Raw genomic sequence first — 144,179 nt, 5'->3', positions numbered from 1 at the left:
TCACACTGGGCCTTTGGGAAATGTATTTGCATATTAAATAAATTAATGGATATCCATGCTCTACTTCTTGCAAAAAGTCCTACTGTGCAGGAATGGGCAAGGTTTCATTCAGCTCATTTGCAACCTTATGGGTTGCATTTTTGCACACATTTAGGCAAGAATCCAATAGGATTTAAGCCGTCTTAGCTGTGTGAAGGATTGCTGTCATAGTCAATCAATTCCAAAAGATCTAATGAAATGCAGAAAGTTGCCAGGGCAGTACAGCTTACTTATAATGACTTCTATGATTCTACTAGCCCTCCTGACTGACAATATCCAGGGTCTCATAATGCACATGCATTGTTTAGCTGTCTGAAATGTTTCTTTGGAGTCCAAATGATGCATGAGCTCTGGTTGTTCATGTGCCAGTTCTGAAAGTCAAGGACTAACTGGGAGTAATTCAACATATGTGTAGGAATGTCAAAAGCATTTATATTGAGCCTTCAAGCTGCCTAAGTGGAGTTTTCAATTTAGCTTGCAGCTTATCTCGCTCCTGTATTTGGCAGGGAAAGATATTAGGCTTACGATCTATCTTGGTGGTGCTGGAAGCTAGCCAAAAGCTTGCACTTGAATTGTTTAGTTCTATAAATTCTGGTTTTGACTGGGCAGGGTAGTAGGTGCCTGCAAACTTGTGACTTCACAAAACTTAGTAAGAGTTCTTAAGCCGGAGTCCAGAAATAAATGTAACCCTAACCTCCACCTGCACTCAGAGCAAAGCAGAGATATTTGCATTGTGGAGTTCAAGGCAATGCTATCTGATAAGAAGAAATCAATACAAATGCTCTACCAGAGACAGGAATGTAGGAAGCTGCCTTGTACAGAGTTAGACCATTAATCCAATTAATTAAGCCCCACCTGGAGATGCCAGTGATCCAACTGGGGTCTTCTACTGGAGATCTGCCACTGAGCCACAGCCCTTCCCTCATTTCTGCTTTCTCTATCTTGATCAGAACAGAACAGAATTGTTGAGTTGGAAGGGACCATGGCAATCATCTAGCCCAACTCCTGGCAATGCAGAAATCTTTGTTCCCAACATGGAGCTCCAACCCACGACCCTGAGATTAAGAGTCTCATGCTCTACTAACTGAGCTATCCCAGGTCCCTAAGTTCCTTTCCTGCCTAATAGAAACGACTTGTGCCACTACATCTAGAGAGCACAGGTCTAAATATTTCTGAACTCTGACATGCTTACTAGCAAACAAATGCTAAAATATGACCTTTGCTGCAAAGGCTATTGACTTCCTTTGGCTGGTTCAATCTGGAATGATCTTCCATTTGTGAAGCAGTGGTTCTCCCCAGCTCTTAGCCCAGCTGAATAGTTGTGTTGATGACAAGTTAATGAACCAAAATAAAGCAAAAGTCAATGACAAGTTTCGATTGTTAATGTCCCTTAGTTTCCTTTTAATTAAAATTTATGTAGCAACATGCATGCCCTGCTCAGAAACAATGGACTGGAAAGGTAACATACAGTTAGACAATTGGCAAGAAAATAATGTTGGTGGACAGCTCTGATGACACAACACAGAAATTTCCAGGTTGGTACAAGAGATTTTATTGCTTGAGGTGGAATAGCAAGTCAAAGTGCATCGTATCCAGGTTGGTCAAAGTATTTTGCACCAGGGTAGTAAATCCCAAAAGTGTCTGCCCCCTCACTGGCAGTAAAAATACAGCTATCATAAATTCATAGAATCAAAGAATTGCAGAGTTGGAAGGGATCCTGGGGCCCATGGAATCCATCCCACTGTGATGCAGAAATCTCAACTAAAGCATTCATGACAGATGGCCATACAACTTCTGCTTAAAAACCTCCAAGTATGGAGAGCCCACCACCTCCTGGGAGAGATCAGAAGGTCCTTCCTGATGCTTAGTCAAAATCTTCTTTCTTGTAACTTGAATTCATTGGTTTGGGTCCTAACCTCCAGAGCAGCAGAAAACAAGCTTGCTCCATCTTCCATGTGACAGCCCTTGAGATATTTGAAGATGGCTGTCATATCTCCTCTCAGTCCCCTCTTTACCAAGATAAACATACCCAACTTCCTCAACTGCTCCTCATAAGGCTTGGTTTCCAGACACTTTGCGATATCCAAAATCAACGGCCTGAGGTGGCCAAGACCTTCTCATGCGCACGTCTGTGTATCGTGCATAGCTCCATACATCCCTAAAAACTGTGGCAGACAGCAGGCCTCCCCTATGCCTGCTGTGTAGGTGACAGTTGGCTGAGACTTTCCACAACTATTACACAACTGCTTTCTCTTCAGTTAAAAATGCTACCTCTCAAGTTTACTTCAAACATGCTCCATTTCATGACAAGTAGAACGTACAAATGGCATGCCAGAGAACCAGCGGAGCATAGAGAATGTGCCAGATGAGAGCACAGAGACCCAGGTTCAGATTCCCCTCACTGGGTTGACCTTGGACCATCTCTCAGCCTAACCTACCTCACTGGGGTGTTCTGAGAATAAAATGATGGTGTTGGGTGACCATTATATGCCAGAAGCTCCTTGAAAGAAAGGCGGGAGAGAAACACAACGCATAATAATGTAGGAAAGCATGTCAGTCGAAAATCATGCATGGCAATTGCATACTTTCAGACTAAGGAGCCAAAAAGAGATGTGCGCATTTGTCGCATGTGGTGATTTACATGTGGCTGGCATGTTTCCACCCCACCCCCCACAGAAGTACCATTTGTGTGGGAAATTAACCACATTTGGAAGTGCCCTTCTGTTGACACCAATAGTGGAAAGATTAGCCAGGCTCCTTGTTCTTCTGTTGTTATCTAAGCTGCAGCACTGTTGCAATTGGCAGGTGTCAAGGAAAGAAAGATGACCTCCGTGCTTTAAAAAAGGGGATGCACCGGGAGAGAAACGGCAGAATAAAAAAAAAACACAGTCCGGGTTTTTGAAACAGTTCAGCTCAGCAGTGTTTCACCCCAAGTTAGCAAGGGCTTAAACTATCATTTTCCTGCTGCTACTCACAAAACAGTGGATCAAGTGTGAGTTATAAAACCATCATACCACTACCAGCAGCTAAATGTGGGGGAAAGGTCATGCTGTGTAAGACCAACTTCCAGACGTGAAAGTAGAAAGCGGAAACATAATAGGGTGTGGGGAGAAGAGATCCTTCTACACCACACCTATGTGACACAGCCACAAAAGCCCTATTCAGCTGTTCAGCCTAAGCACAAGGGCTGAATGTGTAGGGGGCAGGGGAATGTGTGCCAACCCCACACCCAATATTCTTGCACACTGGGGGCACCGTCTCCAACCTCACCTTCATTCATTGAGTGGGAAAGTCTAAAGAAGAAGGGAATGTGGGAATTGATTGGTTTACTATATATTCAGTAGCCGAGGGTGTCCAAGCTACTGGGTCATAGGGTCATTTTCAGAAATGCATCCTCCCACCTCCATATACAGTTGTAACTTGGAAGTCGAACAGAAGCCATTCCAGAAGTCCGTTCGACTTCTAAAACCTTCAAAAACCAAAGTGTGGCTTCCGATTGGCTGCAGCCGCGGAAGCCCCGTCGCATGTTTGGCTTCCAAAAACAGTTCGCAAACCGGAACAGTCACTTCTGGGTTTGGGACATTTGGGAGCCAAAACGTTCGGGAACTAAGCTGTTCGACTTCCAAGGTACGACTGTATTTATATATGGAGGTGGAAGGATGCATTTCTGAAAATGACCCTATAACCCAGTAGCTTGGGTCGTGTATGTGTCTATATCTACCGTATTTTTCACTCTATAATACACACCCGACCATAAGACGCACCTTATTTATAGAGGAGGAAAACAAGAAACAAGAAAGCAACACAAAGCCTCTTGAGCGAAGAGGCAGGAACGCTCCCTCTTGCTCTCCTGGCTTCAGTGATAGCTGTGCAGCCTGCATTCTCTCCATAAGATGCACACACATTTCTCCTTACTTTTTAGGAGGGGAAAAGTGCATCTTATAGAGCGAAAAATACGGTATACAGCCAACATCCAATTGACGCAGGCCTGTGCATGTGTGCATTACTTCAAGCTGGAAGTGGCTGGAAAGTGGGGTGGGGCAGTGTGTGAAGGGCAGAAGGGGTTTACACGCACTCCACTGGTGTGCATGGGGGTCAGGAGAACAATCCTCTGTGCAAAACAGTCGTTGCCTATATCTATATGCAAAACCTCTGACCCTTTCTCCTCTTTACAATGTCTGTATTGTGTGAACTAAAATAAAAAAGCAAATATTGTGGTCTGTAGTCTGTGGTCACCTTGAACTAAAAAACTAGAAAAAAGAAGTTTTTAAAAAGCATATTTTACACACATTCTCAGAAGTTACTTGTGACTTTTTCTGACAAATCCTGTTGTTGATGTTCTCACAGACGGGTGTCAAGTAGACCCTGTGCTGAAAATGGATAGCTCTCTAGACATGCAATCTGTAAAGCAATCTTCTGCCAAGAAAGGTACACTGTAAAAGCAACTGATAATGTCAACTTCTTTCCTGTGGAATGGGATTTATCCTCACCCTTTTCACTCTTTGGCCAATATTGAGAAATATTAGTGAAGCCACTCCCTGACTGAGTCAGTGAAACTTCTGTAATAACATTCCAGCTCATTCCAGCCATCAGATAAGAGAACCCCATGCATGCAGAGCATAAAGTTACAGTGAATGAGTCAGAAATGAATCTCCCAAGGACAGGCGTATATCAGGGGAGGTCTCATGGTGTTACGGGGTGTGTGTGTGTGAGGGGAGACACATCATGTGCTTTTGCAAGGGAATAAAATTAATTCCACTTCTTCAAAGAAGAGTGCATCTTAAGAGGCCCATCTAAACAGTTTTCTGGCATGCTTTTGCCATCTATGGCTACCAAGAGAATAAGATTAATATTACTGTCTGCTACCGGTGCTGTTTATTCCCTTTATAAGATGTTGAGCTTATGCGGTACCATATATGTTATGATTTTGTAGTTCAGAGTGAGTGGATAGAAGTAGTTCTGAGTCACTTAATGACTGAACTTTATGCTGTATGCAAAAATATAACATGAAAACAATAAAACAGTGTAACAAAAACCAGTAAACCAGTACAATATTCTGAAAGCAGGACTTCCGTAATAACAGGGTCCAATCTCATGTGTCAGGGAAAGCCTGAGCAAAAAGATATATGCTTACAAGATGTCTGAAGGATCATTCCATATTTGCCGGGTAATGAAAATAACTCTTTGCGTATTTTAGATTGCTGGTTGGCACAGTCCAGTTGCATTGCCAATTATCCTATTTCTGGATTCTCATTGTCATCTTTTGATGATGCAGAATTGTGGGGAAATGTGGGACAATGTGAACCCAGGGCTGTGTACTCTGCATCTAGGGCACTCCCACCACTGATTTGGGGAGTGGTGTACACATGACATTAACCATAATCCGTATTTATCCTACTGTTCCTCATGAACTGCTGTGTTTTGATGTGCTTTCCCCCAAGCCACCTTCCATCTGAATTGAGAAAAAGAACAACCTAACTGCATTTTAAGCCAGTAATGTGTACACAGCCTGCTACAAAAATAAAATTCATTTTATTGATGTTTGAAGTTTATACCCAGATAGAACTCAAAATCCTTCTCTAACCATGTATATGAACTACACGTGATAATGTCAACAAGAGCGCTGGGTGGTCAACCTTTGTGAATGTCCTTTCTTAGCAGGAACGAAGAGTGACATTGTGGGAGGTCATGAGAAGTGTACAGGCAGGACCAGTCCCATATTTCGTGCTGGTCATGCACGACAGATATGCTCAGCAAGGCTGCATTAATTCAGGGGAGCTCAGAGTCAGCACAAAGTGACATGACATTTCCTGATTCCATGCATCTTTTCACATGGCAGCACACAGAATAGCACAAAAACCACCATGTAAGGCTTCCGAGGACTGGAAACGTGTCCAGATGCAGGCGAAATTCCCATGTCCATCGCTGGCCTTCAGACTCCTTTGCACGCAAAATCTGAGTCTGTGTTAGCACATACTCTCGTTGTACCATTTATTTCACACCATTGTGTGGCCATGGGAATAAGTTATATTAAATTAGCTAAGATGTCTGCAAGGCAAATAGCTTAGAATGCAAGTCCATAGATATGTATAAGTGGGTGATCCATATGTCTGTCTGTCTACATACCTAATCATGTCTGTATTTTCACATGGTTCTTTTGTGCAAAAAAGATAAAGAAGTGAATATTTTGTTTGTATTCTCCCTGAAAGGTGAAACAAAAGGCTTGTTCTTGGCTACAGATTATGTAGCAGAGACCTTAACAACAATCTCAAGTTGTTGGGTGTTTTTTTCAAAATTACATTTACAGTATATCCCACCTTTCCTTCAAGGAGCTCAAGGTGGTTCTCCTTCTCTGCATTTTATCCTCACATTGATTTATGTGAGGGAGGGGGCTACTCTCTCCAGCCTTAATTTGAAGCTTTATGGCACTTCAACTGTGTTTCCAAACTTGGAGGGATTGTGTGCCCTGTGCACATTACAAACACTTAACTAGTTGATGTTGTTGGGCTGATTGAGCAAAACCCCACCACCACATTTCACCTCTCTCCCTAGCCTGCCAGAGATCATTGACCAGTGCAAACAAGCAAGTTTCAGTCCCACGATGAGGCCTGAATCCCAATTGGAAGGGATCCAAATGGTCCGCATCTTCCAGGCGTGCCTGGACTTGTTGAGCAACCACCTGCTCAGTCACTTTGCCCAAGAATGGAAGATTTCTAGCCTTATTTTCCCTATGACATGCTAGTTTACAGGGCGGAAGCATCCATGGGAATGAGCATCTCTCTCCTCCATTCTGAAGTGATAAGTGTCTCATTAATGGTCTATTATGGGACACGGGTGGCACTGTGGTCTAAACCACTGAGCCTTGGGCTTGCCGATCGGAAGGTCGGCGCTTTGAATCCCCGCAACGGGGTGAGCTCCTGTTGCTCGGTCCTAGCTCCTGCCAACCTAGCAGTTTGAAAGCACGCCAAAGTGCAAGTAGATAAATAGGTACCGCTCTGGCGGGAAGGTACTGGTAAATGGTGTTTCTGTGTGCTGCTCTGGTTTCACCAGAAGCGGCTTAGTCATGCTGGCCACATGACCCAGAAAAACTGTTTGCGGATAAACGCCAGCTCCCTCAGCCAGTAAAGCGAGATGTGTGCCGCAACCCCAGAGTTGTTGGCGACTGGACTTAACTGTCAGGGATCCCTTTACCTTTTTAATGGTCTATTGACTCTATTCATTTTCTGACAGAGCTGGCCTACCTACGAGGCAGGCTGAGGCAGCTGCCTTGTGCAATGGAAGCCCATGAGGTGCCACACCTGTGGGCACCTCCACCACTGGCAAGATTTCTGCTTTGCAAGTGCCGCCCCACAACCCAGGTAAGGGAGGTGGCAGTGGCAAAATGGTGGCAGCAGCAAGATGGCAATTTCCTAGTTTGTGTCAGGTGGTGGTTAAGCAAGCACCACCTCTGTTTTCTGAATATCTAAAGTGCCCCTTTGCCCTGATATAAGAGTCAGACCAAATCACTTTGAATCTTGCTCACTTCGATTTCGTTCACCATTTATTCGCTGATCAATTTGTTCTGAACACAGCAGAAGCCATAGCATGGGTAACATAAACTGAAACAAGCTGCTCATTGTTTCATGCTCTGCATTTGACAAATACGTATGCATCTGAACTGCAATAGCTGATGTAATGATCACGCCAGTGCCCAGCGCATTCCTGCTGATTTAGAGCAGAATTTAAGAGCTCTTTGTTCAAACAGCGGGTCAGAAATTTTGGGCAACTTTACATCAACTACGTCTTCTCCCTGTGCTTCAAAACACCATCTATTAAACTGGGACAGCACTGCTCTTTTGTACAAGCATGCTACAAGAATAAATTCATTAATGCATCTGAAGTGCTCAGAAACATAATGACAGTGATTAGCACCATAGAAAAGTCCCTGAATTAATACACTGATTACTCACAAATATAATTTGGGTTTTCAGAGATGCAAATTTCATTCAATTGTTGTTCTTTTTATTCTGATCTTAGCAAGCTGACTGTTCCCCCCTCCCTTTTTTATGTGAAGAAATTGGCTATGCAGTATTGAAAGCAGAATGGAAGTTAATTCTCAGTAAACCCTGGGATTAAATCCTTAGCAATAAACCTAATCATTTTCTTACAAAGCGCCCTATATGATATTTCCAATTTGGGAGGTTTTCTATTCTATATTCAGATTTTTAAATAGATATATCTGAGGGAATTATTTTCAGAAATAAACCAGTGACTGAAGTCACAAGGCATAAACTGTTTCAGATACAGTTAATTATATCTGTTTCGGAGTCTTCATGTTTTTAATGTTCATCTTGCGTCAGAATGGGATCTGGGATGCATAGAATTCTACAAATTGTTATTCCTTTTGGCACGAAAACCACATATTCCTTTCATAACCTGCTGGGATGAGTCCAGACAAGTCCACTGAAAACTTCAAATTCGGATTTGATCAACCAAAGCAGGGCCTAGGAGATAATCCAAAAAGCTAGTTTGCTTTTTTAACTGCATAAATGATCCTTAAAATTGCAGTTGGGCTTAGAATTCAGGTCTTCTGAATGAAAACCTCTTTGAAGTCTTAAGCTTTGCTAGTCTGAGCCACAAAGCCAGATGTAATGATACATACTATTTTTAGATATATTTTTTGTTGCCTATGCTTTATTGTTTATGTATTTTATTGTAAATGGTAAACATCTATGGGATCATCTTGTTATGATGGAAGAATGGGGTAGAAATATTTTAAATAAATAAATAGCATTATTTTCTAAGGTGCAAAGTTTAATTTTCAAGGTTTTGTTTGCTTGTTTTTTTAAAGAGAGCACATGCCCTGAAATGTCTGAATGGTGGCACAAATGTTTTGCTATTCAAAACCTCTTGAGTAGGGATGGGGGGGGGGGAATTCAATTCACTTTGCATTTAAAGATGAACCTACCTAACTTTTAGTGAATGCAACATATCCACCCTTCAAATGTTGGACTTCTCTGAATCTTGCAGTGCCAAGTAATACACACACAAATGCATATACTAGGATGAAATGTGCAGACAAATGTATATACTAGTAAAAAGGACATATGGAAGTGCATTATATCAGACACAACTGCTTTTGCAAAAATGAGTATATTTGGGGAAATTACATGCTAACATGTGCATACAGTATAAGGAGAACTTTGTGTCAAAATGCTGATGACTTTCCATGACGACCTTTTTTTTTTTTTTAAGCGAACTGATGTGGAAATGTGAAGAACTGCACTTAGGACTGGGGAAAAACAAGAAACTGAAATGGAAACTGATACATTGGCCCATCCTTGCTCATGAGCAATAAAAAGTGGTGTAACAGTAATAGTAGACTGGACTACAAATCTGTGACTGTTGATGGTGAGTTCTGCAGTTCCTGATTTTCAAAGTACATGAGTAAGAACTATGCTGCTTTCTACATATTTTCATCTATGCAAGCTCATCTGAGCCTAGCTAGAGAATGTGGAGAGGTCATTTATAAAGTCTGTTGGTTGTGGTAGCTCTTGTGCTATGACCCAAGGCAAGATTTGCAAGCAGGCTTGTAAAAAAGCGATGACAGTCTAAACAAAAGGTGGCGTGGGTGTCATTTCCAGGTTTCACCCTGCTCTGTGCAAAGTTGATGGGAAATGGATTTTACCAGAAGCAAGACCTGGAGTTATACAAATATAAGCTCTTTAATGTGACAGCAGTGCCCAAATGGAAGATAGTGTACAATGCAGCAAATGTGATGCTCTGTTGAGATATTATTATTGCTGCTGTGTTACTATAGTGTTGTAAACCACTTTGAGGTTTGTTTTGAAGTGAAATATTGATTTATAATAAAGAAATACAGTTATCCCTCTTACCTGTACACAGCTGACGATGAATAGCCTACACTGCCTGATTCATATTAAGAGGGCAGATCGTGGCATTGCTTTATTTTACCAGCATGAAACGGAATGCATCTAAGGATGGAGACAAACAATAGCTTTTAAGAGAGTTGAAGGCATTGCAATAGAGTAGGGTTTCCTTCCTTTTTTGATCTGATGGTTTGGTCCAGTAGCTTTTTCAAGTTTTTGAAGCACTATGAAACCCACTTACCAGATACACCATAGGCAATATTGCTTCTAACATACCTGTATGAATGTACAGTGGTACCTCAGGTTAAGAACTTAATTCATTCCGGAGGTCCATTCTTAACCTGAAACTGTTCTTAACCTGAGATACCACTTTAGCTAATGGGGCCTGCTGCTGCCGCCGCGCCGCCACCGTGCAATTTCTGTTCTCATCCTGAAGTAAAGTTCTTAACCCGAGGTACTATTGGTACTATTTATGGGATAGCAGAGTCTGTAACCTGAAGCGTTTGTAACCTGAAGCGTTTGTAACCTGAGGTAAAATATCACCAGGATCCCAGTGCAGCTTTTGCCAGGTTTGGAGTGTGTGTTTCTGAAAATGGGGTGCTCTGGAGAGGAAAGGCATTGTGCTGGTGTACTGTCTGCCTCACTGCCCAACAGTCTCTAGGCCGGTGAGGGGATGTAACCTGAGGAAAGTGGTATGGCCTAGGAAGGAGGCATATTCTAGGGCAGGGGTCAGCAAACTTTTTAAGCAGGGGGCCGGTTCACTGTCCCTCAGACCTTGTGGGGGCCAGACTATTTTTTTTTTGCGGGGGGGGGGGGATGAACAAATTCCTATGCCCCACATATAACCCAGAGGTGCATTTTAAATACAGTGGTACCTCTGGATGCGAACGGGGCTCTGGAACGGATCCCATTCGCATCCAGAGGTACCACTGAAGCAAACGCAACCCGCGTCTGCGGGTCACGATTCGCATGCGCGTGACGTCATTTTGAGTGCGCATGCGCGAGCGGCGAAACTGTAGAGCGTAACCTGAAAACGCTCAACCTGAAGCATATTTAACCCGAGGTATGACTGTAAAAGCACACATTCTACTCATGTAAAAACACCAGCCACGCCCCACAAATAACCCAGAGATGCATTTTAAATAAAAGCACACATTCTACTCATGTAAAAACACCAGCCACGCCCCACAAATAACCCAGAGATGCATTTTAAATAAAAGGACATATTCTACTCATGATTCCCAGACCGTCTGCAGGCCAGATTTAGAAGGCGATCAGGCCGCATCTGGCCCCCAGGCCTTAGGTTACCTACCTATGTTCTAGGGAGAGTCTCATTGGCTGGATAGAGTAGCCTGGAGGGCTGCATTTGGCTGAGCTTTCCCATGTCTGAGGTAAGAGGAAAAGTGATGCTGATATGATAAAGAACCAAGCTGTCTTAAGGCAGATCCACACTACACATTTAAAGCACATTCCACTTGATTTCCCCCAAAGAATCCTGGGAACTGCAGTTTCCTCCTCACAGAGTAACATTCCTAGGACCCTTAACAAACTATAATTCCCAGGCTTCTCTGGGGGAAGTCATGTGCTTTAAATGTGTGCTGGATGCGCTTTAAATGCATAGTGTGGATCTGCCCTGGAAAACCACTGCAGGGAAAAGAAGTTGGGGTTTTAAATGGCTACATCCAGAGTCCTTCTTCAGCTTTTCTCCAGTTTTTGGCCTCAGACAGAGAGCATTCCCAATCCATGTACACGTGAGTGGACTTGTCCACTTTCGAAGCAGTGTGGTGGGTCTTCTATAAATACCAAACAGGACCAACAGCTTCAAGAACCAGTTCAAAGTGTCTCTGCTGTAAATGTTACAAAACAGAGACTATTTGCAATGTGTTTTGAGACCTGCTGATTTCTGAGACTGAGCAGTGAACTAATTCACCTCCCCCCCCCCCGCAGCCCCAGCCTGTCTTTGCCCAGAGGGTGAAAAATTACATAAAGTCTGTGTCATTGTACTTGTTAGAACAGTGGGGAAACAGTATGAAACAAAAGATAAAACCAGGTCTCCTTTCTGTTGTCTCATGTGATGGATGAGTCAGAAGCCTTGGTCAGCATGACGTGCAAAAGGAGAAACAGTGGGATGGGTCAAAACACAGAGGAGGTGGTGATAACATGACATGCACAAACGGTACCCGATGGGGGGGGGCGCTGGCAGAGGCAACATACAGCTCTCCTGTGAGCCACACAATTAAGTGAAACTTTTTTAAAAAAAAGAAACATCTGAAAATTGAGTTGCCTGAGATATCACTTCTAAGGTTTTCCTAACCTTTTCTAAAGCCCCCCCCCAGCTCAACATTTGAGTACACTCACCAAAATCAACGGAACAAACTAACCTGTAAGACCTATTGTAAGAACAAACCTGTAAGAACAAACCTGTAAGAACAAACCTGTAAGACCTATTGCAGTCGTTAAGAGTCGTCAACAGGCTCATCACAGCTATCTGCCAATCACCCATTCCCACCACCCTTCTGAGTAATACCCCTCCCCACCTTCTCACTATATAGAAGGATCTGGCAACTTCTGTTTCAGTGTATCTGAAGAAGTGTGCATGCACACGAAAGCTCATACCAAGAACTAACTTAGTTGGTCTTTAAGGTGCTACTGGAAGGAAAAAAAATTTTTTGTTGGAACAAACTAAAGTTAAGGATGTCTGTTTTGTGTGCAGCATTTTCTGATTGTGTATGTTTTCCCCTCTGGCTCAGCATGCTTTGGATTATGGTCTAATCCTATAACTGCCTGACTGCCTCAATTTTTCAAACCCTCAAATGAATAGCTGATTGCTCGCCTGGCATATGCTTCTGTCACATGCAGCCAAACGAAGGAGGCAAACAGGAACTTTGAATTCCATCACAGTCACACAGAGGCATACCTAGACTCCCTCATGCCCTTGGCAAGAAGATGTTGGCCAGAAGGAGCAGAAGAGCAGTGACCCAAGGAGCACGGAGACAGGCAGATGGCCTCCTAGCCACTCAAAGCCAGAGTGGAGAGGCATAGTTTTTGCACATACACCCTGGGCCTGCGTCCTTGGTGGTGGTCAGCCTGGCCAACCACTAGGTGCACCCCTGCATACACAGAAATGGGACCTTGTTCTGTTGCACCTTGTGTCACGGTCCGGTCTACGGGGGATCAAAGTCCCGGCTGACGATGTCAGGACCGGGAGCAAGATGGTGGGGTGGGAGCAGGAACGAGAGTCCAGAAGCCGGGGGTCCGAGTGTCAGGAAGCAAGGAGTCACAAAGTCAAGGGTCCGAGTGTCAGGAAGCAAGGAGTCACAAAGTCAAGGGTCCGAGGGTCAAGAAGCAAGGGGTCACGAAGTCAAGGGTCCGAGGATCAACAATCAGGGAGTCAGGAAGCCAATGTCCGGGGATCAGGAAGCAAGAAGCCAAACACAGCAAGGCAGGAAATGTGTTTCTGTGGCAAAGAGCCAAAGGGAAATGCCAACCTTATATCCATTCCCGGCTCTTGCCACCAGGTGCAGTGAGTTACCAAGCGGTCCCATCTGTGCAGCCGCGCCTTGCCTCTCCAGAACAAATTTAGGAAGGTCACAGTCCTGCGAAGCCCTACTGGTCACAGGGCCTGGCTCCTGCACGCACTCCTGACACCCTGCTTCCTAGGATTTCAAATGGCTAGAAATCAGTGTGGGTGGTTTGTCTCCAGTATCCAAGTATGTATGTGAGAGACACTGTTTGCAACAGGCCTGCATGATGGATGACTCCCCAAACTCAAGATGCCATGCCCAGTAGCTTCTGAAGTTCTTGTCAACCTTTCTTTTTTGCACTTCTAGGCAGGGGGGGGGAGTACCCTTTGTTTGCCACTGTCCGGGGGTGTGGGTTGCACTTAACTTGGTGGGCTACAAATTCTACAGGCTTAGTGAGCCACAAGTTGTGCACTGCATGAACAGATTGTGATTCTTGCAGCTGAGATCTTCCGAGGATACCAGGACATTGCAAGATACTTGTATATATATACTTGTATATACGTGTGTGTGTGTGTGTGTGTGTGTGTGTGTGTGTGTGTACACACACACATACACCCCCCCCCCGAAAGAAGTTTAGGAGAAAATTAAGCCTCCTTAAAGAGTTAAGCTTCATTCTCAGCAAAGCAAACAGTGGATTAGCAGTATTATATTTCACATTTGCTGAAATGCAGCCAGTCTAGCGTGCTTTAACACAATGTGAATCCTGTTGAAAGTACAGAGGAATTTTAGGCAGCTTTCTAATGTGCTTTGCTTGTGTGAGAACTGGTCAGGAAACAAGCCTGAAAGTTTTCATTGTTATAGGAAGAGGCATGATGGATGCAAGGATTGTGAGTTTTAAATTACTACCTTAAAGCTACAATCCTGTACATACTTGAGAGTAAGTGCCATTGAACTCTATAGGGGTAACATCTGAGTGCACTTCAGTTTGCATTTAAAGGCAAATCTGCCCAATGCACAATTTCCAAATAAGATGAAACCGAAACACAGCCATCTTTTGAAATGCACAACATACTGCAGGAACATACTGGTGAATTTGCATGACATATATATATATATATATATATATATATATATATATATATATATCTAATGTGGAAATGTGGAGAACCGAAGATAAGATTGGGAAAATGAGCAACTGAGAGAAACCAACACTGGCAGATTCACCCATCCGGGCTTCTGAGTAACTAAGGCCACACTACAAAATCTGATTCTCTCTGGTGTGATGCAGCATTATCAATGACTATAGAAAACAGCCAGTGCCATGTGGAGAATTTTGATTTGATAGGTCATGGGTGCTCCAAGGGCATTCACTTGCAAATAAAAACACGCCAGGAATGTTCCCCAACAAAGAGCTGAAAGGCAGAGGAGGACAGCTTTTGTGTTATTAAGTAATATTTCGGGAACTGTGTAAACCCGGCGCTTGGTGGTGGAGCATGGGAAGCTCCCCTGCCCTGCTGGGGTTTGATGTTTGATGGAGAAGGGGCAGCACTTATCAAAGCCAGGCTCACTGTGGTCCCCACTGGGTGAGCTAAGGAAGATGTTGTCTCAGCAACACACCAGCTTTGTCTGCTGACAAGGCCTTTCTTTCCAGTGGCTCCACCCTTCTGGGACAGGTATCTGCAAACCGTAAGGGGCCCATAACTGATTCTGCCATCACGTGTCCTTGAGTGGCTATGGAGCAGGGCACTTTAAGAAGGAGCCAAGGAGACTGGTGAAACTTCTCTAATAGGAGCAGTATATGGAGAATGGGGCACTACTGCTATCCTGTACCTCCTGGTTGTCATGGTGACCAGGCCCCTTAGCCCATGGAGTTTCCCCACTCCTTCATACTCTCAAACACACAGCTGCTTGATTTATCTTGTAGGCCACATTATTTCCTTTGACCTAACTAGGGCAGGCATCTTTACTTCATGGCGTTCTTCTTAAGTTGTCACGACTCCCTTGTGCTTTCTAAATAAACTTTCTCAAAGAGAAAGAGGCAGCCTCAGAGCCAGGGCACATGTGAAGAGTGAACAACCCCCAAGTCAGAAGATGATGGCAGAGCCACATCCTCAGGCTGGGATGGTACTGGAGGAGGTGTTAAGGGCACTCGCCTGAGTGGAGGGAACACTGGGACTTGACAGGAACATACCCGCTCATCCTTCCTGGAATATACTTCCCATGTTTATAATGTAATTTCAAATTTGTTTTATTTTCCAAAGTCTCGTTTCTGTGTGCTTAGTAAAGTGGTATGGAAAACAAGTCTTGCATTTCTGTTTCCATTAGGTGTGTGCAGGAGAGAATATGCAGTCCCGGCCCACACAAGGTGGGGTGCAGCAGCTGCCTCAGGCAGCAGTGGTTCCCGAGATGGAGCCCCTGTGGGTGCCCACCCCACCCCACTGGCAGAGAAGCGGCGCCTGCTCTGGCATGCAAAGTCTTGTGAGATTTTGGTGAGAACTTTTGTGGTGAGCGGCACAGCGGTGGCAGAGCAGGGCAGCACTTCTCATTTGGCCTCAAGTAGTGAAATGGGATGCATTGTCCCTGAATATATGAGTGGATTGTGTCCCTTAAGTCCTATCACTCTGTCACTCATTCTGCTGCCCCTAGTGGCAGTCACAAGCCATCGCCAGCAAATCGACTGCCTCAGCTTGTTTCGTGGTAGGGCCAACACAGAATGCCAAGCTCTGATACTCCAACAGTGGCTTGCAGTGCCTCTGCTTACTTACACTCTTATTGAAAAGGCCATTTCTGCTGGGCTCCTTTCTCAAAGGTGGTGGGGAAATTACAATCGGGGTTCATCCAGCTCATTAGCTGCAGGCTGTATTATGGGTGGTGGTGTGCAATTATTTATGTTAGAGTGTTCAGAGATCTCAGATACCACATCTGGATCAGGAGGGGGTGACAGCTGAACTTTAAAACGATTTCCTTCCCCAGCATAATTAAGTTAGTGTGGCTGCGCAGCTCATTTTAGCAAATCTGAAAGGCTGGAAAATGTCAGCATGGCAAGTGTACAGATTATCGTTGTATGTTCTCTAATCTTATATTGATAAGTCCCCTCTAGTGGTTTCCTGCTGGCAAACCACAGACAAGGGAGGCAGGGGTTAGTCAACTGGGGAAAATTAGATGAAACTTTGCTTCTGCAATTAATATAAAGGCACACTTATTTGAAGGATATTGCTAATTAAAACAAGCAGTGCTTTCCCCATTTCATGGGCTCTGGAAATGGGTTTCATGGAATGCACAGTAAAGCCTACTTCATGGGAGTTAGTGGTGATTGAGGTAAGCCACTGTGGCAAACTCCATCGCAAGGCATCTGTTTTATGTGTTCAGGTGAAGACTTCTTCACCTTTATACATACAGATAAAATTGAGAATTTTTTAATGCAATTTAAATGCATGCGGTTTTCTGTGGATTTTTAAAGCAGCCCTCTTCCTTCCCGGTATACCATCTCTCCACTAAGTGTCTGTAGATTAAAGTTATCACACACACACACCCCACAATGCTCCAAAGGTACTCAGAATTGCTTTCCTGACCCCAACCTCCTACTCCCCCCACCCCATTCATCCAGCAGTTCCTGGACTGTGCTTGCAGCAGGTCTGATGGTGGTGGTGGGAGAGATGAAGAATGAACCTTCTTTTCCTCACTTTCTCTCCGGCACTAGGAATAGGTACTAAGGAGGGTGGGGGAAGGAAGAGGAGAAGGAAGGGGAGAAAAGTAGATGGACAGAGGATTCCCAGTTACTGTTGACACTGTAACAGATAGCACACAAGCAACAGCTACGTCAGCAGGTGGGAGCAGGGTGGAAGAACAGCCCATCCCTCCTTCCTCTGCTCCTGTGTAGTTATGAACTGGGAAGAAAATGGCATTTGGTTTGGTTGAAGGATCACCCACGGAGATTAGCACATGTGCCAACATCAGAATCTAAATATTAACAGGAAAGGAACCAGGCGAAGGGCATGTCAGGAGGTAACAAAAGTCCACTGGAATTATATGAAAGCCTGGAAGTGCAAGTGTGTGCATAAAGGATTACTGTCTAGGGCTGAAGCCCTGTGCTCACTTACCTGGGAGTAAGCCCCTTTTAATTTAAGGAGATTCACATCAAATAGACAAATGTAGCATTGCACTGTTAGTGATCCAAGTGAAAGCCAGGCCTACAGAGAAAGGGCAGAGAGAGGAAATTTTAGGGGGATGTGCTAGCATGTCTATAAGGGATGCAATATGCACTGTTCCAAGTTAATATAGCTGGCATTTCCATGGTCTTAGGCAGTGCTTTTTTCTGGGGGGACCCCTAAACATTTTGTGAATCTTTGTACTTTTGTCCATTTCCTGTATTTATTTTCCCTGATTTGAACTATAAAACGGTGATTTTCTTCAGTCAAAATGAGAGTACCCCCAAACATACTTTTTTTTTAGAACAAAAAAGCACAGGTCTTAGGGAATAGTATTTCCATGCAAGGTTGCGGAAGTATAAATCTGCAGCAAACAGACCCTGGATCTGAAACACCCCTGATCTCTTAATAATACAGGTTGGTTTCAGTCCAAGAATTGCTTGCAAAAGGTCAAGAATTCTGCACAGCATTTAGCACAGCAGGGGGTCCCATCAAAATGAGCTCACATGTAATAGTAGCCAATAATGCAATAAATATTTCAGCATTACTGAAATGTGATAGGTAGGAGAGAAAAATCAATGGTTAGGAAGGGCGACCTGTAAATGTTCATATTTTTAAAAAGGACCAGAGATTTCATGTCCAGAAATAACCACAGCAGCAAGTATTAACAGAGGACAGCTAGTGGTGGAGAACCATAACAGGTTATTTCTTAAGACAATGTACATTATGTAAACTGCACAATGAAATTGCCTATAATGCAAATTCTTGTATAATGATTTTACAGAGATTGGGGCCTTGATGGTTCTGGAGAAAATATGCTAATGAAAGAATCAGAAAGGTTTAAATACATGTGAAATAAAATCATTTGTGTCCTCAATTTTGTTTCAAACTACTGTAAGCAGAGGGATTATCCGGGGAATAGCATTTTTTGCTCGTTCCCTTAATACACTTGTCAGTTATTTCTAGGAACAACAGTGACAAGCTATGAAGAAAAGGCTTCAAACACAGCCAGAATGCTTTGTAGGCGTAATGCGGGACTCTGGGTACTGGAGATAGCACGACAAGAAGAAATATAGGTGTACCTTCAATTGTTCGGCATGAACAGTCTTTAAAAGGCGGAAGTAATATAGATTCCACCTACCTGCCTTTAAGGAGAATTTACATCCATCTACCAAGCAAAAGGTAGTTTATATAGTACACCGGTAACGATTTAGTTCTTCAGTTGCTAATTCTTACATAGCCAAAAACCATCTATGCACAAGAGGTAGGTGCCAACGGTTTTGGGGGAACCTCAAGGTTTGCAGAAGCAGAAAAGTACATTAGAAAGGCCCTATGGAGGAAGAAGACCCCCTCCCAGTCTAATGAGAGTAGAGTGTGCTGAGTGGGCATTGAATACTGAGTGTCTATTGAAGGGATGCTGGTAAAAAATGGGTATTTGTTTGTTTGCATAATTTATATCATGCTCTTCCTCCCAAAGAAGCCCAGGATGGCAGGGTGAGTAACAGAATGTCCTCGAAGAGGCCACGACTCACTGGCTGGCTGGAGCACTCAATGGGAGCATCCCACACTGCAACAAGTGCAGGTCCCACTTAGAAACATAGTATTGTAGAGTTTGAAGGGACCCTGAGGTCCAGCCCCTTGCAATGCAGGAATCTCAACTAAGGCATGCATGGCAGCTTAAAACCTTCAATGGAGAGTCCACTACCTTCCAAGGGAGTCCTGATGTTTAGTTGTAATCTCCTTTCTTGTAACTTGAATCCATTGGTTCAGGTCCTGCCCTCCGGAGCAGGAGAAAACAAGCTTGTGATGGCCCTTGTGATGTTTGAAGATGACTATCAAATCTTGTTTCCTTTTGTTTTAAAAGCAGGTGTTTCACCTTTATACTGCAGTTGTGCTTTCAATGCAGCTCTCAAAATATTTACTAAAACAATTCAGATACACTAAAACTATGTGTGGCCCACACAATGCAAAAACGAGCGTGAGCTGATCAATGTTGATAATGTGCTAGCCAACACCACACTATTACTTGTCTGATTTTTTTAAAAAACTATTCATATACTGTTTAATACTGTAGTCTCTATGTGGCACTACTAAAACCAGCCATTCAGTGCCATAGCATATTAACATTGTGCATATATGTGCAGTGTATATATTTCTACAATATATGTACCATGTACAAATTCTCCACAAACCTTTGTATCCTAGATGGATATATGTCTACCCTGAGTTTATAAGAGTGCACTTTCAGTTAGCACTCGCTGGGGAGTAGCTACCTAATGACTCAACAGAATGCCACCTTCATTTAATCAATTAAAATGCTCATTTGTAATTACATTTGTAAAAATCAATAAATAAACACAGGATTCTTTTTATATATGGAGAGAGAGAGAGAGAGAGAGGCAACTATCTACACTGGGTAATGTTGTATACAATTTGAAACAAAGATTGCCTAGGAAAAAATTAATGGATTTGATTAAACAGTTGAGGAATGCAGTCAGGTTGTGTGTGATGTTTTACTTATTTAAAACATTTCTAGGCCACTCTTCATCAAAGCAGATGCCAGGATTGTCTTCAGTAATATAGGCAACAAATTAATTAAAACCTAATGCAACACAAAAACATGAACATTAGCAGCTGGGGTAAAAACAACAACAACCCAACAGCAGATATATTAAGGTTAAAATGTAAACTTGATTGGTTGAGTATTTTAGAACAACCTGGAGCATGTGGCATTTTCATTGTGTCTGCCTGCTCTGTTTCAATAAGGTTAGCAGTAAAAGTGAAATTTACAAGACAAGGGAATTCTTGTAAATGTCAGTCTGTTGCTTGTTTCCAAGCCATGTGAAAACTAGGGTTACTGAATGGTTAATCCCCATGCCTTCCTAGTGAGCAATTGAAACTTTGAGGGGCAGACTATGCACTACACGAAAATGCATGTAATGAAGGCCTGATGAGTTTTGTAATGAAAAGAGCCTCAGGAGACTGTGTTTTTGAGCAGAGGAGCACTTTGCCTATGTGTAACCTTTTCCCTGCCAAGTATTTTTTTCCCCTCCCAGCTTTTCTCCTTCTGCTTCTATTTGCGTATTTGTGAAAAAGGGTATTTGTGTGTGATTTTAAATAAAAATCATCATGGGGAGGGGTTAAGCACCCATTCCCTCTACCATTCTTTTGCTCAAAATTGCAGCCTTTTTTTTTTAAAAAAAAGACATTTATAGATCACTTTACTATCTCAAAGATCTCAAAGTGGCTTACATACACAATAAGTACAAAAAACCCACTTCAAATGATTTGCACAACAAAATACATGAAGAATATCCATAAACTTAAAATAAAATTAATAAAATCAGAGAGCACTACAAGGCAGGATATCTTGGGGCTGATTTTCTACTGCAAAAACTCTGGGCTTTGTAGTACCTACTTTATCCCTGAGTTCATTACTGTCATGTCACAGTTATGATTAAAAGAGTTGGTGGCAGTAGCACTTTTATTAAATTGAATGATATCTTGCCTACTGTACTGCCTGGACTCTTGCAACTGCCCATCTCGAGACATGATTTCACCTAGTGGATGAATTCTGAGTCAACTTTAGGAGGATCAAGACCATGTATTCCTGTGAGGGGGCCTCTCACTGAGAGCCAGTGTGGTGTATTGGTTAAGAGCGGTAGACTCGTAATCTGGTGAACCGGGTTCGCATTCCGCTCCTCCACATGCAGCTGCTGGGTGACCTTGAGCTAGTCACACTTCTCTGAAGTCTCTCAGCCCCACTCACCTCACAGAGTGTTTATTGTGGGGGAGGAAGGGAAAGAAGATTGCTAGCCACTTTGAGACTCCTTAGGGTAGTGATAAAGTGGGATATCAAATCCAAACTCTTCTTCTCTTCTCAAATTCTTTTTGTCCAAGGGGGCTGAAGAAATGAAGCCAAGAAAACAACACCTTCTCCCATCACTACTTTACTAATGGGAAACACCCCAAAAGAATCAATTAAATATCCTTTCAGAGCATACTGAAGTCATAACATCTTTCCCCTGGAGTACACCTGTTTGAATTTATGGGGCTAATATTTTTCCTATATATAAAAAAATGAAAGTGCACTTCTTCTGGAAACTGCATTAAGTCTTAAAATTATTGTTTCCAAAACTTTAATGCACTATTCTAAATTTTAGAGGGAAATATAGGGCTATAGTACATCTGCATTTTCCTGAAAACCCTGTGCCTGTCCTCAAGGCAAAGTGCAACAAGGGAACTGTGCTTTGGGCTGCAATCCTGCACACACTTACTTGGGAGTAAGCCCCATGAAACTCAGACTTATTGCTGAGTACAATTGCACTGTCAGAATCAATGTTGACGACTTCTTCTTTCTTCCCAGGATGACCTTCCTGTATCTGGGTACCTGGTACATAATTCCTTCAGAATGAGCTGCACAACTCTCTGTCTCTGCATTCCATGCATTCCTATCAAGTATCAGTACCCAGACCTGGTCAAATCAGATTTTTCTTATGGTGGATGTTTTAATAAGAAATAATGTAAGAAGTCAGCAAAATGCTTCACATTAGAGAGATGGGCAGGTTGCTTTACACACCCAACAACAGCAAATTTGTAAGCGTAAGGTTTTCAGAACAGAAGTTACTGTAAGAGTAGCTTTTATCATCATACATTTGAGAGATGTGTAAGTTATTTTGTCTTCTCAGATAAAAACTCATGGTGCAAATTTACTTCCTTCTTCTAAAGAGCTGTCCCTACATGCTGTCTGTCTCTCGTTTTTTTCATTTCCACTGTTTTACAGTGGCTACCACAGATGTGCCCATTACTTTTTTAAATAGACTTTGAGGTAGTTTGTGCGTTTTGGCACTCAGCTGGGATAGCTCAGTGAACTGAACACGAGACTCTTAATCTCAGGGTTGGGCAAAAGATTCCTGCACTATAGGAGCCAACTCCTAGGGGCTGAGGGGGATTGGCCCCCCAATAAAATATTTGAGGAGGTTGCCCCTCCAAACTGATGGGCATTGCCATATAAATGTTCACAGTGTCATGTGATCGATTATGCGGGGCGGGGTTTACCTCTCTTCCCCCTATTTTATTCAAGTTGGCACACCTGACCCTCACGGTTCCTTACAATTCTGTGATTCTGATTTCGCTGCGAGGACACCACCTGCCCCAGAAAGAGAGCACGAAATGGCAACGCCTTACAACCATGGAGTTGTCCAGGGTCTTGAAACCGAGATGCCATTGAATGCTTCGAGGATGCTCCCCCACTCTCTGCAAAGGGCTGCCCTATGCGCCCTGTAGGAGCTACGGAGTCCCCACCGGAGTTTTAGAGGCAGGCACGTTTATTAAAGTTTACCGATGGCCGCTTTTCTTTTCACCCCCCCCCCCCCCCGCTTAAACAGCGACTCGGGTCAAGGTCCGATCGCCGTCCACGCAAGAGAGGAGTTTGCGGTGCAAATCGGCGTCCTGGCCAACGTAGGTTTCATATTCGCATTTAAAAAACCCCTTTGGCCGCCCAGAGCCGCGCAATGAGGAATCCCACCGGGATCCGAGACGCAGCGCGCAAGGCTGGTTACAGTCTCTCTCTCTGGCGGTGAGCTGCTTCGCTCCGGGCTTCCCGCCGGCCTTCTCCCCCAGCTTAGAGACTTTCCCCAGCGGAGCTGTCCTAAGAGGCAGAACTTTAGGAACCCGCCCGCGCGCCGCCTGGGAAACAGGAAAAAAATGGAAAGAGCGGCGGCTGCAGATCTCAGCGGGCTCTATAAGGCAAGGAAGACAATTACCGAGAGAGAGAGGGAGAGAGAGAGGGGAACAGCAGAAGGTGGGATCGCCTGCTAATACGTAGGCGGGGCGTCCTCTCCCCCCCAAGAGGCATCCTCCCTGTCCAATGGGGCGTCAGGGCGCCCTCCGAGGGGCGGCCTCAGCCAATGAGGAGACAGGGAGGCGTAGCCGCGCCTCGCAGCGAAGCTGAGCTCCTTTCCTCCCCAGCCTATCCGGCGGCTGAGACGGACCGAGCCGGAGCTTGCCTCGCGCGGGCAGCTGCGCCGGCTAAAGCGGACGGGCGGCGCGCGCGGCGCTCGCTCGGGTCGCCCCCCCTCCTTCCCCTCCCCGCCGCCCTTTGAGGGAGAGACGCTCCGCCAGTCAGTCAGTCAGTCTGCCAGTTGGTTTCGAGGGGGGGAGAGGAAGGTAACCGGACGGAGCTCCTTCGCCTGGGAGCAGCCCGGCTTCGCTGCTGGGGTGTGGAAAGGAGGTAAGGGAGCCGCCGCCGCCGCCGCCGGGTCTCTCTCGCGTCGGTTCTCCTGAGAAAGTGGTGAGGGAGTCTGGAAGGGGAGCCGGGCTGGCTTCGAGACTGAGAGGCAGGAGCGGCTCCTTCAGTCCGGCTGAGGGGAAAGGGTCTTCCGAGGAGGGGCAGGTCTGTGCCATCCCCTCCCCCTCCCCCCCTTTGGTGGAAGAGAAAGAGAGAGGGAGGAATTAATGGAGGGCTTTTGGGGATTAGTTCTCCACAGCACCAGTAACTCTCTCTCTCTCTCTCTCTCTCTCTCTCTCTCTCTCTCTCTCTCTGTGTAGTTTCTGGTGGGGGGTTGGGGAAGCGACACTTTCTTCATGCACTTGCTGCGGATGGTGCAAAGGTTCCTCACGTTACTTTCTTCGTCTCCCCTCAGAGACAGACAGGCAGTCAAGATGGAAAGTTGGAGGAGGTTATTCTGGCCTGGGAATAGGTGAGGAGGCGAAGGCAGGAGGGAGTTGCCTTTTCCTCCCTCCTTCAGGGATCTCTGCTTAGCCACCCCCACTCCCGTGGGTGGAAAAATAGCACAGGCTGTGGGGGGGGGAGAGGGGCTAGGGGTCGGAATTCGCCTTCCCCCCCACAAGCACAGAGTTCGCCTCTCTGGCGCACAGCTTTTGTGCCTGCTGCAGCATTGCCATGCATCGCTTGATTTCATCTACTGTATTTATAAGTTTTGCAAAACAAATGATTCTGCTTGGACTAGGGCATGGGTTGGCACAACGGTGGTATCTGTTGGACTGCCGACGTCATTTCGCTGGACAGTTGTCTAAAACCGGCACCTCAAGTTTAGTCTAACTTTTTAAGAAATGCTGTGTGCTAATTGCTGGGATGTTTTTATAAGGCTCCCCCTCCCCCAAATGGGCATATCGGAAGGGAGGTAATGGGGCAATCTTCTCTTCCCTTTGGTTTTGAAAAACAAATGTATGTACATCAATCGTAGGTGCTGGAATACGGTTATTGTTTGGTCCAGCTAAATGATTTTTCAGCAGTTTGATTTTTATGTATAGCAAATGGCAAACGATGTCCTGTGTGTTTTCTCCCCCCTTCTCTGCTCCCCCCTTGTTTTTCTTCTAGTCTGAAGTATGACCACCAATTCATTTTTTTAAAAGAAAGCTTTCTCCTTGTTAATGTCTTGTCTTATGCTGTATTTAATGGAACACAAGTGCCTTTGTAGTTTTGTGGAAAACTTTTACCATTATTTTATGGATTTTGGTTTAACAACATTTGCAGGGCTTTCCACTGTTATTGGGTAGCTAGCTCACTGCTTTATTTTGACAATAGACTGCTCTGAAGCTGATAATTATCTAATGCACCTATTAACATATAAAGTGAGTTTGTCAGCTACATTTTTAATGTATGTTAGAGGATACCTTTGAATACTTGCAGCATGGTTATCCTGTTTTTATAGGGTTGGTTGCTGGCAAAACATTGTTTGAAAACAGGTATCTATATTTTTGTAGTGCAGACTCTTGCTAATGAAAAGACTGCTGTGAATTCTTTTACCTTATTTTTGTGTTCAATTTTCATTCCTGAATGTTAACACTAGATGGCTTTCTTGCATCGTCCAGAAAGTACAGTACAGTTCAGAGCTGGATTCTGACTTTGCTAGGTTATATCCTAGCACTTGCTGCTTATAAAATGCTAGTGCCCTGATCTGTTTTATAGTAAATGGAACTATGATAAAACCAAATTTAAGCAGTTCCGTTCTTGGCAGTTTTGTTTTGACATTCTTCTTTACAGAAGTGCTATATGTGTAGCTTGCAATTTCTATAATTCTGTGGTAAGCGATGCTCAGTTAAAAGCTTTGAACATATTTTTTCCATGAAAAGGGCTGCTTTATAATTGATGCATATATTGATTAATCAAAATTGCATTGCTTTACATTGAAACTGGTATAACCTCTTTAACTGATTTAATATAAACAAATCAATATTTTCTCTAGTTTTGTGTTTTTGTTGTTAATTTTGGCCAAAATGATGCTACTCCAAGTCACGTTTCATTAGCTTCTGTGTAGCTAATGCACTTGTATTTTGTTTGTACAAAAAGTGGCCAGAGAACAGTACTTTATTAGTGCATGATGTTTTTCTTCCTATGAACTAGGTGACTGTGTAAGTAGTGTAGATATGCTTCTCTCCATTCACAGGAGCACAGTATGAAATAGAGGCTGCGCTGTTGTTGTGGCCTGTCTTCTACTTGGGTCATGCTCTGATGAGTAAAAATATTCCCCCCCCACCCAAATATCAGCATCCTTAGACTCCATATCAATACAGAGGATTGAAGTGTAGAGGTGTTGCATTTGGATTTAGGAAGGTTATGGGGCTCATTATGGTTATCATTTATCTGTGCTGTTTTCTGAACTATTGTTGATGGAAAACATGAAATGTAGGACCCCAATGAAAAAACTGCTTACTACCTAAGAAATAATTACAAATGAAATTATTCCAATAGTGCAACTTTAAGGACATTAAAAACACAGTTTGGCTTCAGAATTGTTGGCTTACTCTGAATGTTCATATAAATTAAAATGGATCCCAGCAAACTCTTAACCATTGACTTGTGTTTGCTGTAGTAGCTGTCTCTTACTGCTTTGAACTTGAAAAGGAAGAATGAGATAATACTTCTGCAGTTTTGAAAAAAAATGTATAGATGGTCTAAGCAGCAGTGTAGCTAGCCAATTGGGTGCCTGGTGCAGCGCACGCGCCCTGCAGCTGGGGGTGAAGCAAACCGCCCATGGGGGCGGGGCAAGCCAAGGCAGGGTGCGCTGCGTGGAGCCTCTCCGCAGCCTCCCCCTCAGCTATAAGGTGGCTGAGGTGGTGGGCAGACGCAAGCCCTGCGCTGCTCAAAAAAGCAATGCCGAGCTTGCAGGCAGTCCACCCGCTGCCTAACCCTCAGGAGAGACGCATGGCTCAGGTACACTGCAGGCCCCGCGGTGTGGCACCCAGTGTCCCCTTCCCCACCTAGCTGGCAGAAAACGAGCCCAGCAGGATCCCGCAGTTTCATTAGCTAGTGGAGAGAGAGAAACACGCAGAGCTGCATTGGCGGCCGCCACACCTGAACTTACCTGTGCTCACTGGGTGGAGCTGCTCCACTGTGTCCACTGGGCTTGTGGGCCATCGAGGAAGCTCCGGGAGGTTTTGGGTGGCCTCAGCAGGCAGTGCCCAGCCACACCCGGTGCTGAGACCGTCCCAGCCTGCCCCTTCGTCGGTGGTGAAGGAAAAGTGCTGCCTGTCACCAGACGGGTTTCCACTCGCTAGGCGCCACGTGGGTGCACTGGCTGTCCGCAGTGGTGTAGGAAGGGGGTGTGGTGGGTGAGGGAGTTATTTTTTCAAAAAATGTGTCATGAGCCCAACTTTTATTTATTTAAAAAACACACATTTTTGCCATTTTGTCACCCTCCTCAGTGATGACACCCAGGGCAGCCCGCACCCACCACATGCCGCTTCCTACGCCACTGGGTCTAAGCCAAGATGACATTTTTCTTGGGCCGATGTCAAACACTTCATCATTCATTACTTCCAATATTATGATTCTGAATATTCACTTGGAAGGAAGTCTTGTCAATTTCAATAGAATTTCCTAATAAGCATTCTTGGGATTTCTTCTGTAGGCCTAGTGAAGAATCTTAAATCCCAATATTTGATACTGGAAGGGGTTAGAATAAGCTTTGCCACTGTGGAGGTCCCCATTGTACGCTCTGACCAAGCGCAATGTTCCTGCCCCTGGCAGCCATAATAAAGCCCCCAAATGAGGTATTAAAATTGTGCAGTGTTCAATTCAGTGTATTCAAAACTGCCCCATTTCCTGACAAGGGGCCTAATATGGGCTCCTCTGCTGTGTCAGCTCAGAGTTGCCACAGCTAAAAGCAGAGGATTATTGCCTCATGTCCTCTACTATGGCTGTCAGGGAGCTATAGGGCTGCAGTTGTAGTGGTCAATTGACTGGTCAGTGCCATCCCAGCTCCAGTTTTAATTGCTCTTCCCTAACCCTAGGCATGCTTCCTGGGGAGAAAGTCCAACTGCCCTTAGCAGGAGTTACTTCTGGGTAAGCATCCACATTTTTGAGTTGCATAAGTTTCAAGACTGGAGTAAATATTTATTTATTTATTTGGTTTGATTATGCAGGCTGTGACTAATGTTGTCTGTTACCCAGCAGTAGGCTTTTCTTGTAGGTTGATGTTACAAGAAGTAGATTGAGATAGTTGGCCACTTCTGCTTCTGCTTGTTGTTTCTCACATTGGTAAATTCCATCATTGTATGTTACAACTGAAATTGTCTTGATGGATGTTACTTTATATGTATGATTTGGCCTCATTTTAAAATCTACTTCAGTGTCATGTCTATCGCTAGACCTGACAGAGGGTTAGAGTATAATCTACTCACTTGGTATGCTTTATAACATGACTATAATAAGTCAAATTGTTTACATTCTGTTTGTGAAAGCGACTTACATTTTCTGTGCTCTTATCCATGCACTTTAGTTAGGTTTGTGTATCCAGTTCCATGTTTCTGGATTTGTCAAGGTTGATTGGCAGGTGTCTTGTAAGTAATCAGCTCATTTGGCTTTTATAGAAGACACTCAGAATATTTGACATCATCTGTTAATTTGCAACGGAATAAATTTCTGGAATAAAAGTTGCCTACCTGTACTTTTGTAATTCATTAACATAATTTCAATCTTGCAAACTCCTATCTTTTCAGTTTTCTTTGAATTTATATTAGTTAGAATATTTTGTCAAGCTATTTTGATGTGTGAGAAACACTTGTTTAATCAGTTTTGAAATGTCTGCCTCATGTACATTGATGGCACTAAATTAAATAAACGCAGCATTTACAAAAAGTTGTGGAAGAATTGATTTTAAAACTTACTGATGAAGTAAAAAGTTCCCCCAACTAATTGAGTAGATGTTTATTTGCTCCTGTGTAAATACTTCTAATAACTGTAGAGGAAGAAGTGTTTCCAAGGTTGTGCTGGCCAGGGTTGGAGGGGGACAAGTTTTTCTGTCTGTCCTTGGTGGATCTCCTTTTAATAAACTGCCCCCCCTCCAAAAAATAACAAATAACCAATGCAGGATAATTAATTATGCCAGTTCCAAACTGGCATTTTTGATTATTATGATCCTGAAGCTTCTTCAGGGAATGAAGGGTTTCAGATTGAAGACTGCCTCTACCCCACGCCTGGAATGAACCATTTCAGGGCCCAACATTGACTACTGCCAGCAGTAGAACTATGTTCATGGAAGTATCTGCCAGTGTGCAGCAGGGGCCTGTGCAGCAGATGTGCCTATCTACCAGTGCAGCTCTTCACCGGCGCCAGCTGCCTCCAGCCAGTGAATGAATGGGGGGGGGGGTAGGATTGTTCTTCCGAACTTGTGTAGTTATTTGACTTTCTTTAATTGGGTGAGAATTATAATCATAGAGGTGGAAGTGACCCAAGGGTCATCTTGTCCAACCCCCTGCAATGCCGGAATCTCAGCTAAAGCATCCATGACAGATGGCCATCCAACCTCTGCTTAAAAACTTCCAATGAAGGAGAGTCCACCACCTCTTGTGGGGTTCCATCGTTGAAAAGCTGTTATTGTCAGAAAGTTTTTCCAAATGTTTAGTCAGAATCTTCTTTCATGTAACTTGAAGCCATTTGTTTGAGTCCTACTCTCCAGAACAGGAGAAAACAAGCATGTTCCCTCTTACATGTGATAGCCCTTAAGATATTTGAAGATGGCTATCATATCTCCTCTTAGTCTCCTCTTTTCCAGCTCCTTCAAGCACTCCTTGTAAGGCTTCATTTCCAGACCCTTGATCATCTTGGTTGTCCTCCTCTACAAACTTTGCAGCTTGTCAACATCCTTCTTAAATTGTGGTGCCCAGAATTGGACACAGTATTCCAAGTGTGGCCTGACCAAGGCATAATAGAGTGGTACTATTGCTTCCTTTGACCTGGACATGTACTTCTGTTGATGCAGCCTAGTATAGTGTTAGGTTTTTTGCTGCTGCATCACATTGTTGACTCAAGTTAAGCTTGTGCATCTGGTTCTTCCTGCCAAAGTGTAGGACCTTACATTTGTCCCTATTGAAATTTATTTTGTTAGCTTGCGTCCAGTTCTCCAATCTGTTATGGTCATTTTGAATTCTGATTCTGTCTTCTGCAGCATTAGCTACCCCTCACAGTTTGGTGTCATCTGCAAATTTCATGAGCATCCCCTCAATTCCTTCATCCAAGTCATTTATAAAGATGTTAAACAATAATAGGCCCAGGACAGAACAGTGTGGCACCCCACTTGTCACTTTTTTCCAGTTGACAAGGAACCATTAATGAGTACTCTTTGGGTTCATCCAGCCAGCTACAAATCCACCTCGTTCAATCCACATTTTACCAGTTTCCTTGCAAGAATATCATAACATGTTCTTCACTGTCTACACAGTGTGAACCACTCTGGATAGTCACACACTCCTGCATAAGTATTCTGTAGTAAGAATTGTAGTAAGAAGAAAAAGAACCCCTACAACTGACAGCTGTTCAACATGAATAAAACATGTATTATAAATAAATAGTCATGTTAGGTGACTTTGAACATTTATTAGCATGAGAAGTGTTCTATAGTATCTCCAGCTGGTCATTGTAGCAGCAAAGTTGGGAGCAGTTTACAGAGAGAAGTGTTGGTCTGGCGATGTGGGCATACCTTCTGCTGCATAGGATCATAGTATTTAGTGTTTCTTTTGTGCCTTTTTAGCTTTTCAAATACCAGTGTGGCAAAGCATCCAGAAAATGGAGAGCTGGAGAATGAAATTATGGTATAGGGAACAAAAATACAGATACAATAAGAATGTTCTGATTAGAATTGAATACCCACATACTTAATTGTATTTAAATATCAGTGACCCATAAGCAGTATGCCTTCCTTTATTTATTAGAGATGCAGAATAGAGTACTGGGCTCAATTTGTGTTGAAATTAGAAGAAACTTCATGGAAATAGCTTGTATGTTTAGGATTTATCCCTTTATATTTGTTGCAAAACAGCATGGCATGTAGAAAGTCCTAGCAAGATGAGGACTGAATAGAACAGATATCTGTGGAGTATTACAGAAGGTTCTAGGAACATTTTAAGATGTAGAGACCAAATGAACACAGCATAGGGAGGTCAATCTATTCCATTTAGAGAGGCTGAAACAGGGTTGCAGTCAAGCAGTGAGCTGCCAGGAAGGTAGGTGGGCAAGAAATTTGGAAGACTCAGAGGAGAAAAAGCAGGGAAGTGAGAATATATTTGCAAGCTGACAAGCAGAGGCAACTAGAGGAAGACTACAGCCAAATGGAAATAAAACCAAGATCTGGCTGTTGATCAGGCCTGATCTAGAAGTATTTAAGACAAGTCAGAGAAACAATGGATTGTCTGGGTAGTGAAGCATTCAAAGAGAATGCTTTTGTCAGCCTCAGCACAAGGGGCACAATGGATCTAATTAGAAAGCTTCCAGCTTGAGACTTACAGTACAGAAAATAAGGCACCTCTCCAGATATATGTGGCTTGATAAAGAGCACTGGGTTTAGGTTGTTGTAATAGTGTCAGCATCTACATGGTTGGAATGTGTAAAGGACAGGGGTCTACCATTTTTGGTTGGCGTTGCTCACCAAGCCAAAAAGTCTAGCTATTAGACACCCACCACCCAATCAAGCCTCCAGCCCTCTTCTCTCTGGGCAATAATCTAACAGGCATTTCTCAAAGAAAAGACCAGTAGGAAGTGTACCAGGTTTGGCACTGCTGGTTTGAAAACAATCTGAGTGCCTTCAGAAAATAGCATCCAGCCCTCCCCAGTGCATTCCATTCCTGTTCCAAAGCAGGAAGAACCAGTATGGGGGTTGTTGGTTTGGCCCTGTGCGGCCAAGGCTTATCAGACATTTTGGCAATGCAGCTGCTAATCTCCATCATTCCTTACAATTTTGGAGGTGGCAGACATACCTACATACTTGTCTGGATGACCTCCACTCACCTCTAAAGCTTCAAAGTTGGGAAGAAAGCTTTGTTGGGAAGTTGAGGAGTGAAAATAAAAGGATAGGAGGGAAACCTAGAGGTAGAATTTAATTTCATTGATAAGTAAGATGAAAATTAAACCAAGTTCCTAGACAGAGTTAAAATAAGCTAGTGAGTCATCACTTGCTCTTTCAACTTCCTAGTGAGGCTGGTTTTATCACCAGATGATGGACCCTGGCATTGATGTATTGCATCTTGGTTTAGACGATTCATTCAAACATCTTTCACTAACATAGAAATAAACTCTGTCCTACTGAAATCTCAATTGTGGCTTACATGCAAATACAGTACGTGGTTTCATTTTTCTACCGTAACCTCCAAGCAACATCACAGCAAGAAGATTATTCTTGCTGAGCCATTTGAGGTAAGCTAACACATTTGCTGTTTGACCAGCAGTACAATTGTCCTCCATGGGCTTCGTATACCAGCTGTACCACTACAAATGATTGTGTTGAGTGGTGCTTTGTTTAAAAGAGGGAAAACAAATGTGATGTTAATGTACAATTTCCGGAGTTGGCCACATATGGGGGTTGGAGAGGGGACTGGCAAGGAAGTGCATGGATGGATAAGATGTAGACAGCATTGTGGTGAGACAAGAATTTTAAGAGGTGGGAATAAAGTGGAATCAGGGGTTTTCATAGATGGAATAGCATGCAAAACAAAGTATTTACAGATTTTGTTTAAAATATTTTTCAGAATATGTATTGTAAAAACTCAAGGTAGATAGGAGTGAAGTTGTGAAAACCCTAAAGAATAGTATTTGTTAAAAGTGTAATAAATAATCCCCTTTAAAAGGTCTTATAGTAACTTATAGTAAGGTCTACCATTTGTTAACACATTATTTCTTATTCCCACTGAGGACACCGTTCAGTGGAAATGTCTCTGGCACAAATGCCATTGAAACTATATGAATGGTTGCATGCTACATCCAGGGTTGCTTACATAAATGTTCCCAGTGAATTGCTCATATGTATAACCCCAGTGTAGTCAGAATTGTAACCTGTATTGGGGAACCTTGAGATTAGTTAATTAATGTATAAGAAATTTATAAGCTTTGTTAAAATGATCATGATAGGTAAAGGTAAAGGGACCCCTGACCATTAGGTCCAGTTGTGACCGACTCTGGGGTTGCGGCGCTCATCTCGCTTTATTGGCCAAGGGAGCCGGCGTACAGCTTCCGGGTCATGTGGCCAGCATGACTAAGCCGCCTCTGGCGAACCAGAGCAGCGCACGGAAACACTGTTTACCTTCCCGCCGGAGCGGTACCTATTTATCTATTTGCACTTTGACGTGTTTTTGAACTGCTAGGTTGGCAGGAGCAGGGACTGAGCAACGGGAGCTCACCCCGTCATGGGGATTCGAACCTCTGACCTTCTGACCGGCAAGTCCTAGGCTCTGTGGTTTAACCCACAGCGCCACCCGCCTTAAATAGATTTATTTATAGTATGGCCTTCAAAAAAACTTCAGTGAGAAGATGATGTGTTCTGTATATGTTTCACATGGTGTGATTTAATCACTTGCTTCCATTTTAAAAGCAACAATTATAGTTGTAAATAGCTTTTTCTAAAGCATAGCATAAATACTATAGGAGTTAATGACATTTCAAAATAACAGCTGCTTTTAAAAATAACATTAAGTACTGGTGTGTGTGCATTCTTAGCATTCACTTGATTTTGGTAGGTAGTGTAGCTGAACAGCTGCAGATTGTGTATTTTCATCACAAGCTGTGGCAGTTGGAAAGTTACTCTACTTCTGCCTATCCAACAAAGGTAGTTTGATGCTTGAGCAGCTAGATCAAGGTCACTTAGTTTCAACTACACACAGTACAGATCCGCCCCCCCCCCGCTGTGTATAACAGTATAGTAAGTCACTGAAAGGAAAGGCACCTACAGGATTATTTTGTATGTTCTCACAAACTTTCAGTTTATTCTTTTATGTAATAGTGCTTAGTAATAATTCTCTGCATAGACACATATTCAGACTATGATTAATACAAATGAGCTGTCAATGGTGCAATGCTTGTTTGTAATATACAAGAGATCTGAAGCAAATTGTTGTAGCTTTGTGAGTTCTGTTCACTGTCACTATCACTCATCCATGCTCTAATGCATGATAACACAACTCAGTTCATTTCTCCCCTGGTTTTCTACCCTTCCCTCCAAATATCAGTCAGTATTTATTGGCCATTGAGTAAACATAGTTCTCATTGGGTTACTTTGTGTTCCCCTCTTGGTTTTTATCTCCTAAGCATTTTTGTACTTCTGAGCAACTTGGGCTCTCCCAAGCCCACTAATATATTAGTCCTCACAGCCTGGACATCAAAAGCATAGGGAATGGTAGAATGATTATTTACTGAGATGTGCTTACTGTGTTGAATCTTAGTAGCCTGCTTAAGATCTTGACCAGCTTCTTTCTAGAAGCTTTACCATAAATCCTTAACTAATGGCTTTCACAATGCTACTTGTTTCAATAATGACCATCTATGTTCTAAAAGATTTCGAGGCATGATTTTGGCCCAAATCTTGCTGTTACCACCACTAAATATTCAACTGTTGTAACTCTTTTTCAGGTTAATTGCAACAGTCAGGGTACTTGAGTCATATATTTATCATTCCTTATATTTCTGATTGAAGTTGTCTTGTGATTGTGGCACTGCCCAAGCATGTTGGGGGACGGCGGGGGGGGGGGAGGGCTCAGCTGATGAAGCATTTCAGCCTCAGTGATGACGAATCAAGACAAGTGAGATAGGCAACTATGTGAGGACAGATGACACCCACCCAAGAGTTCTCAAAGAACTCAAATATGAACTAGTTTATGATCCATACTTTTGTTAGAAGATATCTAACTGTGTTGCTCAGCTGATAGCAAAACGTCTATCAGAAGAATGGGGAGAAAAACAATTTTCAGTGAACCCCACTCCTCCCTGCAGCTCCCACGTTCCTCCAAAATTGCTGTGGAGGGGTCAGCTTGAGCAAATTTAAGGGGAATGTGGAGGGGAATTGTGAAAAAAACGTTTCTCTCCATTCTTCTGACAGAAGCCTTGCTGTCAGCTGATCAACACTATCGGCTATAACCCAGTGTAATTTGTCTGTAAGATCAGCCTTTATACTTGAGGACTGGAAAGAGGCCAATGCAACTTTAAAAGAGGGAGGCAGGATCAAGGAGTGATCTGAGAAATGGCAATCTGGTTAGCTTAACATCTATTCCTGGAAATTACTGAGCAAGTCTTGAGGAACAAGTTTTGCTGATGAAGAATCAGTGTAATTTGTATAAGGATTAGTCCTGTGGTTAAAATAAAAAGGGATTTTGAGGAATCCAAAATGAAATCTCCAAACTGAGTAAATGGGAATTAGATGTGATTAAATGTAAGAAAATGTAAAGCGATGCACACTGGAACAAAAAGCCTAACTTCACAGATATGTGACTTTGCAGTGGTTTGAGCAGTAAAGTGATATTGGAGTTGTAGTGGATAACTCAGTGAAGATGTCAACTTAACTATAGAAATGTGAATTTCATGTTAGTGATAATTAGGAAAAGGACTGAAAAGAAAACAATTCGTATCATAATGCCATTATACAAATCTGTCATGAAATCACACTTGGAGCACTGTGTTCAGTTCTGGTCTTCATACCTCAAAAGAAGATGTAGAGTTGGAGAAGGTTCAGATTAAGGCAGCCAAAATGATCAAGGGATTGGAACAACTCTCCTATGAGGAAAGATTACAGCATTTGGACATGAGAGAGTTGTATAAAAGTATGCATACTGTGTAAAAAGTGGATGGACAGAAGTCCCCATCCCCTCACAATGCTAGAGTGGGGGCCATCCAATGAAGCTGCATGTTGGAAGATTTATGGCAGATGAAAAAAAGTACTTCTTAATTCAGTTAAACTGGAAACTGTTCCCACAAGATGTAGTGATTTCCACCAAACTACTCACCTTTCAAAGAAAAGTTCATGGAGAATAAGGCTATTAGTTGCCTCCTCCAGCGTTGGAGGCAATATGGCCCTGAATGTCAGTTGCTGGAAAGCACAAGTGGGGGGAGTGTAATGTTGTGTTCATGTCCTGCCTAGGGGAGAATAGTGAATCAAGGCCATCACATCAGAGAATAGATGGGCCACAAGCAGAAGAAAGAAGTTTATGTAGAACAGATAACAGCTGCACACTACAGGTCAGGTTATACATATTGTGAAATTAAGGAACTGAAATACATTGTAGAAAACACTAAGTAAGCCAGGTGAGAGAGGACAAGCCAAGTATTTGAGTGAATCCATGTTAAAGAATTCTTAAACATGAGCCACTGTGGCAGAGCTCATCATGTGTACGCATTACGGTGTTCCCGTCACTGTTAAATGCAGCTTGCCACAGTGTCCATGGTTCTCAGGTGTGCAGCAGACCTTTCTGCATACCCAGTTCCTGCTCTGAACTCAGCCTTGGTATGCATCTATTGACTTTATTCAGTTCCTGAGCTGTTGGTTGGCTGACCATTTAAAGAGGCTTTGGATTATAAGGGACATGACAAAGTTAAGAATCCTTGTAAATCCTTACAGTTGTTTGTCCTCACTATGGTAAGAATAGTTTGAGGGCTAATGGGAAGCAAGGACATGCTCATTTTAGATGTGTTATCAGCACTAGATGTGACTCGGGCTGCCACATTAAATTGGAGTGAGAGCATGAAAGGCTGATTTTTATATTAAAAATGAGTGCAAATAGAGAAGGGTACCTTGTCTTTCCTCCCGCCCTCCCCCACCATACTTTGTTTCTTCAGGCATTTGTCAGCCTGGCCTAGAAGGTCTTCTTGAAGCAATGGAAGTGGAGAGGTAAAATGAGGGAGGCTTAGGCTCCCTCATCTGCATAATCCTGCAGTATATTTTGTATTATTTTGTCCCTCATGCGAATGAAATAAGTGAAGTTTTTAATCAATGGGTTAAATACCCCCCCCGCCCCAGTGCAGCATTGCCATTAATCAGCATGCTTCTTCTGAAAAAGACATCAAACGTAGCAGTACCTGCTACTGTAATACCTGCTTCATGTACACATCAGTATGATAGGAAATGAAACACTTTCTGCTCTTGCTGCCAGTTGTGTTTCCTGTATGTAAACAAAAGCAATCAGTTAGCAGAATGGGAAATTGTTTATTTGCAGGATGCTTGCTGTATGAACGGAAGGAAATGTTCTTTTACAGAGATCAGCTCATTGTGTTGAGGCTACATTGCTGGCAAAATTGATTTTAGAATAGTTTGGGGAAATTAGCTACAAAATAGGTGCATCTATTTTGAGTCCTAAGAACTTATTAACTCTTTACATTAGTGGTTGAAATTTAAGCTTATAGATCTCATAACCATCCCTATTCATAGTTTATGAACAGGGGATTTACACAGTTAAATGAATGTAATTTTAAACAGGAAGTTTGCTGTTTGTGCACTGCCTTTTTTAAATTTTGAAGCAAAGATGTACAGCAATTTTGAAAGCAATCTGAACAAATTAGCTAGGAAATATGTAGCCTGATAGTCTGTGGTTTAAAATTTTGTAGGATGCGTGATAGCAGGACTCCAGTAAATCTCTGCACATCACCCTGCCTTGAAGTGAAATAAAGGTTGTTTCCCCGACTAGAACACTTTACTGCAACTGAGACCTTGCTTTTCATTGGCTGGAGGCTTCACACAGTACTTAATAGCCCACCATTACCTTTCCATGTAGCTATTTGCTTAGAATTAAGTCTGTTCAAAGCAGTGTACTACAATATAAACATAAAATTGCAAAAAATGTAACATGATGTTTCAAACATTAAATTGCAGAAACAAACAAGCAGGAATACATTAAAATATAATTCAGGCAGTACAGAATAGTTTCCAAAGCCACAGCAATAAAAAGTATATACAATAAAATAACATGTGTTAAAAACCACATGAAACAGGTGTTTGTCTTTTTGAACACAGCACATCCCTTGAGAGGGAGATCCATAAAGTGGAGACCACTGTACTCTGAAGTCTCTGTCTGTGAATCCCACCAATTTGACAGATCTTAAAAGTGAACCAGTGAGCAGTCCCTATATTCAGCAAAGGTCTTCCAACACTAAGGATCCTTCCTTGCAAGTTTTGCCCCTTTATTGTTTTGTCATGAGCATGATAGTTCTTTTTAGAAAGCTGCTTCTTAACAGATCTATGGCCCCACCTGCACTATACATTTAAAACAGTATCGTGCCACTTTAAACAGTTATGGCGTCCCCCAAAGAATCCTGGGAACAGTCATTTGTTAAGGGTGCTGAGAGTTGTTAGGAGACCTCTGTTTCCATAAGCAACTGCAATTCTTCGAACCACTCTTCCCAGGGAGCTCTAGGAATTGCTAGGTGTTACAATGGCTCATAATTTTATATGTTTACAGATCTAGATTTGTCTTGTCAGGTTGGCAGGGAAGGATTTCTTTTATTTTGTGCATTCTTAGAAATGGATTCTCATTCGTGGATTTAATTTTAAAATGTATTCTCCCTTGCTGTTCCTTTATCAGCAGACATTTATTTAGAATTTCTGAAGTTCTAGTGGGCTAGTTTAGATGTGTTTCCAAACATTTGATTCTGTGAAGCAGATAAGTTGATGTCATGGTCTACTACTCTACCCCTTCATCTTTTGTGTTCTAATTATTAGATTGTACTCCAGTAGTCTTGTCTGGGGAGGATGTTGTAGTACAGATTATTCAGCACCTGTGTGCTTCCCAGTTAAGTCTTAGGTGCAATCATTTTATTTTACTTTATATTTAGCTGGATATTCTTGCGTCTGTAGTATGTACTGATATAATTTTATATGTAGTGAATGTATGTTACACAGTATCAATTCATTATGGAATATTCATTGTACTTTTATTCTCTGTCTGTAAAATAATTTTAATCACTAAGATGATTTAATATAATAGTGTTTCCAAAAGAAGAAGAAACCTTTTTGTTACATAGTATAAATGGAAACCCATTAAGTTGAAGACTATAATTTTAATTTGCTTCTACCTGTATACTCCCAAATCTTTCTATTCCAGATAGCCATTAAAAGAGCTATGTAACTAAAAAAAATAGTGAGTATGCCACACATAATGCTAAGCCAAAACATGATTTAGCACATACAACTAAATGTGCATATTTCCAGGCCAAAGGTTGCAGCTGTATTGCTCCTGCCTTAGTTCGGCTGCCACCATGTCACCCAGGTCTAAGCTATGGTTTGCCTTAGCATTGTGTCTGAAGGTCATTTGGTATTCTTTCAAGCTGAGCAAGGTTTTGAATCTAGTAGCTTCCTCTGCTAATGACGCAAGAAGACTATGTACATTACAAAACTTCTTAGCTGCAGGTAGTTTTATATGTATACTTTTGTAGTACATAATGCTTCTGAAATGTTGGAGAAGACTAGCAATAAGTCTTTTTTAGACATTTTCATAGGAAATGGACTGGGATTTAAAAATCAAAAGTTTGTATTCTCCTTCCCTGAATCATATATGGTGCACCTGTCCCATTTTAAGTGAGACATCCTGGATTGACAGAAGCCGCCCTGGCTTCTGATCCCAATCCTGGATGTCCCATTCTGGCTTCCGTGCTCTGGCCCTGCCAGAACATGGGACCAAAAGATGGATGTTTTTTCATCTCTCCTGAGTCAGTTGGCTCACACCAGAGCGTAGGACCAAAAAACAGAAGCAAAGCCTACCTTGCCCCTGTGCGTCACCACTCTTTTTTCTCCTTCCATTGTGGGACTTCTGGAAACTGGCTTCCAGAAGCACATCTGCGGAGGAGCTGGAGGCCACAGTGACTTCTCCCAAGGCCATGCCAGCCACAGAGGAGGCAAAGACCGTGGAGGAGGAAGCCACAGAGGTGGCAGGCAGCGGTAAATGAGTGGGTGATGGGAACTGAATCTTGCCTAATCAGTCCAAACTATCACTGCTTAGTTAAATTGACTGGGCTAACACATTATCTCTGCGTAAAATATTATATCATCATTATACCTTGTGCTGAAATCATGCAGAAAATACACTACTAAGAAAAGACAGCATACAGTCTAGTTTCATTCATAAATAACATTAGCTACAGAATGAGAAGCAAAGGATGTAGCTACAAATAACTGTAGTCAACTGAAGTCTCTGCAGTGTCAGCCTTCTTTACAGTATTTGGAAAATCATGGTTAAGCTCTCTTGTCACTAGCCACATACTGTAGCTTGAGCAGTCGTGTTAAGCCAAGGTTTGGTTTAGTGTGATGTGCAAACCTGGTTTGTGTGAAATATAAGTGATTGGATATTTCTTTAAAGTTTGTTCTGTTGTATCCCACCCTTATGCTACTACTAAAAGATTATTTCAGGGCTCTCTAAAATGTGCATTTTGAACTACAAATAGCTGAATATACAAAGTTGCCTCAGGGCTACTAATCCCATGAGATGGCAGCTTGTCACAGCTAGAAGGGCCAATATTGCGGTACCCTGATATGGAAGATAATTGTCTATACCTTTATATAATTTTGAATGTGTCGTATTGGGACATTTGAAATCAGTCCAAATGGATTTCTTCTTTGTTTAAATTAATTTCTTATGTATAGGAGATGGTTCTGATGCTGGTGGTGTTTTAGAGTAAGGCTCTACATTTCAAATAGACTATGTGTTAATTGATTTCTTCTTCCCTTTTGGTTGACAGGTATGTGGAGTAAAAGTGAATTGCTATCAACTTGATCTTGATCCGAAGTTATAAAATGCAGGCCCAGAAATGAGTCCTACTGAACTACCTTCTGGAATGGCAACCTGAAAGATCTTTTGATACACACAGACACTGTAACTCTTTCTTACCTCACTTCATAAATAATGGAAATGTCAGGCCAACAGCACTGCTCTTGAAGATAAGGCTTTGCATTCCCTTCTCATTGCTTGGATATGAGTGATCACACATCACAGGAAGAAAAACACAAATCCAGCAGAACTTCCTTAAAGTTTAAGGAATCAGCAAGAATTATGCAGTCTGATGACTATTTTGCAAGAAAATTTAAGGCTCTAAATGGTAATATGGGCCCCCCTTCTTCTTTAAGCGCAACCAACAAAGGTGAAAGCAGCAACCCAGCCAATGGTACCCCAGCTATGCCTAAGATGGGTGTACGAGCCAGAGTATCTGAATGGCCTCCTAAGAAAGATTGTACCAAGGAATTAAGCAAAGCTACATGGGAAAGTAGACCTCAAGTTAGTTATGACGGTGCTGGGTCAGCAAATGGTGACCAGAATGAGGGGCAGCAAAAAGAACCCCTTGATATAGAATTTGCAGAGGCAAAGTATGCATTAGGAGACATTTTTCTCCATTCACCACACAGAGGGCTTCACCCTATAAGACAAAGAAGCAACAGTGATGTTACAATCAGTGACATTGACACAGAGGATGTACTAGACCAGAATGCTGTTAATCCAAATACAGGAGCATCTCTCCATAGGGAATATGGAAGCACTTCATCAATTGACAGACAAGGTTTATCTGGTGAGAATTTTTTTGCAATGCTTCGAGGCTACAGGGTGGAAAACTTTGAGCATAAAACACACATGCCATTTGGATTTCCTGAATTTTTTCACTGTGATCCCACAATTTCTCCAAGTCTCCATGCTGCAGCACAGATATCCAGAGGAGAATTTGTAAGAATTTCTGGACTTGACTACATGGATAGTGCCCTGCTAATTGGCAGAGACCGGGACAAATCTTTCAAATGGAGATTGAAGTCAGAATCTGTAGAAACGTCACTCTTTAGAAAATTGCGGACTGCTAAAAGTGAACATGAAACTCTTAAATTCTCATCTGAACTAGAAGAAAGTAGACTTGATAAAAATGTTCATCCTTGGAATTGTCAGAAGTGTTTTGCACATTATGATGTCCAGAGCATTCTGTTTAACATTAATGAAGCAATGGTTACCAGAATTAATGTGGGGAAAAGAAAAAATATAACCACTGGGGCATCTGCTGCATCACAAACTTCAACAGTAGCCGGACAGCTTGGAAGCTGTGAATCTCCTATGGGGAGTAAAGAGGATCTCAATTCAAAAGAGAACTTAGATGCTGATGAAGGTGATGGGAAAAGTAATGACCTAGTATTGAGCTGTCCTTATTTCAGGAATGAAACTGGTGGGGAAGGTGATAGGCGGATTGCACTCTCTAGGGCAAACTCAGCCTCTTTTTGTGCAGGAGATAGTTGTTCTTTTGAGTCTTCACTAAGTTCACATTGCACGAATGCCGGTGTTTCGGTGCTGGAAGTACCCAGGGAGAATCAACCAATCCACAGGGAGAAAGTGAAACGTTATATCATCGAACACATTGATCTTGGTGCATATTACTATAGAAAATTTTTCTATGGAAAAGGTAAGCAATTTTTTTCTGGAATCTCTTGCTCCCAAAGGTTTCAGAACATTTGCTGAACTTGTGGGTAGTGTTGTGAGATGTGAAAATATCTAATGTAAAATGAAGCTCTGCTTTTTTAATGTGTGTCTTGGAGGGCATCATTATGGCCATCCTTAAAGCATTGAAAGCCCCAACGTACTGATTTAATATTAATGATTGGGGTTGTGTTTCTTTGACTTTGTCATATTCTTACATATGCTTTGACATCTTTAATGAAAACCATAATCTGGTCTCCTATTCTGAACTACAAGATTAAAGGAGTTAGGACTGTGAGAAATATTCTTTAGGAGAGTATCACACTGTCAGAGGTTGCAGCATCATTGTTTACAAGTACAAAAAACTGTCTTCCATCAAAATGCCATAAGTGATAGGCTCTTATTCTCTAACTAGTATTTTATACAAATAAACCAGCTAATTTCATAAGCACCTAATACATGTGAGGGTGATGTGATGAGTTTTAAACTCTATACTTAGTGCAAACAAGGGTTTAATATTGCTACAGATACATTTAAAAATACTCAAAATGCCGCGTTTTAACTTTATAAAGTGTGTTTAACGCATGGTCTGGATCTGGCCCACCAAGGCACAGGAAGTAGTGCCAGCACCTCCAACTTTATCTCTCAATCTGATCAGGAGATAGAGCTCTATCTACTCTTTAAAGAACTAACTCTTCTCTAAAGATTTTTTCTAAAGGGGAGGGAGAGAGATTTTATCTTCAGTCTTGGTGCTAAGCAGCAGAACACTCAAGAGCAGAGAAAGAGTCTGGTACCTGCTCTTTAAGAATAAATGGCAACATTTCCACCTACCCCAGCATTTGAGTGGAGAGGGTTAAAATGTGTGCACGTGCATATCTGTCCCTGTGTATTTTGTGAGAGCATGTTTTTGGGCTGTGTGCCCACATATCTAAGGAATGTGTGTACGGGGGCAGGGAGGGTCTGAGTGTGCTGTATGTGTACGTGTGTGCACATTGACATGCATTGGCCATGTCAACCACTGGCATGTGGCCCTTCGAGGAATTGCTTTTGGGTAAAAAAAAAAAAGCATTAAACCATATTTGGTATAAAGCGTTCAATGCATTTGACCATCTTCCATCTAGTTTTGGTACAATGAGTGTACCGTATTCTCCTGAGTGTATTCTTGTTGTTAAGAGTCATTCAGTAGTATGTTGTGCATCTGCATACACATGCTGTTTCTTTGTTTCTGAGCATATTTATAAAAATATTCAAACTATTTTCTCAAAGTTTAGGCGCCGTTCTTACTAGTTTCATATTTACAAAAGCTACAATTAAGAATTGTAATTGTCTAAAATATGTATTAGGGGGCTACTGCTTTGAGAATTGGACAAAATCTGGGTTTTAAAGTGTGGTAAAATTTAGGTATATAATAAATACCTGCCTCTACCTAGCTTTAAGTGGAAGCAGATATTTTTATTTATTATTAAATGTTTGTATGGTATGTAAAAAGGTAAAGGGACCCCTGACCATTAGGTCCAGTCATGGCAGACTCTGGGATTGTGGCGCTCATCTCGCTTTATTGGCTGAGGGAGCCGGCATACAGCTCTGGGTCACGTGGCCAGCATGACTAAGCCACTTCTGGCGAACCAGAGCAGCGCACGGAAACACTGTTTACCTTCCCGCCGGAGCGGTACCTATTTATCTACTTGCACTTTGACGTGCTTTCGAACTGCTAGGTTGGCAGGAGCTGGGACCAAGCAAAGGGAGCTCACCCCGTCACGGGGATTTGAACTGCCGACCTTCTGATCGGCAAGTCCTAGGCTCTGTGGTTTAACCTACAGCGCCACCTGCATCTCTGTCTGTATGGTATGTATGGACTATGAAATAACTTTTAATGTTGATTCTTATTCAGGGTATGTGGTGTTAGGTGAAATACATTAAGAACATAATCCATCTTCCTCTGTGATGGACAACAGAATGTAGACAGAAACCCCATGGGAGATTGAAAGCTTCTAGGGTCCCTCTGGACCAGACAAGATACAATGCTATAAGCCTCTCACAGAAAACTGAAGCTATTTTGAACCTTGAAGGCCCAAGTAGTACAGCCAGGTAGACAGTACACTAAAAGCACAGGAGGGTTTGGAAATAGCTGAAGGAATAACAGCAGGATTATTTAATGTTTTCTAGAAGTAAGTCCCTTTGAGTTCAATGGCATTTACTCACAGCCTAAGAGAATTTGAGCTGTGTGAACTCTGAAGGACAGAAGGAATGCACCAGAAAATGATGTATCAGTTAGGACTCATCAAAGGAGGACAGGTTTGAGAAAGGTACTCAAGCAAGACTGTAAAGTAACTAGTAAATACCTTTTATTAGTTTTAGCCATCTTTGCCCCATGCTTCAAGTAGGTTTCCATGACAGCTATCAAAATTTCAAAATAAAATATTTAATTAAAATGTGCAATCATAAGCTAAAAGCAACAATTCAAAATGGAAAATATAAAACAGTAAGTAGAGGAAAATATTTAAAATTCAAAAAATGAAAAAGTAAGGTTCTGTGAGTACTCTTGAGGTATCGGTAAGTTCAAAGAAGAAATGGGGATGAAATTTCCCAGTCCTACTGCCAGTGAAGGCAAAGCTAGAAGGACAATATATTCAGATTATTTGTTATTAAACAAATAATTGCTTGATTTGGGGACTTGCATGTGTATAAATAGTCAGATTTGGCAAAAAGAAAATTCTGTCTGTCCACCTTCCAAAAATGTGGGAATTCTTTATTTTAGACCCATTGCGACTTAATTTTTTTAAAAAAAATTGTTTTGGAATATAATCTGTGTAAACTAAAACCTACTATTTTAATAGAAACTATGTATACAGACTTGTCAGTTATGAAATGTCAGTTAAAACACATTTGACTAGTCTATGAAAATAGTCACAATGACATTTACTGCACTGTCAGTTTAACTAGCCTCTTAAGAACTGTGCTCATCCATGTATGTCATCTCTTACTTCCATATAAGTGAATAGCAGCTATTCACTTTGTGTAAGAAAAAAATAAAGTGGGCAAAACCTGGAGACAGTGGGTATCCTAACTTCTACCATGAGGAGTCTAATAGGGGAAACAATATTCAACCCCCCCTCCTCCGAACAGCTTCTTCTTCCCTTCTCTTTAGTCCTATCCCAGGAATATATTTTAGGAGTCTCTAGGCAATGTAGAGCTCCCATTCTGACTGCATGTAGGGTTTGAGGGAGTGGGAGGATTTGCATCCCTTGTTCTGTCTCACCCAAAAGTCTCAGTGTCCTCCCTCAGTCATTCAATCAGAGTAGGAAAAATAGGTTGCAGGAAGGATTAGAACTCAACATCTCCTACCCTTCTCATCAAACTTAAAAGGGTGTTAGCTAGTTTTGAATACACATAGGTTTTGACCATATTTTGAGGGGGCTTGGAAGATGCAAATAAGACTTCTGTTTAGCCAGAAGGCTAGATGCTACTCAGGCTCACCTTATTAATGGCATTACTATGATGATAAATATGAGTTGTAAGGAGCCCTGTGTGTAGAGAACTAAGCCTTGGTTTCAAAGAGCTATGAAGGTTGATGCAAGGGGCTTGCCGTAGTCCAGTGGAATGTTTCACTTCTTTCTCCTTTGAATGCCATATCAGTACAGTGGTACCTCAGATTACATACGCTTCAGATTACATAGGCTTCAGGTTACAGACTCCGCTAACCCAGAAATAGTACCTCGAGTTAAGAACTTTGCTTCAGGATGAGAACAGAAATCGTGCTCCGGCAGCAGCGGGAGGCCCCATTAGCTAAAGTGGTGCTTCAGGTTAAGAACAGTTTCAGGTTAAGAACAGACCTCCAGAACGAATTAAGTACTTAACCCGAGGTACCACTGTACAGTTCTTGGCACTTTCTCAGTTTTAAAGGCAAGGTGCTTGTATGACTTGTTTGGCTACTATTCAAGAAAAACAGATACCCCCCTTCATCAAATTTGTGATGTGTTTTGCTGAGTTGTATATATACCCGCAGCTCAGGGAAACACTTCATGCATCTGATGAAGAAGACTATAGTCCACAAAAGCTTATGCCATAATACATTTTTTAGCCTTTCTAGTGCCGTAAGGTGCTGAATAACAACTTAGTTACTAAAACACTTGCGTCTAAAAATATCAATATCAAAGGAACATTGGATAGCAATAAAATGTCTTTTGACACAGAATATATTTAATAATTTGCATCAAACCCCCACTTGGCATCAGATGGGGGTGGGTGGATAGGACTGGGCAGAAGTGTCCCTTCACCAGCTTTGTCATCCTTCCAATGGCCAGTGCCTAGAGAGAAACCAGCATCATTCTGCTGTTGTGGTGCTCTCTCTTTTTGTCCTCTAAATGTCTGAGTTGGGCATTGGCTCTAAGCTCTTCCCCAGCTCCAGGTTGCCCCACTGCACCAAACTTCTGCTTCTGGGGAAGAAGGGAAGTTTGGTTTCCTTTCTAAATAAATATTGCAAACACAATCCAGCCATAGTTAAGGACATTTAAATACCACTGACCTCAGTGAGGCTATTAATGATGTGCTTGAATTTCTTTCTTGCTCTGTGTCCACGGCCATAGGCAGTATGCTTCTGAATACCAGTTGCTGGAAACCTCAGGGGGCAGGGCAGAGTTCTGTTGTGCTCAGCTCTTGTTTTCAGGCTATCAATGGGTACCTCGTTGGCCACTGTGAGAACAAGCTGCTGGACTAGATGGGCCACAGGCATGATCCATCAGGGCAACTCACCTGCCAATCACATGTCAGTATTATGACATCAGAAGACTGATGAGTGGATTGTCCCACCTACCTGTCCGAATCCCTTGCTTGGTGTTCCCAAGCTTGGGAACTACAGTGCAAGCAGTGTTGCCAGCTCTCTGCTTTGCAAGCCTCTCTTTGCTGCATCTTTCCACCCCTGATGTGTGAGGTGGAAAGGAACAACATGGGGCAGCTTCAAAGAGCAGTGCTGGTAGGAAGAGTTGACTTTCATTGGATGGAAACTGCTTCTTCCTCTTTGAGCAAGGCACACTCCTCCTTACCATCACATGCTAGATGATTGGGAGCATGCCTTGTTCCAGCAAAGGAACTGTCAGGAGCTAGTGGGCCAGATGGGGAAATTTTAATTATTAATTATAATTATAATTAATTATTAATCTTAATTATAGTTTGGCACACAGTTTGGAAGTTCCCTACCACCCACTTTAAATCAATAGGGTTTAAATATTATTAACTTAGGTTGGATTGTACTTTGTGTGTGTATTTAGAAATGTGAGTTTTCCTGTAAAAGAGAGTTAATTTACTTCTAATATAGTTGAAATTACAGTTGCCTCATTTGTAAGGTGGGGAAATCTTGTTTTAAGAGAACCTGATCTGTGGATTGCCATAATTTCATGTGTGCCAAAATATACAAGACTAATTTCTAACAAAGTATTGCTCTGGCATCCCATATGCTGCAGAATGGGTCATAAACTAGTGTGTATGAAAAAATATTTTAGTTATTTGATTTTTTTTAAATGGCTGACAGTTTTCAGCTACAATACAGATCTATGCTGAACAGATGTCCTAACTTGCAATACACTTATTATGCTTTTAGGTTCGTTGTCCTGCCTGCACATAAGACATAATAAAAGTGTAAACAAATAGGACTGAGGGACTTTCCAATCTCAACCAGTAACATTTATCTGACAAACAAACAGGAATTTGTCAGTCTAATATTTCATTATTGTCTTCTCCTCTTTATGTACAACAGAGCATCAAAACTACTTTGGAACAGATGAAAATTTAGGACCAGTAGCAGTCAGCATCAGAAGGGAGAAGTTTGAAGATGCAAAAGAGAAAGAAGGTTCACAGTTCAACTACCGTGTAGTGTTCAGAACAAGTGAGGTAGGGTTTCTGCCAGGTGTGTTGATAGGTAGTTAAAGGACTTGGGACACAGTCCTATGACACAAATTTGAATAAAATTAACATATGCTTATTTATATGCATAGAAGCAAATTTAAATAGACTTTCAAAGTGGGGGAAATAAATGCTGGGTTGCTGAAAGGGCTTATTCTGAGCTATGGTGGTGTCATGAGGATTTTCTGGGCAATGTATACTGTATTATGCCCTCTGTCCTATCTGTAATCTATTGGTAAGAGCAGGTGTTTGCTTGTATTTTTTCTCCTGTTCTGCCTTCCTTCAGTAATAGAGCCCAAGGTAGCATAAATGTGGTTTCCAGGCAATTTTCCACTGAGGCACTAACCAGCTTAGTTTCAGCAAATTAATGGCCAGACCATACCTTGGGACTTATGTGCTCAAACAACAACAACTAATCTCTGTTTCATACATACACATATGCTTACATGTCGTTTTAAAAACTCAGTGCTATCCACACATAACACCTGGCAACCCCAGATTAAAAGAATACCAGATGTGCAGGAAAATACTGGATGTACAAAGCAGATAATTTAGGAAAATTAGTCTATTTTAAAGATGGGAATATGATGCTAAAGCCTGGGACATAGCAGGTGCCCAAGAGTTTTTACTAGTGCTGCAGCCTGCCCTGCTGCCCTGTGAACAAAGTTTGCTTTAAAAAAAATAATTAGAAGAAGGGGAAAGGGTCAGAAGTCTGGGAACTAGTGCAAAATACTCTCACTTGAGCCCTGTGGATCACCCCTTGACAATTCCCCTGGTTTCCACACTGCTCCAGAAAGTACTGAAATATATTCAAAGAGAAATAATAAATTCACAGAGCTTTCATTCCATATATAAGAATAGATATCATGTGAGCTGATTTCTGCTCTGCTCACACAACTGAACTTCCCCTTCTCCCCCTCATACCTCACGAAATCTGCTCCAGAGGGTCCCCTGTCCTCCAGAGCAGATTTGAGGGGTGCATGAGAGAAGAAGAGAAAGTGAAGTTCTGTTGAGAAGGCAGAATCCCATTTCTGTTTCTGCATGTGGACATGTAGGCACTTGCAAGGAGAAACAGGCAATTACTGGCAGCAATTCCCATAAGCTGCAGTGGCTGGAGAAAGTGCCACTGCGGTTAAAACAAAACCACAGAATCATAAATAATTATCTGTTTCCTTCCTGTTTAGCAGTTTGGTGTAAATTAGATGTATACTACATCTTGGTTCAGCACACTAGATGGATGGGAGCTATGGGTGATTCCCCCTGTTTATTACTAAGAGTGAGTGATACATGCTTTTTGCTGCCTGACAGTCTGGTGATGTTACTCTGTTCTGAGAGAGAGTAAACTTATTTTGCCCAGTCTAGATTGTACGAAATATAATATCCCATGTAAGAAATATAGTCTTTAATTATTGTTATTAATTGATATACTGCTTAAGGTCCTGATGACTTCTAAGTTGTTTGTAAGTTGTTTATAAAACTTAAAACCAAATGTACAACATTGATAAAGTACAGAATAATTAAAGATATGTCATAATTAAAATATGCAATAAAACAATCACATTAAAACAGCACAGCAATTAAAACAAGAGAATCAGGTCAAGAAATCAAGATAATGCTTGTGTAAACAGTTGCATCTTCAAAAGCTGGTGACATGCCAATATAGATTTCAGCAGGGAGTGCATTCCAGAATTCTGGTGCCACCAATGAAAAAGCTTGTCCCTGCATCACAAGCTCATCAACATTAGGCCATGTTCTTGTGTGCCCAGGTTTCAGAGTGATCTATGGAATTGGCAGGAGAAAGGGGGCTGCTGTGTCCCTGCTCCAGGGTTTGAGAGTAATTACATCAGAATATAGCCAGCAAAGAGTGAGATTAATTTGGGCAAATATACCCTAGTCTTTTATACAGCACCTGTCTCTTACAGAATTCTGGAGAAAGTTAACGTTCAGAATGACACAGATGAAACACAAACATTTTTCTAGGGAAAGAAGTAACATAACACACATACATATGTGTGTGTGAGAGAGATCTTGCCAGCAGTGGCGTAGCGTGGGTTGTCAGCACCCGGGGCAAGGCAAGTAATTTGCGCCCCCTAACCTGTGGATTTGTGCCCCCTAACCCATGGATTTGCGCCCCCTAACCCATGGATTTGCCCTAACCCCAGATGTTGCGCCCGGTGCGGCCCGCCCCCCCTGCACCCCCCACGCTACACCACTGCTTGCCAGTATAATCCAGCAACTCTACCCACCCACAATCTCTGTTTTTTCTCCCTATTTTATGTACTGTAACCCTGAGTTCCATTATTATCTTGGTTCTGTTCCTGGGGTTAACAGTGGGAAGTCCTTTGTGAAGTGCCACCTGTGAGGAAAGTCTATTCATGTTTCCAAATCTGTGTTCCACTGGGTTTGACCTCAAGTTATTGTGCCTTTCTGTACTCTTACCATTTGTGTTCAAATGCCTTTTCAATTTTGTAATTGCTATTGGTTGTATGTCATTCTGTATTTCATTTTCAAGTTGTCTGATACCTCTAAAAACATTGGTAAATGCCGTTAGAAAGTCCCACTAAATCAAAAGGATTTAGTCCTGTGTGTGTGTGTGTGTATAGGATTGCAGTAGTTTTACATTATTTTGTGGATGTGCTTATAGATAGATAGAATATGATGGCTCTTGTAGAATCAAAGCATATTGGAGCCTAGCAGTTCTTATGTCAGAAATTCATTTTCCCTATTGAGGAATGAAGGAAATGGGTACACTTTTCAAAAATAAACAGATGGTGAGCCTGAGAATGTAGAAGATAAGTATGGCTGCAGATGCTTGACAGAAGAGGATTATAAAAGTATAAGCAGGCTTGGGAAGAGAGTGGAAAGGAATAATGTTTTGAGAGGGGGAAGGGAGAAAGGGGATGTGACATAGAATTCCTCTTTAACAAAATACTTTAAATGTCTATTTTATTTCGTGTTGTTGGATGTTCTAGCTATTTCTTTTTTCAGTGTACTAACTATGTAAAGCACAGTAGGGTAATTTGTTGTAAAATAATGGCATGTTCAAGGTTTAAAAAACAATAGCATCTGAAGTCGTAGGAGGGATGCTAATTAAGCCTCAGGCACTTTCTTAGGCAGCTTTAACAAAACACATACGAAAATCTGGTTGTCCACCGTTAATTTCAGTTATAGGTAGTTTTTCAGTTCAGTTTTCCTTCTCTTGATAATTAATCATGGGAATAGCTGTGTATGACATTTGTGATAAATCTTTGTTAAAAGTTTCTCAGATCTTACATTGGCTAGCATACACAGAATTAAGGGATGCATTTTGCCATATAGTTTGCTGGTGCAGTTTATGAAGTTTATATAAAACCTTCTTGAGGGCTGGAAACTGAGCCCAAAGTGATGGTTTCATGCTAACCTCCAAGTGCTATTGCTGAAAATATACTGCTTGTGAACATGTTTCAATAGACACCTGATTCTTACTGTTAACCCTTCTGCTTATTTTATTCTTTTCAATGTGTGTCTTTAGTTGAATTTTGAAGTTTTGCTAATTGCTGTTGCCCAGCACCACTGTAAATGAAGCATGTGTAGCCATGTTCAAGCATTATTGCTCAAGCTAGTGTAGGTTCCCCAACCTAGCACCATGTGCCGGATGAATGCATTTAGAATACTCTCCACAATCCTTGATAGTGCAGTTCTATATAAGTTCAGTCAAATGCACTTAATCCCCTGTCAAACCTTCCCATTCAGCGTAGCAAGGTTGGGGGTAAGGCTAGCATGCATGTTCCTACTTCTCCCTACGCAGGTTCAGGCAGTAACAGCTTAATAGAGTTTGTATTTTCCTTTTCCTTGTTGAAGATTGTGTTACAATGATAAACATTTAGTAAGTCTTATACTCTTGCTGTAGCTTACCACGTTGAGGGGAGCCATTTTAGAAGATGCTATTCCATCTACTGCTAGACATGGCACAGCACGCGGTTTACCTCTTAAAGAAGTATTGGAATATGTAATACCAGAACTGAGCATTCAGTGCCTACGGCAAGCTTCTAACTCACCCAAAGTTTCTGAGCAGCTGCTTAAACTTGACGAACAAGGGGTAGGTATTGCATGCCTTGCCTGAACTTGCGTGCCTGTGAGTTGTCTTATTGCACTGTTTTGTTGTCATAAATACAACTGAATTTGATCTGACCTGTCTGTGGAAATGCAGTTAACTTACGATAAGTGAAGGAGATTTTTAAGGAACTTTAACAAAAGGGGACTTTCTGTGTATTTATATTACATTAAGATAATTTTGTAGGTTTTTTTGTTTTCTTACATGTTGGCTTATTTATATACTGCTTCAGATAAAAGTGGTTCACATAAAACAATAAATATACAAAATGAACATTTACACATACTAATCACAAGCACAAATGGCTGTACTTTCCATGGAGGTAAAATACAGTTTAGTAAGCCATTTTTGGTAAACACCCAATATTAGAAAGCTGCACATTGTATTAAAGGGAAAGTCATTGGTTTGCCAATCTTTCACCTTTTCAGATTTTCCTTTCCTAATTATAATTAGCACACCTTATTCGCAGTGGCAGTCTTCTTACTTTATGTGGAATATATGATAGATCAAACAGCTGAAATTCTAATTGGGACTATTTAACAAGTTAACACTGCATGAGCAATGAAATGAACATATACTTTAAATTCAGAGTGAATAATGGTGAGATTAATTGGTTTGATAAGGCAGACACTGTTCTGCAAGATTATAAAAGGCATAATTGATCATTTTATATAGAAATGCATATATAGATACAGAAAAAAGAGCATCATTTTAGTCAGCCTTATACAAATATGATGAATAAGGTAAATATCCGGCTTCTTCCAAGGAGCTCAGGACACCATATATGAGGATGTCTCATTTTATTCTCACGTCTTGACTCCAAGGTGACCTTGGACCAGTCAACCAACATTTGAGGTTTTTTCTTACAATCAGCAATATATAATTTTTTTTGAAACAAATTAATAAATAATAAACCAATCCGGGGTTTTTGAGCTGGGATTTGTCCCCTGGATTCCTCAGTCCATAGAGCAATATTCTTTATACAGCACACCTCATTGATTCAATGACATACATTTTTTATTCTGTAGCCAGAGGATGTATTTTGACCAAATAAGTATTTTTCAGTGTATGTGATTATGAGCCTTGAGCATGGCTGGATATCTGAAAGCAGTACAGGAAGACTGCTGCTTTCTATCACTTGGTTAATTTTTAATAGGAAGAGGAAATGCTAATAGAATGGATGTAGGAACACTGGATTCATCCTATTTTGATACTACTAGAAGTTTTTAATAAAGTTGAAAATAGAAGCGATCAAATCAATTGCTATGGTGAAAATAATCACTATTTGTTACAATCAATTGGCAATACATACTTACATTATAGATACTTTAGTTCATCTGCAATTATTGTCAGAAATAAGCAGGCTGATTGTGTCAACAGTAGTTACAGTCTAAAAGGGAACTTATATAAACTTCACCCCCACCTCCACCAAAATCCTTCACATAGTTGGGAAAATAGAGAAGATGGCTGGTATTATTGCAAAGAGAAGGAGAGTCCATTGAACTTCAGGTATCTGAATTTTAAGTTAGAAAAAAAACAGTATTTTTTTCCTAATGCAAGAGTAACTAATTTGTGTGGTCTTTTTGGGTTGAATATTCCAGAGCTTTTAGTACTCACATCTTCCATATATGGTGCTTTCTGCTTACGCTTCATATTCTTTACAGACAACCACTTACGAAAGACAAATGGGGAATTCATTCACCCAGAGCAGCAGAAGCTGATGTTCCTGCTTATGCAGGCAATATCTTAAATTAGCCCAAATGCATTTGCACTGGGATCAACATAAGGTGTCCCATTTTGCTAGATGATGTAGACAGTACTATAGTATACAAAGCAATCCTAAAATCACATTTCACTTCAGAGATTATCTCAATAGGTATAACATGTATTTTGGCCTCTGAAAAGAAAAGAAAACCTTAGAGAGAATGAAGATACTCAGCTGCAAATGATCCAATGATTAATACTGCACAGGGGCTTTGGGAAGGCATGATTTATCCATCACAAGTAGAAGTAAAGAAGTAAAGTTCAGTTAGTGTGCCAGAATTGGCATTAGCTGCTGCTCTGCGGAAGTTCAAATATGTCGATCCTAAACTGAAAAATGCTTACTAGGGTTACAAAATATATCTGTCAGACCCTGTTTTAGAGACTTTTTCTGTTCTGACTATTTTTTTCCTAATTACAGCTGAGTTTTCAGCACAAGATTGGGATCCTGTATTGCAAAGCAGGCCAAAGCACTGAGGAGGAGATGTATAACAATGAGACCGCAGGACCGGCTTTTGACGAATTCCTTGATCTCCTAGGTCAGAGAGTATGGCTGAAAGGTTTCAATAAATACCGAGCTCAGCTAGACAATAAAAGTAAGTTTTAATAATAAATTGTAATAAACACTAAAATTATAAAAATAAGAGAATCTGTTATGCCAAAGTGCTTTCCTTTTGTAAATGCAGATTACACAGAGATCACAGAGACAGCATCTACACTGCATTTCTTTCTTCCCTTCCAGTCTGAGCACAGTCACCCTACGGTGGGGCCAGACAGTGTTCCAGGCCTGCATGCTGATGCTTAGCGCCAGAGTCATAGCAACAGATGAGTTTTATCTTTGTGCAGTTGACTACATTCCAACCATGCAGAGCTGTCCAGACACACCCACACTGATACCCATCTCCATCCTCCATCCAGGCAAGCAGGAGGCATCATTACAATTGAAGGACATACTACAGACAGGCAAAGATGAGGGTATGGAGTAGGACCAGTGAGGGATGTAGCCTGAAGTGGTAGAGAGGCATTCCAAAAGAGGCATGAGGACTGGACAGAGGGGCCTGGAGGGGCCACATTTGGGCCTGAGGTTCCTCATCCTTGCTCTAGGAATACCAGACCCAGCAGCTGGTTTCCTTGGTGAGGAAAACAAGGGGTTACGTAAGTGGCTGTGTTTTGCGTACTCCGTCTTAGTGGTTGTGCTGCCCCCATTGAATGGCATGCAACTTTCACTTGCCACAGGAAATAGTTGAATGCCAAATTGCAATAGGGACATATGCCTTGGAAAGGGCTTCTGAAACTATTTGGAATTTATATGGAACTGTCATATTTGCTGGATGGTGTGTTTTTTTGCGGCCCAGGGGTGGGGAGGAGAGATGTTTATATTATACTTGAATTTCTGCATTGTCTTCATTGACCCACTTGTGGACTTTAATTTCAGCCGATTCAACTGGAACACATTCCCTTTATACTACCTACAAAGATTACGAAATAATGTTTCATGTGTCAACTATGCTTCCATATATGCCCAGTAACAGGCAACAGGTATGTCTCAAGTCAGCTTTAGGGAATCATGCATGATTTCTTGTCTGAGAAGTTGTTTGTAGAATGTATTTTTTTGTTGTTGTTGAAATGTTTGTTATGAATACTCAGTAAAAATTATTGTTGCTATTATTTTAACTTGAGGATTGCTTACGGATTAAAATGCTTAGGTTTATTACTTCTGCTTTGACCCAAAAGTTTATTCTGTTAACTATTTTTTTTCTATCTGGTATTTCCATTTTTAAAAAAGAGAGAATAAATTATTTCACTGAATTACCAGTATTTAGTGATACAGATACTTCTGAAAACTTAAATACTTCCTCTCCTACCAAAACAAACTGAATCCAGCCTAATTTTTAATAATGTGCATTTAAAAGATGCAAGTATATGTAATTAGATTTTTCATGGTGTAAGTTTTGGTATTCTAATAACTTAACATACTGCTTGTCTGTTATGCACATAGATAATAGAGCATTATATAGCAAATACAGTTAATGTTTGAACATGTACCATTCTGTTCTAGTTTAGAATATCTTGCAGCATTAAGGATGGCTAAAAATAACATTGCATCAGAGGTTTTGTAGAATCCTAATGGTTGCAGTCTTGAATGATTTGAAGTTAATGGGCTTTTGCCATTGGCTTGAATTGAATCATGATTTTCTTTTTTTGTTTTTGTAAGGTTAACCCTGTCTTTGCCTGTACTAATTGATATAAATAATACCTTTGGCATAAGTTTGCTTTATAAATGGGATTTAAAAGAAATAGATACTTTAAAATGTATAATATATTCCCACTTCTACGAATTTAATGTGTGAATAAAGGAGCCATTCACAAATGAGATTACTGCTCAGAGTGTAACATTCTGCAAGCCAGTGTGTGTAGATAAAAGAAGCAACAACAGTTCCTTGTATATCTGCACAAAGAATAAGGATTTCTGCAAACATATTTTCAGACTTATTGACAGATGTATAAAAGTTATTTCCTTATCTGTGGTGAATTTGTTTTGGGAGAGTAGCTAAAATTGTAGTAGTTAGGTTGTATGATATTTATGCCTAAAGTGAGCAAGTTGAGAATGTGGCAGAACTTGCAATTCTGGAGTTCTAAAAGAATAGCTTCGTAGATGTATAAAAATTAAAATAGTTTTATAATAATTGGCAAATCACTTTCCTAGAAGTGGGTAGGTGTAACCAGCGGTCTTGTTTACCAAATTCACCAAACTATCAGAACTTTATAGCTTGTTTTGTACTGTTTTAACTCAGGTGTACTTTCTATTGTTTTCAATGGGAACTATTCCCAAGGCAAGTGCCCAGAGGATAGAACGAAGCCTTAGTTGGATAAAGAGAAAGTCTTAATAGTAGACCTGCACAGTTGTATCTAATGAGAAAATATTGTAGCAACACCTTTTAAAATGGAGCTAGAAATTATACGTGAAAGGCATATAGGAAACGGCTTTAGAATACATCTACCTCAGTACTGTCTACACTAACCACTAACCAGCAACAGAAACATATTTGGTCTACCTGTGGTTTTTGGGACCATTTTGACCATTTATGATGATACAGAAATCTGTATCCATCTATCATATGAAGTTAATTATATTTCTATGTAATTTAGAAACACTTAAATTTATTTGTGATCCAGTGCACATGCCCAAGGTGATGAAAGTGATAGGTTAACATATCAAAGTTGTGAACAAGGAGCTTACTGCATCTATTTGCAAATATTTTATTCCCTCCAATATGACACAAAAGACAGTATACACTGGAATAACAAAATGTTTGAGAAACTGTAATCTATCTGTGGATGGGTTTAAATTGCAAAGTTTAACTATTGTAGAAAATACTTCTACAAAAGATATACTCAATGTTGATTTCAAATATTTTTGTTCCTAATTGCAGGCAATGACAATACATTAAACCCTTACTTGATGTTGAATGTTAGTCTTTGTCTCGGTTTTACCTAAACTGTGAGCATAGGAAATAACCTTTTACCTTGATCCACTTCTTCCAGAATTGTATGGCGTTTGTCACCCTCACTATTGTGTTTGCTTGAGCCACTCATTTCACTCTTCAGTTTTCTTACCTTTGCTTATATCTTTACCTAAATATTCCCTAATGTGTCTTCCTCTCTAGACAAACTAAAGCCTGTTCTTGGTTTATCCTCAAAATTTTCCAACCTAATTCCATTATTTCCCCAGTAACAATCACACCCTTCCACAATGTTTTAGTAAACACTCATCAGTCTTTGTACCTTGGACAGTCTTGGTATATTTAGCAGTAATATCATAGTATGTTCTATGGATTTCTTTGGATAAAATAATGTGGAAGTTTTCCATATTTAGGTAATATTGGCCTCATTTGCACGTATCACTAAGCCGAACTATGGCTTAATTTGAACAAAACAGTGTGCTGGTGCATATAGTGAAAATTGTGGCTGCTTAGCTCCTTCCCTGCTGTTTCACTGCCAAGAGGTAAACCATGGTTTGACTTAGCAAACTTGGGCTTACGGTTTGTCTCCCCCAAATCAAACCAAGAACTATAAGCTGAGAACAAACTTTGGCTACACAGTGTGGTTTGTTTGGAGTGAGATGAACCATGAGCTCTAGTTCATAAGGCTAAGCAAAGACATGGCTTAGCTATTGGTAGTGTTGCTGCAGGAGCAAAGTACACTTTGTTCACACTAAACCATAATTTGATTTAGTGTTATGCGCAAACCAGGCAACTGAGATCTGAAGGCCCCCCACATTATTTTTTATGATACTGGATGCCAGTGGTATTTGCACAGCATGGACACTTTTCAATAAAATGTGATAAGCACACTCTAGTAATCAACATTTAGCCAGCCTTAATGTGTAGAAGAAATAGCTAATGAATGTTTATTTTCTCTTTCTGTTGGTACCTCATTGCCAAACTATATAATGTAGAATGTACCCATGGAAGTATTCTTGACAAGCTAGGAACAATTCACATAAAATAACAAACCTTTCCCTTTGAGACACACAGGAAGCTAAGAGTCAGCATCACAGATAAAGTTGCTGCTGTCCTCAAGGAACAGTCTTACCAGCCCTGTGGTATAGAAATTTTACTTTGTGTACAGGGCTTATCTTGTTTCATCCACTTATCCGAGTCATGTGGGAACTTCCCATCTTAGATTTGAATGGGATCTAGAGGTCTAGCCTCCCACTGAAATTATGGTGTGAATAGGTTTATACATCCATTATACCTCGTATGGTCACTGGCCAAGGTATGTAGCCAGCTACTGTGAGCACTATCTCCAATGAACATTTCATAAAATCCAATTACCTGTGAGCCAGAAATAGGCCACACCAGAACTGTCTGTTGCTTTTTCTAGGAAATAACTACGCCCTGCTTGGTCACTGATCAGGACATCCCTCTAGTTTTAGAGCGAGCAGGAGATCCAAACACACAGGTAATTTTTCACTTTGGCTGCAATATAGGGTGGGGAGTCTTCACTCTGTGTTCTGATCAGAACAGAGGGAGCTACCCACTCTGGTGTGGCCAGTACCACCACCTTGTATTGGCTTTCCTTACACATCACAGTTAAAGGCTTCTCCTGTTGAACTTTTACCCTTGTAGACACCCTTTCCAGATCATTTCCTTGCAATATTTCCTCACACTTCTGCCATTTGCTTTTGTTATCTTTGGTCAGATCTGATTAATCCAAATCTGTTGTCAAGTTATCTCCTTGTCTGATATAATAATAATAAAAAAATGAAAACGAGTTACTATCTTGGTATGTAAGATTAAATGCTTCTTCAGTGTTTGGAATTTTCCTAGTTTTAATCAGGTCTGATTGAAATATGTGGTATTTGTATATGTAAATATTAACATATAATGCAAACTTATTATGAAACCACTTATTTTATTACTAAATTAAAATAAGCTTGAAGGTTTCTTTTGATGTCTTTTCATCCCCCCCCCCATTAAATTGAATGAAGAAAGATGCTTTATGCAATATGACAGGATAGCTTTGTTGCTTTAGCTTGAGCAAGCAATTAAGGCTTACAGAAATAGATTGCTGTGGCTTTAGCTGTCCGGTAATGGTCAATTTTGCTTGGGAAGCTTAGAGATGAATACAAATATGCTAAAGGGACAGATTAGGTGGTGCATCCCATTTCAGATTATCTGGAAAACTTAAAATCACATTTGATTAGCATGTTAGGGAAAACAGAACCAGTAAAGTAAATTGAAGGTCCACAATTAAGGTCAGATCAGAACTAATACATTATTTTTAAAAGGTGGTAGATATTTCTTTTCTAACATTCTCTTAACTTGATACTCTTTCATATTAAAATTAAGTTCATTAATGCTGATATTTTACTGGATTCATATTTAGATTTACCACGCCAATTAAGGTTGTGATCTACATTTTTTTTAAAAAAAATACTATTATCAGTGGACCTTACTTCCAAGTAAATATTGTGTTAGAACTAAGGTGGAAACTGTTATTAGGGTCTTGTTGTCAATATTGTGTTACTTCCTGAAAATAATCCCACTTGACCTATGTACTATATTTAAAATTCCAATTGAATTGTATCATTGTTAAGAGTGTGTTGGAAGGGCAGTTGAACAAATAAGGAGAGAAAGGGGAAAAGAACTTAGAGATATGAAAACAAGCTCTGTATAATAGTTACATACCATTTTCTTCAGTTTTCAGAACAGTGTCTCTCTCTTTTTCATACCTTTTTCTCCATTCAATTTGCATTCCATTTATACAATCCTACCGAGATCAATGTATTACATATCAATATCATCTATTTAACTCTCCTTGCCTGTTCCTTGCATTTCAATTCCCCATTTATAATTATATGGTTCTATTACTGTTTTTTATGATGTTGTACAGACCTTTATGGTACTGATTATAATGGTTGTCTGCTATGTTGACTAAAATATTAGTTGTACCTCAGAAATCTCACCCAATTTGCCAACATTTTAAAGAATGAATGAGTTCTAATTTGTTTTATATGGTTAGGTTAATACAATTATGTTAATGAATATGCTTATGCATGTTGGTGACAAGACTCAAATTCCTTTCAGGAACTATTGATGCCCTTTAAAATAATTTAGAAAGGTTTATATTGCAAATGTCTGTTATTTATTATTCAACCCAATTAGCACCTAATATCTAAGCCAAGCCATGGCTTGAGGCAAATATGTGGGATCCCAAAAAGGAAATTGTCCATTTTGCTCCTCTCTAGTTTGTTTTGCTGCTGCACTTTGCCAAGCTAAGTTATGTTTTGGCTTAGCATGTCATCCAAAGTCAGGAACCTTTGCAGCCCATAAGTGGGCCTTCTGGAGATCCTCTGGAAAAAATCTGTCCTCCACTCAACTAGCTTTTACATGCCTTTCCTCACACAGACTGGAGTAGGCAAAATGTTCATTCTGTTTGTACACTTTCCTGCAGGCATAGCCAATGTGGTGCAACTTCTTTCAGTCTTAGCTAGCATGGCTAATGATCAAGGCTGATGGGAGTTGTAATCCAAATCATCTGGCAGTTACCATGTTGGCTACCCCTGAAATATTTACTTCTTACTTCTGTTTCCTAATTTTTAATCTGTCACTGTTAACAGATGAATCTGAAATTAAAGGTATTATTGTCACTTTCTGCAACTTTAGAATAATTTGAATATATGGGAAACTACATCTGATCAGTACATGAACTTTTATTTTGGTGATTTGTTAGCAGTGATAAAACTCACTTCCATGGAGCCTTTGGGAGGAATTCAGCATTGCCCCAAGGAGATCATTCCATCGGCACAGTTACTTTTGCTTGCCAGGCAAAATGAACTCCTCCCTCTGCACCCTGTTCTGGGGGCTCTCCTGACCCTCCCAATCAGATATGGGGAGGGCATTGGTGTGAAGGTGAGGGGGGCAAGTCCTGTTGATCTCTTAGGACCTGTTGCACTGGCTTCTGCTAGTGCAACAGCTTAGTTCAATCCAGTCCAATTACTTTAGTCCACCTGTAGACCAAAGTATTTATGCCCCACTAAAAACACGCTGAAATTAGTGTCTGTACCTGTAAAATGGATTGCAGCTACTGGCTTATAATGGTATGGCAAAACTTTCATTGATTTTAATAGAGTTGGGTTGTACCCTATACCATAGCTTAGTGTGCACCAGATGCATACCCACAGTTGTGATTTTCATTCACATATGTCTGTCATCTACATCATTTCAAAAGCCAGTAATAGATAATGTTTTAAATAAAATTCAATTAAAACAGCTCAGAATACAGCAGAGGTCATATCTCCAATTTTCTACCAGCTTAATCCTGGACATCCCAAATTAATACAGTAAACAAAAAGGTACTGCAGCATTTCCAAAAGCTCTGAGATCGAAACTTTCTGGTAGATGGACTTTACAGAGACTTTGTGTTGCTTCAGTATTTCCTTTCACTGACAGCTCTGCTTTTAAGCTAACAAAGAGAAACTGAAATAGCTTCTGGTTTACTATTGGACTATTGAAGTAAAAATTCACCAGAAAACTGCATGTGAACATCGGTATGTGTCTGTGGAGCTCCTGGATTGTAACATTTCCAACACCTTTTCAGCTTTCCAAATAATTACAGAAAAGGTTGATGTTTTAATTACATACTTGTTACATGGTTACAAGTTATTTAAATTGATACTAGCTTATGTTACTTAAGATATGTTACTTCAAAATATCATATTTAGCTGTAATATGAATGTCTGCATGTACATATTTGGGGCAATATCCAAAGGACCACATGAGAGATTCTAAATGTGTGCCAGGATATCTGAGGTCCCCTTTCTTTCACAGACTCTGCTGCAGACACACTACCCAAAAAGCTGTTCCCAAAAGTCTGGGAGGTTACTGTAACAGTGTGGAGAGCTGCAGCTGGAAATAAATGGCAAAAGCTGTGTTGAACCGCTTCAACGTACATTTAGGAATCCTTGGATCTTGGCCTGCCTTTGTCCACTGCTGCATTTCCAAATTTAATTGAAATAAAATTGTCCTGTGAAGATATTTGGTGACTGTTGTGCTTTTTATGGTGGGGAAAGATTGGTTTAAAATGTTGAGAATTTCTAGTCTGTATAGAAACCACTACAGTGAGGAAAAACATCTTAAGGAAACAAGAAAAGTTATTTTGCATCTTGGAAATGATTAAAGGGCTATTTAGTGTGGGTCTGTGCTTCATATACTTGAACAAGACTGGTTTAAGATTTTACCTATTCTCAACCCACCACTTTCCCCTTTTTAAAGAGCTGTGTATTTCAAACGGTATAGACAAGACCTGTAAAATATACCGTACTTAGGTTGCGTGCTGCCTGTGCCAAGACAAGAACATTGTGACTAATCAAAGTCTAGGGTTTTTTAAAATACATAATTGCCATTTTTAATAGTTATCTTTTTTTCTAGTGGATGTGAAGGAAATTGTAGTCACCATTTTAATGTTTTTTTGTTTGTTTGTTTTGCATCTAGCTTTTAAGGAAAAGGCACATAGGAAATGACATTGTTACCATTGTCTTCCAAGAGCCTGGAGCGCTTCCTTTTACTCCAAAAAATATCCGTTCTCATTTTCAACATGTGTTTGTCATTGTTAAAGTCCACAACCCTTGCACTGAAAATGTGTGCTATAGGTGAGTATAGGTTTGTCAATTGCCTTAGTTTCTTAGGCTTTCATTGGAAATTGCTGGGGCCATTGTTTATTTGCTTTATCAGCCTTTTCTGCATTTTCCATGTACCTGCTCCCAGCTCACCCAGCCAACCATCATGGCACCAACCTCCCCCTTCCACTCAATGAATGAGCTTAGTGGGAGACCCACAGGCCATATCCTTGCCTGTGGGGGCTGGCAGCAAGCCCCCAAATGGGGTGCCTCAGGGAGGGGCTAAACCACACTGGGATCCACTGGAATCACTGCCATCGGATGATGGAATTTGTTCCAGTTGTCTTGTACCTCCTCATCTTTGGCCACAGTGAGCAACCAGAGTGCAGATGGGTGGTGGATGTACTGCTCCAAAAAGTCCAAGTGATGGCTTGAGAGGGTTTGGATTGCACCATAAAACCAAAAATGACAGTACTTTAAAGAAATATTAGTAAGGTTCAGGAAACTTGCTAGCTTCAATAAAAATAAGTTGTATGGTACCTATAGAACGTAGTCTCTATATTTAAATCTCTGAATTATTCGAGGACAAGAAGCAATCTTATGAAAGCTGAGCCCTATAGTTAATACAAATTTCTATATGCATGGGGACTCTAGACGGGAGAAGTGGGGTAACTGACTCAGTTCCAAGGTAGCCCATAATGGATCATGGCATGCTTATATGTTCATACCATGAATCAATACTGTATAGGAGTGCATTCTAGGCATATGGCATAAAAAATTGTGCATTTGTTTATACACTAGTACCCTGATCTATATATTTAGTGTTCATGTACATGCATCTGTAACACACCATTTTATGATGGGTTGGTACAACAACATTTGTGTTCTGTGAATATTTAATTTCTTGATGCAGCACATTTTCAATTTGATAAAAAATATATTCAGTTAGAAAGAGTTCTGTAGGGGGTTGGACTGGATGATCCTAGTGGTCCCATCCAACTCTACAATTCTATGATTTTATTTTTCTCATTTTGCTGCAAATGTAATTCCTGACAATTTCTTCTTTTGAAGAGTTTTGAGGTAGTTTATTATATAAATTTTTCTTGTCCTTGGTAGATGCATGAATATCTTATGTATAAACAAATAGTGTTTTAGTTAAAATAACTTACAAAACATTGATCCTATAATAAGTTTTCTTCACGTTCTAGTGTTGGAGTTTCAAGGTCAAAAGATGTACCACCTTTCGGGCCACCAATACCTAAAGGAGTGACTTTCCCTAAATCAGCAGTTTTCCGGGACTTCCTTTTGGCCAAAGTTATTAATGCAGAAAATGCAGCACACAAGTCAGAAAAATTTCGAGCCATGGCCACTAGAACACGGCAAGAGTACTTGAAAGATCTTGCAGAAAACTTTGTTACTACCGCTACAGTAGACACGTCAGTCAAGTTTAGTTTTATTACACTGGGAGCAAAGAAAAAAGAGAGAGTGAAACCAAGGAAGGATGCCCACTTATTCAGCATTGGAGCAGTGATATGGAATGTGATAGCACGAGACTTTGGTCAGTCCCTTGACATTGAATGTCTTCTTGGTATCTCAAATGAGTTCATCGTGTTGATTGAAAAGGAATCAAAGAATGTTGTTTTCAACTGCTCCTGCAGAGATGTTATTGGATGGACATCTGGATTAATGAGTGTTAAAGTTTTTTATGAAAGAGGAGAATGTGTTCTTCTCTCAGCACTTGATAACTGTGCTGATGACATCAGAGAAATGGTTCAAAGACTGGAAGTAAGTATGGTTTCTTTTAAGTGCTTGGCAATTTCAAATGCTATTGTCAGTAATTTTTCAAGATAATGGAGATGGATAAATATGATACCTGACTATAGAATTTTAAAAATGAAAAGTTTACCGGACCATTTCAGGGATATTTCTGTATTCCAGGCTTAAACTGGAAATGTGGCAGCTGTAGTCTGAAACAGAATTCTCCCTTTTTAGTACAGTTAGGGTTGCCTTATTTCAAGAAGTAAAAATCCAGACAATTCTACTAAGCATAATAGAGAATTTTCACTTAATTCAGATTCTCTTTAAGTGTGTTACATTGTTCAGATATATAACCTGACCCAGTCAAATGAGTCAGTTTATAATAATTTAGCATTGTTCTAATAAAAAAAGTGATCTGTACCTGTAAAGACTTCAGTAAATTACTATTTTGCTTCCTTGTTTAATATAAGGCAGCTGCTAAGTCTTCTACAAACAAAACAGTCCCTGAACTGTTATAATAATCAGTAAGAGAAATGTACTGTCCTAGAAACTGGACACAGCACAGATGGTTGCTCCAGGGACATCAAATGTTAGAGCTTGGAGAAGAACATCTTTATTCAGAAAGCTCTAGTCAGCCATGAATGACAAAAACGCTATTAGCTACCCGAGGGGTATAATATATTAGTACATGTGATTTTGCATTGTTTGAAAGCAGTTCCTTACATGTTTCAGAAGGCATGTGTCCAGTGAGGGAGATGTGAAGACTTGGTAAAAAAAATTGGAAAGTGGTGGAAAAGAAATGGGTGTATATGAAAAGTGGGTGTGGGTGTGCATGCAAGACTAGAAACAGATTACTGAACAATTGGTAGTTGGGAGGGGGGATCTCTTAGGAAATGCACCTTTCAGAATGTGTAATAAAATAATGTGTATAAAAGAATCCTACAGTTAATTTACCCTGCTGAAAATGTTTAGTCTCAAGATTCCAAAGCAGTAATAAGACTGATGACAGAACTGATACTGTGTCTGACAGGATTACTGAATAAGTAATTATTTTCTATCTTGATGTTGGAAACCTACTTCAGAAGTTGCAGAATACATCTTGTGAGTGTTTAGTCCAGAAGTCCATTATGAGAGTATACCAGTCATTTTGATTCTGAAACCTGGTGGACTTTGTACAGGCTGGCTTTTGACTCCTCTTTTTAGAATTTGTTTAAAATATTTATGCATGGCCCGTAATAAAAAAAAATTCCAGGGTGTCTCACAATAACACAACTACTATACACTGTAATATAGCAAACAATTTTTATTTTCATCTTGTTTTTAGGTAACTTAGGTTAGGATTCACCTAACCAGCGCTGTCAGTGGAAGCCCTGTGCAAGGACTTCCACTTGTGCTATAAGGCTTCCCCCATCTCTCTCTCCCCCCACACCCCCCATGCCTTCCAGAATTGGCCTAGAGGGTTGGGAGAACCTCCAGAACAAGGGGAAAGCGTAGTGTTCCATTTGGCAAGCTGGAATGCTAGCACAGATAGAATAATTGGAAGACCTTAAGTCTGCAATCCTAAACACTTAGCTGGGAGTGGTGTGGCTCTTATGTATTGGTTCCATCATGACACTGATTTATAATTGTTCTAATAAAACAAAGTTATTATTACTTTTGGATTTCAGAAACATATCAAACAATAAAATTTTATCTTATAGGTTATAATAAATATTACACTTCATGTTCTTAATGGCAGGGGGATAAATCACATTTTAAAAACCATTTCAATATCACCTTACCCACAGCTCACCATTTCTGGAATTTTTACGTCACTATTCTTTTATACTGTGGTCTCACTAATTTCATATTCCTTTAGATAGTAACTAGAGGATGTGAAACAACAGAAATGACCTTAAGGAGAAATGGCTTGGGACAGCTCGGATTCCATGTTAACTTTGAAGGGATTGTAGCAGATGTGGAGCCATTTGGTTTTGCCTGGAAAGCTGGCCTACGTCAAGGCAGTCGCCTTGTGGAGATCTGTAAAGTAGCTGTAGCAACCCTGACTCATGAACAAATGATTGACCTGCTGCGCACTTCTGTGACTGTAAAGGTGGTGATTATCCAGCCACATGAAGATGGATCACCTAGACGGTAAGAAGTCACAGTAGCTAGTAGGTTATTTGTGTCTTCACTGCTGACATTCTTTTGCCCTTTTCACAGATGGCTTTCTTGTTAAATGGGTAGTGCTCATTTGGTGCTAATGAGACTTGCAGCTAACACAGTCTGTGAGAGAAGTGCTATCTTGTAATAGATGGAATGGATCTTATAAGTTATTTTAATAAAGGATGGATTGTATACTGGGTGGACTGGTTGCTTTTAGTTAAGTAAGCAGTGCTTTCTGAATAAAGTGAACTGTTTACTATAGAATAGGGAAAGCATCAATATGGGAATAAGGGGGAAGTGGTGGCATTAATCAATGTTTTTGAAAAGAGTGAAAATTAATAAGGGATTTGAAATAGGGAAATAGAGTAGAAATTAATATGCCTTTTGGAATGGAATGGAAATGAATGAAGAATAAGGGGGGAAAGGGTAGAAGGTAATAAGGAATATTGAGGAAAGGGGTGGGATTGCTCAGTATATTTAATGAGGCAAATGGTTAAGAAAGTTTGGCTTTGACTACACTCACATTGACATGCAGCCCCTGGAGGGATTGGCCATGGGTTGATGCAGTCCTCAGCACCAAAAAGGTTAGCTACTGCTTGCCTGCATGCTCTGTCCTCATAGGGAAGGTATTCCAAACCCAAATCTTATTTGCTTGCACTTTTCTGCACCTTTTTCAGCTCTCCAATATTCCTTTTGAGACTGGGCAATCAATGTTTTCTTCCATTTTTCACTTTCAACTAACATTAAAAGTATCCAGAACAGATGGAGCAAGGAAGAAATTGAGAAAGTAGAAGGGGAAACTTAGGCTAAAAGAGGCAGCCTTGTGCTAGATGTACCTTTGTAGCTAGGCAGATGGATATTATGAGGACAGAAAAGATGTCCGTTATACCCGCTTTAATAAATGACTGATTTTTTTTATCTCAGCTAATTCAAGCGTTCAGTTAGCTTTCTTTAATAGGGAGAGTGTTTGCTGTGTATGACTGCCACATTAACATATTTAACTATAGCATTGTAGAATTGGTGATATATATGTTGCATTTTATTTATGGATGTTCTCCAAAAAATAATTTCTTAGAGTGAAATGGGGGAAATTATCCCTTTATTGCTGCCACTCGTACACATGTGCTGCCTTTGGAAGACATAGAAATATGTCTGTATATCATTTTTTTTTTTCAAGTTGCATAAAATTGGCAGCTGAAAGATTTTCTCAGCTTCATTTGGAGATTTTTGCCATCTGCTTCCAAGTATGAAATAACACTTTTTGGTACTTATTCTCCTGATTATCACTGGTGCCATTCCAAAACAGTTGGATCCATAGCTTAGGATAGGCTGCAGACTGCAAAAAGTCTAGAAAAGTCAGAGCCCTTCTACAGGCTCCTAAGTCATCATCTACCCCAACAGAAGGAGAAGGGATTTTCTGCAGTATAAACTTCCTGTGATATGAGAATCTTCAACTGCCTCTTTAAAAGAATGTCTGCTCTTCCTGGATTATCCGACTCTTTGAAGCCTTCTTAGCAGACTGGACTGAGTATAGTTTTCCCCAGAGTCCACTGTTTTTTACTACTTCCAACCAAGGTGAATAAAAATGGGTAAAAGTGTAATCTTACATTTTTAAAAAGTTCAGTCTATAATCTGTTTCTCTTCTAAAAATAATGTGGTTGAAACCATGAAGGTTATTGCAAAACATCAAAGGCTCAAGGTGCCGTAAGACTCTTTTTTTGCAAGAACAGGCTAACCCAACTATTCATTTGGGAATTGGTTTAAAACTAAAACTGACCTTAATATAAACATATAATCTCTTAAATATGAACATAGAACCCTCTTGTGAAAGACTCCTTTCCTTTCCTTTCCTTCGTAAAGACAGGTCTGTGCTGCGAAATATTTGTTCATGTGGGGGATATACAACATACTAGATCACATCTTAAACCCTGATTCAAGAGACTAGAGACAAGGAAGTCATCACAGGTTCTAAAATTCATATGATGTCATGACTTGCCTTATAACTGATCCCATATGTATCTTGTTGTCCTGTTTGATGCCCAACTATCTGAATTGTACAATGTTTATGACTCTACCACCCAAACAACAAGGAATTCACTTTACATCTCATGGCGAAAACACTGTTTTGCTCTTCAACTACCTTTCCTTCAGAGACCAGAAAATATGACAGCTGAGGACTTAGAGACAATACTAGTGGACATCGCTTATGATGGAAATCCTAAGATGAAGACATGATCATGAAACTTACGAGGTTTTCCAAGTTATCTGCCCCTGGAAAAAGAGTACTCTCCACTTCCAAAAATTTTCTCACATGATTTTCTTTCCGATACTTTTCTATAAAGCTCCAGTCCACAATCAGCAACTGGGACAAATTATAATAGATTATGTGTGTCCGGTTTCCCACCTTCTGTGCTTGTCAAAATGTTAAAGACACCACTGCCCTAAGTTTTGTTACCCCATATCCAGATCAAGCTTCTGTCACTGCATTTCACAACCACAGGCATATGTCCAGTGAACAGGAGGGATAGCTAATTTGCTAGCTTAATCTATTCCCAGGCTTTATCCCTGTTCTATTGACATGTTCAGCATATTTTCCTTCCCAGTGTGGACAGATGGGCTAGACCCTGTGCTTCCCATGGCTAAAGATTTTCAGCCTCATGAGTCTACAGACCATTGAAATCAAACTCTGGAAAATCCATTGAAATCAAAGGTCCATGTTATATTATCTCAAAACTCAGGCTTGATCAGATCATTGATTTTAAAAAAATCTAGCCATACTTAACGTAGGTGATGCTGTCCTAGCATCGGCTTCAGTTTTTGTTGTGCTAGTGACCACTATAGGTAGAAAACGCCACTTATTCAAGCTTTGGGCTTTGTAGGGCTCAGCTGGTAAATTTGCCCTTTTCCTGCTGAGAAGCCATTCAGATAACCTCTAGATGAGTTTTAAGGCTCCGTATATTTGCCCTTAAATGCCAGGTATTGTGGTGCTGTTATTATTATTATTTTAAAAAAAGATTGCCCATCCCTCTACTGGCAATCTAGATTGGGACCTTAGAATGATGGGGCATGAAGGTTTTAACCCTTTGCAGTCAATTTGGCCCCTCAAACTTGCAATTAGCACAGTGTGTTTTTTAAAGCTCGCTTTCCCCATGCAAGAAGCCAGCATGGGAAGCCTGGTCTGAATTGGTACCATAAGGAGGCTAAAGGGTTAAAGCCCCCTTACTCCATAATAGGGTCTTAATACTGCTTGGCCACCTGGGCAGGGAGTATGTGTTTAAAAAAATAGTCCTCTGCACTTAAACAACACCTTGAAGGTATACCACGCAAAAGTGGTTTCCACCCTCTGTTATGCTGCCCCGCTCTGGGCCCCAGGGTCCAATTTAACATCACTGGGGACATTGCAGAATCAGTTTCTCCGTCGCCTTCTGAAACTCCCCATGTGTGTGAGCAACGCAGCCATACGTCTGGAGTTAAGGATTGCATCATTGGAGACTGTCATCTGGAAGCGAGTCTTTGGCTATTGGCTGTCCAGCTGGCATAGGCTTCCCGACCATTACCTTTTTCAGTGCCTCTGGCGGGACGTCTTTGTCAATCCTTGGGTAGGAAAAATCCATGCCAAACTTCTGAGCATCGGAATTTCCCCAGCGGACTCCTTAAAGATGAACTTACGCTCAGCCAAAAGCCTTATTGAGCAAAGATTAGCGGACATTGAAAATCAACACTACCTCGCCAGGGGTGGGGGTGTCTGCTCCCCCAGGTATCACGGAATAACCCCACCACTTGGCCTTCCATCATACATGTCATCTCTTTCATCAGTACCACACCGACGTGCATTTATTCGTGCAACGTTCAATGTCTTTCCATCGAACCTGCTGAACCACAGATTTTCCAAGGGTTTGGTGTCTCCGCTATGCGTGTGTGACGGGGAAACTGTTGAATCTCTTTCACATATAATGTTCAACTGTCCCCTACATAGCATAGCCAGGGCTAAATTCCTGGGTCCTGCTTTACTGCGCTTGGTTGGCAGGCCTGTTGAGTCACACGCCGCACTGCTTTTGCAGGATACAGATCCTTCTGTAACTCTGCAGGTGGCGAGATTTCTGAATGCGGTTATCTCACACTCAAAAACCACCAAAAAACAACAACAACATCAAAACTAATCGGACTGTTATGATGAGAGTGCATGTCGGAGTTCGTCTTCAGTTTTCCTTTTCTGTGATCCGTCCCTTGGAGCTCTCCTGGCCCCAAGCTGTCACTTGGCTCTGCTCAATGACCCACCCTTGCATCGTGGTGTTCACCTTCTGTTGTCGGATATATCTGTTTTTATGTCCCTGTGTTTTTATGTTTGTACATATTTTATGGGCTAATAGCCGTAAATAAATAAATAAATAAATAAATAAAAACACAGATATGGAGCTAATGTATCCTCTAGTTGGGCCCTGAGTGAACTTGTGGGTAATAAAATAACCCCTCAACCCCACTGAAGTCTTCCTTGTTTACTCTAAGATATCTTGGACACCAGGGTTACTAGCGGCATGTTCAGCAGGCAGGTTTTCCTCGGAATGGAAAAGCTGCTTTGCATTCAGTTTTATCTCTGACAACTTAAATTTTACATAATCTAATGTAAGAGTACAGATGATGGGTCATATTTTATATTATGATATAACTGATATAATATATAATTTTATGACATGCACATGCTATACTTCTTTTTAAAAAATGATGGGCTGTATCTCTACAAGACTCAGGGATTATTATGTTTATGTATACTGCAGGGGTTGCTCAGAACTGTGTCGAATTCCCATGGTGGAGTACAAACTTGACAGTGAAGGCACCCCATGTGAGTATAAAACCCCTTTCAGGAGGAATACTACTTGGCATCGGGTGCCAGCTCCTGCAGGGCAGCCTCTTTCTCGTGCCTCTCCAATCCTAGGAACATCTGATAGATTGCAGTGCCAGCAGCTTCTCCAGCAGGCGCAAACAGCCATTCCTCGCAGTACTTCATTTGACAGAAAGCTGCCAGATGGTGCAAGGTAATATGTTCTCTCTGTTATTAATTCCTGTATTTTCTTAGTGCTTTATTAGTAAACCTTTCTGGTCTTTGGTATGAAGTGATTTTTTAAAAGCTGTTTTCTTTTTAAACCTCATTCACATACTACTGTACAAGGTTTTAACAGATTTGAGCTGCAGTGAGCTTAGTGTTCGCCTCCACTAATCCTTGTTGAAACAATGGTCAGTGCTAATGATACTTTAAAAGGTAGACGACATTAAAACTCACACCCTCCTCTCTATTTATAATGGAATATAAAGGCTAGGTACCAGGCAATTTCAGCCGCTGTGGTAGCCGACCAATAAAATAAGAACTTCTGAATAAGAGCATCAAGCATTTAAAAAAATGAAATTAGTTGCTTGCAGGTTAATACTTTCATCTCATTCCAAGAGAGTTGGAATTATATTTGTAACGTCAATAGAACATGGCTATAAATGTCCAAGAGCAAATGGATATTTGTGGAATGATGTCTTTGTTTAAAAACTGAAATGACTTAAAAGTTAAATGAAAACCCAATTGACGTTTGTTCCAATTCAGTAGTAGGTAGCGGGTTTTTCCAGGGAATGTGGCTGGACAAAAAAAAAAAAATCCCCTCTCAGGCCTGTACCTAGAAATCACAGGACAAATGGAAGTGCGGATGAGCCCAAAGACACTATTGCTTGCAAGGATCTATCTATACGTACTTTAAAAAGTGCTGAATTGTGGTCATTATGCGAAAATGTGCAGACTGTAGGAAACATCCAGTATCACACAAGCAGACCATTCTCTTGCTCCCTCGTTGCAGGCCCCTCCAGAGCAGATTGTAGGGCTACTGAAGTGGGGTGAAGGGATGCTGCATATCATTAGATGTCCCTGCATCTAAAAATGGTTTAAATTTCACGAAAACTATTCCAATGTCTTCATATTGTTGTCTGTATTTCTAATTTCAATAGGAATTTATATCAAAAATTGATTGTTGTTGAAGCATCACAGATCTGTGTACATGGTTAATTACTTGAGTCACTATTTCAGAAGTTCACCAAGCAACCAATCATCCTCCAGTGACCCAGGACCAAGTGGGAGTAGTCAGTGGAGACACCAAGTGGGATATGATGGGTATTTGTTTCTTTACATCTGAATCCCTTTTTTATGAACAGTAACTGTAGAAGATAATTTACGTGTGGACTATCCAACTGGCTGTTGTAGAATGTTTCATAGGTGGCTTTGTAAAGATAGTAATTTAATTACCGTATTTACTCAATTCTAATGCTCACCATTTTTGGCCAAATTACATTGTGAAAATTAAGGTGCACATTAGATTTGATGGCACATTTACATTCACCAGCAAATCCTTTTTTTGGTTTCAAGGTTCTAAAAATTGAGGTGTGCATTAGATTCGATGGCGCATTAGATTCAAGTAAATATGGTATGTGCTGCTATAGTCAATCTGCCCCATCTGTGAAGGCTTGGATTGCCATCCATACATAGCTGAGTGGTGGTGGTATCTAGTGGTGTCTATTTGCTAGTGGAAGTGCATCAACTAGCACAAGAAGAGGGAGCTGTTTTTCACCAGTCCCCTGTAGCAATTGCAGCCCCCTGTGTCATATCTCATACTGGTCAAGAGCGTCTCCCAACCCTCAGGAGAAGCTTTTGGAGCAGCATTTGGCTGTGGGTGGGGGGAGCGGGCTAGGTTGGGTAGACCTGATTAGTGAAAAACTGGTACCCTGCTTTGCTCAAGTGAAAGCAGTTCAGCTTGTAACAAAACCACCCATTTAAAAAAGAAATCAACATAAGATCTAATGTGTTGAGCAGGGGTATCAGCAGCTATATTTGGGCAACTTTGTGTATAAGTCTTAGATAAATAATAACTTAAGCAGAATATATTTAAATTGCTCTAACTACTGTGGAATGTTTTACTCTTCTTTGCTTACCAGTTGTCAATACTGAAAATATATAGTTGTGCCATTTTACAGCAGGGATTTGATAAATTGGATGAGAAGCTTTCCTAGTGAGCAGGGGAAAGCAACAGTTTCTTCCTTTGTTAATAGGTGCCAGTCCCCTTTACTTCATGATCACCAGGGTTCAGGTCCACTGGAGAGTGAAGGAGGCAGAGAACATGAAGAATCTTTGGAAGCGACCAGGCATTCCAATGGTAATTATTATTCTGTTTCAGTGTCATTATATTTTTGCTGGTTTTGTTTTCCACTTGTATAATGTTTTGCATTATAAACTATTTTAAAGGCCTTAGAAGTTTTTTTTAAATGAAGCACAAAGCACTGCGCAATCTCCAGCTTCTATGGGCTTACTTACTATGCTGGTTTAGAGGTTTAAAAGTGATACCCAGAATTGTTTTCGGAAATTTTCTGGTAACCAGTGAAGGTTGTACTTCCATAAAGATTGATTTGCTGCAGTCTTCAGCTAGGGTACATTGCATTGACTAGTCTCAAGGCATGAGTGATCACAGCCATGAATGCAGTTTTCAGAAAGGGGTGCACTCAATGCAGCAGCCTAAACTTGAGCAATGAGGCTCCTAGCCACAGCCATCAGCTGTGCATTCATGGGCAAGGCTACAAACCTGATTTTTCCAAGAGGACTGCTACCCATCCCAAATGAGGTTGAAATCCAGTCACTGCTCAAATCCAGTCACTGAAATCCAGTCACTGTTTATTCCAACCATAAATACTTCTGTCTTGTCTAGATTAAGTTTTAGTTTGTTAGCCCACATCCAATCAGTCAGTGATCTCACTAGTTAAGGACTACTACAGCCATCCTGGCTTGAGAGGGGAAGGACATACAGAACTCTGTGTCACTGGCATACTGATGGTAACAAATGCAAAACCTTTGGAAATCTTTCCTAGCCATTTTATGTAAATGTTAAACAACATGGTTGAGAATATCAGCCCTATGACACAATTAAATCCCAAAGATTATTCCCACTGGCTCATTCTGAAATCTGGCCAAGAAGGACGTTTTCTCCAAGTCTCATCCCAGCTCAGTGATCTAGAAGGATGCCATGGTTGATAGTATTGGAAGCTAGTGAGAGGTCAAGAACCAGCACTCTCCTTGCCCAGCTCCTGGTATAAATCCTCCACCAGGCCAATCAAGGTTATCTCTGTTCCAAAACCTGATTTCCTCCCATATGAGATTTGCATATTTGTGTGAAAACCTACAGAGGATTTTTCTTCACGTGAGAGTGTGATTGCTGAAAATACAGATTCATTCATGCTAAATCTCAAGATTTATAGTTATCAGGTACCATTTTTGTCCTTGTGTGGAACTTACAAGAATTAGTGCTGTGGCATGATCGGGAGCTTTTGCTGTAGCTAAATGTGTATATGGTACAAGGGATGTGCCGAAAGGTTGTTTTTTCTAATACAGTTCTGCTACTTCCTTTCTCTCTTTTTATATTCCTATTTCCCTGTTTCTGTCTTCCTCATATAATTGCAAACATCCTTGCACACACCATTTTCTACCATATTTTCACACAGTCTTGTGCGCCTGCGCATAGTACTCTCTTGAATAAAGACGAATCAGCTGCATATGTATCTCATCACATTTGTTGTTTGCAGAGAGTTTTAAGATATTTTTTTATCCACATACAAGCTAAATTACTTTTCCTCAAAGCTACTGGGATGACTCCTTTTAAAATGATACTGTTTATCTCCCTCTGTTTTTTGATCATCAGAACATTAAGAGGATGTGTGTATTGATTTTGCATTGTGCTTGCATTTCCATGTTTTGTAGAAATAACACAGCAAAAGGACGTGTACAAACAGGCCCTTCTTATTCAGAACTCTCATTTAGTAAGCTGCATAGATATAAGTTTAATTATCTTTTAAGATGATGGGCAAGAGTAAACTCTCTGCTTTAGGAAATTTCAAAGAACATCACTGTTTCAACCTGATGCATATAGCATTAAGTTGTGAGCTTCTTTTCATTGTACAATATGTTTTGTGCGTTTAGAAATTAAAACACATAATTATTTATGGCAGAAACCAAGTGGCATGCACCATCAACCAAAGTCTTGAGTTCCTATAAAGACCGCGCTTTACAGAAAGAGAACAGTGGCAAGGATTCACCAAACAAATTTTCTCATGTAAGTCTTTTTTCTTAGGGTTTCCCAAATTAGGAATCTTTCCAAATATGTGGGCACAGTCTCTGTTGCAAAAGTTGGGAGAGCTGTGCAAATAGCTGGTTGCATTTGAGCCAGCAACTTGATTGAAAGTGTATGTTTTGTCCCTGCTTTCCCATATAGAAATGGGAAGTACGAATTACAGATGGTAAACTATCCTGCAAGATGAATGAGCTATTGGGGTTAATAAATTTATTTCTGTATTTTGCTATGTCCTACAGTTCTGTTTGGCATTGTTTTGCGTCCTATCATTTTAATGGAATAACTGAAAAACTGTAAAATTGAATGGAAAAGAGGCCATCCAGTTGTATCTGCCAGTGTTACCATCTCAGTTGTGGAATAAATTGCCAGAGTCTTGAATTTTTTTCTAAAGTGTGTGCACAACTAATAAGCATCACTGATGCAGAAGTAGTTTCAAGTATTCTTTCTGGCAGTGACCTCAAACAATCTCATTATAAAGGGCATGTGCAGGTTTCTAGGGCACTGTGTGGATTAAAGCTTCATGTAAGCATCACTCTGGTGTCTGATTAGAACGTAATTTACATTGACTTGCATAGTCCTGAATACATTTCCTATTGTATTCAAGTGACATTCATACATTGCCATTTCTTGTCATATTGTGAGGGATAAGCATCTGTTTTAATTACCAGCAATTGCACTTCTTTTATTTAGGCAAAATTTCACATTTAAAGAATGCATCTAATAAGAATATATTGTTATGCTTGTTCCTGTTAATTTGTGTGGTGGTGGTGATGACCTGATGTTAAGAAACAATTATTTCCAGCTGAATTAAATAATGTGAGAACTGAAGTGTGAGATTTGGAAAATAGAGCCTGTTTGTGCACAAATATCACTTTTGTGGTAAATTAAATGACAAGGGAACTATGCCAAGCCAAATTCTTCGCTTTCCTCTAGTTCATATGCATAAGCAGTCCCTCCCCCGTGTTGCAGCTAGCAAATGTTCATCGCCTTTTTGTCAGTGAAACAAAAGAGCAATCATCAAATCTACTATTTCAGCATATTTGATTCCCACACTCTGTCCGGACAAAACCAGTGCTGGTCACAGCTCATCTTCATGACTGAAGGATGATTGTAGGATCAAAACAGCACTGGTTATCTAAGCCACCTGAGGGAGCAACATTGGCACAAGATTATCCTGTGTCTTATCCTATGTTTCTGCATACATACACATTTAGGTGGATATGTGCTGGCTATTTTTTAATATGACACAGGCATTTTAAATCCCTTTCCCTTTCCTCACTTACACCCTTTTAAACATTGACTTTCCTCAATACAAGAGGAACTGATATTGTTGACTTTATCTGTATTTCTTTATTTTGAATCTTGCATATTTTGCTTGTTATGGCAAAGTGGGGAAGAGAAGGTGAGAACAGTTTGGGTTTTGCTGTCCCTTGCTTGCCCAGCTTCAGGAGGGGCAAATGCAGAGGCTGATGCCAGTCTTTTTCTTAAAATAGTTCATCTTGTGTTCACTTACTTGCAAACATGCTGAGGTTCTCTTATAACAAAATGGACATTTGCTGATGTAATATGACGTGTTAGGGATTTAATTTAAAACTATGTTATAACATTTATTCTGTACTGAACACAATTCACTCTGCAGAGTGGAATCTTCTATACAATGGGCAAATTATTTCCCATCCTGTTTTTACTCTGGTTTATTAAATTTGTTCTTTGCTTCCCGTAGCCAGAGTCCTGAAGCAGCTTACAAATGATTAAAAAAATTAAAAATACAAGTGATAATGGCATATCCTTTAAATCATGCAATAAGCAAAAAGTGTTAATTCAAAAAGTCACTCAAAAAAATCCACCACCACCAAGATGCATTTGAGCATGTGTTAATCAAAATACTTATTATTTTATCCATATTGCAAGTTTATGCTGTTAGCATTATTCATTATATCTGCTTCATTTTTATTTGGCACTTCCAACAAGTAGTGAGGCAGCTGCTTGCTTCTTTGATTGATGAAACTGTGAACAAGAGGAAGTAAAACTGTATTGTAAAATGTTTCTCTTTAAGATTGGAGACAAAAACTGTTCCAGCCATTCCAGCAGTAATACCCTGTCAAGTAACACATCCAGCAACAGTGATGATAAGCACTTTGGCTCCGAAGACCTAATGGACACTGACTTGCTTGGATTAACATACATTAAAGGGGCTTCTACTGACAGTGGGATTGATACAACTCCTTGTATGCCTGCTCCAATTTTGGCTCCTTTGCACCTGGCTGGAAGCCGGTCAGGGATACATAGCCGGACTGATCAGTGGGCTGAATCATCTGAAACTCCTGGACCAGATGATGAGACTAAAATGTATGCTGTTCACAGCTATGCTTCTGCCATTTCTAGCAGTCATACAGGTGATGGTAGCATGGGAGACCTCAGTGAAATATCTTCACATTCCAGGTAAGCAATCCCCCAACCAAAGATTCCAGCTCCACAATTCTGTGATGGATAGTTCTGAGTAAAGCGTAGATTTACCTCTTTTTTCTTTTCTTTTTTTGCTATTAACATTAAATTTTACATGAGTGCTTTTATAAAACCTCATTTCAACAATGTTACATTTAGAACAGAGGAGGAAAGACTAAAATGCCACTTTCCTTACGAACTGCCTTCATGTGCTTGACAGTAAAACTATAAAAGGAGAAGAATATGCAATATTGTGTAGAGCTGTATATTCCATTCAATTGCATAATAGCATGTGACCTGTTTTCTTTGCTGTATGCCAAGTCTCTGCTTGTTCAACAACATAATTTAGATAACATGGGACTTCCGGGTCAGCGCCATCGACGAATGGCGGAGTTCCTCCGACCGGAGGAACGGGCTCCGTGGAAATTGGGTCTTCCCGCCGCGGTGAAGGCGGGGACCCGCTAGAAATCCCAGGCGGAGGAGCCTGGGAACGTGGGGTTCGGCAGAGCACCAAGAGCGCCTCCCCTACTCGCAGGGAAACCCCTTCTTTGGGGCTCCGGAGCGAAGTGGGGTGAGCAGCGCGGTGCAGCGAACCGATTGCTACTTTCACGGAGGGAAGCCGCACAGCCATCGCCGGAGAGCGCTGACTTTTTCCTGATAACAATTGGATTCTAAACAAAGTACCCGTGAGTAAAAAGGGAAATTGGATTAAGAAATTTGTGAATTAGGCTCTGAAGCGGGAAGGTTTAAACAGGAAGTCCGCCTTCTGCTTTTTGTAAACAGACCGAAGCAAAAACCTTGCAATCTAATAGCCTGGAAAGTTGTCTTAAAGATTGAAATTTCCTGCATCTACTACCAATAAAACCCCCTTGGAAGCAGGAGAAAAGGGGGGGGGGAATTGACTGTTTAAGCCTGCAGGAGAGAGAGTAAAGGAATATAAGTTTCCATCGCCCCAAACCTGGGAACGGGGTGTCAGGACAGAAATCGTTGGAGACGTCCATTGATTAAAAGTGGAGCACTGACAGATAGTTAAAAAAAAAGAGAGAAACAAACTAACTTCAACGCTGCTTTCTGCATTTCTGCATTTTAAAGAAACAAAGTATTTCAAAATCGAAAGTAATTTTCCTTTGTTGGATACGTTTTTAAAGATGGATACAAATAAAAATTGTGTCCCCTAGAGGGAGCTTGTCAGTTTGCTGTTGCAGTTTATTCGGTGACTTCACAGCTGCAAGATTGAGATCGTGGGACCAGTCGTTTGACCTTGAACAGAAATGTGCTGGGAGGAAGTTTTGGTGTCTGCCCTTGGCAGGACAAATGCATTGCTGGAGCAGTTGCATGAGAAAATGAACTTGATGAATGAAAAGTTGGACTTGATGACTGCTGTAGCCAGTGAATATGATTTAACAGGAAACAAGGATAAAGAAACTATACAGAGACCAATTCAGGAAACTGTTTTGACAGGGCAAGTCCAAGGGCAGATGAAGACGGAAGAGGTTGCGACTGCACCCCAAGCAACACAAATGGTGAGACCTAAAGTCCTGCAGGGGCAAAAGCCGTTGCTTTGGAAGATTGAACTTGGAGTGTGGCTGGAAGCGTCTGGAGTCAAGGAAGCTCTTAATTCTGGTGGGACTATGAAACAGGTTGACAATTATCTTTTGGATAACCACTTTTTGGATTACAATGACGATGACGGGGAGTGGGACTGCGGGGAATGGGCTAGTTTGATGAAGGAAAATGGAGATTATTACCGGCTGGAATTCCCCGGAGACCCACTCCCCAAGGAGAAAGGAAAGAAACTATGAAAGAAACCAACAAAAGACAAAGAAGAGCGTAAGCACAAACAAGAACAAGAAAATCTGCAGAAGGGGCATAGAAGAGACTTAAGGGCCTCGGATATAAGATCACCAGATTGATGGACTGGATGCAATGGTTAGAAAGGACTGACATAACCCGAGACCAGGAAAAAGGGACGTTGGATAAAAACTAGAGAAAAAGAAAAAGTCTATAAAAAGAAAAATTTCTTTTTATTTTTGGAATTAGTGTAACACTAATGAAATATCAGGGATTATGCTGGAATGGAACCAATTGGCTTTAGTAAAAAGGATTTAAGGAGTTATGTAGAAATATGGCTTTAAATTTGAATTTCAAGATTTTTAAGACAGGATAAGGTTAAAGAAATTAATGTAAATTGAACAATAGAATATAGCAAAAGATGGGAAGGATATGTTGAGTTAAGAAATAAGATATACTGTTAAGATAAATTATTTAAACAAAAATTGAGAAATAAGGGAAGAATTTGCTGAAACAACGTATTAAGCTAGAATACAAAAAGGGAGGTGTGAGGAGGTCCAAGAAACAAGCAAATGAAAAGATGCAATATGGGATTTGTATTCTTTTTTTCTTGTTTTTTCTTTTTGTATTTTCTTTTTGATATATTTTTCTGTTGTATTTTTCTGTTCTTTTTTTCATACTTATGTATTTTTGAAACTTTGAATAAATATCATTTTTTTTAAAAAAAAAAAGATACCGTATTTTTCGCACCATAGGACGCACCGGACAATAGGACACACCTTGTTTTAGAGGGGGGAGAACAAGAAAAAAAAATCTCTCCCTCTCTGCCCAGCGCCCCTTCAGCGAAGTGGCAGGAGGCACTGCACAGAGAGGGGGAGAATTTCCCCCCTCTTGTTTTCCCCCTCTAAAACAAGGTGCCGTTTAAGGTGCGTTCAGACGCCTTCAGGCGGCTACCTTGGAAGCCTGGAGAGCGAGAGGGGTCAGTGCGCACCGACCCCTCTCACTCTCCAGGCTTCAGGTTCCTTTCGACCTGCTCTTTGGGGCTGGCGGGGGGAAGCCCACCACCAGCCCCAAAGAGCAGGTCGGGGAGCAGTGGAAAGGCGCACAGCTATAGAGGCTCCTGCCATAGCTGCGTGTCACCTCTCCAGCCGGGAGAGGGTCGCTGGGGGCTTCTCTAGCCCCGCGCGCGCTCTCCCAGCTGGAGAGGTGGCGGGTGGCTATAGAGGCTCCTGCCATAGCTGCGTGTCACCTCTCCAGCCGGGAGAGGGTCACTGGGGGCTTCTCTAGCCCCCCGCGCGCTCTCCCAGCTGGAGAGGTGGCGGGTGGCTATAGAGGCTCCTGCCATAGCTGCGTGTCACTTCTCCAGCCGGGAGAGAGTCGTGCGGGGCTTCTTTAGCCCCACACGCGCTCTCCCGGCTGGAGAGATGGCGCGCGGCTAAAGAGGCTGCTGCAATAGCTGCGTGTCACCTCTCCAGCTGGGAGAGGGTAAGTGGGGCTTCTTTAGCCCCGTGCGTCCTCTCCCAGCTATAGAGGCTCCTGCCACAGCCGCGTGTCACCTCTCCAGCCAGCAGAGGGTAGCGGGGCTATGCTGTCTTCGCTCCATAGGATGCACACACATTCCCCCTTCATTTTTGAAGGGGAAAAAGTGTGTCCTATGGTGCGAAAAATACGGTAACATGATTTTATATGTGGGCACTGTTGAGTGGATAGTCTTCCCATGTGGTAGAAGATTGAACAAGATATCCCCCTACCTCTATGTTTCAATTATGAAATCTGTAAATTACATTACACTTTTTAAATCTGCAAAACCCTTTGGATTATCCCAGCATATATAGACTATTGTAATCTTGGGGGGGAGATGCACATGAGCCCCTCTATGCATTGAAAGAGAGCTTGGGTGAGTGCATGGCTGTGTGGTCTAGCTCCACCCACTGCCGCCACAGATGTACATGTGTAGACCTTCTAACATCATTTGAATGTGTTGGCATCAGGGAAGTGTGACAGTGTTGGACAAGGCTAGCCTGCATGAAAGTGATAGTAAGTTGGACCAAGCCCTGTAGCCCTACCACACGCTCATTCAGTACATGCTTCATGAGTTTTGTGTAAATGTTGACACAGAAAAGAATGTGACACGCGAATGTGTGTACATATTTTACCTTTGTTTTGTGAATAAGTGGTTCAGGGTTAGGATGGTAGTGATTTGCAGGGCAGTCCCTAGCAATACTGAGTTAAAGCATATGTCCTTTGAGTGGAACAGAACAAGACTTTCTAAAAAGTGTGTTGGGATTTCCACATTTAGAGTTTTTAATGCTTTAAGAACTTAACCAGTGGAAATTGTTCCTATTTTTTACTTTTCTGAAATACAAAACATTTGCAAACAAACCAACTCGGCACTTGAAATCCTGTCACTTCAAGTTCTGTACTAAATGTCTTTGTACATCTGGTCTCTGTAGTTTCAGTTTCAACTTAACTAAGCTGTAGAAGATGGCAGTGAAGTAAGAACATAAAAACTTTTAGCTAAATAGAATAAAACCCACAGAAATATAGGAATTCCATGTGTGTGTTCATCTTTCTTGCTGAAATGTCAGTTTAAACTATGATGTTTGAAAGGCCTCTTACAGCAATGTTTGGGTATATTTTTGAATAGTTTATCTGATACTGGTGTGTTTTAAGCATTGAGTTAAATTGAAGAAAGGTGGGACATATGTAGTAATGCTTTATAATCTATAACAAAATGTACTTTAAAATTGACTGGGCACAGTCTAGCCAAAGAATAACACTGTCAAACACAGTGGTCATTATCTGAGGCCATTCTCTGGATTCCACGCCTCTTGAAATAAATCATATAGCTGATCCAGAAAGTGGGGCTTTTGGTTGTAGCAACCTATGTATTATGTACTGAAGTTTTCACCCTGCAGCAGGGGGATACTGTAGATAGTTTTCACTCAGGTCCACATATGCAAATAAGGGATTGAAAGTGGCGTTCAGTGATTGAATAGTTACAGAAAGTGTTACAGTTGTGTTGTAGTGGAGCTCTATATAAGCAGGCTGGCTGAACCCTTCAGTTCAGTTCTGTTCTGGCCTGTGAATAAACAAGAGCTGTTTGAAGAATCGTCGTGCCATCTGATATGTTCACCCACAACTTAACACTATGTTATATCCTCCCCATGGAAGGTCATCTGGTGCCATCCTTGATATCCTTTCGGTAGTAGGAGAATTATTTTTTATTTACCTAGGTATTCCAGCATGTACTGGTCTTAATAGTGGCTTCATCCATTTTGCTGGATTTTATTGTTGTGTTTTTCTCTACATTTTTCTTGTTTTAAGTTATATTTCTAATCCATTTATTTTTAATGGATACTGCCTTGAGTATTGTACAGCATACATTTTCAAAATAAATTTCCTATCAGCTGTAATGGGGAAATTATGAATTTCTATAAATACATCCAGTGAAGCCAGGATGACTTTAAAGTATTTAATTTTAATTGGACAAAGAAAGCAAATAATTTTAATTGGACAAAGAAAGCAAATAACATTAAATATGACTGACTTCTGTCCTTTTGAGAAGACTTTAGATTTAAAAAAAATGTATGTGACATATTTTCCTGTCACATATTTCCTCATGTACTTCACTGTGTATTTTATTTTGTGTGTTTTCCTCTCTTCTAGCGGGTCACATCATTCAGGAAGTCCTTCAACACATGGCCCTAAAAGCAGTGGATCATTAGATACATCAAAAGTGTACATAGTGTCACAAAATTGCAGTCAACAGATCTCTGGCTCCATAGCAAAATGCTACCCTCGACAAGGAGCTATAAGCAAATATGTCATTGGCTGGAAAAAGTCAGAAGGTAGCCCTACACCTGAGGAGTCTGAAGCTTCGGAATGCCAAGAGTAAGGGAGAGTTTGTTTTCTTGGGGAAGAAAAGTCTGTGTGGATTGGAGGAGGAGAGCCTAAATCATGAAAGGAAATGCAGGGTAGATGATGTATAATCCTGGACTAGGAAGAAGCAGGGAAAGGCCAGACAAAGTTAGCTGCTTTCTATCAATATGGCATGAAATCAAAATTCTAAATCACTATGTAGAAGGAAAGTGTATAGTTGAGTATTTCAGTTTGTTTTATACATTTTTATGTGCTGTTGATTTCTTATCCAAAACAGCTTTGCAAAATTTCTGGTAATAAGAACACATGCTCTAATAATATAATTACATAAATGTATAAGGAATGTCATGCTTTGTTACTAGTAACCTAATCTGTACTCAACATGAATGTGTGCTTTGTTATTTTTTTATTTAATAATAATCCAGGAACAAAAAGGAATTGGGTTGTGTGTTTTTTCCTCCATGTTGGAACCCAACTTTAAAAAACAAACAAAAAAACTTTCTTGGAACTTTTAATGAATAATGTTACTGTGGTTTTAGTGTCAGGTTTGATCATCATTTTAGAGAGTTAACAACTTTGCAGCATTCCCTCTAATTGTAAAGAACAAATTGTTTCTACAGAATGTATAGTGATGTTGAGGGCCTATCGTCAAGTCAGCTTCAGGCCTCTATAAGGAATACAGTTTCTGAAAGTCAGCGAGTCTTATCAAAAGAAGAGTTTCTGAAGTTGATGATGCCAGACAACATCTCTGTGGAGGAAGGCAGAAGAAAGGTTAGCTGCTGTTACTTTTTTCTTTGTCTCTGTGTAACCGTTAGAGGCAGTTATGGTGGTGGGCGCACCGCTTGATATAGAGATAAGTTCTAAAAAGAGCTGTAAATGAGAGAGAGCATAGAGCTTGCAATACTAATACTAATAATAAACATGAAGCCTGGTATGGTTATAGTCAGGAGGTTTGGTATATTTAACCTGAAAGCTCTTCACTTTAAGGCAGGGATGGCTGCCCTGGGACTCCAAATTTTGTTGGGCTCCAACTCCCATCAGCTCCAGCCAGCATGGCCAGTGGTTAGGGATGATGGGAGTTGTAGTCAAGCAACATTTCAAGGTCCACAGGTTATCCACCCCTGCTTTTTAAGTTGCTATGTATAGATTCTCATTTGGGATGGAATTTTCTGAAAATACTGGTGTTGAACTTCCACATTTGGACTATGGTTAAATGTGATGGATGAGCTAGGCTGCTGTAACTTGAACATTTTTAACACATTCTTTGAAGTGTATTTTAAGTATAGAGAATTGGACTGGCATTTCTGGAGAGGTTTGAGAGTTATCCAGAAAATAAGCTTAGAGGCTATCATGAAATAACTGTCTGTTTGGTTGGTTGTAAGCTGCTTTGGGTTGCCCTGGGAAAGGTAAAGCAACTAACAAATTCTTTTAGATATAACTTTAGTGACAGTATATAAACCTGAGGGGGAAGGTGAGGGAAGTCAGCCTGAACCACATGGGAACCATTTCCAATAATCCACTTTCCATATTGTGTAGTGATCATACTGGTTAAGTAATACCTGAAATGGGTTTAAGAGAACTTGGTTGATGTCCTAAAGCAGAGGTGGGGAACCTCCAGCCTGTGAAGCCATTTTACCCAAAACATACCCTTCCACCTATTAGCTTACGTCACTCGTGACATCGTCTGCTGAACAGGAGGGTGGGGTTGAATCTTGCTCAGTTTGGCTGTATGCTTCCATTCCCAGAATTTCCTAGCTTTGGGATTTCACCTGCCATGATTCTGCTCTCAGGTGTTTGGTTCCACTCACCTGTCAAACAAAGGCAGCAAGGGGTGGACAGAACATAACAATCTGGCCCTCGGGGCTAGAAAGCTTCCCCAATCCTGGCATAAAGGAAAGGGGAATCGGTGAAAAATGCCACCTCCTTCCATCAGAGGGACCCTGGAGTGGATCAAGGGACTTTCTGCAAATGAGAAGTAGAAGATAATTGGTTTAATCCAAGTTATATTTTGGAGTCTATATATAGCTAATGACTTGGATTAGATATTAGAACAGTCTTTAAATCAAGACTACACATTAACAGTTTTAGAAGGATTTCAAAGAATTCTTGCAACTATTACCTTCAGAGAGCTAGAGGTTTCATTTATTACTCTGGAGTTAATACAACATTTCAGTAAGTAATAATTCATTATGATGAATGCTTGTATGTCAGAAGAAAATCTAATAATCCAGTAACTTTGCTAAAATGCCGGATTACCCAAAATGATTGATGTTAGTGTACTATAGTGGGTAAGACTTATCTACAGAATGAACTATTACAGCAATCATTAGACGCCACCTCACCAATTAAACAGTATATAAATGAATAAAGTAATAATAGTGATGATGATGATGATGATGGAACATATTTTCTAATTTATATTTTTGAAAAAACATAGTTTTCATTTTACGGGAACCTATCTCCAAGGAAGACGCTATACCGCACTCTTTCTGATGAGAGCATATGTAGCAATCGGAGAGGATCTTCATATGCTAGCTCGCGGAGCTCAATGCTAGACCAAGCTTTGCCAAATGATATTTTGTTCAGTACTACACCACCGTATCACAGCACCTTACCTCCTAGAACAAGCTTAACCATTGGTACTGGACACCTACGACGTAAGTGTGTGTTAAACACTGTCTCATTTGATACTGTGCAATTGAAGGTAGATCTTCTAAACAGAATGTAGGAACCAAATGGAACCATTAGTTCCTCTAGTTCAGTACTGACCAGGAGCAGTTCAGAGTTGTTCACCTGGGATAAGTTCTCCGGGTTTCTTTCCCAGCCCTATCTGAAGATGGCAGAGCTTGAACTTGGGGCATTGTGTATGGACACCAGTCCAATGCCAGTTCACAAAATCCCTCTGGGAAGGGGCATCAGCTACAAAAGATGGCAAGAGTGGTCAGGTGGTTTCAATCAGACTGTTTTCACATTATTGCTTTGATACTTCTTTCTGCTCCTCTATTCAGTCTGTTATCTTTATTCTTAATTCTGTTATCTGCGAGGTAATTACAATGGATTGTGCTTTTTGCTAATCAAATCATCTAATAGGGGAGCGTGGAATACGGCTTGAAAAAGATACTATGAATCTTAATCATGTCTAACAGTAACTGAGATTCCTATCATAAACAAGATTTAAATCCCAGGTTTGAATCTTGTTTGCAACCAAAGTTTAGGAGACTAATTAGTCTTAAGAAATAAATTATGCTGGTTCAGACATAACCCATAACCATGGTTAGTTCAATCAAGGGTAGGGGAAGGAGCACATGTACCTGGTCCAGGCTGAGATCACTGCCATCAGCACCAGGGAAGTTTATCTCCACAGGGAGGACAGCAGTAAAACAAAAATCTACATCTCCCAACACCAGAAGGGCAAGTCTTCCATTCAGAAGACCTTGCAGCACCCAGAGTGGGGCAACAAACTTTGGCTCTCTCATCTCGTGGAACTGGTGCAGCTTCTCACACAAAAACCAAGGAACTCGAGCAGCAAGTAATGCCCACCCAATCTTTTACCATTGTTAGAGATCAGGACCAGTAAGCAGATGAGTTTGTGAAAAAATACAGTTTGGGTCAGAGGTGCCAACTTAAATAAAATATTGAGGGGGGGGAGCAAGTAAGCCCTGCCCCACATAATTGATCACAAGACATACACACTGTTTTAATGGCAATGCCCATCAACTTTGGGGGCCCTTGGCCCCCTCAAATATTTTATTGGAGCTGAAGAGACCTCGGCCCCTAGGAGTTGGCTCCTATGGTTAGGGTTGGTTCATCAAAGCTGGGATTGCTATTTGGAGGGATGGAAGCTAGAAGTAAGGTTTTCCAAACAAGATTTCGAAACTATCGGCATAAACTAAAATATTGTCTCATTCATATCCAACCGATTACTAGGAAGCTTGTTCAGTCTTAGGTAAGGATCAGGCTGCTGCCACTTAGCTGTTCAAACTCCTTCCCATTACATATCAAACAAGTTCCATCTGTGTTGTAGTTTTGGTGCCTATTGAAAGCCTTCCTTTTTCAAGAAGCCTTTTAAGAGTGGCAATTTTTGTCCCAGTCGGTATCTGTGTTGGATTTGAAATTGTTTTTGTATGTTTTAATTGATCACTTTAAAATATACAATGAGAAGTGATTCATAAACGAAAAGCATTTATTTTAGAGTGGTAACCATTAGCTAAATACACTTTGTAGCATATCGATGGCCTGATACTGTGTGTACATATTTTCTGGTTTTGGATCAGTCATAGCCCTGCTTTCAGGTCAGACACTCCCAAAGTAGTTCACATTGTGTTAAAAGCATAACATCTATGATGACCTAATTAAAAACTATAAAATACTACGGCATATACACAGTCCATAAAAAATAAAACATTTTAAATATTGTAATTATTCATTTTCTAACCTGTTGAAACATTGTCCTGAAGATAGCTTCTGATTCTGCTTCTTAATTTAGATGAGTTTTGGTTCTCAGACGGGTCTTTATCTGACAAATCAAGATTCAATGATCCTGGGTTGATGCCCCTTCCAGATACAGCAACAGGATTAGACTGGTCTCACCTTGTAGATGCTGCACAAGCATTTGAAGGTACTGTAAGAATTTCTGCAACCGCTGCACGGGTAGTTAGTAGAAATTAAAGTCCAATGCTTGTTGTAACATGATTCATTACCCCTAGTTATTGGCAGTCCTGCACATGCACCCTTGACTTACCTGTTTTTTGCCATTCAGTGATCAGTCACTTCCAGTTGATAGGTGAGCCCCAAAGAACTTTGTTGGTGGGCGATCAGGTCATTTTGCACAATAGGCTACGACCAAAGGTGGCATAAGGAGAGCCAGAAAGAGAACAGCATAGGCTGGCATCCTGAATTACTGAGTTTTCTTAGGGCAGTTTTTTTCTACACATAGCCACTAGTTCATATTATAAGTATCTTAAGAATCAGACAAAGTCCTGGCTAAAGAGGAACACTTTTGCCTGGCTCCTAAATGTGTAAAATGAAGCCGCCAGCCAAACCTCCCTGGGGAGAGCATTCCACAAGCAGGGAGCCACTGCAAAAAGGCTAATAATTACAACAACAATAATAATATAATTTCCCCAGCCACTCTGGGCGGCCTCCAACCGAATATTAAAACCAATACAGCGTCAGACATTAAAAACCTCCCTAAACAGGGCCGGCTTCAGTTGTCTTTTAAAAGTAAAATAGTTGTTTATCTCATCTCATGTTGCTACCCTCCAAACCTCTTGTGGAGGAAGCACACAAGAAGGGCCTCAGAGGATGATTTCAGGGTGTGAGTAGGTTCGTATGGATAGAGGTGGGCCTTGAGGTATTGTGGTCCTGAGCCATTTAAGACTTTATAAGTCAAAACCAGCACTTTGAATTGGGCCCAGCAACTAATTGGTATCAAGTGCAGTCAGAGAAGGATTGGTGTAATATACTCAAACAGTCTTGCCCCGGTGAGCAACCTGGCCCCTGAATTCTGCACTAGCTGAATTTATCGAACTGCCTACAGAGGCAGGCCTACATAATGCAGTAATCTAACCTACAGGTTACCAAAGCATAGATGACATAAGTTATGCTGTCCCTATCAGTGTTTTTTCCCTAGAAAAAAAGGTGCCGGTATTCAACATGAAGTCGTTACAGTAAGTGCCACACTTCATAACAACAAAAGAGGTGCCGGTGCTGCGTACCCTTGAGTATCCCTGAAAAAAGCACAGGTCCCTGTCCAAATAAGGGTGCAGCTGGGCCACCACCCAAAGGTGATGGAAGGCACTCTGTGCCACTGAGGCCACCTGAGCTTGAAGTAACAGCAAAGGATCCAGGAGTACCCCCAAGCTATGTATTCACTCATTCAGAGTGTAGCCCCATCAAAGTTATTTACACAGACTTTTCTGCCCCAGAGTTGCTTCCTTCAACCCCTGCCACCTCCAGAAGCTTTTCAGAAGTTTGGTAGACCCTCCCAAATGTTGTAGACTGTAGCATGGGAAACTGTAATTGGGTGTTGGGGAATTGCCTAACTTGGTGGAGGTTATTTGAACTAGTGGAGCTCAGCTCATGCAAGAGGACTTCCTTTTCTACCCCCCCATCCTCCATTTTATCCTCATAACAACTATGTGAAATAGATTAGAGTGAGAGACAGTGATTGGCTCAAAGGTACTCCCCCACCCTGAGTGAGGTTCAAAGCTGAGTAGAGATTTGAATCTGGATTTCTCCAGCCCTTATTTTATTCATATTCAAAATGCTGGATATAAAAGGCTTTTCTGATTCCTTCAGACAACTGTAGCAGTTATTGCCGCTACTGTTTTTCATGGATGCAATACAATAAATAAACTTGTGCGGTTTAGCATATAATGGAAATTTTAAAAACTCTACTGTGTTTCATAGTGTGCGTTTGGAAATCCGCTTGAGCTTCAATGTAGCTAAGACTGCAATCTTATGCATAGTTACAAGTGAGTAAATACCACTAGAACAGTCAGTAAACATGCAAACGATTGCTCTGATAGTATGTTTAGAATTGTAGTGTAAATATTGGAAACAATTATGAATGAATAGCTTTAGTAAAAAGAACCTGAGGAGAGAAAATAGATGTATCTTTTTTAAAGAATAAGAATAATAAGGTTGATTGTTAAAGGATGTATACTATTGAAAGCCAGCTTCTAAGTCATCATGCATATGGAACACATGCTTTTTCTTTGTTTGAACTTTTTAACACTTCCATCTTCAAAGGACCTCAGGGCAGTATACAAAGGTTTTCTCCCAATTTTCTCTGTACAAGGAACCGGGGGGGGGGGGAGAGTTAGGCTGTCAGAGACTGTGGCTAGCCCAGTGTTCCTCAGTAAGTGTTGTGACTGATCAGGGATTGGAACCCATATTTTCAAAGGTTCACACTATTCACTACATCACAATAGCTCTGGTTTGTGGTTGCCACCTCAACATCAGAAGACCTGTTATCCTAGCAAAGCATTAAAACTGTGCCAGAATACATGTTTAAGAACAGGATGTTACATTGTTAGAGCACTGCATTAATAAAAACATAAAATCAAAGTTAGGACTAAACTTTACAGAGCATGTTAGGCGAAACAGTTTGACAAAGACAATGGATCTACTATAGGTGTACTTCAGTTAACTTGAAGGTAACCTCTGTTATAATGATTGATATAAATGTGATCTAACAGCTGGTTTCTGAACTTTTATTTTGTAGACCTTCAAATGTCTTCGCATAAATTTTCATTCTTTGCTTCTTCCAGTTTGTAATAGTGATCAGCACACTTCTGCTTGCATAGCTGACTACTGTTCAGCAGTTATATTTCTTTGCAGAATCAGTATTCCTGTTCTAGGTATAACAAAGGTATCTGTTAATACCATACTTCTTTAAAAAATGGCTGGCATAATTCAGATCTGTATTTATATGCTGAAGGACAGAATAGAGGCCTCTACTCACAAACAGGATCCAAGGGCCTGGTGTACATGTTGTTAATCAGAAGGATCATTGTTCATGTCTAATGTTGTTCATTCAGTTCCCTTCTGGATTTCAGATTCCTGATATGTTATGCGTTCCCATGATTTCATTCTCTTTGAGAGAGACAGAATGAACATCTTAGATCTGTATTGCCTTTGTCAGAGATGGAATCCATCTGCAATAGCTCTTTCTTCTTGGATAAGCTATTACATTTAAAAAGCCATAACATCAGTAATTGTATTCTGTCTTCAAAAGCAGCCAGTATTCAGTTCTTCAGAGGAAATTTGCAAGATTGCAAGTCAAAAATTATTATGTTCCTTGTTCTTCTCTGTGTCTGACATTTTTAGGCCTTGAGACACTCTGAGAAAGATGTTTGTATTTTGGCCATATTAAGAACATAAGAAGAGCCCCGTTGACTGCCCTGTCTAACATTTTTTAATCAATCTTGCCAAAATTTAATATCTCCAGAATTTAATATCACCCTTTGCTCATTTCTTCTCTAATATTTACTTTTGCTACTTCTGGTTGTGCCAGTGATAGTCTGCAGATGTATCGTCTGTTTGTATTTTTATACTTTTCCCCTTTGTAGATCAAACAAAAGTGTTAAAGGTTGGCTGCTAGCACTTTCAACAGTCCTAGACACTGGACATCTACTATTCAAAAGTCTCTAGAGGAAAAAGAAAGCATATACTAGGAATATACAGTATTTTACATGCAGCCTGGTAAAATTACATTTACAGTCAAGCATATCTGAAGGTTGCCATGCATCATGCTATCTTGCCAAGAAAGCAAAAGAAAAAGACTGTCTAGCATTCAAATTTTACATATGTTTATGAACTGCTGTGTCTCCTCTATCATTTCCCATCATCTGCTAGGGAACATTTTTAGGAAAAGATTCAAATATTTACTTTTATTTCATAATTAAAAGATTGACATGAAAAGGGAAAGTGATAACTAGGCCTCAAGCTGCAATTTTATTTTTGTCCCATAATGCTTACAGGGCATAATAACGAAAATGGATAGTTTGTCTTTTGGAAAGAGGAAATCCTGAAAGCTATTATGCTGCCATTATTACTGAAAAGTAAAATCATTTTTTTTTTGACTAAGCACATGTAGCAGTGGGGTGAGTTGATGAGGAAAACTACTGTTTTGAGAAAATCAGCAAAGGTCCCACAGAAAGAGTTGATGTTAAGTAATATTCCATAACTGTTGTGTCTCATAAGGATTGCAACTATATTATTCCAAAGTTAGCTCGGTGGACTTTGTTGTTCATAGGAGCATTCTAAATCTTATTTCAGATTTTGACTCTGACGAAGAACTTGGGCCAGTCTGTCATCACACTCCGTTTCTAGGTGATGGTCTGGGGTTGGCTGCTGAATCTTATATATAAAAAAACCCTATATGCTTTTATATGTTTGCACGGTTGCATGATTATATGCAAGCATTGGGCCTTTGTGAGATGTGAGGGGAAGGCATGTTATGGTCAGGGCCAGCAGAAGTCTGTGGACCAGAGAAATCTGAATACAGTCTATATATAAATGAATGATCTCTGTTGTTGCAGCATAAACCGTTTGCATGGGGGGGAAACCTCAAAGCGTGATTTACTCATGTTCTATACCAGTTTGTGTGTGGCATACTCATTTTCTTTTAGAACTGGGTATATTTTTGTATGCCATACTGCATGTCCTTCAGTAAAGAAACTCTGTTCCCAAACAAGGCAAGCATGTATTCTGCAAGCCCTAGGGTAAAGATTTTATTCCAGAATCCTAAAAGGAAGCAGCTGACAATATATGTGGAAGATTGGTAAATGTATGGCAATAGTCATAATGGTAGCATTTGCATATTATTCTGTTCAGGTAGAATAACTGTGCCTTGCTATACTGCATTCCATAACTTTTTATGGAATTATGTATCTTCCTCTGTCCCATTAAGTGCCTGCATTTGCTATTACAGTAGTTTGCTTGAAATTGGTCTTGGTCTCAGATTTTCTGTACATTTCTGTCGAAATAACTTAGTGAAAACAAATCTGTCTTGTTTTGTTGATATATGCAAAGCTGAGGCTATAGTGGTCTTGCTATCAGATGCTTTATGTTGGAAATTCAGGGGGTACTGGGGGGTGGAATTCCCTGTAATATATACACTTGTTTCTTGTCTGTAGCTGAATTGGATAAAAGAACACTGGTTGTTTAAGCTGAGAATATTTTTATACAGTCATTTCATTTTAGATGTTTATTTATTTCCCTTCCAGATCAAAGGGTTGCATCTTTTTGCACCATGAATGACATGCAGCATGTGCAAAGCTTGGAGAGTAATCAAGCCTTGGGCGCAAGTCCAACAAATGGAAAGGACTTCATTGACACTACTGGGTATGTAAACCTTGCCTCTTTTCTTTGAGGGGAAACATGATTGAACAAATTCCTGAAAACATTCCTCCTGGAATTAATAGAGAGGCAGAATGATAGATAGGGTTATATACAGGGGGTGGGGGTATTTGGCTTGGAACATCTTCAAGGACTTGGATAGGGGATTGTCTTACCTCAGTACTTGAGATAGATATTGTGCTTCAGCTCAGAGGTTGAGTCTCACCTCACTTCAGATTCTGAAGTCATAGGCTCCCCATCGGCTAAAATAAAAAAAACAAAAGAGGTGGGGAAAATACTTGGGGAAGGCTGAGAAGGAGTTGCTAGCCTAGAAAGCAGAAAGGAGAGAGAAGGAAACATGTATCTAAAAGGCCTGTTCTCTGCCTGCCTGGCAAAAGTGAGAAGTCTTTAACCTCAGCGCACATCTCACAGGGAAAGGGGGGGAAGAATCCCTTTTGCAGGTTGAGCCTTCCCTAAGAGGTTCTTTCCCTACTCCTCCTGGGAGGTGCAACTTCACGTAGCAAGTCTTGCTTTTGTGGCACACAACTTTTCATAGGGAACAGGCACCTGCTATGAAAGCAAGCAGACCTGTTTCCCCTCCCCTGCTGCTTTCTTTAGCTGTGTGTGCCTATTCCCAAGAGAGAAACTGATCAGGATTTAACTTCTGCCTGTCAGCTGTTAAGCAGAGGTAGAATTCTGCTGCTTTGGCTGCAGTCATCTGTTTCCTGCTGGGGACAAGCACCTGCAACATTGCAGAATTGAGTCCTAGCCATCAGTTGATGTCATAAATGACACCAGCTGCTTGACAGGTCGGCATGGTTTGGGAGAAATGGCTTTGTGGGCTGGAGGTTCCCCATCCTTTCACTAACATCTCCTGGTAAGGAGCACAGGACTGTGAGAACAGACGTACGTGTGTGTAGACAGATATATTGTATGACTTCCCCAGCCCTTGTGTTTCTTGAGTCCTTACCAGTTGGACTGGGAGCTGTGGTTGTTGGCAGGATAGTTGGGAAGTGGTTGGCTGGATAGTTGTTTTCTGCTACTGTGTTTATTGCTACTAAGAGTTGTGTGGGAGGGCCTGGCTAGTCTAAGGATTTTATAAAATAGCTGTTGCTGTCACTTTGGGGTTGGTGAAAAGGAGCCACCCTATTTGATTTTTGGTGTGTGTGTTTCAGTCTCTGCAAAAATTAGTGGTATGGTGGTGCTGAGATATTATTGTTTGTATTGTCTTTTTTCCCATACTTATATGTTAGTGATCCCAGGACTGGTCAGGGTGTGAGTCTCACCCAGTCCTGTGTGTTTGGTACTCATGAGTGAGAGGCGGGGTGTGGGGGGATTTGATTGTTTCCCAGGTAAGAACAGTGTGGTTGCTTAAGCAAATTAATTAGCATCTGTCTAATTATTATTGCTGGTGTTAAGATTCTTGTGATAGTCTAGGGTGGTTGTGTATTGTGGCAGGAGGTGCTTGAAGATGTGTGAGGGAAGGAAATAGGATGAAGAGGGTTGGGGGAGATTGGGGGGAGTAGAAGGCATGGCTCGAGAGGAATTCACATTCAAGGGGGTTCACATATGATTGCTTAATGTCTCCCACTTGGCTCCTCTCCAATAGCCTAGTGTTGTTGTTGTTAAACTCCATGTATATATAAATTTAATTTAATAATAATACAACTTTTGCTGTCTCTATAAAAAATCCCAGGTGTGTAGTTTGGAGGTGCTCCTAGATCTAACTTTGTCACTTGAGGTTCAGGTACCTTTAGTGGATAGGAGTTCCTTTTACCACATTTGGCTAGTGCACCAGCTTGCAGCCATTCTTGGACAGGGATGGCCTGGAAACAAAGATTCATGCATTGGTAACCTCAAGTGTTTCAATGGTTGCAATGCACTCTGAACCAGGCTGCCCTGGTGTGTAACCTGAAGCGTATGTAACCTGAAGCGTATGTAACCCAAGGTACCACTGTACAACATTTTACTACTAAAAACTCTAGGCATTTAGTAGAATAGAGCATAAAATAATCACTTGACACAAAGATTAAGGTTTGTGAGGGACTTCTTTACATTTCGGAAGTTTCAGATTTCTGGTAGGGGGAAGAGGGAAGTTAATGGGAGCAATGGTGGAGAGGTTCACTGCCCAGTTGTACTGAACCTTAGTGCAGCTTAGGCATTTTAATAGTAAACGACAAGACAAACAATGTAACCCCACAATCCAGTTGCCCTGGAGGAATAAAAATCCAAAGGGAGCTTGCATGCAATGGTAATTTGGCTCATTATATCACTGTTCAGTGATCCTCCCTGCCTCATGAGTTGCCACAACAACTGTATTTTTCTGACTGCTGCATTAAGATTATAAGAAAGATTGCCAAAGATTTTCTGCAACAGAATTCATAGAATGCATATTTTAAATTTATCATATTGTTCATTTGAAATCTGTTAAAATTTTAATCAGCTCTCATACCTTTCCCAATATCTGTCAGCTTTTTTAAACGACTAGGAACTGCCTCCGATATTGCTGGAGTGTTCTGGCTGCCACCAAAACAAACAACACACACACCTTACTGCAGGGGAAGCCATTTATATGAAGCAGCTATTTTATTTTAATAGTTGTTTAGCTGTCATTTAAAATACAATATTGTATCTCCATGGTGGCGTCATATTTTTTTTTTAAAAGATTCAAATCTTATCAGATATAAACAGCACAGCCCTAGTGCTAATAATAGCACTAAAAACATTTCAGATCAATATATCTCAGCATCCATAGCAATGTAAAACTCTCTCCAGAATGCAGCAGTGACTTGGCCAGAGGGAGATCAGGTAAGAGGTGCAGCCCTACTGTGCCATCCACTGCTAAGATAAGAATTGTATTTACTAAAGTTTTGAAGTGTCTATTTAGATTTTCAGCTTCAAAATGTGGAAAGAGGCATTGAAACAAAGTCTTTATCTTAAATAAGATGTCACTTTTCTTGATATCTTTTCTTTATTTTATTTTTTTAGTTAGCAGTGTTGTAATACAACTTGACATATTTGCATAATAATTCAATGAGAACCAGTGTGCTAGAATCTCATTTTCCTTCCTTTAGAAGCAAGAAAATTCTTGATGACAGTTGTTTTCTGAACCGTTTTAAGAGAATTTTTTCAACCTGTAGCATTAGTTGATTTTGTCAAGAACAATGAACAGTTTTGTTTTGCCTCCTATTTTACTTGCAGATATAGTCTTGTATTTCATCTGACTGCGCTTTTTCTGTTAATGTGTCGGGCTTCCGTGGGCAGGGATACAAAAACAGCCACAGTCACTGGGATGTTCAGATCATGACTTTCATTAGGGATTAAGTATTACAGTACACTCTAATAGTAGCTCCAAGAGTGTTAGAGATACATCTCCCTGGTCATTTAGTCAGCCTCCCTGGATTAGGGTTTTAGATATTCCCCCAATATTTGTGGATCCACTCAAAAGCACTTTGGTATCTAGTGAATACCACACAGTTCCTTGTGTGGCAGCTTAACCTCTCTCTTTCCTGCATGCAAAAAAAGGGGGGGCCCTATTAATCTTTCCTTCCAGGACTGACCCACCTCCCTGGGGGCTGAGGCAAAGAAGTCCACTGAGTGAGGGTCTGTGTCAGTGCTCAAGCGTTTCAGGGACTCGGCAGGGCAGTTCACTAGGCCCCCAAGTTCCTCCACCCTCCTTCCACTCACCTAACCAGCCATAGGTATGGTAATGCATAGCCTGCATCCTTATGCCTCTCCCCATTTGTCAGCTAATCACTCCAGCCTCCAAGCATTTTTCTCCCGGCTTGCCTGTTGCTCAGCCAAGACTCCTCCTACCAGCCTCCTCCCTTTCACCTGAGCTATAAGGAGTTCTGAAGCCCCAAGGCCAACAGATATGTCTTCTCCCAACAGGAGGAGAAGCTTGTCTGTCTTGCCTGCTGGCAAGCCTTGTTGACTGGGGCCCTAATTCTGCCTCTGAGCAGGTGGGAAACACAGGGTGCAGTTGATCCTTCACATAATGCATATAGATTTAATATTACTTAATTATTATGGTAGTGTATTCATGAGGACTTAATGACTATGCATTTCTAATGATAGATCATAATTACGACCAGGTTAGAGCAATGGCCTGTATTGCTGTTAGTGTTCCTTGTGACAAGCGCTTTGCACTCATCACAGTGCCTAGCAGTAAGATTTACTTGCTCCTTGAGAATGATACCATAATCATATCTGTTGGTGTTTGATCTCAGTTTGTGTCAATCTTGAGTGGGCTTGAACCTGAACAAACTTTTATATGTGCTTTTTGCACTGATTACAACCGTTATGCATTATCATCTGCACGGGGAACTATTTTACTTGGGCGTGGGTAGGACATCTTGAACTAATTCAAAACTAAGTGCAATTTAATTTTGTAGGGAGGATAGCCCTACTACATTGACTGGAAAAGTAAACCAGCTGGAAGTGATCCTCCGACAGTTGCAAACTGATCTTCGGAAGGTAAAAATGTTTAGCAGAATAAAATGTCATTGGGTTTATCTAACACTGTGTAAGCAGCTCACACAGTGGGAATTCTCCTTTCTCTCCTTCCCCTGTGCACACCCCCCACCCCCAAATCTGCTCTGCGTGTCCTCTAACCCTCTGGGCCAAATTTTGAGAAAAGGCCTTAAAAATGTTTTTGAGCAATCTAGCCCCAAACCCAAATCAAGAATCCCATCAGCTGCATTTAATAATAAGAATAAGAATTTTATTATTTATACCCTGCCCATCTGACTGGGTTTCCCCAGTTACTCTGGGCTGCTTACAGCATATCTTAAAACATAATGAAAACATCAAGCATTAAAAACCTCCCTATATTTAGCCTTTAAAAATGTAGAAAGTCCAATTAGTCCCCTGGCTAATCTAGTTGCTTCCTCAGGGCTAGATTCAGTATTTCTGGCATAATAAGCTTGGGTAGCACTTCCTGTTCTCTAGTTCAGATTCCTTATAACCTGGATGATAAATTATACTAAGTGATAGATAAGCTAATATTTGGTCTATGTATAGTAAGTAATACAGGCTGCATTTTCAGACCTACAAATTTGTGCCCCCCCCTTTTTTTAGTTCACAGCTATTTTCTGTAATAAAAATAGTTGTGTCAAGTTTGTTTAAATCATAGGTTTTAATAATGAAAATAATTCTACTTTTTTCCAACTGAATACTAAGAAATAGGAATTTTCCTTTGCATATCCTTTGACTATATCACCATTTTTCTTCATGAATACTTCTATTATGATAGCAGAATTAAGGGGGAAATGCTTCAACATGCGTAAGGTCTGAAGGCACTGATGTACTTGTTTGCCACACAAATGACAAATTAGATTGCTTTCAAATATTACAGGAGGTCCAATACTACTTTGACTTATTTGCAGTTGCCTTCTTACATAAGACTTGCTTTTAAAAATATATTTTTTGCAAACATCTGCAAGGAATTATTTCATGACCTCTAAAGAAATAGCATATGGCTGCTTTTGCAGAAGTTCTCTGAAAGGAAGCACTTATTGTTATGTTTAGAGAACTTTTTAAATTGAGCAACCTGTCCTCAAATCTAAGGTTCACATTACATGTGGCAGCAGTATAGCCCCTTGATTAAAGCTGGATCTCACCCCCTCTTACATGAGGGAGTAAAAGAGAATCTGGGTGTCTGGGCTTGGGGGTTTCCTGGAAAAGAAGTGGTCCATGGATGGGAGTGCTACCTCACCACTTACATCTGGTAGCCATCCACCTGAAAAGCACGTGAGGAGACACTATGGGGCATTAAGCTAGAAAAGGGTTTAGTTTTTTGTGCTCTTTTTAGTCTAAAAATCACACCCACACAACCATTTCATTCAAGCCCAGGTCTGACGCAACTAGGTACAAAACTGAACTGGTCGATTTAATCTAGCTTTAGCCCAAGAGCATTTTTTGCGTCAGGGTTTCCAAACAGCTATTTCTTCTTGACTATGGTTGTTAGGTCATATCTACATCATACATTTAAAATGCATGGCTTTCCCCCAAAAATCCTGGGAACCGTCGTTTAAGGGAAAAGAATCATATAGCTTTGTGAGGAGTAAATTACAGTTCCTACAATTTTTGGGGGGAGGGCGATATTTTTTAAATGTATAGATGTGACTTTAATAGCTTCTCACAGAATCATAGAATTGTAGAGTTGGAAGGGACCCTGGGGGTCATCCAGTCCAACCCCCTGAAATGCAGGAATCTCAACTAAAGCAACCATGACAGATGGCCATCCAACCTCTGCTTAAAACCCTCCAATGACTCTCAAAGTCAATAAAATATTAATGCCCCCAAATGTTTTATAATAGGTACTAAGGTTGGCAGCTGTAGTACTGAGTGTTCTACATTTCTGTACAGCAAGGTAGAACTGTGTATAATGACCCAGTATTCCATTATAGTGCAATTGCTCCGCTCTCATCCAGAGCAGTGAAACTTATAGTATAAATTAAGCAGTGCAATGGTGGTTTGCACATACTGTACTGTGATTCCCTGTAGCTTTCTCTTACCCATTTGCCAACACTTGACAGCATATGGCTCCCCCCCCCCCCGCCCTCTGATTTTGCTTATAGATCACACAGCCTTTAAACATTGGCGTTGTAACAGACTCTCTGTCTCTTGCTGATAAAAAATAATGTTGATGCATTTGCATTGTACTTGGAAGCTGTTCCCAACTTCATGTGTCCAACATGTATTCTTTCCCCACTGTTCATTTTGGATGGCAGTGTTTAATAATCAACGGGTGGAAATCACGCAGCTGGACATTTTGTTGCCTTCTATTTTGTTTAAAAGTACCTTTAAGTCTGTGTAGCTTTTTCTTAATCTGATGTACAGCTCTAAAAATATTCCTTATCTTTCTGTGTAGTGATCTCTCTGAATATGATGAAGTGTGCTGAAATGTAGCCTAGTCCTACAGCTCTGCTGCAGAAACTTGGTTATACAATCTCATTTATCTTGTTTAGCCTGCAAGGCTATCTGATTTAGAACAACCGAGCAAGCAAATTTGGGAATTCAGCTTAGAGTTCCAGTGCTGTCATTGCAAAGAGGGAACTAAAGAAAACAGAAGTCTGTTTACTCGCTCAGAAACCCGAGCAACAAAAACACTGGCTCTAAGTGTCATTCAACTCCTTTTTTCTGTTATCTAGGAAAAACAAGACAAAGCTGTTCTCCAAGCTGAAGTCCAACATTTGAGACAAGATAACATGAGACTTCAGGAAGAATCTCAAACAGCAGCTGCTCAGCTAAGAAAATTTACAGAATGGTTTTTCAATACAATAGACAAGAAATCCTAATATCAAAGTCCCTGTAAAAGCACAGTTGAAGCCACATAACACCAGTAACTTTTGAAGTACGTAGCCTAATATAATTTCACTGTGTCCACAATCCATTTTACATTTTCTGCTGTAATCTCTGCCCAGCCCCAGGCTACTGACAGTAAGAAATTATCTTCATATTCATCTGAAGAAAACAGAGAATGAATAGCAGACATTTGTTTTTGTGAAGATGAATGTACAATTCCTGGTGTCATTTTAGACATTTTAGAGTATACTTCTGACTTGGGATTGCCTGAAGAAGAATAAATTGGGGTTTATCTTCGGTACTTCAGCTGCTCCAGTGAAGATGCTAAAGCAATTTATGGTAGCTTGGGTTTCAGTATTGTAAGATAAATAATAATAATAAACTAGACATATACTTTCATGTTTAAAGGTGCTCTATTTTTTTGTATGTACAGTAGATATTTCCACAGTCACATTGTCATAGCAATAAGAATGGAAGTAGAATTGAATAGTCACAAAACTGTGTTTATAAAAATTAGCACTGAGGTGTTTAACACTAGTTTGGATGCAGATATATTAGGGGTTATTTATTTGCAGAAAAAATGGTGCCTGAATTTAAGCAGTGTTCTGATTTTTCTAAAAAAAAATAATACACATGCCTTGTAAATGGCTCACTTGAATCAGTTCACTCCAATGTCAGTTCCTTTTGTATAGTTCGTGTTCAGCTAAGATTGTTCTAGAGAAACTAACTATTGAAACCATATGTGGTGCAAGCCAGCCAATCATTTGTATAATGCCAGATTTGTTTATCTTTGTACAGAAGCTTTGAGCGAGTGACTTATATTTAACACCTTTATTTAAGCTTATTTAACCTGTTAATTTTATAAAGCTTTTGTTTTATCTGCACTATGGTGAGGACAGTGGATTGCAAGCTACAATGTGTGTTTAGCTTGCCAAAATGGCACTGCAGAGTTCTAGAAAATTCTAACTATTGGATGCTGCTAGTACACAATTTGTGTAAGTATACTTTAACATTTTTAACTGTTTCATTTGAAATGAACATACATTTTGCTTTTTTAATAAATGTTAAAAATGTGAACCACAAGTAAGAACTCTCTGTTTATTAACAAAAGCTTCCGGGTTTGATAGATTCAATAAAGAAAGAGCACAGTTAAAACATTTCGCTTGCACTCTGGTTCCAAATCCAAGAACTTGAGTAGCTACTGCTTCAGTTCACTTTTACACTCCCCTTTTTAATTCACAGTGTGCAATTTAATGCCAACTCTGGATCATATCTGTAAAATAGTCTGCAATCCCATACACACTTACACATTGAACATCGCAGGACTTATGGTGCAATCCTATACATATTTACACAGAAATATTTGCTTCAAAATGCCTAGCTGTGTACTGATATGCATGTTGGTAAAAAATGTTTGCAACATCTTAAAAGGAGGTGGTCTCAATTACTTTAACATCTTAATTGCCATATTATAAAAATTAGGGATCACATTAGATACCACATTTTAAAAGTTTTTGACCATGAAACTGCTGGACTCCAACTCCCATCATCCCAGACCACTGTCTATGCTAGTTGGAAGTCCAGCAACATCTGGAGGCTCACAATCTTGGAAGTGTGCAATAAAAAAAATCTTTATTGGCCCAACTTGCTTTGAAATACACTACAATGTGAACAGTTAAACCAATTTCATAAAACCGAAGCAAATCTTAAAAACATTGAGCTTTTTCATTGATGTTTTAATGATATAGGTAAAGGTATAGGGACCCCTGACAGTTAAGTCCAGTCGTGACCAACTCTGGGGTTGCGGCACTCATCTCGCTTTATTGGCCGAGGGAGCCGGCGTACAGTTTCCGGGTCATGTGGCCAGCATGACTAAGCCGCTTCTGGCGAACCAGAGCAGCACACGGAAACGCCATTTACCTTCCCGCTGGAGCGGTACCTATTTATCTACTTGCACTTTTGAACTGCTTTTGAACTGATAGGTTGGCAGGAGCAGGGACCGAGCAATGGGAGCTCACCCCGTTGCGGGGATTCGAACCGCTGACCTTCTGATTGGCAAGTCCTAGGCTCTGTGGTTTAACCCACAGCACCACCCACATCACATTTAATGATATATCTCACTTGTTATACTTGTATACTTGTTTTTATAATATTACAGTATACAACTTGTTCATTGTTCTTCTATATAGTGTTCCTTTGAATGTCTTTGAGCAGTGAACACTTTCCATGTATTGTTAAGGTTTCATCCTCCCTCACCTAACACATTTATTTTTTCTTGTTGGTGCTTTCCTTCATGGTTTCTCAGAAATGTCCAGTGGCCAAGCTATCACGTAATTAACTGGCTGCATGAAAACAGGTCTGAGTGAAATTATGTGAAGTGTAACAAAAATATTTTCTTTTAGTTGGTCAACCATGGTTAAAAACCATTAAGTGGTCAACAGGCTATAATGGTGCAGATGGAAGATTAATGCTGTGGCCAAGTGCCCAACACCACAGTTTGTGATCAATTGTCACTGTGGAAGGAACCGTATTGCAAAATTCTGCACTTTACAAGCGCTGGCTTTGGTTTCTATAACTCTGAGCAATTGTTTGAAAAAGTCCCATTAATTTAAAGTAATTAAATGTGGCACTTGCATGTGCCACTAGAGCTTGGTTTCAAATAAAAGGCATTGGGTTAAACCCATCTGTCTAAAAGCCTTGCCAAATGTCAAGCTCTGCAGTTTAAAGAAACATCAAAACATGGTGCTAATCATCCTTAGAATTATGAGCAAATTTAAGTAGTTTCAAAAAGCAGAATTTCCCTGAACAAATAAATGATCATTTATATAAATAGTTTCCATATCTTTTTAGAGAATGATTTAACTGAGGTGCAGTAACAGACACTGACTTATGTTTGCAGCTCTTGTGATAGGAACGATAATTTAGCTGCTTACTGGGATTTAGCAAGTAAGAGTCTATCATTCCCCTTTATTATCAGTTGTTTCTTTTTAGCCACAATTGAAATTTATGTTTCCCACTCCACATTTGCTATGTTTGTCATTCCTGTGGTGGACCACTGTGGTTACTTATACACATTTTTTACACATGAGTAGCAGTAGATTTGAGATTAGGCTTTCTTCCTTTTATCTCTTAAGAATCGTGGAATGGAATCAATGAACATGCCTATTTTATGGCACATTTGCTAACTGCAGCATAAAGCAAAAACCCGAAGTTGAGAATCATAACACTTCTGAAATTTAAATCTACATAAAAGAAAGTTACTGAAAATAGTGCTAACACCAGTGGGGAGAGGCACCTGTAGCTGTAGAAGTAAGACACAGGAATAGAGGTTTACTGAATTATGAGTGGTGTGAAGAAAATTGATATTAATTATTCCCTTTTTGTGCAGTAGCAAAGCACCAGGCCACACAACAAAGTTGATTGCCAGACCAGATCCATGCAGCACATAATCAACTAATGGTATTCACTCACACAAAGTGTGGTGATGACCACTCGCTTAGGTGGCTTTTAAAGAGGATTAGACGAAACTTGTAAAGGACAGGTCCATCAGTCATGCTATTAGTTATGCTAACAAATGAAGCTCCATGTTGAGAATCAGTATACAGTACCTCCGAGTAGCAGATGCTGCAACAAACAGAGAAAGGCTGTTGATTTCATTCAATTCTGTGAACTTACTGAGAGCGATCAGGTTGGCAGCTTTTGGAATGCTGGCCTAAATGGTCTAATCAATGATAGTTCTTATGTCATCTCTCCACTATCAATACTCTGGGTGGTCCGCTGCTGGTTTTAATGAAGTATAATATGTACATTAGTAGACCTTTGTATTGTATAGGGGCCCTGTATCTTCAGTGACATCTTCAGTAAATCAATGATCAGCTGAGCAATAGTGAAAATAGAGAAGCAAATCAATCATAGATGAAATGGTGAATTATAACCAGATGCTCTCTTAGAAGTGAGGTCAAACAACTTGACAAAGAATGAGAAAGATAAAATTGAAGTCTGTCCTTATTAACCATGACCTTGGCAATCCATAGTCTGCTGGTTGATTGATTTTTGAAGTGAATGTGGTTTAAACCTTTTACTAAGCTCCAAATAATATTCTTCCCACACAAACCCCCCAATGCATTATGTGTGTCAATCTGTTTAAAGCTGGAGAGCCCCACATGCAGCAGGTTGTCAAACTGGATAGTTGAATTGTAGGTAGAAATTTGTGATACTTTGCCAACATTTTAATTCTTTTTATTAAGAAATGTATACCCTTTCAAATTATATGTGTGCAGGTGATAACATGACCAGCATCTCCTACTGCTGCCCTGCAGCGATTCTGAATACCTTGATTACCCCTTTGTAAGCCACAGTTCTTCTCTTGAAGAAAAGTGCTGAAAGATCAGGATGTCAGGAGCACAAACCTAGCTATTTCCACTGTCTCTCTTAAGAGTAGCAACAGAACAGTGCTTCAGGGCCTGCGAGTTCACTGATTTACTATCTGTTTGTGGAAAGGCAGCCCAACATCTTGTAGAAAGGCATGGTTGGCAGTCTGCCCAAGGAACAACATCTTAATCACAACATGTGAATAACTAGAAGATACTAGACAGGTCTTCTGGAAAGGAATCTGAGGTGTTTGAGCTTCATTTCTGAAACCAAATGTTCTGTTTATATAAAGGCTATCTTTTGTCTTGATCAGTTTGCTTCAAATGCCGTCACTGGAACCCAAATAAATTATGACTAATTGTGCAGGTGGCATCTTGCATATGTATTTAGTACATCCCTCTTCAGAAAAACAAACAGGATGTATGTCCTTTTATGATGATTCCTGACACATCTGAAGATGTTTAATTGCCTAGGGCTTACCGATCGGATAGTTGGCGTGAGCGACGGAGTGAGCTCCCATTGTTCATTCCCAGCTGCTGCCCACCTAGCAGTTCAAAAGCACGTCAAAGTGCAAGTAGATAAATAGGTACCGCTCCGGCGGGAAGGTAAACGGCGTTTCCGTGTGCTGCTCTGGTTCGCCAGAAGTGGCTTAGTCATGCTGGCCACATGACCCAGAAGCTGTCTGCGGACAAACGTTGGCTCCCTCGGCCTATAGAGTGAGATGAGCACACAACCCAAGAGACGTCCATGACTGGACCTGACGGTCAGGGGTACCTTTACCTTTACCTTGAACAGTGGCCAAGGTCTTGTCACTGGGAGGTAAACATCAGGTGGTGTCTCCAACACAGGAGAGAAGGGGTTATGTTCCAGGCTGGGAAGCTACCTTATAGACAGTGCTTTTCTCCTAGAAAAAATGGTACTGGTACTCACCATGAAGTTGTGACAGTGAGTGCCACACCTGACCAGTGCTTTTCTTCTGGGGTGGTACTACGTACCCTTGAGTACCTCCAGAAAAAAATCACTGCTTATAGATATGACCTCTATAATATAGAGACAAGGCATCTACAGTAATTGATGCCCAGCCTTTCCCTGGAGGCAAGCTACATGCATAAGGAAGGTGTGAAGCAAGAAGTGGGAAGTGAGAGTGCTTGGCTGGGGAAGAAGGAAAAGGCATGTAGAGTCAAGAAAATGTAGAGAGAATAGGTGAATGTTGGGTGGGTAGCAGTCTGCCTGCTACCAAAGCACATCCACTTGTTAACCCAAACTGTGCTCACAAGAAAAAGAAATGGGAGCCAAACTCAGCTGGAGCCAAACTACTTGGACATCTGATTCTCCAGGGAGGGCTACAGTGGCTTAAAGCAGAAGGCTCCATGCTGACTCCCAGGAGGCCTGCAATTTGAACCTACAGTAGTTGTGGCTCACTATCCAGACACTACAGAGCTTATCAGAATTTTCAGTTTTGACCCTGCTATTATTATTATTATTATTATTATTATTATTATTATTATGATGACATTTCTTAGTCACACAAAAAATTATCAGAGCTCATTAGGAAAGCAAGGTTAATTCTTAAGGTTTTAATCTCTTAACCTGTCCTCCACAGTCAGCTCTTTAGCTAGTAGGAGGCACAAAGACAGAATCTTAGGGGGTAGCTGGACCTTGCTGCTCCACTACCACCCCTCACAGATCAAGAGACCAGCTGGCTTCTTTCCTACCGTCCTTCAGCAATATAGGAACTAAGGAACACAAAATTAAAGCTTTTGCGGATGGCATTGTACTAACATTAGAAAATCCAAAGCATAGTGTAAAGGTGCTGTGTCAGGCCTTAAGGTTAATAAGAATAAGACTAAAATGCTGACCAAAAACTTAACTAAAGAAGATATTGTAGATTTAGAACAAAAGATGGGAATTATGACAGCAAAGAAGGTGAAGTACCTCGGAGTGTGGATTACGGCTAAAAATATTAACTTATATAAGGATAACTATGAGGTCACCTGGAAGAACATTAAGAAAGACTTAGAAATTTGGGAGAGAATGAGATTATCTTTTCTGGGGAGGATAGCAGTTATCAAAATGAATGTTCTGCGTAGAATGTTATTTTTATTCCAAACCATCCCGGTACTTAAAGGTCTAAAGCAGTGTAAAGAATGGCAAAGAGCCTTGGCGAGATACATCTGGCAGGGAAAAAGACCGCGAATAAAAATGAAAATATTGGTAGATAGAAAAGAAAGAGGGGGTTTCTCCCTACCGGATTTAAGCTTATATTATGAGGCGGCGTGTCTATTGTGGTTGAAAGATTGGATAAGGCTAGAAAATAGAGACATCTTGGATTTGGAAGGCTTCGATAACAGGTACGGGTGGCACTCGTACCTGTGGTATGAAAAGGTGAAAATACATAGAGGCTTTCTAAATCATATTTTTAGAGGACCAATATTTCAAGCATGGGAAAGAAATAAAAATTTATTGGAAAGGAAGACACCCTGGTGGATTTCACCAATAGAGGTGTTAACGGTCAAAAAAACTAATATGGAAGGGAAGAATGCCACTTATGAAGAACTTACAAGGAAAACGGATCAAGGCATAAAACTTAGACCGTACGAAGAGATTAAAAACTCATTTACTGGGTGGTTGCAATACCACCAGGTAAATGATTTGTTAAAAGAAGATAAAAAGAAATTAGGATTTGAAGATAAAAAATCTAAATTCAATATGGAAGTTGTTGAAGGTAAGAATAAAATACTGTCTAGAATATATGATATTTTATTGGAGTGGTACACAAAAGACGAGGAGGTGAAGGAGGTCATGACTAAATGGGCAATAGACATTGGTTATAACATCGATTTCGAGAGGTGGCTGGAATTATGGAATATCAACATGAAGTTCACGGCATGTACGGCATTAAGGGAAAACATGTGGAAAATGATATATAGGTGGTACCACACGCCAGTGAAACTGGCTAAGATCTATAGGTTAAAGAATAAAAGATGTTGGAAATGTGGAGAGGTAGATGGTGATTTCTACCATATGTGGTGGTTATGCAGCAAAGTGAAAGGCTTTTGGGAATCAATCTATAACGAACTTAAAAAAAAATTCAAATACACCTTTCCCAAAAAACCCGAAGCTTTTCTGCTAGGAATGATGGGTAAAGAAATTTAAAAAAGAAGATAAGGTATTATTCCTATATGCCACAACAGCCGCAAGAATCATGTTAGCACAAAATTGGAAAACGGAGGTCATACCCAATATAAGTGACTGGCAGGTTAAATTGACAAACTATGCCGAGCTCACTAGAATAACAGGAAGAATAAGAGATCAAGATGAACAGAAATTTCACGACAATTGGATTAAATACTGGATGTATATTGGAACCAAATTTTAAATGACACTGGCGGGACTGGAATAACTCTAACAGTAAAGGGTTACTATGTAAAAGAGATAAAATGCGTGACAATAGAGCCTATTTGATTCTTACCAAAGGAGTGGAGGGAAGTCCAAGGCTCGGCAGAGCCTAAAACAAACGTACTTATGATTTATGGAGTAGATATATTATGTGTAACCTATGTATTGGATTTTGTATATGTCTATATGTATATATGTATAATATCAATAAAAATTTATCATGGGGAAAAAAAGAAACAGTCCCTGTGTACTGAAGTCATGTGATCAGGCTGGCTGTCCTCACTTGCAGAAGGTAAGTATCTCCTTACATTAGGTTATGCTATCACAGTGGGATCTTGCCAGCTTAGTTGCAACTTGATTCCCTCCCTCATGGGCAAGTCATTGGAAGGTGGGAAAGATTTGACAAATCGAACATGAGAGGAACACCTGCAACAAGAATTATGCAATGTTGCTAAGAGATTATTAGGATTTCTATACTAACAAGAACATCATCTACAACTGTTTAAATAACTGTGACTAAATCAAGTTACTAGGGATGATGTACGGAGACTTTTGTGCATTGAAGATCTCACGGTGAAAATGAGAGCCTGTAATAGGTATCGCTCCCTTTGGATGGAAGCCCAAGTACTTGTTGCCAGTTCATTTCTGGCCCAATTCAAGGTGCTCAGTCACTTGGCTGACCTTGGGCCAGTCTCTGTGGGTGAGATCCAATATAATGTTAGTACAAGATGTTTGAGAATTGAGATTGTTGCTCAGGTGCTAACACAATCAGTACGTGAAAGTAACTGTCACAGAGTGGCCACTGTGAGAACTGGATGCTGGACTAGCTAGACCACTGACATGATCCAACAGGCTCTGCTTATATTCTTAATAGTGTCTGTGTTAGATGTTGCACATTTATTGCAAGGATGACTTCAGCTGTTGCACTATACTAAGGATAACACTCCAGCCAGCATATGCTTCTTCAACCTTGCGCCTTACAGTTGTTTTGGATTCCTGCTCCTGTCAGTTTCAACCAGCATATCCGGGCAGCCAACATAGCTAATTATCCGAGTTGTTGTGTGGATATAAATGGAAAGCAAAGAGCCACATAGACACCACCTTGAATTCCTTGGAGAAAACATGGGATATAAATGCCATAAATAAACATTAAACAAGAGAGACTCAAATATGTTGCCCTTCTTATCTGAAAAATCATCTGGGCAGACAAGAGGAACATTTCTGCTCGTCATCTCACTCCCTCAGTTTATAACGAACCTAAAGCTCCTCTTTCCCCTCTGATGTACATGAAATTATTTCCCTTGGTGGCTCACAAGTGAAAACTTAAAAAAAAAAGAGTAGCCTATCAACACAGTGCTATTTGCACTGTCAAGTACTTTCTCTAAATGCATCAGCCAACAGGCAAGGAACAGAACTCCACCATATGTTCAACAACTTCTCTTGTAGCAAGAGACTTCCCCAGTCTACATAGAGCACATTTGTTCCAATTCCAACATACCTGATTATCATTGCCTAACACGTACATACGAAAACGTGTGCTGTTATCAGTATGCTGTACTTTAAACGAATGCATGCTTACATGAGCTGGAGATCTGGGTCTGTAGTTTGTGGGAAACCAAAATCAATAAGACATAAATGCCTAAATACACTGGTGCTCTTGATTGGTACCTTAGCTTGACTTTGAACTTCTGAAAATGTCTGCCTGCCATAGGCACCAAGTCCCAAGGGCCCTGGGTGCTGTGGCTCCACAACATTTTAAGTGAGGGGGCAGGGAACCCACAACATTTGGTGCATCCAAGCATGATTTTCCCCCAGCGTGCCTGCACTACATCACTGTGCCCCTCTACATGCGCGAGTGACACCAGCACACCAGGGAGGTGTGATACCATAGTGCACACACACTGGGGGGGGGCATAATGATGTCATGCACACACCTCACACTCTGCGCATGCACACTGGTGATGGCACGAGGCCCCGGCATCTGCAGTTGTGGAGGCAAGACGGTGCTGCTGCTGCTTGCATAAAGTTGTCAGGTGTCTTTTTTTCTATACATTTGGCTAGAACTCAGCAGGCAACTGAGATGGAAAGGGAAATGTAAATGTCATAGCCACGAAAGAAGGTGACTGACAGGAAAAAGGAATTCTGTTTACTTCTGAGAAGGATTCCCCATTAGGTGTGTGCAAAGTAACTGTTCTACTAAAAATGTCCAACTAGAATGTTTTCCTGAGAACACAGCCTGTAAGGAGACACCTGTAGTCAGAAATCAAGGAGAATATGCTCTTCTCAGTTGAATGCTCTTTGCTATAACAAACTGCTTTGAAGATCACACTGCCTGTTGTCGGAGTTGTATAAGAAACATGACTTGGGAGGAGTCACAAAATTTCAATTGATTTCAATTTCCCAGTCGCTTAGCAAAGCACCAACTGATGCTTTCAAAGCCCCAGATTCTCAATTTTCGTGATTAATATGCCTCTGTGTCATTTCCAAGACAATATCAATAAAATAGCATCTTGACATTCTGGCAGAAAAGATAACAAACATTTTCATGTATCTCCAAATTGAATGACACAACTGTTGTTAAAAAATCATTGTTTCCCAAATAGCTAGGGTCTTTTCTTTCTTTGCTTTTATTTCCCTTCATTTCCTTTTGGCAGATGTGAGGGCTTGATAAAATCCACCCCGAAAATAGCATGTTTCATTTTTTAATCCCCCCCCACAGAACTTTCATTGGAAGAGGCTCTGCCAAGAAGATGATAAAGGGCTTAGGAAACATCTTCAATAGAAAGGGGTAGGGAGGCCTCGGGGGTGGGGGGGGGGAGGTTGACATAGGACTTGGTGACCATCTTCAAATGTTTGAAAGGTTAGCTCACAAAGACAACAGGGGGATGGCAATAAGGAAGAGATTGTGTGATTAAATCGAACACAAGTGGTTTAACGGTGGATTTGCACATTATCAGTGTTCCTCCTTCCCATTCTGTAATGTGTACTTTCCTCAAATCCATCTGGGAATCACTAGCCCGTGCCATAGGTCCTATGATGTAGAGCAGGGATGGACTAACTCTCAGTGTAATGATAACAGTGCACAATATACATTGAACTTCGCACATTATCCAGGTTCAAATGCAGAATGCCTTCAGTACCAGTTGCTTGGAAGAAGACAATTGCCCTCACATCTCCAGTGATTGGCTACTGTAGTAAGCAGGATGCTTAACTAAGTGGATTCTTGGTCTGATCCAGCTGGGAGAGTTTTATGTTAAAAGAGTTTGGGGAAGAGAGAATAGTGTTTGGTAGCAGGCCCATGTTTCTGACATGGTTGCAGCTCGCACCATGTGGACAAAGCATTAGAAAACGCTCTACTGCAAACACAATGATATGAAGGACAAAATGCACTTCTTAGATTGCAAGCTCTTTTTAAAAAGATCTATAAGCTATTTAGGAGCCTATTTTGGCTGAAGAGTGCAATATACATTGTTTATGGAACACAAAGGTCTGTATAGTAAAAGCTATGGTTTCCCCAGTAGTGATGTATGGAAGTGAGAGCTGGACCATAAAGAAGGCTGATCGCCGAAAAATTGATGCTTTTGAATTATGGTGCTGGAGGAGACCCTTGAGAGTCCCATGGACTGCAAGAAGATCAAACCTCTCCATTCTTAAGGAAATCAGCTCTGAGTGCTCACTGGAAGGACAGATCGTGAAGCTGAGGCTCCAATACTTTGGCCACCTCATGAGAAGAGAAGATTCCCTGGAAAAGACCCTGATGTTGGGAAAGATGGAGGGCACAAGGAGAAGGGGACGACAGAGGACAAGATGGTTGGATAGTGTTCTCAAAGCTACCAGCATGAGTTTGACCAAACTGCAGGAGGCAGTGGAAGACAGGAGTGCCTGGCGTGCTCTGGTCCATGGGGTCACAAAGAGTCAGACACGACTAAACGACAACACAACAACAACAACACATAGCTCCTCATCTTGGGAGTTGTTCAGTGCATTTCATTTTTCTTTCAGTTTTATTTATTTATTTACAATTGCCACCTGCCTTTTGAAATAACTAAAGATTTAATTATTTCCCAAACCCAAGAAAGGCTGCAGTTCACATATAAATATGCCTTAGTGCTTGCATTTTATGAGTTTAGAAGTGCACTCTTCCTTTCTCTCTCATTATATACACTCTATGGCCTCCTGCACATTTTCCCTCTGGTGAAATTCCCATGTCTGGCATCCCATTCAGAGCTCAGTTGCAGTGAGCTGGCTTTTCATTCTGGATTTTTAAACCTACTTTCCCTCTCTCTGTAGATCCCCTAGAGCTGAACGCATCAACTTGGCACCAAGTCACATCTGCTTATATCATTCATTCTGATGTGTGCAGTAGTTAAGTCAAGGAAGCTGATGCAGAGCAGTAGCCAAGCTATGCAGCCGCAGCACCGCAAGTTAAATGCAATGTAATTTTTGTGGGATGGGGAGGAGAATGACGGGTTTCCCATTTAAAAGATCTTGCCTCAGTAATAGGTTCCGGCAGGAATGGCAGCACCTTTCCTTCGCACCTCGGACTTGCTCCTCAGCAATGCATGGTGTTGGTAAGAGAAGGCCCCAAGGTCTCCGGGCAACCTTGCTGGCTTCCTAACCATTTCTGGCTGTTGAAAAGGGCTTTGGGGGATTATTAGCATCTGAGGTAATACAGCTTGACTTCTAGGCCTCTCGAATTTATGGCAGAAAATGTGGGATAAATCAGCCTCATATAACCAGCATGCTCATCTCTAGTTGGTGCATGAAGGGGTTAAGACCTCAGGGTAAGCCTTTTTCCTAGACTTAGCTAGGTCACACACCCTCACCTTGGAAGGAAGGAAGTGAAGTTTCTTTGTTTCTAACATCAGGATTTTAAAATTCCTTTAAAAAGCTGAAATCACTACCAGGGGCTCTCCGACCAAAGAATACTTGCCCCAAACCTGGATCTAGACATCCTTTTATTCTTCTAAGCCAAACAGAAAATGGCCTCCTATCTTGTATTGGCCTCCTGTCTTTTATATTGTATTGTATCTGTGTTTTTATATTGTGATTTTATCCTGTGAACCGCCCTGAGACCTGTGGGTATAGGGCTGTATATAACAACAACAACAACAACAACAACAACAACAACAACAACAACAACAACAATAATAAAAGATAAAAATAAAAATGATGTTGCTCCCAGAATCCAGAATGATGCTCTTTTTTTGGAGAGGGTGATGTCTAAGACGTGTGTGTGTGTGTGTGTGTGTGTACTTCATTAAGGTCTTTACAATCTCCTCCACTAAGAATAGGCGTATGCATAACCTCCACTAGGTGTGTTTCCTCAGGATACCCCACCCTTATATAGTTGGTGCTCTTTGTAGAACACCTTCCTCATATGCAATGCAGATGTCTTGTCCCTTACCAGAATCAGCAACTGTCTGGACTGGAGTTTCACTGTGGGCATTGTAGCCTCCTTTGCTATATGAATGGGACCCCCCACTTCCTCCACTGAGCAGCTTTCCTGCAGACACCCACTTCTGTAATGGATGATGGGATTTTGCCTGAAGATTTCCCAATAGGCAGTGCAGATGTCTTGCTCCTTAGAAGTATCAACCATCATCATCCTGACTGTGGTTCCACTGGGCTCTTTGCAACCTTCTTCTGCTTCATCTCCTAGCTGGATTTCCTGCCAACATGTTGCCATCCTCTCTTTGCCTGACCTACACAAGTTCTAACACACATCCTGGCCCTCTTTTCCTTTCAGTTATGGACTCTTGGGTGCAGCTCCCCAAGGACTCTGCCTTAAACAAGCATGCTCATTTATATGGTTGCTTCCTTGCTTGTAAAATTAATATGCCTTCATCTCTAAATAACCCCAGAATGGGTCACAACAATGGAAATACAGCACCATCGCATAAAGTCACTCAAAAAAACCCCCTAAAAAACCAGCAGGACAATATAAAATTTAACATTGGGTGAAAGAACATTTTCTGTATATTTATTTCATTTTAATGGATTTTTATTACATATATATGTATGCTATAGGGATGCAGGTGGTGCTGTGGTCTAAACCACTGAGCCTTGGGCTTGCCAATCGGAAGGTCGGCAGTTCGAATCCCTGCGACGGGGTGAGCTCCCGTTACTCCATCCCAGCTCCTGCCAACCTAGCAGTTCGAAAGCACCCCTAAGTGCAAGTAGATAAATAGTACCTTCCCATTCCAGTGGGAAGGTAAACGGCGTTTTCGTGCACTGCTCAGGTTTTGCCAGAAGCGGCTTAATCATGCTGGCCACATGACCCGGAAAAACTGTCTGCGGACAAATGTCGTTCATGACTGGACTTAACTTTTAGGGTCCTTTACCTTTTTATATGTATGCTGTAGCCCTTGTAAATCACTTCAGGGCTCCTTCATCATGAAGCGATTGAATCCATCTGTTCATTTATGTAAATATTCTAATTGTCTTCCAAATTCCAGGTGTATTTGATCAAATGAGGCTTCCCAGATGTGAACAAATTTCTCAAAGATCTAAGCAAGGAAAATTCTTCTTGTGTCTTAATTATCTTTTTAAAAAATCCTGGTGACCTTCGGTCTATGTTGCTTCATAATTTCCATGATCACGCTGCCTACATTTGTTGAGGTTTCCCCGCTTTCATTCATTACATGATATATCATCAGTTGCATAATCTTTACTTTACTTTAATTGCATTGTTTCCACCGCCATCCTCTTTTGATACCAACCCGTTGTTTCCTATCTCTGATTCACATTACAAAAAAGGTTCAGTTGTTCATTTTATCATTCTGTCTTCCCGCTTCCAATTCAGCCTCTCTGTACCTTTGACATCTCTACATTCCCATATTCAGTTATTCTAACCTCCTTTTCCTCCATCTTTTTGCTGCATTTCCTAATTCTGTCTCATTTTATTGTGTCGTAAATCTTCATTAACTGTGTGCATGTGTGCTCTGCAGTACACTGATATAATATTGGCTAGGATGATTTCTTCACTGCATTCTTTCATCTTCTCTTCTTAGCTATCTTATATTTCTGCTTTTGACATGAAATGTAATTTATAATTCCCCGGAGCAACATTTTTTAATACTGACCGCCGTGTTTTTTTGTTCCTCCTGCTAGGCTCTGAGATCTGCCTCCACGATCCTTTTAATAGTGGCTGCAGTAAATGACAAGTTGCTCCAATGTAAAATCTTAACGTAATGGCTTGAAAACATAATAATCACACCAAAGGCTAGAGCTATGTAGCACATTGTAGCTGCTGCTGCTGAAAAAGGTGTGGACATTTGTTTCAGTTACTGTTCTTACTCTGCCTTTCAAGCATATTACCAGAAATGGCTTACAGAGTTATAAGATAAAAGCATAATTCATAGGTATTATGCTACAAACTAAGAGCTTGGCGAAGTCAGCATACTTTGCCTTTCACAACATCTAGAAATGCTACAATGTGTGAGTTCAATTATATCACACACACACCCGCTTTCCATGCCCTTTTCTGTAACATACACATTTTGTATGCATTATAAGTCAAACCTCAGTTGCTGGACGTAATCTGTTCCGGAAGCCTGTTCAGCTTCCGAAATGTTTGACAACCGAGGTGCAGCTTCTGATTGGTTGCAGGAGCTTCCTGTACTCAGCAGAAGCCATGTCGGACGTTTGGCTTTCGAAAAACGTTCAAAAACTGGAGCATTTACTTTTTGGCGTTCGGGAGCCAAAATGTTCTGAAACGGAGGCATTTAGGATCTGAGGTTTGACTGTACCAGAATTAACCCTTCAGTTACAAACTGAATGATCCCTGCTGTTGTACTTCCGGTATCTTTCACTCTCTCATCCTCACAGCAGCAAATGCTCAATATTCCTTTTCAGAGCCCCAGATAACTCCTTTCCCACCACACCTCACAGTTCATCCAGTGCCAAGTTCCAACCAGGCTGCTACTCTTTAGTGTGCTCACCCAACCCACACAATCTGCCTCAAGCCTCCTGCTGTGTGTGTGTGTGTGTTACAAAAATAGACATACAGTATAAGCATTTGTTTCACTTTAAGCTCCATGTAAGAATCTGCCAAATAACACTCTCAAAGTATGCCACTCATGTTATATTAAAGCTTCCTCAGTAGGACTACTGTCTTCCCTAGACATTTTTCACAATATTTTCAACCTGATCCTTTGACTGAACCAGGGTCTTTCAGTATGCCAAGCATGTCCTGAATACCACTGGGCTGCGGTCTCTCTCCTAAATGCCTCCTTTTCTATAATACAAAATCTGTTGCTTGATTCAAATCAGTTTAATACTTGCTCCATCCGCTTTTCCCCTACCCATTACTTTTCTTGGAGGAAAATACAGGGAGATTATTTCAACACCACACTAATTCTGATCATTCTGTCGGTGCAAACGTTTTGGCTTGCCAAATTCTCTCGCCTCCTCCCTCCACACACTGTTCTTGAACCCCACCACAAGCAAATTTTGGAGGAGACCGGGGGAGGGAGCCCCATTGTGCAAGTAGAACGCCTTTTGCAGGACATCCACTGATAGGACCCATTAAGTTAGAACCTGTCCTGGGACTACACAGAGTTTTCCTGCATAGAAGCGATAGTCCTCAGGGTGGAGAATTTGTGACCCTTCAGATTGCCAACATGGACAATTGTCAGGGGTGATGAGAGCTGTGGTCCAAAATCATCTGAAGTGCCACAAAGGAAAACTTTGTTGTTGGGAAGCAGCCTTGTTCTCTGTGGTCTTGGCAGATGCATAACTTCTCTTATTTGAGCAGCAACTGAACATCTCACAGCGAAATCTGCAATCCAGCTGGGAATCGATGTGATGCTTAGGTCTCTTTTTTTGCGTTTGGCAGGCTTGTTCAGTTCTGCCTCCACAGCTGGAGGCCTTAATGCTTCTGAATACCAGCTGCGGGAAGCCGCTAGAGTGTTCATGTGCTCAGGTCCTGCTTGTGTGCTTCTACCAGCATCTGGTTGGCCACTATGAGAACAGGATGCTGGAGAAGATGGACCATTGGTCTGATTCAGCATGTTCTTCTTACGATCTCATGGCTACATCCTCCCACAGAAGAGGAATGACCTTCTGCCAAATGCCATGCCCCCCACATGTCAGTTTCACTAAGGCAAAAGTATGGAAATTTTGTGGCAGTGGAACAATGGAGTGGATCTAAAAAATTAATTAGCAAGTGCTTATATCCTTCAAAGACACCCCTTTTCAAACTAAAGAGCACCTGGTTCAAGCTGTGACAGGAGAATTCCAGCTCTCTCAGTGACATTTCTGCTGTGATCCCCCCCATGCTCCAGATCTGCTACAGCCTAGAGCAGATGGCGCTGCATCAAATGTTTTCCTGAGGTGTCATTTGCTATTAATTAATTAGAGCATTGTTGATGTCCGTCCTGATTTTCTTAGAGGTTTGCCAGTTTCAATGGAGGATGTACTGGTTCAGAGTCATCTGAAGGAAACAGAAGGCCATCTAACTCTCTTCTATGATTCTAAGTTGTATCTCTCTATCTTCTCAAAGCACGAGGCTCCTCAGCCACCAGGATTAGCAGCAATAGGGACAGCATTTCACATTTCTCTCCTCCCACTCCACCTCGACCAGAAACCTGGAACAGTGAAATTAAAGCAATGGAGTGCCCTAGTGGACAATTGGAATCCCACCCACTACACACACACACACGTGTGTTATCTTTCACATATAAAACAACAATATTGTTCTTAAAGAAAGGGAAGGTTTTTCAGCTGGATAAAATGTTAATTAAATCCAACTCTTGCCACCCCCCATAAAAGCACATAAATGCAACAATGAAATGGTAGATTTAGCTGTTGCTCAGAAAAGACATAGGAAAAGGAATGAAGAGGCAATGTGTTTCCAATGCATAGTGGCTGGAACCTGGTGGAACTGTGTTCAAGTCCCACTTCTGCCATGCTTCTTTCTCAGCCTCAGATCTCCCGCCTGTAAAATCTGAATGGTGGTCCGCCTGCCTGCCTGCCTGCCTGCCTGTCTCTCTCTCTCTCTCTCTCTGGCTAATTGTGATGACAAGCACAGTAAGGTATATAAAGTACTTCACAAATTCAAAGTCTTCTTCTTCTTGTTGCTTCTAAAGCATTTTTTTTAACTGCTTAATATTTCCAAAGTCTCTAAATGGTTCACAGTGCGTAGAATATGAAAAACGATGTCCATAAAACAAAAATGCAACCTGAACCTAACAAAGCAACAGTATAAGAACATATAAAAGCAACTAAAACAGAGGTTCAGGGGATTCAGCATTGATGTTTCAGGGACCAATCCCTCTGCATCTGCCTAAACATTATAAGTAGCAGAATATTTCATAGGAAGGCCAGCCCTATGCACACACACACAGGGCACTAGGTTTGCCTGCTTCCTCATTGTCCCCTGCTCCCATCGTGCCCATCCACACTGGGCCATCTCCTCTCTCTCATCCTTCTGTTCCTCCATCCTACACAAATCCACTGTTGGTGGCCAGGCAGGTAGGCAGGACCTCCTTGCACAGAGCAGGGGCAGAGAGAGAAAGAGGAGGAGGAGGTGACAATATGCAGTAAAGAAGCAGAAGCAGAAGCAGTGCCATGGGCAGGGAAAGAGAAAAGGTCACCTACAAGGGTCCTTTGGCAGCTGCTCAATTGTGTCATGCGCTGCCGCTTGGCTTGACGGTGCATGAATCCACCTGAGGTGAATAGAGAATCCCTTGAAGGCTGGACAGCTCCATGGCTGCAGTGACGTTCCAGCAGTCACAGTGAATAGCTGTGGTGGGGTGGGGTGGGGTGAGGTGAAGTGAGGTAAAAGACTTTTATATTTTAACACAATAAATCCTCTCTCTCTCTCTCTCTCTCTCTCTCTCTCTCTCTCTCTCACACACACACACACACACACAAAACGCCTCTCTGTCACTTCATTGCAAAATACCTGCTAGATTTCAACAATCCTGATGCATCCTCTCAGAAGATTACGTCAAAATACTTCCTGAGTTGGGAAACTGGGTTGTTTAGCAGGCGGTGGTCTTGGAAAGGATTAACGCACCATAGCCAGCCCACGTTGACCAGCCAGGTGTCCCTTATTTCCTCCGTTAGCCATATGCCTCTCTGTCATTTCTTCTTTAATAGCTTCCTTTCGGAGGCTGATCTATTTGCTTTTCAGCGACAGAAACCAATATTAGTCTAAGGAGATGATACTTAAGCAGATTGTGGATTAATTTGCAGCTTGCAATAGGATACTTTGCAGAATGGACACTTTCTTTGCAGGAGAGATTTTAATATACTTTTCTGGGTTTTCAGTGTAGATTTGTGTCAAGATTCCTTTGAAAGAGTTATGCTTGTCACAAGCCTGTGGCACAAAAGACAGGTGTGAAACATTTGTACAACTTACTTGCTGTCATTCGCTTATGGCCAGACTAGAAAACTTGGAAGCTCTGTATCTTTCAGGGCAGCTGTGTGGGTTTTTAAAACACATTTTGCCAGTGAAGGAGGCCCTGATCCAGACTGGGACCTTAGCAATGGAACGGGGAGGCAAGGAGGGGTGATTTAATACTTTGCCTCCTGCTATGGTTCCCAGTTTGGATCAGAGGCTCCATTATGGAAATTTGCATATGGAAAACAAAATCTTCTGTTGGGATTATGGGACTTATCCCCTATGCAAATTGTGAGAGGAGGGGCCAATCTGAATTGGGATCATAGGTGAAATCTCTCCTGCCTCTCCACTAAGGATCAGGTCCCTTACACAGGCAATTTGTGTTAAAATATGTATATATACATATCCTCACAGATGGGAATCTATGGTACTGTCTAGTTTGGATTTTACACTTTCCTTTCCTTACTTCTCTATTGTTTCACCAAAGTCCTACTTGGAGACTTCTGAAAAGGCATCAGGTTAGCCACTGTGGAAAACAAGCTGATCAGATGCAGCAGGAATCCTCTTATATTAAAGACACATTCAGTTGTATATACACTCTCCCTCTTTGGGCAGCTGTAGTTACGGGAAGTTAAGATCGCTGTGTGTTTAGAAAACCGCAACCCTACTGGTACATGCATGTAGTGCTCCTAGTCCAAACCAGGTTTCCTAGCATGTGTACACAGCTCTCTGAAGATATAACGTTTTATATGTTTGATGTGGGAAATACCAGTGAATCCATAGCTTTGAAGTGGTATTAGGGCACTCACCGCAATGTGAGCTGTATTTCATGAATACAGAAATAATGTACTCTTTCCCATGGCTATTCTTGACCTCAATCTTTCAACACAAACCAGTCACCCTTGAAATATCTTTCTATCTTCCAATTTTTGCTCATTTCCTGGCCCAAGCCTGGCGTCCCTTTCCCTATGGTTGTATAAATGTGAAGATATTTTACACAGGCGCATTAGGCGTGAAAATGGAAACCGCAATCCTCTGAGCTGAATCTGTACTTACATTTTTCTTAAAAAGGCGAAAACTACTTTTGGCTCAAATAATGTTGTTTAAGCATGTTAGGTGTATGCAGGATGTTGTTTCCCCCCCAGAACTGGCTAAACTATGGAGGGTTCAACTCAATCTATCTTTGTGACATCCCAAAAATGATACACTGAAGGGCAATGTGGGCTCATTTGCAGCTTATTTTGCCAGAAATGGTCCTTTAATGATGCAGAGATATATACGCATACACAAATAATAGGTAAACTGAAAGGCATTCTGTAGAAAGAGGGGGTTATCAGATTGCAGCGATATAGAAATGGAACATTTCATTTCCACTTCACTGCTTGCTTTATCTATTAACTGCCTGTCTCTCATTGGAGGGGGGGGGAATGATAGCACACTGGAATATATTTATTTTCTCAACAATCTTAGGGCTGAATTTTTACTTCTCCTTTGGATTAAGGATGTTATCCAGAACTGGGCCAGGCCAAGCTTTTATTGTGGCTCTGGGCAAATTAAACAATTGTGCCCTACGTGATCAATAATTAACTGGGATACTAGCTCATAGCTGTCATCCATCCCTTATTTGGTGGGAAACTCCCTTATCCCAGCGCCGTGTCCCACTGCTGTCCCTTATTGATGATGTCCCTTAAATTTCCCAGATTTCAAAGGAAGCAGCTCCTCTCCCTCCCTCCCTCCCTGCTGGCCAGGGAGGAGGGAGGCTCCAACTGTGTTGCTTGGCTGCATTGCTCACCCAATAAGAGTCTAAGAATGACTGGGGGGTGGAGCTTGCATGCCTTGTGCCGATCAAATCAGCCGCGTTGCCTGGGGACTCGCCTTTGCTCAGTGCTTCCCAGCGGAGAGGTGACGGTGGTTTTACTTGCTGCATCCCCTTTGCCGGGTTGCTGCACTGTGGGAACCACCGCTTGAGGCTTCGTTTGGCTGCTGGCTGGGCTTTCTGCCTTTGGCTTGGAGGGGCTCAGAAGTTGAACATACCTGTGCCCAGAAAGTCCCTTATTTTGGCTGCTGATCCCTTATTTTCAAATCTGTATGTTGACAGCTATGTACTAGCTGCATACGCACCATATGTTTAAATCACATTTGAAGCACATGGCGCTGGTCTTCCCCCCTCACAGAGCTACAATTCCAAGAAAATTGAGCCCACAGATTCAGGAGTGGCCCATCCTATTTCACCACCTGGTGAAACAAACAGGAAGATCTCCCACCCAGCTTCTCTTACTAGGGTTATGCTCAAAACAAAAACAAAAAAATTTTCAGTTGGTCTTTTAGGTGCTACTAGAAGGAAAAAAAAATTTTTTTTTTTGTTTTGACTATGGCAGACCAACACGGCTACCTATCTGTAACTAGGGTTATGCTGACATTGTACGACCCCAGCAGGAGGTCTGGTGGGGTGCTCACAGGATTCTGCCTGCTTCATGGATGGGCCAGTCCAGTATGGACTAGTAGCAAGAAATACTAGTGCAGTTGAATTGACTCTTGTTGGTTGCACTGCTCACTGCAATGTGTACCCCCCACCCATCAAATATTTTTTTCTGGGTGAGGGTAGGAGCACATTTAGTAGAAGGAAGGTTGCCTGCATATTTTGCCACATCGCAATCAGAGCCTCTGAATGCCCCCCAAATGTGGGTTGTCTGTTAGGGCCACATTACGTTAATAGACATGGTGCAGTCCGCAGTCTGGTGCTTTTGCATTTTATTTTGGGTGGAGCATGTTTCCGCTCTCACTCTCCACCTATTTTTCCTTCCCACCCAAAGTGTTTTCTTGTATCTCAAAACTGGGACCACCATAGTTTTTGATTCTGGACATTTTGATGGTTCACCCAGTTTTCTGTGCATCTTCTGTAGTTTGGTTTACATCTGGTTCTGATGCTGTCACTCTCTTGTAGTTGGTCTCCATTTGGGGCCAATTCAGCATTTGTTTCCTGATGCATGTTTGTGAGATGCAGGAAATCCATTTACCTCTGTGGTGCTGAGATGCAGCTCCACAACAATAAGCTTCAACAGTATTGGCAGGCTATTCTTGGGAGTTATTTGAAGCAATCTTCAGCTGGCTTAGCCCATATTAGGCTTCCTAATGGATGGACAAATACTTTATGAATCTACTGCTGTTCATTCGTTACAATTTCATGGGGGGAACTCCTGTCACAACTGGGCTTGTGAGAAAAGCTTATATTTCACATTAAGGGTTTTAACGTAACAGAAACTATTTCTATTATACATAATGCATGGTGAATATTTTATTTTAATACAGGCTTTCCATTACATATCCTTCATACTGGAGCATAACTCATCTCGTGTCCTCATAATAAACCCTGGCTTTCCTCCTGAATTTAATTACCAGGAATGGCAGTTTCCTTTTTTCCTTCAAATGGCTTTACTTGTTCCTGCTATGCTAAGCCCATGCAGGGATGACTAACTTTTCCAAATTGATTTCAACGGGACCTAAGAGTAACTAACTTATAGTGCAATCCTAAGCACGTCTACTCAGAAGTAATGCCTAATTAATTCAAGGAGACTCACTTCCTGGTAAGTGTGTAAAGAATTGCAGCCTTAGATAACTCACAAGAAACCCTTCATTAATATCCTGATGAAGAGTTGGTTCTCAGAAAATGTATCAGGATTCTGCATATAGTATTTTCATCATGACACTTGCCTTTGAGCCTCTGCCTGCTTCTGGCCTGTTCAGTCCTCTCTTTGCTGTCTTGGAACTTGACCTTCTGCCAGGATCTCTTGACTCCCTTCTTGCCTCTGACCCCTTACTGCTAGTGTGTCTGATCCACTGCAAGACCTCCAGCCCTTCTGCTGCTCATCTCCCACACTTGAAAGAGGATCTTGCTACAGGGCATGACTGTGGAGGCCTGACAAGTCATCACATTCCAATAGTTCTGAGGTGACTACAACTTTCTTCATGACTAAGGCTAAATCAGTGTAATTATTTTAGCACATATCAAAACATCTTGTTTTCAGAAGCAGAGAATCCCAGGGTTTTAGCCATACCTGCTTGGATCATTGTGCAGTAGCAATGCGTTCTGAACTTTATCAGAGATAATGGTCATGATACTTTGTTAACCTGCCTTGATATAAGGCAAGAGTCTTGGTTTTCATTGCCTTCCATTTCACGTTAACTCCTTGACTGTGTGACCTGATCACGCTGCATAAATGGGATATAATCTCAGAACTGATTCCAAGGAAGCCCATCAACATTTGATCCTGAATACAACACTCTAATGGATCTTAAAGATGGATTGATATCTTTCCAGTAACTAGATCTGAGAGGAGCAATTGCAGAAAGAAACTGCTTCCACTAAAACTAATTGCTTGATGTATTGGCAGGTGTGAGGACTTGGCTGTGGGCAGTAATTTGGAGTGAATTGAGAATGGGATCAGAGGGCGAATCAGGACCACAGAAGAGACAGACCAGATAGTCACTGTTGTTCAAGTTAAATTCTACTGTCAAAAGAAGCCCTCTAATACAACTTCCAGTGCAGGAAGAGTCTGGGTGGAGTCAGTCTGGAAGTTTCTTCACTAGGAAGCTGTAGTGACCTAAGGCACATGAGGCAGAGATCAGCTGTTCCTGACACCAGGAAATTAGATCTCAGTACCCAGTGCACCTGGTATACAGACATCCTTGAAGAGCGAAGAATGAAGCAGTCTGCATGCTCACAAGAAAACAGTTAAAATGGCCAGGAGCTTCAATATGTGCATACCTTGAGAAAATAAAATTGGCAGAAATGCAAGATCTCAACTTGGTGTTTAAAGACAGCACGACAAACAACAAACAGAGAAGCCCCTACTTACATTTTTAAAAAAAACTAAACATTTTGACAACCTATTATTAAGCTGTGAGAAAGACAGAGTGAGAGACATTCTTCTGTATTCACAGCCAAACGTCTCCTAAAGGAATAAGGCTACAGAAGGTGTAAAATGATACGAATCATCTAATGTTCTTCAATAGCCAGTTTTCCTACTTGACAATGAAATGATAAAGGTGTTGTACTATATATATACCACTCAAGTGAAACAATAAAAGTGTTGTATACTACATTATACCGCCGTCATGAGCTTGGATTCATTCACACAATTATTCAACCCTCGGGTCAGCACCCAGGTCCAGGTCCAATGTCTAGGTGAAATTCTTTGTATATTAAGTTCTGGCTTAAATTCTTGGGCCACCCAAGAAACATGGGACTCCAATGTGGACACCTGAGTAGCAGCCTTCCCACTATACACCTTTATTCCTTTTTGCCATCATTCAAAGGCTAAAGAATTTAGCAAAAGCTACTGGTTCAGAGGTGATAAATACTCATATAAGGGAAGATTGGTAGGGGTAGGGAGATTTACACAGGAACTTGCTCCAACTGTAATTTGTGGAATAAATCAGCCTCATATAACCAACATGCTTAAGTCTAACGCATGAAGGAATTAAAACTAGAGTAAGCTGTCCTGCTTAGCTCACCTTGGGAGGGACTAGGTAATCAAGCCTTTTCTTCTTCTTCACTCTACCAGAGAAGCTCAACAAGTGAGGAAGTCTGAGCTGCAGCAACCAGCTCAGACAACATGGCTCTAACAAGCCTCTCTTGAGTTTGTATACCAATACTTTAGAAACTTTCATCACTATAAGTAAGCCAAGTTTTACTGCCTAAGGTACTTTTTCTGACTGCTGTATGAAAAGGCACATGAATCTGACCTTTGGAGAGTTTGTAAGTAAACCATTTTAACTTACCAAACACGTGGTCTTTTTCTATACTAGGGGAGGAGTGGAATTTTGGAAGGAACTTAGAAGGGCATATTTTAAAGATCTGACAGCCGGAATTTCCATGTTTTACTTTTGTGATTTTAAATCTCTGCTAGGGTTCTCTCACCAAAGAGTACTTGCCCCTAACCTATCTTGGCATCCTTCATTTATTTATTATTTTTCCTTGAACCAACACTTTCCCCCATATATTCTGTTCAGTGATGTAGCTAATAATTGTTTTCTTTCAGAAGGAAAGTTGAGGTCTTCAAATGTGACCTGAGTCACAGAAGAGCATAAGAAGAGTTGGGCTGGACACCATCATCCTCTTTCCATAGTGGTCAACCAGAAGTCTCCACAAAGCCCTCAAAACAGGATATGAAGAAAGTGGCCCCCTCCTGCTGTTGCTCCCAGCAGCTGATATTCCATAGCATACCTGAATACAGTACCTTGTCTCCTCTGAATCTTGGGATATATCACCTATACTTCCAGAAGTGCAGAGTATCCGATTCGTAACGAAAGCAAATTTTGTAATTCAAAGAGACAGCTACTCTAAAAGTGAATGAAGAATACGTGCTGTTGTCATTGAGCCTGACTGCACCCTGATGATCGCTCTCTAGAACTGGTGCTAATCACAGTGGGCGACGGAAAGGGAAGCCTGACACAGTACATTACTCCACAGGAATATGCACTGAAGCTGAACCTTTTAATTAAAACACGCTTTTCTTCCTAATTCGCCCCTCCCAAACTTCTTGAATAAAACACAGACATTTCCTTATCTAAAAAATGCAGCGATGGAGCTGAGCTGAATTTTTGATCAGCGTTGGATTGTCAGACAGATCTCAAAGAGATTTTCTGAACGTTTCTCACTTCTTCTTAGTATCCTAGGGTCCGTTCCACAAAGACTTTGTCTTATTCAAGACCATTGAAATGAATGGGACTAGCATGGACAGTAGTTCAGGGGTGGAGAAGCCGTCCCATCAGCCTCAGCCAGCATGGTCAGCAGTCAGAGATTATGGGGGTTGTAGTCCAGCAACATTTAGAGGGCCACAAATTACTGATTTAGTTCATTTTTGCTGGCTACTTTGTAAAATATTCCTTGTAAATGTATCAGATTGAAGTCTGCAGATTGAAGGTAAGAGGAGCACATCTCACTCTCTCACATTAGTCCATTTTGAACTAGTGAGTAAATATTCCCATATAAACTCAAGCATAATGCATTATAAAATGGCCTCCAGTCATTTATGGGACAATTGTTTCATTTAAATTATTTATTATGAAACGCTTTCATGTACAAGTAAGTGTACTGCCGGTACACTAAAGGAAGAGTCTTACATTATTTGTATGAACTCATTAAAACTCTTTGGTTTCAATCTGTGTCCAGTGGTTCCACTTTTAAAAGCCCCTCTTCAGTTATCCAGACATATATTTGGGAAGATCTGTAATTAATGGTTAGAGAGACCATTTTTTTATTTGAGCGGAAGTTCTAGGCAGTTTCCAGTTGTGTGGCAAGAAAGCATGGGGAGGATCTCTGCAAAGGTCCAGGACTTTAAAACCTTCATCCTAAATTAATTCATGTATTTGTTTTAAATTCCAGTGTGACCTCTTCCAAGTACATCTCAATGACTGCTTCCAAGCAGCTCAGTGATATAGCATCTGCTTTGCATGCAGAAGGTCCAAATTCAATCCCTGGCACCTCCTGGTAGGGCTGCAAGAGACCCCAACTATAATTCTAGAGAGGCCCTCCCAGACGGTGTGGACGAGACTGAACTAGATGGATCAGTGTTCTGATTCGGTAGAAGACAACTTCCTACGTTCCTATGATCCCTATTCTTCAGGGTGACAAAATATTTGTGCTTGCTGTATGCTCATGCTTCAGTGTGTATGTGTGTCAGTGTACATGGGCAGAGGTGGCGCTGTGATCTAAACCACTGAGCCTCTTGGGCTTGCCAATCAGAAGGTTGGCAGTTCGAATCCCCACGATGGAGTGAGCTCCCATTGCTCTGTCCCAGCTCCTGCCAACCTAGCAGTTTGAAAGCACACCAGTGCAAGTAGATAAACAGGTACTGCTGTGCTGGGAAGGTAAACAGCATTTCTGTGCACTCTGGTTTCCGTCGTGGTGTTCCATTGCACCAGAAGCGGTTCAGTCCTGCTCGCCACATGACCCAGAAAGCTGTCTGTGGACAAACGCCAGCTGTCTTGGCCTGAAAGCGAGATGAGCACCACACCCTATAGATGCCTTTGACTGGACTTAACTGTTCAAGGGTCCTTTACCTTTACTTTTTTTAAAATGAGCACAATGGAGCCCAGGTACACTTTTGTCTCTAGACACTATGAAATAGTCTAGCTTTAAAAGCAACAGAGATTTTCTATTGCTCATATTGACTATTGCATAATATATCACTTCATCAAAATTCAGTGACCATCCCTTGTGTTCAAGGAGGGTTTTGCCTGCCCCCCCACCCCCTCCGTATGAACTGAGGACAGCGCCAGTTGGTTGGTTTAACATAAGCTGCTTCTCTTTGTGCTCTTAGTTGGTCCATCACAGGAATTAACTCTGAAGCTCTGCTGATGCAAAGCACTTTCAACTGATATTGGAGTGACGGTATCTAAGCAGAGGCAGGATGTTTTGTATGAAATCCAATAACTAGGCTAGAATTTTAATGTGTTAATTATTCATACTCAGCTGGTGTTCTTAGAATGTCTTCCTGTTCTGCACATGTATTATGAATGGCTCCTTCTATATACATGGAAGGGCCTGGGAGGCCACCACTTCAAGTACCTGTCATAAATTAGCTGCCTGCTGCCTCTGAGAGAGATTACCCACATTGGCACATGTGAAGGAAACATATGGGCAATGTGGAGCAACAGCCTTCCGAAACAGAAGCCTATTTAAACACTGGGCTTAGATGAGGAATTAAAATGGGTTAGTGTGTAACGGCTCTGTACAAACTGGGAAAGCTTTAGTGCATCACATTTTGCATGCATCTTATTATGAGAAGCCTAAAAGATCTGCTTACATTCCTCGAGGCAGAGTAAAGATAGGGGGGTGTTCTTTGGCTGCTCGGTGGGTTCATTTGGTGAGCCTTTCTGGCAACTTTGAGCCGTGGGGGTCAGGAGTGGGGCATTAGTGATCAGCCCATGCAAATGATGGTTGGAGGCTCAAGAGTGGCAGAGATGGAGGCGCGGTGGCTGGTCTCCTTGGCAATTTCATTGCATGACACTGAACCAGAACCTAAGCTTCACTATTGTTTTGGTCTGCTCAAGCACCTTACTGGAGAGAGGGAGCTATGCAACCTGCCCACTCAGCAATGGTTAAAGAACAGGAAGCAGAGGATATGAATCCATGGGAAATTCTCACAATGAAGGAACGAAGTACAGTGGTACCTTGGCTTAAGAACTTAATTCGTTCTGGAGGTCCATTCTTAACCTGAAACTGTTCTTAACCTGAGGTACCACTTTAGCTAATGGGGCCTCCTGCTGCCACCGCTGCCACCGCACGATTTCTGTTCTCATCCTGAAGCAAAGTTCTTAACCCGAGGTACTATTTCTGGGTTAGCAGAGTCTGTAACCTGAAGCGTCTGTAACCTGAAGCATCTGTAACCCGAGGTACCACTGTATTAGGACTCTAGCAACTTTATTTTCAGTCCCTTTGCTGATGGTTCTAGCAGGGCATAGGTGCCAACTCCTAGTGGCCAAGATTGCTTCACCCTCCCCCAGTTAAATATTTGAGGGGGCCGGGCCCCTCCAAAGTCAATAGGCATTGCCTTTAAATTGGTATATGTGTGCTGCATCTTGTGGTTGATTATGTGGGGTGGGACTTACCCCATAGTTTATTCAAGTGGCACCTCTGTAGCAGGGAGTCTGTCTGTCTGCTTGCAGCTGCCACTTACAGGATCAACATTTTTGTTCACCTGTCCACCGTGACCCTTAACAGCCACTACCAGCTCAGACTCCATCAGTGAAGTAAGGATATATATATATATATTTGCCCTTATGTGCCTTACATTGCATTTACTTCCTTTAAATCAGATTTGCATTGCCCATTGACTCAGTTTGTAGAGATGCTTCTGGAGCTTTTTGCTATACCTTTTTGTCTTTAGCTCCCTGAATAATGTGGTGTCAGACACAAGGCTGGCCACTTAGTGATAAAGCGGGATATCAAATCCAAACTCTTCTTCCTCTTCTTCTTCTTCCTCCTCCTCCTCCTCCTCCTCCTCCTCTCTTCTTCTTCTTCTTCTTCTTCTTCTTCTTCTTCTTCTTCTTCTTCTTCTTCTTCTTCTTCTTCTTATCTCTTCAATCCTAACTCCAGATCATTAATGAACACGTTTTAAAACAATGGTTCCCAATTCAGATCTTTATTCTTCTTTCCATTGTGACAATTGTTTCTTTATTCCTACTCCCTGCTTCCGGTTCTTTAACCAGGTCAAACTGATGTGAGTTTTATGAGAACAGGTTCACCTTTCCAGAAGCCATGCTGATTCCTCTTCAGCAAGACTTGTTCTTCTGTATGCTTGATCATGTTAACTTTAAAAATGCTTTGCACCAATATATCCAGAAGAGATGTTAAACTAGCTAGCCTGAAATTTCTCATGTTCCTCCTGAATCCCCTTTTATAAATTAGGGTTACATTGGCTTCTTTCCAGTGCTCTGGTGTAGATGAAGATACTTAAGAATGTGACATATTCCTGTTAGATGTTTTAAAAATCACACTTGGGTGGGTACTATCTGGACCAGGTTATTTGTTAATTTTTAATTTGCTGGCCCAGGCGCAGTGAGGCTGTGAGTGGTGGGGAGCCAGAGATGGGAAGATGCAATGATCACAGGTCAATCATTTTGTGATGAAACAGGCTACAACTTTATTGATTACAGATGCAAGTTGCTTATGGTGTTGGCACTGGGTGTGTATCCTGAATCATGCAACCCAACTGCTGGTTGATTATTGGGCAGGATTTATCCTGGGTTAAGGGTCACCCTATGACGTACATCAAACCATGGTGATCCTTCGAAGATCACCTTTTGTCAAGAGGGAAGATGTTTTCTCTCCAGTCTACTCCAAAACCAAGCCCCCCAGCTCACCCACAATTTGACAGAACTGTGGGTGAGCCCCGGAGGCCCATGTGGCCAGTGGAGGAGGAAATGACAGCATCCCCAGCCGCACAGGAACCAGCAGTCTGCCCTCAGCACTGCAGTGGCCTACCCCAGGCTGCAGTCGCTGCTCACCAGCTAAAGGTAAGCAGTCCTTGTCAGTAAGCCCCAGAGCTTTAGCTCTTGTCACAACTATTAGCCTCAGTTTCTCAGACTCCCTCCAGAAAAGGTTGATTCTGGCATGAGTATCTGCTCTAAAACTTCTGCAGTACAGTAATTCATTCAGCTTGACTGCAGTCTCCCTGCCCCCCTTTAACACACCTTTGTCTAATGGTCCAACTCTCTCTCTCCAGCTGGTTTCCTGCTTCTGCTGTGTTTAAATCAATTGTTATGGTCTTAATGCTTTTATTGATATGCTCCTTGATTCATTCATTCATTCATTCATTCATTCATTCATTCATTCATTCATTTTGCATCCCTGGTTGTCTGTTTGCATTTCTTTTGCCAGAGTTTGCATTCCTCTTTCTTCTCCATTGGGCTGTTTTCCAGAGAAAGTCTTCTTGCCTTTTTTCTTTTCTTTTTTAGCTTCCTTGACTCTGCTCATTAATCACCCCGGCATTCTCTCAGGGCTGTTCCAGATGACCTAATTTTCATGATTTGTTCTATATTTGTGTAAACCACTTAACAGCTTTCTTATTGTCAAGGAGTAAATACACATAGTTAAATATAAATAAGTAAATAATGTGCTACAGTAGAGACCTTTCAGGACTAGAACCCACGCTAGAACCCACACCCTCAGGTGACTCGGAGGGGAGTTTGGTTTTTTTAGTGAACTGTGCTGTAATATAGGGATATACAAAGCCCGCCTTTTCTGCCTAAGTCATCCTGACAGTTTGACCTGCCATAATAAATTAGAAAGTGGAGGGTGCGTAGAGAGAACAAGCTTGGCAGGGATTTGTTCTGGAAGATAGTGTCATTATAAATGAAGCAAACTACGTCCCCCGCCATTACCTCCCTATCAGTCTCATTTGCAGGATGTTCTCTGTGGTTCCTGCCACTGGTGCTAAGAATCTAATTCATCAGCTTTGCTGCAGATGGTGTCGTCCGCTGGGATTTCGGTCGGTTCCATCATTAGCACCACCATCTTCACTCGAAGGGGTGTTGAGGGGAGGGGAAGAGGATGCCAGCGCTCCACACGATCTGCTCTGGAAACAGAAGAGCCTCTTTTCTTCCTCCCGCCTCTTACAGAATCCACAGCATGCAGAGTGTTGCTACTGAGGCTGCTGGGTTTCCCAGGAAAACCAACTTTTGGAGAGGCAGAAATAAGATTACACATGTCTCATTAAGAAAGCACGAGGGGGAAAGAGAAGAAAAATCTCGAGTTCCAGCAGGGGGTCAAGTCAGTGGGGTAGCAAGTGGAGACAGCTGCCTCTGCTTTGCTAATATCTTTGCCATTCCTCAGTAGCCATGGCAGCCGCCGCGATGCAGGCCTGCTTATTGCAAGGCACACCGCACAGTCTTAATTAAACAGAAAGCTACAGGAGGCGAGTGCATCGGACATGCCTCTGGTTTGTGGCGAAGGCTCCCTCCGCCCCCCCAGCAACTGAACTCCTTAGGAAAGGGAAACAGTGTCGCTCTCTGCTCCTTGCTAACAGAGCTCTCTCTCCTGTTGTGCAGCTGGATCCTCTGTGAAACTGAAGCCTGCCAAGTTGTTGCACGCCTGCAAAGTCCTGTTATTGTGAGCGGGGATTCATGCCATTGTTGTATAAACGGGGGCAAAGGGTTAGCACTGGGTTTGTAAGCTACATGCTAGAGAGGGGCAGCATCTCAGGTCAAAGCTATGCATTTTCTAGGTAGATAGGCACATGTACAAACTTGCCAACCATTTTTGGAAGTTAATGAATGCTTTGAATGGAGGTGTATTGGCCACAAGTTGCCACTATGGTTATTGTTTCTCCAGTTCAATGCTGGAGGGTGTGAAAGAAGAATTTAATATTTTTGAAAAGAGTATGCTGCAAAACCTGGTTCTGATTCTAGCATATCTCTCTATAAGTTAAGGTGTAGCTCAAATTCAACGAGAGTGACTCCCCTTTTCTTTCCTAAGTCCTACCACTGAGGATTGCCAACTATCCCCTGCTATTGGCAGGAAGGCAAACAACTAAACATAGTCATAGATAAGTTATACATAAGCTCACTTAACTGTGTTCCTACAAGTAGGGAGCAGGAGAAATTAAACTGAATTTGTGCACAGATACTATATTGAACAAAGAAAAGGAACTGGAAGAATGCAATGTTATTTTATTTTTTGACATTTTGCTCCCTGAGATTTAAAATTACCTACTTAAATATCTATTTGCCAGTGTTTCTGTGTCAGATAAAAGTAAAAAAAAAACAACTGACTTAGTTATTTGACTTTTTATGCTGATCAAGTCATTGGCCCCAAGGGACTCAACTAAAATTTCTCTGAAGGTTATTTGTGGTTTGCTCTCAGCAGATCTGCCAGTATATTGGTCTTTCTCACAATCCTTTTTGGAACTATATATTTGGAGCTCCACGTATGAAAAAATATTAAATCCAAATTTTTAACTGAAAGGGAAGAGAGAGAGTGTAGAAATTAGCTTACTGAACAAATCTGAATTTGTTGCTTATAACCTAGCATGTCATTTAAACCAGGCTGTCAGCCATATTACACACACACACACACACACACACACACACACACACACACTGTTAGAACACTAATAAAGTAGCTGTTCAGGCTATTAATCCAATCCAGGTAGGTGCATTAGCGCATGAATAAGTTTGTCTTGCTTGCTTGCTCATTATATGTAAGTGGGGCCACAACTCACACAAAGGTGGGGACAGAGTTGTAATCTTTAGCAGGTTGTGTGAGTGATCAGCTTGACTCATGGCCAGTGGACAATATTCAACTTCATTAGGGCTGCCACACGTCCAGATTTTCCTGGACATTACCCGGATTTCAAAGGCGGAATTGATTTTTTTGGGGGGGAGGGTTTCCTGGTGGTTTCTTAAAAAAAACAACACTGACCAACTTTCAGGGTGCCCTGGTTTTTACTTTTTGAAATATAGCAACCCTAATTTCATATTTTGTGAATGAGGAAAGAGCCCCACTTGGGTGGGGGGGAGAGAGAAGCTGAAGACACAAGGCTCTGAAATATGGAAATAGTAAGAACTGAGTTTGATGCATACAGATAGCAAAGCTTCTCTAAGTTTGTCCAGCGGTTGCCTGTGGCCAATTAATCATCTGGCTGCTACAACATTACACAATCTGGGATCTTCGGCCATTTCCTCCCTACACGTGTTTTAAAGATGTGAATGGAGAAGAGCCAGGTCAGAACCATCCTCAGGAACCAAAATAAATGATAAAAAATGGAATGTGTGCTATGAAAGCATACAGTGCTTTTTGTCAAAATTTCCTGCTGTAATCTGATGCACTTTTCCGGAAACATAGAACAATATTACTTTGAGAGCAACTAATTGTCTGACGTTAGGTGTGCATGTAGATGTCTCCTGGCACAAAAATCTGACTGATTGTTGAGGGTGGAAGAGATTAGAAAATAAGGATAGAAGATGGAATGGTGTATACTAGAAGAGGGCTTTGCTGACTGATGGAAACCCCAAACAGCAGTATTCCACTCTGCAGCATATCATTGGGGATCCCCTTTGCAATTTTGAGGCCAAATTGAAATCTGCTTTATAATATGGACCAACTGTTTGCAGAACTATTTCTCTCTCTATCATTTCAGCTCTGTTTTTCTACCCCGAAACCAAAATACTGCATTTTTTGCTCTATAAGACGCACCAGACCACAAGACGCACCTAGTTTTTGGAGAAGGAAAACAACAAAAAAAATATTATGAATCTCAGAAGCCAGAACAGCAAGAGGGATCGCTGCGCAGTGAAAGCAGCAATCCCTCTTGCTGTCCTGGCTTCCGGGATAGCTGCGCAGCCTGCATTCGCTCCATAAGGCGCACACACATTTCCCCTTACTTTTTAGGAGGGAAAAAGTGAGTCTTAAAGAGCAAAAAATACGGTAATTAACTCCACTACCTTTTGTACAGAAAGCACCAGTTAGGCTCAGATGTACTTCTGCAAATTTATTACAGGTTTTTGAGTGTGCATTCCTTTAAAACTGTCGCTGACGCTCACATAATGTGGAAGAGGTTTCTGAACTATTTCCATTCTATTTGCACTCATAATCATTTAAAATCGTATTCACTCATCGGCTGAGACAGCTGAAGTCTCTGTGCCCTGCCTTTTGCCAGATTAAAAAGCCAAGCACCCAGCAGAAAGGGAAGCAAACTCACAGAACAGTAAACAGGCTTCAGTCTGACGGCACTAATTTGGGAGCAGAGCAAGGCAGGAGAGGAAACTGTAATCGACCTGCATTTCTACATAAAAGTGCCAGACAACAGTTATGCTTTCAGAGATAAGGCAGCAAATCTGAAAACAACAACAGTCTCACCCTTTCATAACAACAGTGGTTTTCAAACTGTGTTCCAGATCAGGATGGGGAGAAAATAAATTTGGTTTGCACATTTCTTAAAACAATACATGAACCAAAACACAATTGTCCTTCAGATTTTATATTTCTCTGAATTTTTCAGCACAGCGCACTTTAGTTCATCAACGCATGCACCTATTAGGGAAAATGTGCATGAAATCCATATATTAATGAAAATCACATATTGTGAATGAACTTACACTGTTTCTAGGATAAAAACACATTAGAGAGACCTTGAGCTTCTAACTACAATCAGTCATCTTAGCAACCACACAAAGGGTTCTTCATTTTATTTTGTCCCTGGGAGGCAGGTGGACAATCTTCCAAATATTTATTTTCCATGCACCATCGTACAGTTTGATTGCTTTTTACCAGACCAGGAAACAGGCTGCAGAGTCTTTTCTCCAGCCTCTCTGAAACCAAAAAATTATAGAAGCACTCAAGTATGTGTTAGTCCCCTTTGAAAGCCTGCACATGAGTGCTCATAGCTTCCTGCCCATGGTGAGCCAGTTGTGTAACGCCACCAAACCAAGCAGTATTCAGGGCTTGTGTGTGAGTATGTCAGCATGTGGTTTCATGGTGTGGTGGCTGGCTGGCTGCACTCAACTGCTTGGTTGCCGGCAGGGAGCCAACGCACACCCAGGCATGTCAAGAGGCCACAATGGCAAGCCTGATGTTTATGTGAATCAGCCCTAAACCAAACGGAGAAGACAAACACCTGCATTTCATATTTAAAGAAGGGAGGTATTTGACATTCTGTCCATGTTTCATCCTCCTTTACACTTCCTTCACTCTGTTATTTTGTGTGAAAGATGCTGATTCTCTAAATGACAAAGGCTGTAGAAGGAACGCTCTGCTTTGTTGCTCTTCTTTCCAAAACCAGCACAGATTTTTAGTGCTACAAGTATACTTGACATCTGCTAAGTCCAAAGTGAGCTGAGGGTTACATTTACACTAATGACTATTTCACCATTCTTCCTCCCTCCACCCCCCAGCTAACAGCCTTTCTATTCAGGATGAGCAACAAAGCATGGGTAGAAATAAATGCAGGATCCCCTTTTTCTTTGTGTGTGTATGTGTGCATGTGTGTGTGTGTGCACGCACGCACACACGCACACACATGCACAAACACACTTCCATTCATTTTTTATTTCACCTACTCAAAGGGAAATACTGTGATTTTGCTCCAGAAGATCTTTTGTGATGAGCTGACACTGTACATTTAAATAACTATTGCTTCCTCTATCATTTGCATGTTAATGTTCCAAACCAATAATCATGAAGCCTTCTGTGAAGATGTGAAATAACAATAAGAACAGGAAGAATTTTGGATCTCATTCGAAGCCTCCCTTAAAATTATGCCTCAGAAGTGTCAGCTAGTTAATAGTCATGTTAGAGACTGTTTAAATTAATGAGACACTTGTGGGTAGTGTCTGGGTGATGCCACAGAAGACTAAAGCTTTCAGGCTTTTTGTCTGGTTCACAGTCAGTGGGTACTCCCGTGGATTTTTGTCTAATTCTGGCACCATTTTGAATACACAAATCCATGCTAAATTTGGTGGTGTGGGTGTGTGAAAATACAATTAATTCTGTATTGTTATTCAGTTCTTCAATCCTTTGCAGGAGTGAAGCCAGGGGACCTTTTCAGACCAGCAAATATCTTCATTGTGCTTAGAATTCTTTGAAGACCATGATAAAAAATATTCTGATATTATTCCCTCTCCAGACAATGCACTCCATTTAAGTGTCATGGAAAGCATATGATAGCATGCATCCACTATGCATGTGACCTCATCTCATATGACTAATTTTGTTAAAAAATAGGTGGTCTTCCTTTCTCCTTGATGAATGATTTAACCTTTTCTTTCTGGAACCTTCAGTATAGAGAAAACAGTTTCAGGTTGTTTGATTTAACTTTTTAAAAAAAGTTCTTTGTTCCCTGGAAAGTTTGATGAAGAAACTGGTTAAACAGGACTCTTTTCATTCCACTTGGGATTCTTTAATTACTTTGTGAATCAAAATAGACAACCACCCCATTCTCATTTTAAAAAGATCAACTGTGTCGAAGTATGGATAAATGACATTCCTCATGCATTTTTTTTAGAAAGTTCATACAATGGTCCTCTTTTCAGTTTCATTTAAATTGAACATTTTGTTACCGTTTGTTTAAAATGTATCTGGATATGTCCTTCCTCTGAATCTGAATTATAATGATAACTCCAGGGTTGTAAATCAGATGAAGGTAACTTAATAACAGTTCCTACAGTTGGTATTTGGAAAAGGAATCTCCACTGGATGAATACTATTAATTAGCTAATGTTTTTCAGTTTCATAACAAATGGAAAATGATAATGAGCATGGTCCATTTGTTATGAAATATATGAAAGGCAATCTATAGACATTCGCTGCTGTTTGTTTCTTTCATTTTTGTTCTCCTTGTGGGGAGTTATCCCTCCTTATATGTCGAGAACCAGATTCTTTAGCTTCATATAGCTAAACTATGCAGTTTATCAACATCTTTAATGATAACCTGTGGTACTTTAGGCATGATACAACCAACCTGACACACTTTATAAGTCAATAAAAATAACAAGATGTTCATTTTACCTTTATAGTCAATTAAATACTATGTTTAAATTGGTTTCTGTTTCTTTAAGACTTATGCTTGCTTTTAAGAGGTTATTGTTCTTTAAAATGGCAGTTGCTTTCAAATACAGACACTAGCATAAGGCTAATTTGTAAAGTCAAGTTACTAGCCCTACCAAACACAAGTAAATTTCCCTTAGCCCCTTTCCCCTCAAGTAATTCCTTTCTCACCACTGCTAGGTCAAGGCTGCTGTTCTCCATTTTTTGATTATTTGTCTCTTAACCAGGTTTGGGCTGGACAGCCCCTAAAAATAGACAGAGGACTGCCCTTTGTAAAGTAGGACACACGTCTACTTCCAATATATAGATGCATTAGTAGTGGTGATAGTTTTTACGGTGCATTTTCATTCATGGTCATGGATCTCAGAAACACGTTCGAAAATGGGATTGATTTGGGGATTGTGAATCCTTATGAACTGAGCTGAAAGACAATCCACAGTTGAACATAGTGGTGGCAGCAGATATTTCTCTTCATGTTAGCGATGTTTTTTTCTCCTCTGGACTCCTCAGATGTGATTCTAATTCTGCCCTATATGTTGTTTGACTCAGAGCCGTCTTTCCCATAGGGCTTAGTTGTGTGTTGCGCCAGGGTGCAGGCTTCACAGGGGCATCTCAGCGAGTGGGGGAGCTGCGTGGCTTTCCTGGCGGCCTCCCCTTTCTCTGCACGGCCACCGCTGTACCCTGCCAACTGTATGGCTGGCAGGCACGCAGCTTCTTTCCCAAGCCTCAGCAGGGATCGCTCTCCCGCAGCGGCATGGGGGGAGTTGCACACACACACATGGCTGGCAGTACCCAGCTTTGCCCCCACCCACTATCTGTAGTAAATTGGGACGCTGGGTGGATATTTGCATCCCAGTGCCACATCTGCTAAAGACAGTCCTGGCTTGACTGCTGCTGCTTCAGATGCACAGGCCATACTCTGGCACAATTTCCATGGGTCCATCACTTATCTCCTCCTTTTTCTTTCTTTAAGCTATGCCAGTTGTGCCACAACCCCTCCCCCCATTCCTGCCACTTCATTTGATAGGAACAATTCCTGGGTACCTTCCCTACTTCTCAAAAATGGAAAGCCACACCCTTCTGAAACATAAATTTTGTCTTTTCTTCTCTGGAGGCCTGTATGCTACGTGAATGACGTGGTGCTAAATTGACATTTGAGAGGCATACTGACATTTCCAGAAGAAAAATGCTGCTGTAAAAGTGTCATTTATTGTGACAGATGGGGATTTTAGCAAATTAGGTATTGTAAACTGAAATGAGAAAGAAAAAGAAAAAACAACCCAGAAAAATATGTAAATTGCAAGCAGACGTTTTAAATGCTCCCAATTACAGAACTTGTTTCAAAATGTAAACCAACTTTCTGATAAAAGATTTTAAGCCAATACACATAATCAGCAGAACTTGCACCAGTGCTTCAAATGGATTTGGTGGCATTTAAATCAGCCTACAAACTTTTTTTTTTTTTTTTTTGGTAGAGAAAAACATGCAAAAAGAGATCAGATTAGGTCTATTCAGATTTGCTGTTTTAGGATGTCAGAATATAGGTCAATGCTGGACTTTGGGCTATCAAATTTCAGCAGTGCCCTGTGTGGAAGCCTAGGAGTGCAACTCCACTTATGAGATACTCCACTAGAGAAGTAGGAAGATCTTTTTTGTCACTACTTCCTTCCCCCTGCACTATCCCAAATCTGCCCTGGAGTATTGGAGTACCCTTTGGAATAATATGGGAAAGCTTCAGGCAGAATTGACAAAAAATCATTTCCCTTTCCTTGCAGGGTGGGGGACGGATCTGGCAGTCTCTTCTGCAAATACCAGCCCATACAATGGAAGAACAGGCCTGGATTCAGTCTATAGTCTGAATACAGCTATTGTATTTTTTCTTTTAGAAATCTGGAAACTCACTGTTTAGTAAGGGAACTTGGTTTAAACTAAACTGAGCATTTGGTTTGCGTGGTTTGCCTCCACATGTGTGTGTGTTTAGAGCTGGAACACATGGTCAGCAGGACCCAATACAGCACCCTATTTCACTTCAGACTGGTAGTGGATCAAATATTCTTTTAAAAGAGGAACATTTCTCAGGAGTCAAAGTGCTAAAAGCATTGCTTACCAGCTCCCAATGCATTATGAATAGGGCTAATTTGATCTCTTTTTGCATTCTTTTTGCCCTGTGCATATAACTATATAACCTATGGTCTTAAAGGTATCAGATTATAGTTACAAGACCCTTTTGTGGTATTAATGCTGTGATCCTTCCATCTTAGGCTCAGGTTGTGTGTGTGTATGTAGACAGGACAGACTCCACTCCACCTCACTTGTGAAGGCAACATGAACCCTGGAACCGTGGAATCTCTCAGAGATTGGGGTGGTGTACAACATGTTGTTGTTGTTGTTATACTAGTTAATTCCTTGTTACTCAAAGGTATCCAAGTGACTTAATATAAAAGCATTAATATACACTATGCCATAAAAGCAAAAGAATCCTTGTTAGCAACCCAGCTAAATCATCAGAAAATAATGAGCACTTAACTGGTCCTAAGAAAGGTATTCTTGCCCCATTGCCTCTTCTGAATCTTTTTCTTAACTGACAGGTATTGCTACCTGAGTTTTCTCTTCTTTTTATGCTTTATCATTTTCATAATTGACATCATCAAAAAATAAAACCTCTCCCAGGGAAGGATGTGCCTGAGGGCTTAAGCCGCTGTTGCGTGATGTGTATATGACCAACCTACATCCCATTAGAACAACCCAAGACTACTCTAACTCATGCCCAGGGAGCTACTTGAATTGCCAGACTAGTCCTCCAGCCTGGATCATTCACAAGTGTTGGTCCATACTGCTTGTCAGGCACCGCAGGCAACCAGGAGAGAGGGTGGAGGCAGAGCCGCCATAACATGGGAGGGCAGAAGAGTTAAATCCTCCCTTTTCTCTTGAGGTGCTGCAGATCTAGATTACAGATATAAAAGGCAATGATCTTTGGAAATGGAAGGGTTAAAATGATACCCAGAGAGGGGGTAGGGAAACATTGGGAATAACAAAATATTAAAAATACAATAAAACATCAAACGTTAAAAACTTTCCTATGCCATCTTCACCTGCAGAAAATGAATAGCTGTCCCACTGCTTTGTTTTGTGTTTTTAAAAAAGTCAGATCTTCCAAGATGTGTTGCGGGGAGAGAGGAGAGAAACTGGACAAGGAAAAGCGAGAAGAATCACAACATCACGAAGCTAACATGGCTAAAACTGGATGAACAAAGCCTTGCTCATTCATAGTCAATGCCGGGTCTGGAAGAAGTCTGAGAAATTGTTCTGCTAGAAAGATGAGCAGGTGTGCTTAATTGTTGAGTGGGGGGGGAAGGAGGGGGCCATTATTTGTCTTTTTAGTTGTCTAATAACTTTAGCATAAGTCAGGAAGAAAACACTGTCCTGGAATGGGAAAAGACTGAGTTCTATGGAAAGGAATTTGATGAAGAAAACCTCAAACAGAGGTTCCCCTGCAGCCTCAGCAGATCTCTGAAGGAAAGTGCTTGAAAACTCTTCCTGGATGCCCCATCTCAGGGTTTAACAAGGGAATTCAAAATCCTGTTAGTTTCATTCCTAATTATGTTACAACAGCGCAGCGTGGAAGAAAATCTCGCTATTGGCAATTTGCTGTGGTAAGCTGAAAACTGAGTTGCCCAGAATTGCCACATTTAAACTGTAATGTGCAGCTTCAGAAAACACTGCTCCTGCCTCCGCTCCTCACCCCACAGCTGCCAAATTCTACAGAGCGCCTCATTTCATTCAAACCCCTTTACAACAAATCTGTATCATTTCTATTTAAGAAATGAAAGGTCAGACTTTAGCTGCATCTTTGAAACCTGAGATTAACACTGTTTTCTCATTTTTAAGTGAGCAGCAGTAATGGGGAAGGGGTGCTGATCTGGACTGAGGCTGCAGCATGGGGAGAGTTAACCCTTTATGTTGTGATATTTTCCTACTGGAAAAAACTCCCCCCCCCCTTTGCAAGTTTGGAGACAAACAGGTGGATGAGATGATTGGGTGGAAGCATAAGTCCTCCTCCTCCCTCTACGTCATGATCCCGTTCAAAATGAGGAGCCATGTAGGCAATAGCCATTGGGGTGGGGGGAATAAGAAAAACTTAGGAATCATAGTTTCAAATACATGCATAAAGTGAAATCTATTCTGATCCTAACAGCCCATTGAGACATTCACAACTAGTAGAAATTAAAGAACCTTTTAATGAGGGTGAAAGAGGAGAGCGCAAAATATCGTCTGAAGCTCAACATCAAAAAAACTAAGATCATGGCCACTGGTCCCATCACCTCCTGGCAAATAGAAGGGGAAGAAATGGAGACAGTGAGAGATTTTACTTTCTTGAGCTCCATGATCACTGTAGATGGTGACAGCAGTCACGAAATTAAAAGACGCCTGCTTCTTGGGAGAAAAGCAATGACAAACCTAGACAGCATCTTAAAAAGCAGAGATATCACCTTGCCAACAAAGGTCCATATAGTTAAAGCTATGGTTTTCCCAGTAGTGATGTATGGAAGTGAGAGCTGGACCATAAAGAAGGCTGATCTCTGAAGAATTGATGCTTTTGAATTATGGTGCTGGAGGAGACTCTTGAGAGTCCCATGGACTGCAAGAAGATCAAACCTATCCATTCTTAAGGAAATCAGCCCTGAGCGCTCACTGGAAGGACAGATCCTGAAGCTGAGGCTCCAATACTTTGGCCACCTCATGAGAAGAGAAGACTACCTGGAAAAGACCCTGATGTTGGGAAAGATGGAGGGCACAAGGAGAAGGGGACGACAGAGGACGAGATGGTTGGACAGTGTTCTCGAAGCTACCAGCATGAGTTTGACCAAACTGCGGGAGGCAGTGGAAGACAGAAGTGCCTGGTGTGCTCTGGTCCATGGGGTCACAAAGAGTCAGACACAGCTAAACGACTAAACAACAACATCTTTCATGCATCTAACTCCTCACTTCTGCTTTAATGTCAGAAATGTTGATGTCACTGGAATGAAGCCCTCTTACTCTAATTTGCCCAACATAAAAATGGGAAGCAAGCAACTTGGCCAAAACAATCCAGCAAGGAAGTGTCATTTAAGCCCAGTTTCCCTACATCCAAGTCCATCACATTGAATCCTGTGTGGGATTGATACTGATGCAGCACAGAAACCGTTGCAAACCTACAGCAATGCTAGAAGCTGGAACCGGGATTGAAAGTCTCCTGTTGGCAGCATTTGTCAGCCTGATGTTTACAAAACTCCAGGTGTTTCGCTTGTTGGGAATGAGGGAGTCTAAAACATCTGGAGGGCACTGGGTTGGCAAAAGCTGCAGATGTGTGCCGGGAGAGAATAGTTGCTTCCTCTCATTAGGAAATAATTTTTAAGATGTCCTCTTTTTTAGGGGGGGAAAGTGAAAGCAAATAAAGGGTCAGAGGGAGTAAGTGAGCAGCTGGCAGAAGGACAGGGGAGTGTGACGGGAGCATCAGGCAGTGAGTAGATGAAAAGGAAGACGAGGGCAATGGCAGGTGCGCTTAACAGCCGGAGGTTCAGATGCCTGCATTACAGTAAGTCGCATTCTCTTCATATGTCACACATTTGGTATTGTTAGGAGCAGCAGGGAAGCTGCTTCAAAAGAAC

General features: G+C 41.1%; 1 protein-coding gene and 3 long non-coding RNA genes across 9 annotated transcripts in view; 3 read left to right on the top strand and 1 right to left on the bottom strand.

Moving 5' to 3' along the window:
* Nucleotides 1-3,564: 3,564 nt before the first annotated feature.
* LOC310759206 lies at nucleotides 3,565-9,429 on the top strand. The gene is made up of 3 exons (XR_014546267.1): nucleotides 3,565-3,666; nucleotides 7,270-7,397; nucleotides 9,274-9,429. It is a non-coding gene; the product is annotated as an uncharacterized lncRNA (long non-coding RNA).
* Nucleotides 9,430-23,488: 14,059 nt separating this feature from the next.
* On the top strand, nucleotides 23,489-102,445 carry SIPA1L2 (signal induced proliferation associated 1 like 2). Of its 6 annotated transcripts, none has more exons than XM_083605973.1 (23): nucleotides 23,489-23,752; nucleotides 40,463-42,154; nucleotides 47,921-48,054; nucleotides 51,956-52,144; nucleotides 54,342-54,516; nucleotides 55,356-55,459; nucleotides 58,808-58,885; nucleotides 62,920-63,077; nucleotides 64,253-64,829; nucleotides 66,661-66,935; nucleotides 71,723-71,980; nucleotides 73,009-73,092; nucleotides 74,025-74,128; nucleotides 75,969-76,072; nucleotides 78,147-78,532; nucleotides 83,996-84,220; nucleotides 84,829-84,979; nucleotides 86,646-86,865; nucleotides 88,695-88,826; nucleotides 92,993-93,046; nucleotides 93,943-94,060; nucleotides 98,449-98,530; nucleotides 101,209-102,445. In XM_083605973.1, exons 2-23 carry the CDS (start codon nucleotides 40,696-40,698, stop codon nucleotides 101,353-101,355), a joined length of 5,214 nt encoding a protein of 1,737 aa, XP_083462099.1. In that variant the 5' UTR covers nucleotides 23,489-23,752; nucleotides 40,463-40,695; the 3' UTR covers nucleotides 101,356-102,445. The 6 variants fall into 6 exon arrangements, with proteins under 6 accessions (XP_083462099.1, XP_083462102.1, XP_083462101.1 ...); XM_083605974.1 differs by having other exon boundaries at nucleotides 23,512-23,739; XM_083605976.1 differs by lacking the exon at nucleotides 58,808-58,885.
* LOC310759204 lies at nucleotides 70,136-77,857 on the bottom strand. The gene is made up of 3 exons (XR_014546265.1): nucleotides 74,787-77,857; nucleotides 71,354-74,219; nucleotides 70,136-70,254 (listed from the first exon to the last, which is right to left on the bottom strand). It is a non-coding gene; the product is annotated as an uncharacterized lncRNA (long non-coding RNA).
* A 41,053-nt stretch (nucleotides 102,446-143,498) lies between the features above and the next one.
* Nucleotides 143,499-144,179, top strand: part of LOC310758227 — an 18,301-nt gene continuing 17,620 nt past the window's right edge. Inside the window, exon 1 of the long non-coding RNA XR_014545654.1 lies at nucleotides 143,499-144,179. This exon is cut by the window's right edge and continues 725 nt beyond it. This is a non-coding gene — a long non-coding RNA (uncharacterized lncRNA).

Source organism: Podarcis filfolensis, assembly GCF_964270895.1.
Source record: "Podarcis filfolensis genome assembly, chromosome: 3".
NCBI lineage: Eukaryota > Metazoa > Chordata > Lepidosauria > Squamata > Lacertidae > Podarcis > Podarcis filfolensis.
This window is presented reverse-complemented; position numbering and strand designations above follow the sequence as displayed.

Excerpts from the sequence above, each read along its gene's own strand:
- SIPA1L2 (XM_083605973.1), top strand. The coding sequence starts at position 40,696 with ATGAGTGATCACACATCACAGGAAGAAAAACACAAATCCAGCAGAACT. Across the intron at positions 55,460-58,807 it reads TGCCCAGTAACAGGCAACAG|GAAATAACTACGCCCTGCTT; the intron begins GTATGTCTCAAG and ends TGCTTTTTCTAG. Across the intron at positions 71,981-73,008 it reads AAGCTGCCAGATGGTGCAAG|AAGTTCACCAAGCAACCAAT; the intron begins GTAATATGTTCT and ends TCACTATTTCAG.